Below are 144,179 nucleotides of genomic sequence, written 5' to 3'. Positions count from 1 at the left end.
TTCTGTTTTTATTACGTGTGAGGTAAATATTAAAATCCATTGCACTCAATTAAAGATAGGGAATAAAATCATATTAAAAAAATGTGTGTAAGGTACAGTAATTATAAGGGTTGGAAGTACTGGTAATAGTTATTGAGATGGCTTTAACCTAATTGTTCCGCTCGTTATTTCAATTTCGACTATCTCTCAACATTTCTGTCCAATATTAATAGTTGAACTTGCTTTTAGGCTCAATATATTACAAATGATAGCATATAAAATTTTATTTAATTTAATTAGTATAATTTTATTGGATGGAAGATGAATAATGTGATGCATAATCAAAATGACATTTACGATGTGATCAAAATTAGAAACACGACATCAAAATCAAAGAGGGATGAATCACGAGGACAAGTAATTCAGATGAGATCCAGAGACTTGGCAGCAGCAAGATGATAAGTCTCAATATGAATCACCAACATGAGGACAAGTGCTATTTATTGGGCTGGCTTAGCTTCGACCCTTTTTTGTTTAAATTGCAATTCTGCCACTCAACATTTCTGTGCAATATTAATACTTTGATTATGACCCGCTACTCAATCAAAATTATGTCACTCTATTTTATAAAACTAATGATTTTTTATTTACAATTAGTTTTAGCATGTATATGGATGTTTTCATTTTTTTAAAGAATTATAATTTTAAATTCATAATTAACTTTGACATTTATAATGGATATTTAAATAACACGACATGTCCATAAGTAAAAAAATATTATAAATTATAATTTTATAACTTGTCAAATATAGGTATGGATCTTAGTTAAATTAAGCATGTGAATAGGATTAAAAGTATTTATATTTGTACAAATAATTATTAAACTCTTTGTAGGAAAATAGTCTCAAATTATATATAATATATGTGAAGGGTCAAAAAATTGAAGTTGATTTTTAGTAAGATAATTTTTTTAATTTTTATAATTTTTTGAAAAAAATTTAGCCTTTTTTATATTATGTTCAGACTTGTTTGATTTATTGAAAACCAGTTTGACTTTCATATCAACTCTGTTTTTCATCTGAATGGTGGCTCAATTTCGATCTAACCTCACTCAACTATAAAAACTGTGTTTTTGATTCAGATCTGACTCCAATAAATGGTCTTGGCTGTCTGACCATCCTGTCATGTTCTTATTATTATTTTCTTTTTGGTAATAAAGAGGACAAACGCCCAGAAGTTTAGATTAAACTACAAAGAAGGGGAACCATATCCCAATACATCAGAGGACACCAAACTACTAATAAAAGTAGGAGCAACTTCAAAGAGAGAAGAATAAGCTAGCCAATCCTTCCTTCGCAGGCTTGTCGGCCACATGATTGATGTTCGGTCATGTTCTCGAAACGAGAAAAAAATTTAGGACTTGCTCTCTTTTCGGGTCAAAAAAAAAAAAAAACAACTCAGTCTCCATACACGCGGCTCCCTCTTTTGCCGCTTAGTTTTTGACCAGACACTCAACAATTAAAAGCATCCAATGTCCTCTTCACAATATACTTCACGGTCAATGTAACAACAAATATATCAACTTGTATTACTCAGAAGATGGAAGAGATGAAAGAAAAATATATCAGAAGGAAGGGCAGAGTCTTTTTTGAGGGAAAGGCCGAGGAAAAAGAAATAAGCAAGACTTATCATGAGCCTAATTTTCGGCTTGCTCCTATAAGTTGCCTCATGCTTCACTAAAATAACTAAATAAGGCACGTTCATAACGTTGGTAGACATACATAACACGATAACCAAAGGACAAAACCATGGTCTCTCACTTACAGGGATTTGGTTTCGCTTCCCTGGTGCTCAATGAGCACATGGAAAAATTTGCTCGATCAACATTTACTAGTTTTATTTTTATATTTATTAAAATAAAAATTTTAATAAATTTATTTAATTAATAATTTGAACAATGTAGATTTAATATGAATGGTTCAATTTAACATTAAATTTTTTTATAATTTTTATAAATTGATTCTGAATAGTTTAAGTTTAAATTTTTGTAATGCAAAATTCTCTATTTTTTAAAACACAACTCTTAAAAAATACAAGGCATAATAAATGAGTAGCTGGAAAGGACTTGGATTGACAACTCTAGCTAGTGAAGCGAGGGGAGCGCACAAGAAAGAGTTTAATGGACACATTTTCAATTGAATATTTTAATCTAATTTTTTATTTTCATTTATGACACAAAATATTAATACATATTTTTTTATCAAGTATAAGGATATTTTAATATAATTTTTTATTTTTAGATATAATTATTATAATTAATTAATTTTTAAATAATGTGAGTTGATTTTTTTTTTAATATTAAGAGAACTTCAAATCCTAGTCATTGAATAATGAAATTTAAGCCTCGGGAGGAGAATCTTTCACTCAATATAATGTGTTTATCCTGGAGCATCGATCCTAGCTGGTTCCCTGCTTCAAGTCAAGGCTTTAGGGCAATTAACAACTCAGCTGGATTGCAATTTTATTTCATAAACTCTTTTGGAATCTCATCAACCAGTCTACTTTTGAATTTCTAATCATCCCTCCACCTAACTAACATCCATCCTCACTTCCTAACCTTCAAATGGTCTCCATTTTCCAACACCACCTTGTAATTATATAAGATCGGAAGGAGTTATGTCATATTTTTACATATTTATTATATTTTTTTTTAATTAGTGTATGGTAGTAACCTTAAAAGACAAATATAATGAAAAGAAGGAAATATTACTTTGAAATTCTAAAAAGGCTTGTGGTATGAAAAAACTTCCTTAAAAAAGTTATACTCTTACTAGTTATATTTATAAGTTACTTCTAACATATTTCATTGAAATAAAAAAATCTTAATTTATTTTATAAGAAATTAGTAAGTTTTCAAGTTTTACTTCTATATTAGATATATGTATTTTAATAATATATTTTTATCAATATTTAATGATGGTAAAAATAATAATTTTTTTAAAAAGTCAATCACATGCCTAAAGAAATAGAAAATGGCAGAAACGAAATCTGATTAAGTTGCTGCATTGAAGCCTTAGAAACGTCCATTTATGCCTTAGAAACGTTCCCCATTTAAAAGCATTTAAAAACCATTTGCAACCTGCGAAACTCCCGTTTTATACCAAAATGGCACAGAGACCAAATGGAAAAATGTACTCTTATTTATTTTTCAAACTTAGCTCCCTCATTACACTGGAATCGTGGCCTATTTATACTAAAGTCATGGCCAAATGAAACAAAAGAATTAAAAACAGGGCATAGGTTACAAATGCTTTTTGAATGGTTTTAAATGGGGAACGTTTCTAAGGCATGAATGGACATTTCTAAGGCTTCAATGCAGCAGCTTCATCAGCTTCTGTTTTTGTTGTTTTCTATTTCATCCTCCCAGAGGTTAATGGAACTCACCCTCAAGTCAAATTCAGTATCATGATCAATGTAAGGAGATAGATCAGCAACATTGAAGGTAGCAGATACACCATAAGAACCAGGTAATTCCACCTTATAAGTATTATTGTTAATCTTTTGCATTATCTTGAATGGACAATCAATTCTTAGGGACAACTTGATGTTTGGCTGTTTAAGAAATCATTCCTTTTGTAAATGTATCCAAACCAGTCTCCTACCTTAAAAGTTTGCTGTTTTCGATGGTTGTCACGTTAAGCCTTATATCTCAAATTCTACTTTTAGATTTGCTTGCGGACTTGCTCATGCAACTTCTTAATTTTTCCTTAGCCTTTTGGTTAGCATCAAAGCAATATTGCTGCTTATCAAGTAAAGGAGTTAAGTCTGGTGGACTAAGGGATGAGTGCCATAAACAACTTTAAACGAACACTTTCCAATTGCTTGGTTGACAGAGTTATTGTAAGAAAATTCAACTTGAGCAAGAATGAGATCCCACTACTTCAAATTCTTCCCCATAAAACTGCAAAGAAGATTACTAAAAATCTTATTTATAACTTCAGTTTGATCGTCTGTCTGGGGATGACTAGCGCTGCTAAATTAGAGCTTAGTCCCCATCTTCTTCTATAGAGTCTACCTAAAGTGGCTGAGAAACTTCACATCATGGTCAGAAGTGGTAGTTTTAGGAATGCTATGAAGACGTACAATCTCCTTAAAGTACAAGTATGCTACTTGAACAGCATCGTTGGTCTTCTGGCATGGAATGAAATAGGCCATTTTTAAGAAATGATCCACAACTACCATGACAGAATCTTTTTACCTCTGAGTTTGTGGTAAACCCAGAACAAAATCCATAATTATATCTTCCTAAGGTACTTCTAGAATTGGAAGAGGCATGTATAGTTCAGTATTCTGACCTTAAATTTAGCTAAGTGATAAATTCTGTATCTTTGTATATGCCTATTAACATCCCGTTCAAGTCGAGGCTAGTAAAAGTTTTTCTTCACTAGGTCATCTATTTTATCCCGTCCAAAATGTCCAGCTAATTCACCATCATGTGCTTCCCAAATTATGGCTTTTCTTAAAGAACCCTGTGGAATGCGTAAGGTTTTACCACGGAATAAAAACTCATCGTGTCTATAGAACTAGTGGAAAGGTTGATTTACAATTGCTTCCCACACTCTACAAAAATTAGGATCATCCTGGTATAACTCTTTGATAAGGTCAAACCTAACAACTTTAGTTTGCAGTGTTATAAGTAGCACATGGCGACAGCTAAGGGCATCAGTTACGGAGTTTAAAGTTCCAGCCTTATGTTTGATAAGGAATGGATAAGATTGTAAGAGTTTACTCTAACGGGCATCTTTACGGTTGATCTTCTATTGGGAATTCAAATACTTAAGAGCCTTATATCAAAAAAAAGTATGAGCTCTTTATTCAAGAGATAATGACTCCAATGTTGAAGAGCTCGAATAATGGCATAAAATTCTTTATCATAGGTAAAATACCTAAGCTTGGCATCGTTGAGTTTTTCACTAAAAAAGGCAATGGGATGGCCCTCTTGGCTTAAAACAACACTAATGCTGGTGTTAGAAGTATCAAAGCTAACTTCAAACACTTGGTCAAAATTAGGAAGAACTAGGACTGGAGCTTCGGTCAACTTCTTCTTAAGCTTCTCAAAGCTTTTCTAAGCTTGCTCTGTCCACTGAAACTTCTCTCCTTTGGTGCAATCTGTAAGTAGTGCAGCAATAGAACTAAAATTGTAGATGAACCTCTTATAGAAAAAAGCTAATTTGTGGAAGCTTCGAACCTCCTGGATAGATTTTGAAATTAGCCAGCTGTCAATGGCTGCAACTTTGCTTGGATCAACACGAACACCTTCTACGGTAATGATGTAACCTAAGAACACAACTTCACTAGTGAGGAAGGTGCACTTCTTGAGATATGCATAAAACTTCTATTCACGCAAAGCTTGCAAAACTTGCCACAAGTGATCTAAATGTTCTTCTTGCTTTTTGCTATAAATAAGAATATCGTCAAAGTACACAATATCCAGCTGCAAATCTTTGACAGAGATCTTTATCTATATAAGAATATACTAGGAAATTTGAACAACTCATGATGAAGTATGACATTCAGGAGATGGACGAGCAAATAATAGCCTGATACCTTGCCAGCTTAAACACAGATATCAGTCGTCCAGTCTAGCTTCAGCAATATTAAACCTTGGATGATGTCATCCGTCTAGCCATGCATATTGAGAATCAGACACCCAAGAGATCTACTTTCTAGCCTTTATCCTCTAGGGGTTATCCAGAAGGCCGTAAGGCAAAATTTCAGCAGACTAAGTCCTCAAGCAAGCCGTAATCTACCACTATGCACAAACCACCATCCAATACTGCCAAGGAATCTGGCTCTAAAGTAATCAAATGCTTTAAATGCCAAGGATTCGGCCACATTGCTGTGTACTATCTTACTCGAAGGATTGTCACCCTTAGGGAAGGACCAGAGTATAAACCACTTGAAGAAGATGAGGAGGACGCTGAATTCTACGATAGTGATCCTGTATATGACAAGGAGGTCATACCTGCTGATCAGGGAGAAGTATTGGTGTTTAGATGAAGTCTGTATACAACTGTAGTCAAAGAAGAACCTTCGCTATGACATAACATTTTTCACACTCGTTGTATAGCCCAAGGAAAAGTTGTAATGTCACCATTGATAGTGAAAGCTATGAAAATGTAGTATCTGACCATATAGTGGAGAAATTAAAGTTGCCAACACAAGATCATTCGCAACCTTGCAAGCTTCACTGGCTCAATAAAAGGAATGAGGTAAAAGTTTCTAAACAATGCCTTGTGACCTTTTTTGTTGGAAATCAATATTATGATAAAGTTTTATGTGATGTTGTTCCCATGGATGCATGCCACCTTCTCGCAGGGAGGCTATGGCAATATCACTGACATGCCATGCACAACGGGTGAGTAAACACCTATTTTTTTATGAAAGATGGTGTCAAGTTCACACCAGTGCCTCTATCGCCTAGCAAGATTAGCCAGTTTTTGAAGAAATATAGCACCTCTAAGCCATTGGTATCTTTGATGATTAAGGAGGAATTCAAGGTGTCAAAGTCCGAACCCCAAATAATGAGCTCTATTCTAGTGCTTGAGGTGAATGATGAGTCTGCCAATCCACCAGGAGTCATTCTATTATTGTCAGAATTTTCAAGTGTAATATTTGATGAGATACCACTAAGGTTGCCTCCCATGCAAGACATGCAGCACACCATTGACTTTGTTCCAGGAGTAGTCATTCCTAATAAGCCTGCTTATAGGATGAGTCTTCAAGAACATGCTGAAGTCCAACGACAAGTTAAAGAGTTGTTGAAGAAAGGGTTGGTTTGAGAAAGTATCAGCCCTGATACTGTACCTGTTCTTCTAGTGCCTAAGAAGGATGGGAGTTAGAGAATATGCATTTACTGCTGAGCCGTCAACAAGATCACTATTAAGTATCTGTTTCTGATACCTCAACTTGATGATATGCTAGACCAGTTGCATGGTGCCACTACTTTCTCTAAAATTGATCTTTGTAGTGAGTACCACCAAATCAGAATACAGCTAGGAGATGAGTGGAAGATTGCTTTCAAGACCAAAGATGGCTTATATGAGTGGAATGTGATGCTTTTTGGGTTAACAAATTCTCCTAGCACATTTATGCACCTGATAAATCAGGTATTGAGACCTTTCATTGGTAAATTTATTGTTATGTACTTTGATGATATTCTTATTTACAGTAAAAATCAAGAAGAACATTTAGATCACTTACAACAAGTTTTGCAAGCTTTGCGTGAATAGAAACTTTATGCAAATCTCAAGAAGTGCACCTTCCTCACTAATGAAGTTGTGTTCTTGGGTTATATCATTACCGCAGAAGGTGTCCACATTGATCCAAGCAAAGTTGCAGCCATTAACAGCTGGCCAATTCCAAAATCTATTCAGGAGGTTTGAAGCTTCCACAAATTAGCTTCTTTCTATAAGAGATTTATCCATAATTTTAACTCTATTGCTGCACCATTTACAGATTGTACTAAAGGAGAGAAGTCTCGGTGGATAGAGAAAGCTCAGAAAAGCTTTGAGGAGCTTAAGAAGAAGTTGACTGAAGCTCTAATCCTAGTTCTTCCTAATTTTGACCAAGTGTTTGAAGTTAGCTGTGATGTTTCTTACACCAACATTGGTACTGTTTTAAGCTAGGAGGGCCATCCCATTGCCTTTTTTAGTGAGAAGGTTAATGATGCCAAGCTTGGGTATTCTACCTATGATAAAAAATTTTATGTCATTGTTCGAGCTCTCTAACATTAGAGTCCTTATCTCCTTAATAAGGAGTTCATACTTTTTTCTGATCATAAGGCTCTCAAGTATTTAAATTCCTAGTAGAAGATCAGCCACAGACATGCCCATTAGAGTAAACTCTTACAGTCTTATCTATTCCTTATCAAATATAAGGCTGGAACTTTAAACTCCATAGCTGATGCCCTTAGCCGTCGCCATGTACTACTTACAACACTGCAAACTAAAGTTGTTAAGTTTGACCTCATCAAAAAGTTGTACTAGGATGATCCTGATTTCCATAGAGTTTGGGAAGCAACTGTCAATTAATCTTTTCTCTGGTTTTACAGACACGACGAGTTTCTATTTTGAGGCAAAATCTTATGCATTCCATGGGCTTCTTTGAGAGAAGTCATAATTTAGGAAGCACATAATGGTGAATTAGCTAGATATTTTGGACGGGATAAAATAGCTGACCTAGTAAAGAAAAACTTTTACTGGTCTCGACTTGAACGGGATGTTAACAGGCATATACAAAGATGCAGAATTTGTCACTTAGCTAAATCCAAAGGTCAGAATACTGAACTATACATGCCTCTTCCAATCCCAGAAGTACCTTAGGAAGATATAACTATAGATTTTGTTCTGGGTTTACCACAAACTCAGAGGTAAAAAATTTTTATCATGGTAGTTGTGGATCATTTCTTGAAAATGGCTCATTTCATTTCGTGTTAATATACCAACGATGTTGTTCAAGTAGCATACTTGTACTTTAAGGAGATTGTACGTCTTCATGGCATTCCTAAAACTATCACTTCTGGCCGTGATGTGAAGTTTCTCGGCCACTTTAGGTAGACTTTATGGAAGAAGATGTGGACTAAGCTCCAATTTAGCAGTGCTAGTCATCCCCAGACAGACGATCAAACTGAAGCTATAAATAAGATTTTTAGTAATCTTCTTCATCGTTTCATGGGAAAGAATTTGAAGTAGTAGGATCTCATTTTTACTCAAGTTGAATTTTCTTACAATAACTCTGTCAACCAAGCAATTGGGAAGTGTTCGTTTAAAGTTGTTTATGGCACTCATTCCCTTAGTCCACCAGACTTGACCCCTTTACTTGATAAGCAACAATATTACTTTGATGCTGACCAAAGGATTAAGGAAATTAAGAAGTTGCATGAGCAAGTTCGCAAGCAAATCTAAAAGTAGAATTTGAGATACAAGGCTCAACGTGACAAGCATTGAAAATAGCAGACTTTTAAGGTAGGAGATTGGTTTGGATACATCTACAAAAGGAACGATTTCTTAAACAGCCAAACATCAAGTTGTCCCCAAGAGTTGATGGTTCGTTCAAGATAATACAAAAGATTAACAATAATGCTTACAAGGTGAAATTACCTGGTTCTTATAGTGTATTTGCCACCTTCAATGTTGCTGGTCTATCTCCTTATATTGATCATGATGCTGAATTTGACTTGAGGGCGAGTTCCATCGACCTTAGGGAGGATGAACTAGAAAATGGTAGAAATGAAAGCTGATGAAGTTGCTGCATTGAAGCCTTAGAAAGGTCCATCCATGCCTTAGAAATGTTCCCCATTTAAAAGCATTAAAAATCATTTTTAACCTGTGAAACCCCCGTTTTTAATTCTTCTGTTTCATTTCTATTTCGTTTGGCCATGACTTCAGTATAAATAGGCCACGGTTCTAGTGCAATGAGGGAGCTAAGTTTGAAAAATAAAAAAAGAGTGCATTTTTCCATTCAGTCTCTGTGCCACCTAATAAATAAAATAATAAATTATTCTTTCTTTATCTTATAACATTACTACTTATAAAATAAAGGGAGAATTTCATATTTAGATGTGACTTAATTAAAAACCAAGACCAAATAAATTTGAAAATACACTTTAGGGTGTTGGGATTGAAAGGACAGTAATTCTATAAGGAAAATGATTAAAATTTCCTTAATGGAAATGAAGAAAGAGAATGTGAATTAATGTTTAACATAACTTATTAAATGGTCACATTACTTGCTAAATGCATAATAATTAATTTTACAAATTAAGTTAATTGTTTAACATGCCATGTTAAATTTCTTATGAATTGTTGTATAACATGACTTGTTAAATATGTAATATGACTTATTAAATCTCTTATATTACATGCAAAATGGGCAATGAATTTTACAAGTTAAGTTAATAATTTAATAATTCATAATAGATTTAATACAAGCCATATAATTAACAAGTAACATAATGAACTTATCAAGTACCGTGAGAGAATTAACCAGTACTTATTAAGATAACAAATTTAAAAATTTCAAGATTTACTTGGGGCTTGATAAATTCACAAACAATATTATAGATTTGACAAATAAAGTAAAGAATTTAACAAATCATGTTTCATGTTTAACAAGTCACATTACACAACATTGATTCATATTTTATTTCTTCATTTTTATTGAGGGTGTTTTAGTCATTTGACTAACAAAATTATTTTCATTTAAATCCCAGCAGCCTGTAGTGTATTTTTAAATTTATTTGATCCTTATTTTGAATTTCATCGAATTTAATCACATCCATGGTCCTAATGTGAAATTCTCCCTAACGTAACATTTTTTTTCAAAGTATAAATGATTAGGTACAATAATAATACCCAAAAATTTTACCGTGTACGTGTACGAGGGAAGCATTTAATGTTCGTACTTCATGCTTGATAGTTCCCCTTTTGGATTTGGGGTAAGCAAAATTAAATTGAAATAAAAAATCGAGTTAAATTGAATCAAATTTTATTTATTTAATTTTGTTTATTTAGTTTTTTGATTTAATTTGATTTTTTTAAAAAAAATTTACAGTTGATTGATTCAATTTAATCTAAAAATTCTTAAATCAAATAAATCGAACTGACTAAATTATATATATTTTTCTTTCATATTTTTAAAAATATAAATAAATTTTTATCTAGATGAGTAAGAAATATCTTTCTGCCACCTGCAGTAGTAGTATTTTTTTGTTTAACATCATATTTTAATTTCTATAATTTAGTTTTTAATGCAATAATACTGAGTTTTATTAATTTTTTCATGACTTAGAGTATAAGATTGTTATTTTTTTTTTGTTGGACCTTCAATATCAAGGGAAAAAAATTAGATAAAAAAATATATGAATAATTAGTCACCATAAATTTAAATTAAAGTTCATGAATTAAATAGACCGAATTGAACTATTATAATTCAAGTCAGCTTTAATTTAATTTGATCATGTATTTCAATTCGATTTAATTCCACTCAAATTTTCTATATAATTCGTTGAATTGATTTTAAATAAATTGAAACTAAACCGATCAAACTAACTGAATGTTCACCCTATCTTGAAGGTGCAATGCATGTAAGAAGGCCGGCTTGAAGAGAAAGACTTGCTTTTACGGTCAATACACATCAAGGTTTACAAAACCGTGTGGGCCAATCAAACTGGTTAGATTGGGAATCGACACGTGGTCCAATCAGGTATTGACTACTAAACAGGAGATTGCAAATCGATTAAAAACCGATGAATCAACCAACAAACCGATAAAACAAACAAGCCCAACTAACAAGAAAGCCCAATATATTGTTGCTCGCACGGGGAGCGGAATGCAAATGAGATCTTCACCGTTGTCATGAGTTGTGTTCAGTTTTGGAGGGAAATATTTCACTTCGCTGATAACCTTTAAAGCTTCTGGAAAGAGCGAACATCACCTTACAGTGGTCGTGTGGTTTTTCTGAAGTTAATGAGCCCATTTGGATTTCATTTGTATATAATTAATTATAAAAATAATTAACTAATATGGTTGATTTTGATTATAATTGATTATATCAGAACACAATTTGCTTAGATATTATTTTTTAAATTAATTTTAACAGAATTGAAAATATTTAAATGATATAGTGAGAATTAATTTTAGCTGTGTATATTTCTTTAGGCATTCACAACTTTCTTTCATTATTTTTCTTCACTTTTTTAAATTAAGGGACATTTTTGTTGTTTCATTAAAAACTTTGATGGCAATTAAATCTTTTGGGACTTAAAAGGTATTATCACATTTTATGGGATTAAATTATCATTTCCTTTTTTTAGAGGAATTTATTTATTATTCTCTCAAAAAATAATCCATTATGTTCATATGTGGAGGTTTTAATATTTAATATATCTGCACAACATGAGATGCACTATTTAGTACCTTTTCTTGTGGTTCTATCTCTTTCCAGTTCTCCCCAAAAATGATGAATAAAAGCAGCAAGGAGAAGCTTATTAAAAAAAAGGCAAATGACAATTAAGGACTCTTTAAAAATATTAATCTCAATTAAGAATCATAACATTTTGAAATTTTAGTTAAGAATTATGGTTCTTAATTGGGATAAAAAAATATAGTTTGTGAGATGAAACTTACTTACGCCACTTGAAGATTTACTAATTCAACTTGAAAAAATTGCTAACGTATATTGTAAAGGCATAAAACTCTACTTAAAAATCGATTGTTTAATAAAAAGTGTCACTTAAGAATTTATTAATCCAACTTGAAAAAATTTCTAGCCTATATTGTAAAAACATAAAACTCCACTTGAAAATCAATTGTTTAACAAAAAGCACCACTTGAAAATTCACTAACTAAATTTAAAAAAATTTCTAACGTATATTGTGAAAAAATAAAACCTCACTTGAAAATCATTTGTTTAACTAAAAGTGACTTGTTTAAATTGAGGTTTTTTGTTAAACAATCAATTTTCAAGTGAGGTTTTATGTTTTCACAATATACGTTAGAATTTTTTTAAGTCGGATTAGTGAATTCTCAAATAATATTTTTTGTTAAATAATCAATTTTCAAGTGAGGTTTCATGTTTTTACAATATACGTTAGTAATTTTTTCAAATTAAGTTAATGAATCTCTAAGAAGTGTTAGTGAATCTCATCTTACAAATTATATTTTTTTATCTCAATTAAAGATCATAATCTTTAACTGAAATTTTAAAATATTATGGTCTTTAATTGAGATTAATATTTTTAGAGGGTCCTTAATTGTTATTTTTCCTAAAAACATTGATTCTAACCCAAATAATCAATTAAGTAAAAAGGAGCTGTTTCGATAATTATCTTTAAAATTGATTATTTTGCCTAAAAAAATCGATTATTTTCCTTCAATCCAAACACACCCAATATCTACCCCTATTTTCTTTAAGTTTTCACAATGATCATTCAGAACCTCGCCTCTAACCATCCCCCCTGCAAACATAATCGACAAAATTAAGGCTCTCGTCATAAGAGATTAGACAGCCACGTTCGAATAGGCATATAGAGAATTTAATAGATGTGCGCATTAGTTAGCCCAACATGTTTCTAATGAGAATTTTGATACCATGATTTTTTACCAAACGCCCTGGGCGCAAAGATTGTATGATTTTTTTTTATGGCTTAATCAATCTTTCTTGTACGGTTTTTCATAGTCTTGTATTAAAAAAAAAAAAACTTACGAAAAGGTGATCCACTAACTTCTGATCGACATGATGTTGAAATGTGAAAAATAGGGTCTGATGAGTTGTATTCTAGTTTTTCAAGTGACGAAGAACTAAAGCCTGTAGGCTATAGGCAAGACATTGAGAATTGTCAATAATGTAATACTGGATCATTTTATAAAACATTTTTTTGGATGATTTGATGTTCTAAAATATAGGACATCTTGAAAAAACAAACCTCATTAATAACAATTATTTCAATATTATTTTTTTATTTCACTATTTAAATAAATTTTCTTCTCTAACTCTCTTATTAACAGAGAGTGTTTTTGAAAGTTTATATAAAGATTAAGATTGAACTTCTTTAATATGTGTAATTATATCAAAAAATACTTTTATAAATTGAGATGGAGGGAGTATCAGATTAAAATTAATGGAAAATGACAATTATAGACATTTTAAATGTATTAATGACAATTGAAGACTTCAAATTATTGAAATGTTAGGGGAGGACCATATTCTTTATTTTTAGTTAAAAGATAAATAATTGTTAAAATAATTGAGGGAATGTGACCTAGGAATTTAAATAAAATTAGTTGTGAATAAGTAAAAAGTCAACTTTGAATGAATATATAACTTTATAAAGGGCAAGAGTTAGGTAGTCTTATATGCTTAATGTACTTTTATCCAATCAACTCAAAATAAGTGGATTTTAATGTGTTAATAATATTGGTAATAAGAATTTATTATGAAATAAATAATCTATAAACGATACACATGTCTTAATTTAACTAAAAACAAGCACTTAAAATATATAATACTCCCTCTATTTCAAATTATAGGGCACTTTTAAAAAAATTTCTTTATTTCAAAATATAAGACACTTTAGATAAATTAAAATTTTATTAAATGTGCCAATTTTAATATTATTCTTTCTCTCTCTATAATTAATTTTCATCTCTTCTCTTTTCAATATATTAAGTGATGGATATTTTTAAAATTTTATATTTTTATTTTGAAAAAATAAGATTGTTAGGTGTATTTAATGAAATTTATTGGTATGTAAAATTTTGTCTAAAAATATCTTATAATTTGAAATGGATGGAGTACTAAATATATAAGTTTTCCCCTTTTTATAAATTTATGTATCATTAGTTATAAATTCAAGGATAGTCAGTCATGAATTTTATGAAGGTTAATAGTAAATTTTATAAAACTTTAGTTGTGAATGAACAGATAGCATTGTAAATTTATGCATCATTTGTGATTTAGGAAGAAAAAAGTTATGAATTTAAGAAATGTTATTTGTAAATATATGAAAAGTCAGTTATGAATAGATATGCAAAATTTTAATTGTAAATCAATGATTTAGGAATCCTCTCATGTTTTTTACTATCTATTTATAACTAACTTTCTATAAGTTGACAAGTGACTTTTCCGAGATTCACACATAGGTTGTGACTCCCCTTAAATTTACAAGTGATAATGTGTATATTTATAAAACTATCTATTTATTCACAATTAATTTTCTATAATAAGTGATATTATTTGCATTCACTGTCAACTTTCATTAAATTCATAAGTGCCTTCTATTGATTATTTAAATAATTAAAAATATATATTTTAATTCCAAATAAATTAAAGACCATGGTATTTTTTTTTTTGACATTTCAATATTTTGAGATCTTCAATTATTATTAATGTCTTTATAAAGACCATAATTATCATTTTCCTTAAAATGAACTCGAGCCCCACCTAACTTAATTAATGTCGGGCTCATACTGCTTTGTATCTATTAGAACTTCTGGAAGTTATTTCACTTCTTCCTCAGTGCCTCCAATGTTTTCAGAGTCCGATCCGGCGTCTTTTCACTTTCATCTCCGCACAATTGAGGACATAAACCTCGACCTCATCAATCACTTGATGCAAAGTTGCAACCAACTACTTTTTCATTTTTTCAGTTATATAATCATATTATTTCAATATATAAAATTGAAAACATATGAATTTATTAACAACCGGGTCGATCATAATCTAATCAATGAACCACATGATATGCCCTTGCCTTGTCCCTCATTTCCACCATCTCCTTTATAGGAATGTTTGCTTTTCGTTGTCAATCTATTAGCATTTGGAGATTCATTCCGTACTTCATGCTTCACATAATTACATTGGTATGTCCTTCATGTTTGGTTCTATTTTTTCATTGTGGATCACTCTCATGCTCCATGATGATCACTCTCTATTTTTTCATTGGAGTTCTTGGCTTTCAAATCGCTATCCTTATCATTCTCTTACTACCCGTATTCATTATGTCTTTGTTTACCAAGGTTCTTGTCCCTAGTTGTCGGACCGTTGCTGCCATCCGATAAGGAAGGACGAAGAAAAGGAACATGCAATAGATTTGAACCCCCAAAATTACTTGCATGTCGTATTGTATATTCAAACAACACCATTCATCATCACTATTCACAGCATGGTGCATTGATCAATCCGTATATATGTTATGAAGTATACGTATATAAATATTTTGCGTTAATGTATTATGAACATGCATGACATAATCGATAGATGTTGAAGTTCTTATTAATAATTAATAGTATTAAAATAAAATGAAAGTATGGTTATTGAATTAAAATACAAAAATCAAGAATGAAATGCACTTAATTACCAGTCGATCTTGATGGACCATGGACTATGACTGAGAATTTACCATCTGTGTGTTGTGTGTTTTTTTTTTTTTTTGGGGGGGGGGGGGGGGGAGACTCGACGAGAACACGCACGCACGCACGCACTACGGATCATAGGGTTTGCTTGCTTGCGGATGTTTCCAACGAATCAATTCCCACTCAAAAGAGATTGGGAAAATTATGAATTTGTCTGGAATTTATAAATATATAACCAAATTTCTTGGAGTCTAATTATAATTTGGCATGGGTGTGAAAAGACTACGCGGCCCAACTTCATATCTGTCCAGTTGTGAATTACAAAATTTCAATGGTAAATTCATGAACACTAATTGTAAACATAAAGTCACAAAAATGTCATTCTCTTATCAAGCCAAAATTTTGGATGGCTGAAATTTTTTATTATAACCTTTTATTTCAATATTATTAACATAGAGAAATTTAAGTTGTTCATTTATAGAATAATGATTCATATGAGAAATACACTAATGCCAAAAAGTCCAAGTCCTGCTGTGAAATGCTTCAAACTTTATAATTCACCCCTTCGGTAAGCAATTGCCTTATTGCTCTTAAATTTCTTAGTTGGAAAGAAACTTACTTGAAAACCACCTATTGCCAAAGTTTTAATAATAATAAAAGGGTTAAAAACCTAATTTATTCCTAATCTTTTAGGAGTGGACACCACATAGCGAAAGGTAGGGTAATGCCCCTAAATAGTTTTTTAAGGAGTAATATTGCTCGTCCATTAAATATTTGTTAATTTAACTGTTAGTTGACCCAAAAAATTTTAAAAGACCTAGAAAATTATTTATCTATATTGTTGCTTGTAATGATAATCTGATAATTACCTAATAGTGGTCAAAATGATTGGTTAAAATGATATTTTGTCTTTTATATGGGTAGAAAATAATATTAGTTTATTGAAATTTATGTGTAATTTAAATAAATTACTCAATATTAATTTTCTTATAAAAATATTTTTTTTAATTTTTGGGGTAATTCTCTGTAATTTTATAATTTATTTTCTGTATTTTTTGGGTCAATTGGTCAAATTAACAGATATTTAATTAAGTGGTATTACTATTGCCCTTTAAAAAAATGTTTAGAGGATAATTTGCTACCCTTCACTACAAGGTCCCAACGCTCTTAAAAAAAAAAAAAGGGGTAAATAAGTTTTTCAACCAACTAAAAAAGAATAGTTGAAATCAAATTTCCTTCCGTGTAACTATAATTAAGATACTTTTAGAGAAAAAAAATATAACAAAATTGAAAATAGCCAACCACCTTTCCTTTCATTTTTTTCTGCATTCAATAAAAGTAGAAACAGAAATTGAGGAAGCCAAACATATTTTTCTTAGTAATTAATAGAGCAAGAAAAATTAAAGTACTTCCTTCTAGAAACAATAAATATATGATATTGCATATAGGGAACATATGCTTGCTTGTTAACGTTCCAACGAATCAACTTTTGGATTTTAGATTTAAAATTTTGTATTTCAAATTTCATATTTAAAATTTATGTATTTATAATTTTTTATTTGAGTGGTTCAAAAAAATTCAAATAAAAAGCAAAGATAAACAAAGATTCAAAATGAAAATGAAAGATTTAAAATGATGAGTTTTTTTTAATTGACAAAAAATAAGAAAAGATATAAAAGTCATTGAGGCATTAATAGTGAAAATGCAAAGACAATAAGATGTTTAAAGTATTAGGATTTCAAATGACTAAGGTATAGAAGAAATTAAAAATTGCAAAAGGAATTATTATAACTTAAAATAGATTTGGATTTGAATCAAATTCAAATTCATAAATTTTTGTGTATTTAAATGAGAAATTCTATTGGAGCAAATCTTGTTTTTGTCCGATTTGAGGTAGGGTTAGACACTAAATGTAAACATTTCTCTTGACAGGGAACTAGCTCCTTTCGTTAAACCCAACCCCATTGGCAGTGCATTGCTTTTTAAAAAAGGATGAGATAAAGAAAAAGAAAAGAGCCTAAACTCTAAAGTAAAATGCTAATTGCTTGCTTCATTTGCATTCTAGAGAATCGCTCACTTCACTTTTCACGTTAAACTTGGTATTAACGCCTTTTTCTTCTGTCACTTTATCTTCTTTTGAGTTATAAAGGGCAAGCTTAGTGGTTGGGAAAATCGGTTAAAAGAATTAAATAGTAAAAATACCAGGAGAGGAGGAACAAATTAAAACTTTGAAAAAGCAAAAGGTCCTTCGACTGCATTAAGTTTAGATGAAAAAGTACCAAATATCCTTCTAATTTAACTTTTTAAAGATCACTAAAAACATGAGGATAAGGGTTACTAAAGGCCTTTGAAGATTAATGAAAAATTGTTTAAAAAAAATTAAAAATTCTTGAAGATTACACAAGGCTTTTGAAGACTTTCGAAAAATGTAAAAGATTATTGAAGAATATTGAATATCATCAAAGATTAATAACTCATTAGGACGTTTTGATAATTTCTCGTCCAAACTTAATTTCATTGAAGGACCTTTTCCTTTTTCAAATTTTTTATACTTATCCCCAAATATTATTCGGGGGAATGGCAAATAAATCCATTCCAAATAGGCAAATGACAAAATAATACCATAAAATGGGGATAATTACAATGATGTGCCTAAGTAATATTCAATACCTAATTAAACTGTTGTTGTTAATATTAAAAGTAAAGTTGTTAATGTAGAAAGAGTGGTTGTTTGTTAGCTATACAATAATAAGTACATTTCCTAAAATAACAACTTCAACTTAGGGATTAACAATTTCAATTTAAATATTAACAATATAGTTGGTCATAACCTCAATTAAGTCATATTTAATTATACAGTAACAAATATGATTTCTATATTAATAACTTTACTTTTGATGTTAACAATATCAGTTTAGGTATCAACAACTACGTTTTCTATTATTTACCTTAGGGTCGAAATGTAATCTTGCAAAAAATTATGTCAGATAAGTCTTGAGGGACTTTGTAGTAATTCACTATTAGAAAAATGAAATTTAACAAGGGACAAGTTCCTCGTTAAATGCCATTTTTCTTAGTTAAATTGCATTTTTTCTAGCTAAAATTGTAGTTAAAAAAGACTCACTAAATTTAACGAGAAATTATATTTTCCTTGTTAATTAGCGAGAGATTCAGTCCCTCGTTAAAATTAGTTAGGGACTGAATTTCTTGCTAATCCCTCTCTAATACTATTTAAAATTTGATAACTTTAATGAGGAATTAGTCCCTCGTTAATCCCTCGCTAAATATGCTTATATTTAAAAATAATTATGCCACATCATCCGCTATATGTGATGTCAACTTGTGACATGTCACCAACAACCTCATGCCTTATCAACCACCATGTCACCTATCATCTTGCACCCCATCACCCGTCACATATGCGACAACTCATGACACGTCATTATCCACTTTGCACCATGTTACTTGCTTCTTATCATATCATATATTCATCATGTTTATGCTAAAACCAAGACTTGAACCCTTGACCTCATACCTTTCAAGCATTATGCTCTCCTTCTTTATTAATTGAATTGAAAGGCACCTGTAGTCATTATATGAGAAATTAAATACGTATATATATTATTTAACTATATAAATATATCAAATAATATATTATAAAAATACACACATATACATATTAAATTTTATTTTCAATTATTAATATGTTCAAAATATTTATATTTTATTTAAATTATTCTTATATTATATTTTTAATAAAATATTATTTTACTAATGAAAATGAACTTAAAATAAATAAAATATTAAATAATTTTATTATGAATATTTTAGTTTATTTTAAATTTAATTATTATTTTTAAATAAAAATAATTAAATATATAATTAAAAGTCATTGTCAAAAGTTAAATTTTTTTTGCAATAATTAACTAGCAATAAAATTCCTCGCTAATTATCTTATTTTAGAGAGAAATTGGCAATCCCTCACTATTTTTCTCACTTATTTTCTTATTTTAAAGAGAAATTGATAGTCCCTCGCTATTTTTCTCACTAATTATCTTATTTTAGAAAAGAATTGGTAGTCCCTCACTATTTTCCTCATTAATTCTCTTATTTTAGAGAGAGATTGACAGTCTCTTACTATTTTTCTCACTAATTGTCTTATTTTAGAAAGGGATTGGTAATCCCTCATTATTTTCCTCGTTAATTCTCTTATTTTAGAGAAAGATTGACAGTCCCTCACTAATTTCCTCACTAATTTTAAGTCAAGCTACGAAATCAATATTTCTCACTAATTTCCTCACTCATTTGATATTTTAGAGAGAAATAGACGATCTCCGCTAAATTCTCTTGCTAATTTGAATTTTTCTAGTAGTGATTATCGTAGTTCATGGTACTTGTCATTTGCCTATTTTGAAAGAATTTATTTTTCATTTTCCCATATTTTATTGTTACCATTTGGTCGTTTATTATTTGACTAATTTTTCTTTAATAGTTTAAAAGCTAGAGGTATTAAAACTCAAATTGGCGTCACTAGGCCACATGGGTTAACACTCCTTATCTATGCTTTTAGCAGACCCCGGCACTATTTTTTTTCAATTATTTATTTTTTTATATTAAATCTTATCACTTGTTTGGGGACAACTTTTTGCTTTTCTAGGTGATCCGGTGAAAGGTGAAAATATAATTTCCATACATCTTGAAGATATGCAAGGTCCACATATAAATTACTTATTGTAGATTCTCATTGGATTGATATAGTTGAATTACTGAAATAATCTTTTTATATAACTCATCACATTGCTCATCACACATAGAGATTGACTTGTTTTTTCAAATAAGAATTTTTTTTCAACTTATTTGAAGCAAGAACGGCCTTCATAATTCATATGAATAGGGACTAAATCAATCCTCAAATAATATCTCTACTAGCATTTAATTGGCAAGTTGGTCTACATTGCTAAAACTATTCAAAGTCATCCATATGTTCGGTCTTATGATCATCAAAACAAAAACTTTACAATTCTTACGAACATAATATCTTAAGGAACTCCATCAAATTAACAACAAAATATATTTTTAAAATAATTACAATATCTTAGTATTATGCATCGTTTACATATCAGAAGTTAAGAGCAATTTCTGTCGAAGAATAAGTTAACGAAATATTTTCAGAACACTGACACGAGTTGATAAGGCAGATAGGAAGAAGGAAATGTATATCAAATTCGAATTAATATGATAGAAAAACATATATACTAGGAAATAAATTACAAAGAAATTAAATTTCATGGCCGCACCTCCACTTTCTCATTAAAGACTCCTCAGTAAGTGGAAAAAGCAGGATGAAGAAGAGGGAATTGGGACAATACAAAGAGGAAGATTGGAACGCTTGCAAGTATAATAATGGGAAAATTATTAGATATTCAATGGAGATGAATGATAGAAAGAAAGGCTATGTCAATATCATTATCCTTACAACGGAGATGAAAAGTGGAGAAAAGACCCAAATTATTCAACTAAGTGGGTAAGGATTTGAGAAATTTTTCTTCTGGTCAGTAGCAAGAGGTGAGTATTGCTAATAAGAACATGAGAGAATTGAAGTCAAAGAAACGAGTGGTAATATATTTGATAAATAATGGATATCCCAAATTTTGATCATTTCCTCCTGGAACTGTTAAAGCCGCAGAATAACAAGATTGTGGTGGCCTTCATCCATTTCTCTCCTTCCTTCATTAAATTTTTGTGGCTTTCTCTAAATAATTCCATAGTTGTTATGCCATTCTTATTTCAAGTGACCTTAATAGTAGAATTACTGTATTTCAGTGTCTTCAAAATACTAACCTTGAAGCATCGCAATTCTCTTTGCATTTGCAATGTTGGTCCGTAGATGCATGTGATTGAGAAAGCAATTAGCAGGAGGCCAGTAGTGTGGCTGTGCCACATGTAGCAATGCATTTCCATTTCAATCTTGGCTTGAAGCAACAACATCGTCCTTGAAGCTAAGCCCATGAATAAGGTTGAACATCCTAGCTGGTCGATTCTTATATATAACAGCACGCGCGTGTGTGCGCACACAGCAGAAAATGTTTTCGAAATGATCTATCCCTACTGAGCAATATTTCTATTCTGGTTCTGAATTTGATACTTAGCTTGAAACGCAAACTCAACACTCGCTTCTTTAGCTGCACGAAATAGATCGAATATAGAAAAGCGTACAGAACTTGGTCACTTTTCCTTGCATTCTTACCAACCACGCAAAGAATATTTCATGATTTCATGCTTGTGTGCTTGCATGTATATTTGAATTTAATGAATGGCCTAAGTCTATTCACTCAGTAAATGTCTTAATTATAGTAATTGTATTTCATCAATGAAATTAATAATTATCAAAATTTATTTTTCTCCAAAAATTCAAAATTATCCTTATGATCAAAACACTCTTCACATATGTTATTCCTTTCAAAAATTTGAGATTTGATAATTTCTTAATATTATACGACAAAATCTTTTACAGCCATTTGATTAAATTGAAGAGTTGTTATTGTGCCACGTAAAATACTTATTGAGTAAATGGTTACCAGATCCAAATCTGAGCTGGCTTGCAGCAACTTCAGATTTCGTGATTCCTTATTTCATGTTTCAGTCCACACATGCATGCGTCTTTTTGTTAGTTGAGTTTACGATAATCACAATTTACAAGCTTAAAAAATTATGAAATTTTCGGATATAATGTATAACGTTATTGAATAAATACATATAAAATTGCGAGAACCATTGAGCACTCAAAAGTTGAGGAAGTAATAAATAAATTAATTAATATGAAATAAATAGATGAAAACCTTTTTCGTGGAGTGCAAAAGTTGAAAGACCGAATCTTTTAAAGTTTAATTAAATAAAAGCTTTTGGATTGCAGATGGCAAACCTTTACTTTTTAGGCTGCAAATCATATCTCAACCTATTGGACCTTTTGCCCTTTTCTGTAAAAAGGTTTAAAGATATATGACGAAGCTCATTTCCTTCATATAATTAACTAGCTGGCCCTGTACGACGTTTTTAAGCTCTGTCTCTTGTATTTCTTAAGCATATTATATTATGATAATTGGTTCTTGATAGCTAAGCCATTACTTGAAAATGAAGGCACATTGACATTGCATTAATATTTAAATCTTCAAACTTAGGCACCACGGCATTGATCAATCTGCATTGTTATTGGCGGTGGTGTTGCTTAAATAATAATTATATTCATGTTTTTTTTGTTCATATATATATTCATGTTATTATTATTTACTTTTTTTTCATTTTTATATCTATATATATATATATATATATATATGCAGTGAGAAATTAATATAAATCTTTTAGTTGGAAATCTTAAGCAATGATTTGTAATAATTAACATTTGATTATAAATTTTGAAAGATGAGTTATAAATAGCGATGGAGTAAAAAATGCTTTCCATTGTAAAATTTTTATTTCATATAAATATTAATAATTGTTATAAATTATTTTTTTAAATTTCATGAAATTAAAAGAAAATAAATAAAATAAAAATAAAAATCATGGATAAAACTTATTATAGAAATTTCAAGAAAAATAATAACATAAAATTTTATATAACTCAATTTGAGGCACAAAAATAGCGAGAATCAGGTTATTGAGAATAATTTTCCCCCCAGAATCAAGATAAGAAATGTTGTTAAAACTTTAAACAACAGAAGATGATATACAAATTAGCCCGAAATCAATTATCATACATAATGAGAAACTGAATTGTAAATTTCAATGAATTACTCTACCATTTATGAAATGGTTCAACGTCTAATTATGAAATCCTTGAAAAAAGAGGTTGATGAATCAAAATATAGGTGTTACTCCAAAACTAGGTGCCAAGAACCAACCAGCTAACCTAGTGTATAAATCAGAAATACAAAAACAAAACAGTAATTGGATCAGAATAGGCAATTGCATTATAAGAACACAATTGAGTAGATCCGGCATGTTCAATTTGAAACCTATTAGCTAGTCCGAAAGCACCATGCAAAGCAAGTTATAAATAATGAATAATTGAATTATTTATAAACATACAATGGAAGATGAATTGTAAATTAACCTAAACCAATTTATTCTTATCGCTATATCATCAACGATCACTTCCATGTACATACATTTCATGGCCACATTTCCACTTTTGACTTCCTATTAAAGATATTGCCATAAGTAAAAAAAGCAGTGTGAAGAAGAAGAGGGAAATGTGAAAGAACAAAGAGAAAAACAGGAACACTTGCAAGTATAATAATAGGAAGGAGACCCCATGAGTAATTTGTGTGCTTGAGCATGAGACGAATGGTAGAAAGAAAGGCTATCATCATGCTTAAGATGGAGATGAAAAGTGAAGAAAGACCAAGCATCAACTTTGTGGGCATGGATTTAAGGAATTTTTCTTCCGAGTCGTGAGAGGTACAGATTGCTAGAAACATGAGAACTGAAGTGGAAGAAAAGAGGAGTGATAATATATATTATTTTTATTTATTTTCTTTGAAAAATCATAAAAAATTCAAAACTACTGCACTAGAGGTTGGGGCCCTACAAAAAGCAGTAGAGGTCCAATGCCAGTAGTATTGAACCATAATGGTGAATTAATATATTGTTTTTTCTGTTGTCCTCCTAACCTTAAATCATTGCAGTTCTCTTTTTCTTTGCTCGATGCAATTACATCCTTAAAGCGAAGACCATGGATAAGGTTGAAAACCCCACCTTGTCGATGCTTGACAGCATAGCAGAACATGTTTTGGTATGAGCTGTCTCCAATAAGCAGAAGATCAGGATTTGCTTTTGATAATTAAAGCACAAACTTAACATTTCCTTCTCTAGCTGCAAGGACCAGAGCATCTGCGAAAACACTACCTTGGTCTCTTTTGCTTGCATTCTTACAAACCAGGACAAGAATTTCATCAGCCTGTGCATGCAGCAACTTCAGCTCCTGTATTTTCTTAATTCCTATGTTGATATGCCACGCAAGTGAAGCTTTTGTTATTTGAGTTTATGGTAATTATAAGCTTTATATAAAGCATGTAATTTTGGGAAGCGAAAATATGTGTGTGTGTGTGTGTGTGTGTGTGTGTGTGTGTAAACACACACCTACCTATAAGATTATAGGTGAAAGAGACCAATTTTTGTAGAAAACGATGCCCTGTAGCAACATGCAGGGAAATTAATTTTAGCCTCGTTCACTCAAATTGTGAAAGAAATAAGTAAGTTAAAGATGAAATAAATAGAGAAACAATATTTTCTAGGAGAGTGAAAGTTGAAAGACCTAATCTTAATTATTTGTTTTAATAAGACATATATATTTTATTCACATACCTGGCCATTTTAGATTTCCCACTCGAGCTCTTTCACTTGTGTCTTGTTGTCGGATGGGTAAACGATCACGATTTAACCTGGAAGTTGAATTTATATCTTTACAATATAAATAAGAAGAATCAGAGAGAAAACTTGTATCATCTATGCATCTTAATTAAAAATATATAATCTTTTTAAACATTATTTCACATATAAACTATATAGAGAGACACAATAATGAAATATATGCAAGCAAATCTCTGAGAAATCTATATTAATTCCCTATATATAATAGATGCATTATTATATATATATATATGTATGTATGTATGTATGTATAAATATATTATTCACATACCTGGCTGTGCAAGATTTCCTACTCGAGCTCTTTCACTTGTATCTTGTTGTCGGATGGGTAAACAAACGATCACGATTCGAACTTGGGGTTGAATTTATATCTATATCTCAATTACAACATAAATGAGAAACCTATTTATTAATTCTCTGTATAATAATGAAAATGCATCTATATTATTTCACATATACTCAATTAATTGAATTTAAAATTAATGATACAACTGCACACATCTATATTATATATATAGCCAAAGGAGTAAAAATCCAATTTTTTTTATTTTTCTTTGTTGTTGTATTTACATATCACATTATCTTGTTTGTCGATGACTTGAGAATCAATTTAACAAGTATTGATTTAAATATCTAGTCAATTGACCACAGCTTGAAAACGACTATTCTACTCTAAAATGAAATCCAAATGTTCCTCGAAATTCTTGCTCTCTTTGAAGTTTGAACCATTTCTAAGGATAGGCATCAAGATCTTGATTCATTGATCTCTCAGTTTGAGAAATAAAGATAAACGGATCAAATATAATTATTTCTTCTCACTCTAATTATAAATATAGATAGATTAGATATGAACATATTTTTTTATAAAAAAGATATATTAAATATATTTCTATATGATAGTATAAATAATTATACTTTCTGGCTGGTTGAAAACTACTTTGTCGCATTCTAACTTTTTTTTCCTGTAGTAATGATAAAACTTCATTCACACACAAAATTAGGTTTTGTCTACTTGCATCACATATATAATGCTAATCTAAGCAAAATAGAGCATGAAATATAAACAAACAATATTCTACATATTATATTATAATGAAATGAAAGAAGATATAAGATATAAAAATATTTGATTAGGAGTATACTTACAGTAAAAGATCAAATGTTTCCAAAACACAAGTTCACTTGGGCTGGTAAGTGCAGAGTTCATGGTTGCTATACCAGAAATTGGCTTCCAACCCTCTTTATCAGACACAAAAAGCAATTATTGGCATCGTTTAAGCAAATCCAAAGCAATATCTGTTCATCACAATCGTACCATGCATTAATATATGATAACAATTCAAAAGGTATAATAGTAATCCTTCTAGCCACATTAGGGATCACAAATGTAACATAAATAACGAACAAGTATTTTCTAGAAAGGAATGAGAAATGTACCTAGAAAAAAAATCGGATTATTGATGCATTCCTTATCCTTTCTATAAAACATTTTCCTACCTACCAAATATTGTATAAGGTTTTGAGTAACGTTACGTACCGAAACACTGGGTTTGCAAACAACAATGAAGTAGCATAGGACCTTGCAGAGTGCTATTTTCTGGACGTAGGCAGTTGAAAGGAGTGACAGAATAAAGATAACGTCCCATTTGTCGATAACCATTAAAAAAAGCCAATGTGATTGGAAGTTCATCGGTTGAGTTTGGAATGCCAAGTATGTCACCATTCTTCTTCACTAGGCATTCTGCAACTTGAGCGATTCCAATGACTGTAGCAATTAGAAGTGGCGTATTGCCATAGTCATCAACAGTTTAAAGGAATTTTGGAGATACTAATTTGACCAGCTCCTCCACTATGGTCACGTGCCCAAACAATGGAGCCACGTGAAGTGCTGTTTTGCCTGAAGAAGTGATTTTTGCTGTCAAGGCATTAGGGTTTTTAATCCAAGAATGCTTTTGCATTATTCCAGTCATTACCGCATATAGCCTTACGTAATATATCCTCATCTATGACCACTTCATCTTCTTCTCTCTTTGCCCTAGCTCGTCTTTCTTCCTCCGCTTCTCTGTCTCCCTTGGCTCGTCTTTCGTCCTCTCCCCTAGCTCGTCTTTCTTCTTTCATCCATTTTCCCTAAAAGAAATCGTTCTCGGACGCTTGCAATGAATGCCTCAGCTTTTCTGTCCATTCCCGGATCTGCTACATAGTCATAGCGATCTTCGTCTTTCTCTGGAAAAATCCACAACATGTAATTAAGCATGTTGATTTTTGTCCTTCTATTTTAAAATTATAACAGTGTTTCTTTAACAATCAGAATTGGTTGGAAACATTACAAACCGTATACCTGATGAAAAAGAAAAAATTAGCCAGGTCGACACATTCAAACTTAAAAAAAAAAAAAACAAAGATATATACTCCTTGTATTTAATTACTATTATAAGATACTTCTTTAAAGTGCTATGTTTCAATTTGAAAGGCATTTTGCGAAATTTTCAGGTAATTTTAATATCTTTTTACTTAAAATGCCATATGGTTGTGTCAAAATATTAAGATTATTAGACATTAACAAGGTCAACTATAATTATAGAAGGGTAAATTTGAAAAGAACCTGGAACATCAACTAACTTGGCGGGTTTTGAGATAGTAAAAAACGACATATAATAATAAAGAGAAGAACTGCCTCCAGTCTTAATTATGGGCAAAAGTCAAACAACTTCAGGGCTTTCAAGAAATGAAAGTTAATATCCTTCATCTTGTAAAAAATGTTTGACTTTTTAATTTTTCCCTTCATTAAAATTAATTACCACAATAAAGTATAAGAACTGGGACCACTATCGATAGAAAATTAATTATACAACTTTTCCCTACATTTAGGATTTGAAGTAAATTTGCTAACTAGATTATACATGAAACTCCACTATAACAAATTTGGCATTGATTCACTTGTCTTGAAAAAAAATCATTAAATTTCTTGGGGAAACAGCATAAAGAGTTCTCACGGAAAAACATATCAGGTCTTATCCAAAAAGAGAATTCCTTATAAAATTAAATTAAGTATCTAACAAAATGAATAACAAAAAGGATTTTTAATTTGAGATTTCTTGACATGATCCTTCTTTAATTTGAAGAAACAAATTAAAACTAAACCTATGTTATGATGAATTGATATATTCTGGTACTTCGTAGCTAGTTAGAGGTGATATTGTTCTTTTGTTTAATTGAAAATAAATAAAAGGACAATATCACAATAAAATGAAGATCAAGTTTTGTAGAATGACCTGACCTGATTCATGTAACCTCACCGACGGAAAGATAGTCATTTTGGTGATAATGCACTTAATCTCTATTATTATTTTGCAACCATGAAAGAAAAAGAGAAGGAAAAAAAAGTCACATAACAAATATCATCAATTTTTTAAAATAATAAATGTTATTGTTATTTAATTATTTTATTTATAATTATGAACTTTTCAGGAGTATTTCTTGAATACAATGTACAGTATACCATGAGAATAATACAAACTTAAATAAGATTCAGAGTATCATTGCACTAATATAAGATACTTTGCAGTGCCCGTTAAAAAAAAAAAAAAGGTTTCCTATTATATATTAAGCATAATTTCAAAATATGTTAATGACTTGCTAGTACCATGCTAATAATTAAGAACAATAACCTTACATTATTATGAATCATAAATGCACTCACAAATATTAAGTTGTTATACCTAATTATTTCATCATGTACTCAAAAATATACATTATTGTTAATCATAAATAAAGCATTATTATCACTCTTGAAAAATGAATATATATATATATATATATATATCATTAAAAAAAGAAAAAAGAAAAGAAAAGTAACAAGGATGATACGCATATTTACCTCTAGTTCTTTGCCTCGGCACAGAAGCTATATGGACATGGAATCGACTACACGTCACCAGCAATATATATTGCTTAATGGAACAAATGTTTGCTTGCGTTAGTTTCCAACGAGTCATCAATCACTTTCTCTTTGAATAAAAAAAACTTAATTGATTAATTGTAAAACTTTATCTGAATAAAAAACATAAATAAATTCAAAGTATTACACACTACAATACAATAATTTTTTGGAAACATTCCATATAGATCTCATGGAGCAAACTTATTTATAAATAAGTTTTATGAAATTCAAAAACTATAACTAGTCCCTTAGGACCTGAGTGTAATTTGAAATTGAGATAAAAAGACATTAATGCCCCTATTAAATATATATATATATACACATTACATTAGTCAAATAATTTATAACTACTTCATTGATAATTTACAACTATAACTTCAAATTTTTATAACTGTAATTTTATATATCTAATAATTAAAATTGATTAGTTTAACTATTAAATATATAAAGTTACAGTTATAAAAGTTTAAAGTTATAGTTTTAAATTACTAATGAAATAATTGTAAATGGTTAATGTTAAATTTTATTAGTAACACATGATTGTTTAATTATTAGATATGTGAAATTATAGTTTTAAAAAGTTAAAATTATAGTTATAAATTGCTGATAAAGTAGTTGTAAATTAATTATTTAATTCATATAATGTATGTTTAATAAGGATATTATTGTCTTTGCAATTTAATTTTTAATTACACTTAGGTCCCAAGGGATTTGGATGTGATTTTTGCATTTTGCAGGACTTAATTGTAAATAAGTCTGTTCTATGGGACCTATATATAATTTTCTCAAATATTTTCAAACAACTCAGATTTCACAAAATGCTATGCACAATGTATATTAGGCCAAATTCTAATCTGAAACATAATACCCAATTATTAATTGTTCTTTAAATTACTCAAACATGAAATATTAATAATAATATCATTATTATTTTTTGTTGATAATAAACCATCTGGTATTGGATACTACTAATTAATTATAACAAATATATATTCAAACATGCGAGATTAGGAATATGGAGCATGGGCTTCGACCTCGACAAAAGCTATGACTGGAAATGACCCCATCTCACCAGCAATATATATAATATTGCAGAATATGGAACATAGGCTTGCTTGCGTTAGTTTCCAAGGAATCACCAATCCCTTTCTTTTCTAGCAATTCATACCTTTATGAAATAATGCGTATATGGATTTTCTTATCAAGTGTTGTTTCAAAATTTTGTTGAATATATGTTCCTCTAATTTTCTTTCTTTTTTTTTTATTTTCCTTTTTACGATAATTGGTTTCTCATTAACAATATGTGTTGCTTGACCTCGGGGGCAGCAGATGACATTGTAGGAGGAAGAAGAGAAAAGATATCAATGGATACTTGGTTCAACTAGTCAAAAGGTCGAATTAGCTCATTTTGAGGTTTCAAATTTGAGTTCTGAAATATCCCTGAAATACCTATGATGTTGCTGTTGATAATAATGATCCCACACAAAGAGGGGTTCAAATTAGTATGGATGAGTTGTGGCAATACACCAGCTTTCCCAAAATACTTGACGATGGGATAAAAGACAGGAGTAAAAAGATCTCAGTTTAGTTTTTTTTTTTTTATTACATGGATTACATTGATTTAACATCTTTCAAACTAATTTGGGAGAATCACAGGAAAATCTGAAAAGAGAGAATTTAATGACCATTAGGTCCTAACAAAATTTTCTGCAGAATTAGTTGTGAATATTGATTTAGACAGTAGTAAATAGGAATTTTAATTACAAATTGACAGTTATATTTAAAATTTAAATTTCTTATTTGTACTTGACATTCCTGAATTTACAATTATTTGACTCGATATTTGAAACTTTTGTTTGGAGAAAATTTTATCAAAAACTGTCATTAATTTTTTTTATTTCAGGACTTAACTGTCATTCTCTCAACTAATTTTGGATGTGTCAGGAAATTACAAAATTTGATGACTACATAAAAACACAACCACCCTGCACTTACATTACCTCCTGATACATCAACAAAACAGGCATTTAGTTAGGAACATTTTGGATATTTGTATAGGAATCACATTGTCTTTGCTTAAAACAAAGTAACTCACGGATTTTATAGTATATATCAACATGTATGGTCAAAATAATAGTATATATGAATATTAGTTTTGACCTTTAATTTGATAGAAGACAAGCTATAGTTACCAATTTTTCCTAAAAAAAAGGAAATGACAGAAAGAAAGAAAGAAAGAAAGAAACAAAAAAAGCAAAAGTTTCAAATATATTCCACGCTAAAGCTGTTATAGCCGTCACTTTAGATTTTATAACTGTCTTTAGAGCAGGTTGTCTCATTTTGTTATTATGAACCCCTTGGGCTGGCATATAAAATAAAATGAATTATTTGGTAATGTCAATCAATCTATATATATAATATATGAAGTTAATTACGATAGCATCATGCATGATAAGTCGTAAACATGTACATATCATATTAATTATTTGATTTTAAACAGAACATTAATCTAGTATCTGGTTAAATACTAAATGGCTCTTTAAAAAAATACAACATAAGTTTCATTGCTAAGTATTACAAGTGATAGTTATAGATATATTGACTTACACGTTTCTGATCCTGTACTAAAAAAAAAGGAAAATTACAAAGAAATCTCAAATAAGTGAATTGATCACTAACAGCTCTCATGAATTTGAGTTATACTAACAAGTCGCAAAATACTTGGAAATAAATTGATGAAAGGGGAGAAGTCAAAAAAAGTCAAATGGCAATTGAATAATTTCACACTTTTTTTCCAATTATTTTGATTTGAAGTGCCCTAAAGTTTGGGAAATCACTTTTGAGCACGTCTACAAAGAAGTGCGCTAACCTCCTAACCCACAGAACTTCAAGAGATCATTTTGATATTACGGCGTTTGATAGACCACCTGTTAATTGTAGATGTCTTATGGCTTCCGACATGACTTGATTTTGATTTTGGTTTCCTTGCACAGTTTTACCGTGGCCATGTATTCTAAAAAAAAAAGTACTCTAAAGTTGAAACCTATATATTAGTAATTTCTCGCTGCTTCATAATATTTTTATAATTCATAATTTTAAATAAAAATTCAAATTATTTATCTCTCAAGAATCAATTAATATGAAAATTGACATGTTTCATATCTTATCCCATCGACTCAAATTTTGTCTCAATTCTATTGTGTCTTGTCTCAAATTTTTCTTAGGTTGGATCGATTCTATGAACACTCCTAATTGAATATATGCTTATGATCAAACACAATTGGGAGCACATTCAAATTATCTTTTCATATCATAAAGATATAAGTTATTTTTCATTGAAAAAACATAAAACTCATTTTTCCAATCCAATTATCATACATGATAAGAAATTGAATTGTATATTTTGTAGGATTAATTATCAATTAAATAATGAACAATGGAATTATAAATAAAAAGAAGGATAATGTAAGTTGTAAATTACCCGAAAACCAATTCATTCCTTATCATATCAAAGCAATACTCAAAGAATACAAAACATAAGTGGGTCATTGGTCTTTTCAATATACATGTTTCGTGGCCACACCTCCACTTTCCTATTAAAGATATTGCCATAAGTAGAAAAAGCAGTGTGAAGAAGAAGAGGGAATTGTGACAACACAAGGAGAAAAACAGGAACACTTGAAAGGATTACAATGGGAACCACACCCCACGAGTAGTTTGTATGCTTTAGCATGAGACGAATGGTAGAAAGAAAGGCTATCATCATGCTTAAAATGGAGATGAAAAGTGAAGAGAGACCAAAAAACAATTTTGCGGGCATGGATTTGAGGAATTTTTCTTCTGAGTACCGAGATGTAAGGATTGCTAGAAACATGAGAACAGAAGTGGAAGCAGATAGGAGTGATAATATAGTTGAGAATAGAAAAGCCTTAAAAAATTGTTGTTTGATGAATAATGGGTAGCCAAAAGTTTGATCATTTCCTCCTAGCACAGTGAAAGCTACAGCAAACATAATCGTCACAATTAGGGTGCCGACAACTGAACAAGAAGATGCTGTAGCTTTTATCCATTCCTCTCCCTGCTTTATTAAATCTCTATGACTTTCTCTAAATCATTCTTCAGCTGACATGCCATCCTTGTTTCTAGCTCCCCTAATAGTAGGAGGTGTCAAACTCTCCACCTCCTGCATTTGTTAACCCAATTGTTAATCATTTAACGTGATATATAAAAATTGTAAATAATATATAAAAATTGTAAGGAACCCCACAGATGGATAAGGCATGTCTTTTTTGTTTTAGAAAAAATCACTCTCAAATCTCACACAAGCAATTTTTTTGGTTGAAAAAAGTTTAAGTAAGTGGCATTCTGAGGGCCTAGCAAGGCCAAAGCATACCTTTGAGTTCAAAGATTAGAGAAGTAGTTACAGATTGCTCAGTAACAAGGTTCTTACATTACCACTGGGATTTAAACCCATGACCTTGTGGGTTATTTGGCCAAATCCCCCATGTAGAAAAATCTCATAAAATTACAAAATTACTCAAAAGTCTCATGCTGTTTTAACTAAAATTGTCTATTTGCTATATTCAAGTTGTCAATTACTGCTGGATAATTATATAGCTAGTGATCGTAGTTGCTCAGTTGATAACTAAGCAACAATAAGTAACAACTATATCTATCAGTAATATAATTAATAACTTGGGTAAAAGATGTAGTACTTTAGAGTAATTTTCTGACTTTACAGGACTTTTATGCTTAGATTACTAAGTGGGGAACCTTGAGAGTGATTTTACCTTTGTTCTTACCTTAAACCACTGCAATTCTCTTTGCATTTGTAATGTCGGTCCATAGATGCGATTAAAAAAGGGAGCTGGAGCTTGAGTAGCTGCCACATGCAGCATTGTATTTCCATCAACATCTTTACTTGTAGCAACAAGATCCTTGAAACGAACACCATGAATAAGGTTGAAGACTCTAGCTTGTCGATTACGAACAGCATAGCAGAAAACGTTTTGATATGAGCTGTCCCCAATTAGCAGAAAATCTGGGTTCACTTTTGATATCTGAAGCACAAACTCAACATTCCCTTCTGTAGCTGCAAGAAATAGAGCATCTGCATAAACACTCACTTGGTCGATCCTGCTTGCATTCCTACAAACTAGGCCAAGAATTTCATCTGCTTGTGCACGCAGCAACTTCAGCTCCTGTATTTTCTTAATTACTGGTTTTGATATGCAATACAAGTGTTTTTTTTCCCTGTTAGTTAAGTTTATGATAATTCAAAACTTAAACACGCATGCAATTTTAGGAAGAAATTATAAATACACTCACACATTTAGCTATATATATATACCAACCTATAAGTTTATCGGTGGAGGAGATGAGCCTTTGTAGTAAACAATGCCCTGTCGCAACTTTGCAAGTGTCAGCTCCGTGCATCAAAAACTGGAAGAGCTAATCCTAAGTTTAAGAATATTTCTTGTACTTTTCGCTGAAGAAATGTTTAATAAAACTTTTGTTTTGTCTTTTTCTATATAAAAAAGGTTTAATTAAAGATGGTTGGCATTATCGATGTGAAACTAGAAGAAGAAAAGGGCAGGGAGAGAGAAAAGAAAGGGGTGAGAAAGAGAATCGAGAGAAGATGTCGGGAAAAATATGAATTCTTATTCAAATCAAGTCTATCCACCCTAAGGTTATTCATAGAGCTCTATAAACTTTAAAATAATAATAATTTAAATCTAAATTGTAATCTATGTAAAATTAAAGACAATAAAATGATTTCTTATTTTATTTGAGATATTAATGCTGAAATGATAAAGATATAATGAAAATAAAACCCTCAATTATTTTCTTCACACATATATGCTCACCTAGCGTTGTAAGCTTTTCTTGAGCTCTATCACTTGTGTCTTGTTGTTGGATGGGTAAACGATCACGATCCAATCTTGGGCTTGAACTTTTGTCTATATCTTACATTTTAAATAAGAGGAATCAGAGAAAAGGGGGATATATCCTCGATCGATCTTATAATTAACAATATATAATCTTTTTCCCATTTTAGTTTACACGTACTATAGAAAGGCACACAAATAATGAAATTGCTAATAAATCTATATATTAATCTATGATTGAATTTCATTCAGACACAAAATTAAATTAGGTTTCGGTCTACTTGAGCCATATAATGCTGCACTGTAGATTCTAAACAAAGGAGAGCATAAAATATAAACATTATTATGAAAAAGAGAGACAGTTAGACATATTTAACTAGGGATATACTTACAGTCAAAGATCAATCGTTTCCAAAAGATAAGTTCATTTCACCTGGGAATTGCAGAGTTCATGGTTGCTATACCATAAATTGGTTTCCAACCCTCTTTATCCGATGCAAAAAGCAAATCTTGGCATCGATTAAGCAAGTCCAAAGCAATATCTGTATATCATAGTAATACCATATGAGAAAGTACAACAAATCAGCAGCTAGTCGTATATTAGGGATTACCAAACATATATTTAAACGGTGAGAGAGAATATAAAATATTATAAATTAATCGATGATGACTAATTATAAGGTTCTCAAGTAACATTGATTACATACCGTAACATTGTGTTTGGAAACAGCAATGAAGTAGCATAGCACCCTGCAGAGGAGCATTCTCTGGGTGGAGGTAACTCAATGGAGTTTTAGAATAAAGATAACGTCCCATATGTTGATGACCATTCAGAAAAGCCAGAGTGAGAGGAAGTTCATCAGTTGAGTTTGCAATGCCGAGTATGTTGGTGTTCTTATTCACCAGGCATTCTGCAACTTGAGTGATTCCCGTGATTGTAGCAATTAAAAGAGGCGTGTTGCCAAAGTCATCAGTAGTTTCTAGGAATTCTGAAGGCACTAATCCCTCTAGCTCCTCATCTATAAACCTATGACCAAACAATGCAGCCACGTGAAGTGCTGTTTTGCCTGAAGAAGTGATTTTAGCAGTCAAGACACTAGGGTTTTCATCTAGGGATGCTTATGCCATGGTCCAGTTGTTTGCACATATTGCTTTGTACAATGTCTTCCCCTTTTCTATCTGTTCCACTCGCTCAGCCTTCACCCGTCTTTCTTCCTCTGCCGGCTCCCCCTCAGCCTTAGCCAGTCTTTCTTCCCCTGTTGCCTCCTCCTTGGCCTTAGCCAGTCTTTCTTCCTCTGCGGCCTCCCCCTCAGCCTTAGCTCGTCTTTCTTCCTCCGCCGCCTCCCCCTCAGCCTTAGCCGTCTTTCTTCCTCTGCTACCTCCTCCTCAGCCTTAGCCTGTCTTTCTTCCTCCGCTGCCTCCTCCTCGGCCTTAGCCGTCTTTCTTTCTCTGTTGCCTCCTCCTTGGCCTTAGCCTGTCTTTCTTCCTCCGCTACCTCCCTGTCAACCCTAGCCGGTCTTTTTTCCTTTGCCTCCTTTTCAACCTTAGCCTTTCTTTCTTCATCCACTGCCTTTTTCTCCGCCTTAGCTCGTCTTTCTTCCTCCGCCTCTTTCTTTGCCTTGCCACGTTCCCTTGGATAGTCAACTACAACTATCCCACCATACTTCTATGCCGCCTCTCTTGCACTTATCACTGTCTGTTCTTCTGTTGGTATTTGAGGCCATCTTGGTCTGATTGCCGGTCTATAAAATTTGTCGATTAATTCAAATCCTTCTAGCCCTATCTTATGCTGGTCTGCTGCTCGGGTTCTTTTCTCTGTGATGATCAATTAATGTATCCACAACATGTAATTAAGCTTGCATGAATTTATGATTAGGTTAAATAGTTAAATCGTGAAAAGAATCTAAAGGACATAATGTTTTCTTCAATTTTGAAATTATTATGGTACTTAAACTAGGTGTTAAATTAATTGTTATAAGAAGAAAAAGCTTAAGCACTTAGCTCCTAGTAACATAAGGACATGTGATTTTTTTATTCATGTTATTGATACTTTTAAGTTTTAACCTTACTTATCCCAATATTTACAACATTTATAGCTATATTTTTTATATCCCTAAATCATTTGAGGTATCTAACAAAGTGAGGGGGCGATTTTTCTGTCTCGTCGAGATTTCTTGACTTTAAAAAAATTAAACCAAACATATATCATGATTAAAAAATTAGTACATTCTAATTTCTAACTCTTCCAATTCACTTTCTAACATTTGCAAAATTTATACTTGTATATATTTTGAGATCCCTAAATTTGAGATGTCTAACAAAGTGTTGCGGGAAAACTGTGGAAATCACTCTTAAATCCCACACCAGCAATTTAAATATAGAAAAAGTCTCACAAAATCACAAAAAAAGGATTGAAAAAGTAAAAGTAAAAGTAAAAATAAAATAGTCAAAATGTGGAGGGAGGGAAAAGATTTAATTTATGAGGCTGAAAATCATGATTCATGAGATTTTTGAAGGGTGTGATGATTCTTATATTCATGATATGTGTTATTAAGTTTTATTATACTTATGAGAGAGGAGAGTGATTTAATTCATTTTTGTTTTAATTTTTTAAATCCATTTAATTCACATCCTTTCTAACAACTAAATGAGGCCTTAGTTGTTAAATGAACAACTCCACTAACAACTATCTAACAGTAATTGATAACGTCAATATAACAAATTGACAAATTCAATAAAGAGTAATTTGTGATTTCATTAGATTTTTCTATAATTTGATTGTCTACATGGGACCTGAGAGTGTTTTTCTCAAAAACTTTTCTAGCTCGTTGAGATTTCTTGACTTCAAAATATTAAACCAAACAATAAAATGAAGGTTAATTAACTTTTTTCTATAAAACAAAATGAAGATTTTTTTGTATAAATGGCCTGACCTGATTCCGGTAACTTCAACGACGAATAGCTAGGCATTCTGACTATAATGCACTCAAATCTCCAGTTTTATATATCTTGTCACCATGAAAGAAAAAGAGTAAATTACTAAATCAAATATATCGACATGATACTTTTTTGAATTATATTCTTGTCATTATCATTTAGTAATTTATTTTTTATGGTGATGTATGAGCTTATTATGAGTACTTGAAGTATGATATAGTCGGGATAATACAAAAACATAAATAAGATTCAAAGTATTGCAACATGTATGTTGGGTTCAAAAAATATATATTGACTGCAAAGTATTTTGAGGTAAAAAGAAAAAGTATTGCAACAATATACAATACTTCGCAGTTAATATTACAAAAAGGTTGTGTATATTATATGTAAAGAATAACTTTAAAATATGTTAATAACTAGCTAGTACGCGGCTATTAATAAGAACAAGCGCCTTACTCAATCTGTTGCAAATAAAAAGAGAAGTTATTGTATCAAAAAAAAAAAAGAGAAGTTATTGTATCAAAAAAAAAAAGAGAAGTTATTATGATCAATAATAACTAATTTCATCAACGTACTCAAAAATAAACATTATTTTTAATCACAAGCCATTATTATTACTCAGTAAAAAAGCAAGTATATATATTGCATTAAAAAAGAAAAAAAATAATAACAAGAACGAACTGCACTTACCACTTGTTCTTTGCTACGGCCACCACAGAAGCGATGTGAACGTAGCATTGCTCCATCTCACCAGCAATATATATTGCACAATCGAACAAATGTTTGCTTGCGTTAGTTTCCAACGAATCATCAACCGCTTTCTTTTTGAATAAAATAATTCTTGATTAATTGTAATATATTACCAGAAGAAAACACATAAATAATGTAAGAGTCAAAGGATTACATCACAATACATATTTTTGAACAACCTAGATTCACAAAATAGTACTCCCCTGTTAAAAAATGTAAAGCATTTTTAATCAAACCTCACTCCCAATAAAGTAGTTATTTATCTTCAAACTAATTCTATATTTTCACATTTATCCTTATTTAATAAGATATTTCACTCTAAATTAAATATAAAATGATTTATTCAATAGGAGTACTTTTTTAAAAAAAGCAATGATTACATTTTGAAAGACTAAAAATGCTTTAAATTTTTTAATATCAAACTTCTTAAAAAATGCCTTATTTTTTAATAGAAGGAGTAATACAATGGGCAATCTTTATCTTTATATCTTGTAAAGTTGGTCAAAGTGCTTCCAAAAGATTTTATTTTGCTTTATAATTCAAAATTAATAAATTTATTTAATTTTTTAAATTAAAGCTGCAGGCAACACGACATTAAAAAAATATTTTTAAAAATCTTATTTTTACTAAAATATACATTGAGGTAATAAATTTTAGATTCATCTATATATAATTTTAAATTTTTAATATACCCAGTGCTTGGGATAAAATTTAATTTTGGCCCCAAGCCCAACTATTTGGGCTAAAAATTTCACACGAGTCTTTTAAAAAAAGGTAGTTGCTTGTTATGAAAACAAAGTGATGCATCACTTCAGAAATGGCAAAGAGTGAAGGAATTTATAAGAAAAATTTTGACTAGTGGCCTTAAAAAATGTAGCATGAAACCATAAGAAAACTATTACTTTGTGCCTGTAAAAGGAGAAGCTACCAAACCCACAAGGTCTCTCTTCAACTCTAGAAACTACACACAATCTCTACAGACATTTTCAATAATTCAACCTTAAAATCCACTTGCCCAGTGCAAAAATCTTGTTCATGCGTTATTCTTTGCTTCACCTAGCGTGACTCCTTTTATCCTCGAGAAAATTTGACATGGTGTCTGTAGCACACTAGCATTTGATAGATAGCAGTGAGTTCTCCAACAACCAATAGAGCTTCAGCTCGTAGCAGAATAACAGTAATAGTGTGCCAATGCTTTTTTCTTTTAATTTTTCATCTTTTATTTCCAATATTTCTATTTTATCATTATCAATATCATGTATGATGCAAGTCTCACATGTTTCTTGATCTTTATTTCTCCATTCCCTTTACTTTTAAGAACTTATATTCGAAAAAATTGTGATAAATGAGCAAATTATCCCCAAACTTTAAGTCAAATAATACCATAAACATGAACTCGTTTATTGTGTAAATTGTTTCTTTAATTTTTAAAAACAGTGCAATCAAGCCCTTATTGTTAACGAAAGTTAACTTTGACTATTAGCTTCTTAGAAAATGATTGAAAAGGACCTTAAAATTACAAAAATGACCAATATCTAAGTGCATGTAATACTTTTTCAGTACAACAATAACATATCACACAAACAGTAGAAAAGTTAAAAAATCTTACCTAGCCTCTTCTACAAGATGTAAGCAAGTTTCCCCTTGTCACTAGCCACATAAACACTTGTACTTCTTCAGTCCCTTCCAACTCCAAATCTGTTCCAGATCTTTCCCCTAAGATCCTTATCATAGCCCTCCCTCCTTTTTTTTTTTTTTTTGCTTTCACTCTGGTATTCTAGGTCTTTAACTCAAACTAATCTAATCAGCAACTTGTGGGCACACTTCTTTAAGAGGCATACCTCCCATTGAAAATTTAATTATTGCTGCATACCCAAAACTAAAACTTAAAACCTCTAATTAAGCTGTACCAACCCTTTAGTTAGTTAATCCAAGTACCCAGCAGTCCTCAATCCTCACCACCATAACCCTTTAATACATCAAACATATCAACTGAAAACTTCCTGTTTGCGGATTTGCACCATATATATGATAGAATCTTCCCTTTCACTCTTAACAGGAGGAATACATGCTTGGTAATCCTTATAGCTCTAATATTTCTTATTCCATTCAGCTTTATTTCCATCTCAAAGATTTCTTCGTTAGAAAACATAACCATACTCATGTTATTACAAGTACAATGGCAAGTTCCTGTAAAGTACTCAATAACATACAGCGACAACAACAATATCGTTATTACTTTTGTGTTGATAGGTATTAGATACTACCAACTAATACAAATCCAAGCAAGATATCAAGCCATAAATGGGAAAAAGCTAAGACTAACTATATACACACATTCATCTGGTTTTGCTTTTCATCATATTCATACGAGGTTTTATTTAATGGGTGTTATAAAGTCCCATACTATTCAACCCAATTAACTTCATTAGTGATGAAATAGCATTATTATATCAACCAAAAAGTACTGCAAATGCTATTGCATTAAAAATATAAATCATGTTTGAAAGAACGAAATGCACATACCACCGTCCCTCGCTTCGACCACCATACGAAAGCTATGCCTAGAAATGACCCCATCTCACCAGCAATATAATATAATATTGCTGTAATGGAACATATATATAATTAAGCTTGCTTGCGTTAGTTTCCAAGGAATCATCTATCCCTTTTTTTCCGAGTATTTTATATCTTCATGCATTTGTTAAATATATTTGTTGCTTTTCAAAATTTTGTGGTTTTACTTTTTATAGTAGAATCAGGCCTGTTTGTTTCAAAAACTGTTTTTGGTTTTTAAAAACTTGTTTGGATAAGTGCTTTTGATTTAATTGTTTTCAAAACTATTTTCTATTTTTTGAAACAAAAAAATAAAAATAACCTCAAGTTGTTTTCATTTTATTTTTCTTGTTTTCAAAATACATTACATTAAATTATTGAAAATTACAATTACCTTAACCAATTTTTATCAAAAATCACCACTATTAACTACCTAACCATCACTATCAGTTTATTTTTTAATTTTAAAACTATTTTTAAATTAATATAATCAAACATATTTTTATTTTGTTTTGTTTTGAAAAATAATTTTAAAAATTATATTACAAAATAGTTTTTAAAACCAAAAAATGAGAACAGAAACCAAAGAGTCCTCAGTTTCTCCTTTTCAATTATATGTTGCTTGATGACCTTGGAGGAAGCGAATGACAATGGAGGATGGAGGAGAAGAGATAATTGAGATCCACTTTAGTTTCTTGTCTTCCCCTACAAGGATTTACATTGATGTAACATTATCTCTCAAGCTAATTTTGGATGCAATATAATTAAGGAAAATTACAAGCTTCAAAATTTAATGTAATTGTGATGCCTTGCAAATCTTGATACATCAACAAAACAGGCATTTAGTTATAGAAACATTTTGGATATATTGTATAGGAATCACAGTCTTTGTATAAAACAGTGCAACTTATAGATTATGTAGTATATATGACTATTAATACTGATCATTCAATAGAAGACTAGTTACCAAAGTTTCCTAAAAAAGAAAAAGAAAAAAAAAAGGAAAAAGGAAAAGACAAAAGGAAAGAAAGAAAAAGAAGAAGTTCCAAATATATTCCACGATAAAGTTAAAAGCTCGCGCTTTATATTTTATTACCGTCTTTGGAACAAGTTGTCCCTTTTTGTTATTATGAACCCCTTAGGCATATAAAATAAAATGAATTATTTGGTTATGTCAATCAATCAATATATATAATATATGAATTACAATATTCATAACTCATGATAAGCCATAATTAGTACATCTCATTTTATTTGACTTCGTGCAAAACATGAATATAATGTCAGATTAAATACTAAATGGTTCTTTAAAAAATACAAAAATAAATTAAAGTGTGTTGAATACGTAATTAATACAATGATAGTTATACATATATTGATTTACAGTTTTTCGCATCCTGTAGTTGAAAAAATGAAAAAGGAAAATTATATAGAAGCCTCATATAAATAAATTAATCACTAACTAATCCCATGAATTTAGTTATTACATATTAATAAGTTTCAAATTAAAAGTTAGGAAGTAATGTTGAAAAATGTGTGAAATTACTCGAACAAACCTTTGACCAAATATATAGTAATAACAGGGTAAGAAGGAAGTCGCCTTTTTCAATTCAACAATTTTTTAGTCTTTTCTTAAGACTATATGTCTACTATTTGTTCATATACTTAGAAATTAGATGAAAGACTCTCTTCACCCTGAGTTAATGATATAACATTTACATATATAAGTTGTCCTTAAATTAGGTTATCTTTTCAAATTAGGGTTGGGTTTAGATTATTTGGGCCTGGTGAGATGGTTAACGGTCCAAGTAGATGGCACTTATTATGTAGCAGCCATTGTTTTGGAAATAGCCGGATCTGATGTTGTTTTGGGCTTCGCATGGTTGGCCACGTTAGGCCCACACATTGCTGATTACAGCAAGTCCACTAGCCATTTTATTACTTTAAAAGGATCCACTGCAGCACATTGTTCAACAGCACGGTACCATTAGTTTCGTCGTCTTCAAGATACGTGTGCTCTGGGTGAAGCTTACTTTCTGCGGATGGTCACTGTGAGTAACACCCATGAACCCGAAGAGGTTTCGACAGATACGGCTGAACTTTTCACCAAATATCAGCAAGCATTTGAGACTCCACATGAGTTACCTCCACCTCGTGATTTTGACCATCGTATCATACTAAAGCCTGGAACTGAACCGGTGAAAGTGCCGCCATAGCGGCACCCATATAGCCAGAAAGCAGAGATTGAACGATGGTGGGGGAGATGTTTCAGGATGGGCTTATTCAACCTAACACCTGTCCCGTTTCTGCCCCAGTTATTTTGGTTAAGAAGAAAGATGGGTCTTGGCGCTTATGTGTGGATTACCAAGCACTTAATGATGTCACTGTGATAGACTTATTCCTGATGCCCACTGTCGATGAAACATTCAATGAGTTAGGTGGTTCAGTTTACTTCTCCAAGATGGACTTAAAAGCAGGTTATCATCAAGTGAAGTCAGGATGCACCCTGCACCCTGATAATAGAGAGAAGACAGCATTCCCCAGCCACCAAGGCCTCTACATATTAATTTGCAATTTATGTTTTAAATTTTAATAAAAAAAACAAATTATTTATTCTCAGATCATATTAAAATTTAAAAAATAAGTTACAGATTCATCATAATAAAGCCGCAAAATTGAGAATTGAACTTACAAATTCATAAAGTTTAACACTTAAAACTTAAGTTAAATTAATGGGTCCTTTTAAAACCTCTTTGTCATTCTTTCAATATTTTATTTTAAGACATTTAATGAGTTAAATGTCATTTTTTGATTCTAGTAAATTAGTTAAAAATATCTTATAATAAAGGGAAGAGGGAGAGGGAATAGCTATCTTAAAAGCTCATTGAGAGAGTTTTGCTAACCTTGTAGTCTCTGCCCAACTCAACCTGTATTAGTCATGGACCAACGTGACTTCCAAATATAAAGTGCCTTGATGCATGTTTATGTGCTTGTTTTTCTTTTACCAAGATCAAGCTTGTTCAATGGGTAAATTGCAGGCTATAAGTGGAGCCAAGATGATGTGAGCAATCAAGATAATTGGTGTTGACACCAATAATGGTCATTCTCATAAACCCTCTTCCCAATTAGTGAAGGACCTCACTAATGGCGGAGTAGGTGTGGATTATTCATTTGAGTGCACAGGTGTTGCCCCTTTGCTAACTCAAGCATTTTCACTCAACTATAAATAAATCTTGTGTTATTGCATAACTTGTTTTTTTTTAAACACTGCATATGGATTATTTCAAAAAAAAAATTAAAGAACTTTTGAAACCTCTAAAGTTTTATTTCATGAAAAACTCATCATGTATTTTCCTTATGATAATATATGTTATAGCAAGGATTGTTAATGTAGATATGACTTTATATATTAACAATCTTGATAATTGTATTTTTTTTTTTAATTCAAATTTACAGAGGACATTCTTTTAAATCATAAAAGCATTTTTATCATTTTTTTTGGAAATAAATTCAATATATATTAACCAAAATAAAACATGTATTCTGTTTTGCGATCAAAGGATTTTTAAAAGAATTTATATTCCAATTCTATTTACAATATACACACAGGGGCAGGGCACTGGAAAGGCAATGGCAATTGGTGCATGAACAGAACAATTTGTTGAGGTCAACTTGGTTGGGCCTTCTTCTTGGTAGAACTTGAAGGGTTTCATTTTTGGAGGCTTAAAGCCCAAATCAAACCTCCCTATTTTGGCTACCAAATGCAAACACAAGGAGAATAATTTCTATACACAAATTTAAATTGCATTAGATGTGTAAGGGAAAATTGCAAATAAGTCTCAATTAAGGGTCCACAAATTAAAAAAATAAAAAAGGATACTCTCAAGTTTTGTTGGACTTGATTATAATAAAATTCAACTGTAGGACAATACAAATATCCTTAAATCCACTCTCTTTTACTAGAACTTTGGCCAGTGTTAACTAGTTGCTGGCAGTTGTTGATTAGTCAACCTTTAGTCAAAGAAAATGATTGTTTTTAAAAATTTTAACATCCATATTTACAAGTCAAACATTTGACATTTACTTATCAAATATTTGAAACTTATAAGTGAAACATACATTTATAAATGAATCTAAGAATCTTTTTAATATTTATAAGTGAAATTTTATGAATTTACCAATGAAACCTTATCGATCTACAAGTACTTCTCAAATTTACAAGTTGAAGTTCCAGCCGAAGAGGGTGAATCATCTTGCAATAAAAACTAATTACAACAAAGTGCCACGGGACTTGAAATATTTTTTTCTTATTTTTAAATAAGACCCTTGACTGAGACTTATTCATAATTTTTTTCCATATACAATTAGTAATATAAATCAGAATGCACACGTTTAATTTTGCACACATCCTGATCAATTATAAACTTAATTAACAATCTTAAGAAATTAAAGTTTAAGGGCTTATTTAGTTTCTGTTCTTATTTTGGCTTTCGCGCCAGGGCGCCTTTATTCGTAGTTGGCCATTGCTTGTTCGTGACTAACGCGCAACGGCTTTCTTGCCCCGTTTTCTTGCTCGTTGCTTATTGTGTACTAACACCTTTACTTGATAGGGTAAGATCGACTGGTATTGTTTTTAAAATATGTTTTATAATACAATTTTTATAATTGTTTTTCAAAATAAAATAAAATAAAAATCTGTTTGGTGTATTAATTTAAAAACAGTTTTTGAATTAAAAAATAGATTGATAGTGATAGTTATAAATAATTAATGGTGATAATTTATGAGAAAAATTAATTAAGTTAACTATAATTTTTAATGATTAAATGTAATATATTTTGAAAACAAGAAAGATAAAATAAAAACAGGTTGAAATTGTTTCTATTTTCTTGTTTTAAAAAGAAAAAAATAAAAGAAATTTTGAGAATAATAAAATGACAAACACTTACTCCAATAAGTTTTTAAATTTTTTTATTTTTGAAAATAAAAAAACAGTTTTTAAAGATTCAAAACAAACAGACACTAAGGGCCTGTTTGTTTTCTAATTTTAAAAATTATTTTTTGTTTTTAAAAATAAGAAAATAAAGAAATTTATTAGGATAAGTGTTTTTCATTTAATTATTTTTTAAAAAAAATTATTTTTTTTTTAAAAATAAAAAATAGAAACAACTTTAAGTTGTTTTCATTTTTTTTATTTTTTAAATACACTATATTTAATTATTAAAAATTATAGTTATTTTAATCAGTTTTTATTACTAATCACCACCATTAACTCCTTATAACTATTACTATCAATCTGTTTTTAAATTTTTAAATTATTTTATAATTAATATAACCAAATAAATTTTTATTTTGTTTTGTTTTAAAAGTAATTTTAAAAGTTATATCACAAAGCAGTTTTTAAAAATAAAAAATGAGAACAAAAACCAAACAGATCCTAATTACTTCAGTCACGCTCTAGTTTATTTTTGTTAAGAGATATTATATCGTCGGGAAAACAAAAATTATAAGAGGAACACCATATACTTGCATTTGAAAGCATTTATTATTTACATTATCTAGATTTGATTTGAGAGGTTGATATCATTGCTTGGTTGATTTGATGGGTAGGAGATTAATATTATTTTGTATCCAACTTTCCTTAAAATAAAGCATGTTAAAAATTAATTATAAATATTAAAAATATAATAGGTACAACTTAAATTTGGAGGGTCTAAATAAAGTTTGCTAATAATACACATCTTAGGTACAAATACGAAATCTTGATTCGAGGTCCACGTGCATATTCAATCTAGATCATTGCCAGAAACTCTTCAAAAATGCGCAACAAAAAAAAAAATCTTATTGTAAATAAATGACCTGATTAGAAATAATTATAGAGTATAATAATTAATTGTTTTCCTCCTGTTTACAGGATTTCCCTCTTGATGGACTTGAAAACCATGAGTCCCTTTAACAGAGGTAGGCAAAGCATTTGAGCTATTGAAACGACCAGATTGTATCAAAGTTATCATCAAGATATGATGTTCATTTTCATTTGACTCTCAGAAATTAAAGAAACACATCTCATTATTATTTTTATTTCTTGCTTTGTTCTTTAAAATTTCTGTGATTATACATCGAGTATCGTTTTTGCCTCTCAATTGCTCGCTCAAAAGCATATGATTTTCTTAACTTATGTGATGCAATTTTTTCCTTCAACATTCAAAAATGATACATTAAATATTTTGCCGTTAAAAAGTTAACTTTAATTAGTTGATTCCAAAATTGTAAAAAAAAAAATCTCACTTTATAAAATAAGACCCAAAAAATTACACACAAATATCTTATAAAAAATTAATATAAATTAAATCCCTTAAATTATATATAAATACCTGGACATGTACACTTGTTATTTGTTATCCAAGTACAAGACCAAAGGACAATTTTGATCAACTAGTTTAACTAGCTATTAGGTAATTAATGGATCACAATTATTGGTATAACAACACTAGTAAATTATTAAAAAATATTATATTTGTTTTAATAATATCATATTAAAATATTGACAATTTAATATATTTAAATTATTATTATTACTACTATTATTTACAAATCTTCACACACAATTTATAAATTAACTTTTGATATTCACACACATTATCTAAAAATTTATAACTTAACTAGTGTATATGATATTTACAAAATAAACATGCTTTTTATACTAGTTGAAAATTTTTTAAGGACAACTTATTAATTTTGGAAGAAAACTTATAAATTATCACACAATATTAATGACTTAATCAATATTAATTTTTTTATAGGACATTTATTTGTAATTTTATATATTTTTTCTGTAATTTCTGAAACCTTTTTCTATAATTTTCTAGATTAACTAATTGTCGTGTGTGTTGGCGTGAGCCTTTTCTATCAATAACAAGTGATAACATGCAGATGTAAAACGATTTACAGTAATAGATTTTCATTACCTTCAGAACTGCAAAAGGAGAGAATGCAGCAAAACTAGTATTAGTTATCCCTACAATGTTGAGAGTGATCTCAATTATTGACCAACATAATATGTGACTAACAAGAATTAAAACCTAACGAAAATTTTAGATCAACCAAACATACATTCCTATGCATTGTAAATAATTTTGACTAGTGATCTCAAATTATTCACCAAAATATTGCATGACTAACAAGAAACATAATTGTTAAAACCTAATAAAAATTTAGATCAACCACACATATTTTCTTATGCTCGTATACAAAATCTAAAAATTGAGTTTCACTATTTACCTCTAATAAATGATGCAACTTGTTATACTTTTTATTAAATGTTGAAATCAGCATTGACTGTGAGTAGGACAATATGGGACTTAACAATATTTTTGTGGTAGAGGGGATGTGCTCACATGTTTCACATTTAGCGATACCATGTTTCACCTAACAATTAAATAATGATAGTTGTTTATCATCAGCATCATTTCTTACTGGTCATCAATATATGGCTCTCAAGTCTTCTGCGTGTGTATTGTACAAAGCTTTCCACCATTCTTCCAACATTTCTCACGTTGTACCTAACCCCTTTGGTTCTCTATTTTCTTAAGTTCAATACTTGAGTTTTTAGTGTCCTAATCATTTATATCTCATCAAATTTCATTTCTTCCAGGTTACTGATTTCCAAATTTATCTCCTATTACATTTCTATACGTGCATTTGGGGAAATTATGGTGAGAGACCCCAAGAACTCACTTGTCTCGAAGTCGAGTTCAATTTCAATTCGAGATTCTCGCATCTCTAACAAATTGAGGGAGTCAGCTACAAACTTGCTTTCAAACGCGAAAGTAGAGCCATCTAAAATTTTGTCAGCCATTCAGATCAACCACTATTAGTTACACACAAGACAAGCGGCATATCCTCAAATATCATACAATGCACATGGCCTACAATCCAGTTATGAATATATTGATATTGATATTCTCCATGAAAAATGCTTGTATTAAATCTACCAACAATGTCCCACAAAGTTTGAATATCCAACCACTTTAAATTCACAAGTGAAAATTATTTATTTATGAGACATATCCTAGCCAATTCCACAACCCAAAACCTTTCTTCTTTTGAATCCGAAAGGTAAAGCAAGTTGAGCATAATGTCAAACAGCTCACAAGTCATAACATGCAAAGGTAACATATTATGACACTGGCCTGCAGTTTTCAATTTCTTCCTCATGTTTATTTTACGTGAATTTGATTTATAATGTTTTGTAAAATTTATCAATACTATACTTAAATGTTAAGGTCATAAAATTCATACATGAATTTGTCAGAGTGAGTCGATTAATTTCTGCGGTTGATGCATTGATTATATTTTGGGTTTGACTTGTGAAATTGTACATAGGTGCAATATGCTGGGGATTAGGGGAAGACGTGAAGGTGGAAAAGATACAAGTAGATCCACCTAAAGCTTCTGAAGCTCGAGTTAAGGTTCTTTGTGCTAGTGTTTGCCACACAGACATCTTGAGAGCTCGAGGTTTTCCTTGTGTGAGACTCTTTAATTCTCATCCACTTGAATTGAACCTCACAACACTCGCACACTGTATAAACAAAAAGGAATTATGTTTTGACAAGTGTCTAACATTCATATGCATAAATTTCGTTTGAATTGTATGGAGACTACAGAAATCTTCCCTTTATTTTTAGGATATACACACAGTTCCCCTGAAAATAGAAATGATATGTATGATTTCAATAAAAAGGAAACATTCAAGTCTATGTAATTCATTCTTTACTTACAGAGGAATTTGTGTAAACTTGAAAATTCATTCCTGAGGTAACGAAAACTTGAACACCCAAATCCATTTTGTCTTTTATTTATTCTATGGGCACGTTGATTTATTTTCATTGGTTTAATGCCACTAAGAGCATATTATACTCAATAAATTAAAAAGAATCCAAGACAAGTTGCACTTTTCATAGGTGATAAATATTGCAGCTCCGTTATGTACTAATCCAAGTTGATGTGCAGCCTTCTTTTCCTCTAGCACTTGGGCACGAAGGAGTAGGGTAAGCTTCACAATCCATCACATTTATTCAAACACATATAATCAATTTATCAATCAATCACTTATCACTTATTCTATTGTATTAATCAACGAGCACCTTGCATCATTGTCATGAATGTAAATGCAGTGTTGTGGAGAGCATAGGGGAGAAAGTGACGAACCTGAAAGTAGGAGATTTAGTGATTCCAACATACATTGGAGAGTGTCAAGAATGTGAGACCTGTATCTCAGAGGAATCAAACATGTGCATGAGATATCCTTTCACAGTGAGTGGGCTAATGCCTGATGACACATCAAGGATTTCCATTAGAGGGCAGAAGGTGTACCATACGAGTAGCTGCTCAACATGGTGTGAGTACATGGTTAGTGATGCAAACTACCTTGTGAAAGTTGATCCAAGTATTGATTTGGCTCATGCTACCTTCATCTCTTGTGGATTTTCTACTGGTTTTGGGGCTGCTTGGAAGACAGCCCAAATTCAAAGTGGATCAACCATGGCCGTTTTTGGCCTGGGAGCTGTTGGATTAGGGGTAAGTGCTTTTACCAAAACGACAATAACAAGTCTTATCTCACTAAGTGAGGTAAGCTATACTTCTACCAAAACAAAAAAATAAAAAATAAACAAAAAGGCACTTCTTTTCTAGTTTTCATAAGTATAGTTTATCATGACAAAGCTTGTTGTTTAATGGGTAATTAAATTACTTGTGATGCAGGCTATATGTGGTGCCAAGATGATGGGAGCGACTAAGATAATTGGGATTGACATAAATGAGAAGAAGAAAGAAAAAGGAGAAGCTTTTGGGATAACAGACTTCATAAATCCTAATGATCATTCTGATAAGCCTTCTTCTCAATTGGTGAAGGACCTCACTTGTGGACTTGGTGTGGATTATGCCATTGAGTGCATTGGTTTTGCCCCAATGGTTACTCAAGCCCTAGAATCCACCAAAGTGGTAAACATACAGTACCTAATAGTCAATCATCATAATCATCTATATCAATCAACATATATATATATATATATATATAATTTACAAAAAAAAAATCATATTGACAAATTGTACATGGTGCAGCTCGCTGGTGCAATGTATGAGTTTAATATCTAATTTGTTTATGTTTTGATATGGTTATCTAGTTAGGTTAGATTTGAGCACCGTCAAGTGTAATCATAGGTATAATTTTTGTAAAAGACATTTTCAACATTCATGGATTCAAACTATTAGATATAACAAATTTAGTGCCATTAATTTTTAATAAAAACTTCAGATATGTCTTGCAAACTCACGATTACTCCTATTTGTCTAATTTCAAATTGCATTAATAATTCTTTCTCTACCAGGGGAGAGGACAAGCAATAGCAATTGGTGCAGGAATAGAAGAATGTGTGCAAGTCAACTGGTTGGGTCTTCTTCTTGGAAGAACTTTAAAGGGTTCCATTTTTGGAGGCTTAAAACCAAAATCTCACCTTCCTATTTTAGCTACCAAATGCCAAAATAAGGTGAAATTCTCTACACACAAATCTAAGCTTCCTTGTTTCAAAAAAAAAAAAGATTCTGAATTTCCTATATTGTTAGTAATGTTAATCATGATGCATATCTATTATTTTGTGCAACACCTCAATTATATATCTAATCATGAATTGAGTTAAATTTCTATCTTTTTTTCCGGAGAATCTAAGTTTAATAATCATTTTTCAGTTAAACTTGCGTTTTAAAACGATTAGTATATCCTTCCGAGAAATGTTCAGATGACATGTATTACTTGCACAGAATGGCTTCATTTAAGATAAGTCATTCATGTAAGGTCCATACATTCGGATTTGATTTTACATATTAATAGTGTACTCCTGATATGCTTTTTATTTTTATGTGAATTGCCTGGATTTAATTTTAGGCAGTTCAAATATTATTATATTTTTTGTATTTTTAAATTAAATATTCCTTTTCCTTCTTTTTTCAATTTAAACATATTACTCCCTTCATTTATATTTATGACTAATCTTTAACTAATTTACGCAAACTAAGAAAATGGTTTAAGTTAATTGATATTTATAACATTAAAAGTCCTTTGAAAAAGACTTCTGTAAAATTTAATAAAGAAACCCTCAAATATGTACCATCCCAATCGAATCTAAACGATCTTAGTAGTATATATAGACACTAAGTGAAAATCAATGACCTGTACAGAACATTTGCTTTTGTAGAAAGAGAAATATTTGTTTAACAATGGACTACTTTTATCTCATTCACAGGATTTCCCTATCGATGAACTTGGGACCCATGAAGTCCCATTAACAGAGATAAGCAAAGCCTTTGAGCTCTTGAAACAGCCAGATTGTGTCAAAGTTCTCATCAAAATGTGTGACGTTTAACTCCATATGGTTCTCAGAACTCACAAGACAATAAAGGGGTCTCATTTCCTACATCTAAAACAATGTGTCCTAAGATTGTTTCCGTCTTGATAAATGTTTCTATTGTCACGCACAGAGTATGCGTTCCCCTTTGTCTTCGACTTTTCATGTTTATGATTTGCTTCAATCTCTTTGATACAAATATTAATGACAGTGAAATAACCTATTTCATAAATGAAAATATCTATATATAAATAACATTAAAATTATAGCAACTTACACTGTTCATCGGTTATGAACAATCTAGCTTATTTTTAGATTCTGTGAAGCATATGGGACCCATATACTTTAAAAAGCGAATAAAAATCAAGCAAATTAGTAGGAAGTTGTATTATTCAATGAACAATGCACCTGTTTATATGAACTATGTGCCCTTAATAGTTTTCATAAGAAGTATAAGGGGAACATATGTAGTTCAAGTATATGGATCTCTTTTAGAAGAAACATGAAGAAAAGGCATCTGATAGAGAATATATAACAAGTCGTAAGTCAAGTAAATTCAATGCATATTCGTTTAGAAATTTAAATCATGCATAGAGGTTTAGAAGAAAAACAGATATCCCCCTGTTTCTACAGATTAAGATCAATTAAGAGCAAAATATTTCATAATGCGTTGCCAAATACTATGCATGAGATAAATTGCAAGACACACCGACATGTTTGAGATCAATAGTTTTCAATGCAAGGAAAATTGAGCATCTCGTCACAGGCCAAAAATTTTTTACCTCCAGCATGCAGAGTATGCAACAAAATGGAATCGCGAATGGTGATATTAATAATTGCATAAAACTAAACCTATCAAAACATATCACCATATAATGAATTGAGATGAGATTTAAGTCAAGGCAGAAAATACCAGTAACGAAAAAGGTGAGTTAGCTTTTATTGTGATAGCTTGCTCAAACAAGTTGTAGACGACAATTAGACAAGAAGCTTGAATATTCATGAAGAGATCATCGGTCGTACGATCATTTTAGGATTCTCTGGTAGGTCATACACAAAATACGCCTGCAAAATTTAAATTGAAATCTTTCAAGGTGTTGACCTGCAACATGTTAAGCAATCATGAGAGTTTATCCAGAATGTTAATTTCTCCTTTTGGGAAAGGCACCTCAAACTCAGAGAGATAAGCTTCCCAAGTAGGAGTCCTTTTTTTTTTTTCTTTTTAATCAAATCCTAAGTAGGAGTCTAAATAAATGTGTTATACTAAATCTTTACATTCACACTGTGCAATAGTAGCTTATAATTCTAACTAATTTTAGTCCATGACTCATAAATACCTTTTTCGTCGGTTGATATCAACAGTGGATGCTGGCTTTGACTTCGCATAAACATTTTCTGATTTGTTGTTTTTTATTTCGCTAATTGGTATTTAAATAAGCCGATTTTCACAAATATGCTTGTTATTTACATCAAATGAAGCGAAATTTGTGGACAATATTCGGAGATTCTTGCAGCAGCAGCGAATCTCAAAATTATATCACTACATATATCACGTGCTCTTGCAAAAAATTCAATTCCCTAAGACTGCTAACAGCATAATCAACAGAATTGCTCCTTCAATTGGTACTTCAAGACCTAAATAACAATTATGACCTATTCCCTGTGCATAGACCTTAATTTCTTAATCCCTTTCATACGCAACTTGATTGGGTCTAAAATTTGAAAGTTGCTCTGCGTCCTGCAATGTCCCTTTTCGATGAACAAGATGGTCTTAATAAGGACATCCATACCAAGAAATCGGCTTCATCAACGTTAATGATAGCTACTATTCCAGGTACAAAACAAATAAACTCAGGGCTAGAGCTGGGAATTTCACCGTATAATCTACAATTGTAAACAGAGAATCTTACGATGGCAAGGAAATGAAGAAACCCCTACCAACACCACCACCACCACGACGTGAAATAGATAATAACATCAATCGATGGATGAGGAAGAGGGATGCGAAAAATTGCAAATTACCTTCAGCTTGATGTCTTTGGACAAATGATTCAGGTTGCACTAGGCAGACGCCATGTTCCCCCTCCATCACTAGCTTCTCCAGAAGACAATTTTTGAGATGGAAGCTGACTCGAGTCTCGACCTACATCAAAACGAGCCGTTTGAAAGGTGGGTAAGGCAAAGCCGATGTGATTTTTTGTGTTCTGCCCTTGCAGTACAATAGCAACATGCATCACTGCTCAATTAGATTCTGGTACGTGAGATTCAACTTCCAAAAAAAAAAAAAACAGAGGGCTCCTTTGTTGCAATTTTTTTTCATTTATAAGGTTCAAATATTTAATTTTAATTTTGATAATGAAGAAAATTAAATTGAGAGGATTACATTAAGTATCCTATGACACAATTAACTTAGATTTTATAAGATTTAATTGCACTGCAAGGAATTAAAAGGTTATATTAATGGTTGTCTCTATCTTTATCATTTCTTTTCTTTAAAGGGCGATTGTGGGCTATGTTTGTGGTGGCAAATTTGAAATGTTCAAAAAGGGAATATGTAATGCCAAGCGGTGTGGTTTGGTGCATGGTCGTTGATGAGATCTCCTTTCCATTCTTCTTTGTTTGCTTGGTTCGTACCCAATTTTGCTTTTATGGGTTCTCTCATGGTGGCCTTTCAATAATCAATTATGGTTTATCTTTTATCGATAAAAAGTGTGGGACCTTTGAGGTGGTTTCTTTAAACCCTATCCCTTACAATGGTGTTGACATCAGTGACGGCATTTTTCTTTCTACAAATTACGGTAAGTAGATAGTGTAGATATTTTGCTAGCAAACTTGGCAAAGACTTGTCTCCTTGATCTTGTCGTTAAGGTTTGGTTTGTGTTTTTTTTTTTTTGGTCTGTATTTTGTTGTAGGTTTTTTTGTTGTTCAACCTTTCTTTCATGTCTGTTTTCTTTATCTTCATTTTAATGAAAGTATCATCTTTTCCGGTTAAAAGAATAGTGTTAAAGGAGATATGTACATAATTTTTCTAATTAAATTACTCTCAGTTGAGTAATCACTAATGATGATGTTTTTTTACAATGAGAGAAATACAACAAATATTACTACTTATTGTGGCAAAAAATAGTACATACAAGTCCTCTGCATTGCTACATGAAGCGTTAAGACCTCTTGAAATCCATACAAAGCTATAGCTTAACGATTTGTCAAGATGGCTTATAAAATCCACTAGCTCCATACAACCCCACTTTGGGTAAGTATTATATTACCTCTCAACAATTGAACCAGGGGAAGACAATCAGATTCAAGTTTGACTTTCTTAAAACCTTCAACTATGCACCACTTGAACCCTAGACATGTAGTCTCTATTTTGCTCACCATCAATTTTAGAGTTAACATCCAAAAACCCATCTACATGAAAGTTAAGTAAAGGACATTAGAAGGTCACTCTTCTTTTGGTCTAAAAAAATGGATTAGATACAATCCAAATTAATAAATAAAAAACAAAAAAGGATCAAAATAGATATTTTTCTAATTTGATTCTATGTTAATTCAAAGAAAAAGAGTTTTCCCTTTTTGAATTGAATGAAATTACACAACAAAGTTCTTGTTCTTATAATAAAAGAAATTTATTAGATTAGTTTACCCAACTTAAGAGTTATTCAATAAATCTGTTGATTTGAAATTACAAGAAATATATCAAAGATATGGTGCTAGGCTAGCCAAAAATCAAAATTTATTAGAAACTTAGTCTAAAATTCATAAAAAATTAGCCTTTTATGATTACATTAGCAATAATCTGGCAAAAAGAGGGATTGTTTACAATGGGCTTAATGGACAACAGGGATGGAATAGCCGTTGGGTGATTAGGACACCCTATCTTTAGAGATAAAGAGAGGTGTGAATTTTTTATATAAAGTATGCCTACTTTCTTGCTTGAAATTGTAACATTCTTGATTTTAAACCGAATTAATTAAACTTGAATTAGATTAACTAAGTAAATTAGTGAGGTGTGTGGCAAGAAAGGCTTAACATGCATGTTTAGTTTCAATTTCAACCCTATACGTGGGTCAAAAGGAGAATCAGGTCACCCAGGAATGTAAAGAGGAAGAAATTCTAAAAATGGAAGGTTTTGTATCACACGCCATGGCTTGTGCCGCTGCGGTGCTTATGTGCACTGCTGCGGTGCTTGTGCACAACACGCTAAGGAGATGCTCTCTGTGCCATGCGCTGCGGCGCATTGTGTTTTCATCACAGTGCATGGTCACTTTCCTACTGTCATAAGTTCATAAAATGAAGCAGAAAAAAGAGGCAGAATAAAGAAATACGAGAGAGCAGCGGGGGAGCAGTGCTAAGGCTTGAAGAACTCAACTTTTAGGAGTATTTTAGAGCTTATAAATATTAAGGGTAAGCTTTTTTACTTAAATTCTTCTTTCCATTTTCTTAATGGCAGAAGTTATGGTTTAGTTAATAATGGTGATTTTTAGTCCATATAGGCTATGGGTTTGAACCCATTGACTTAAATAGAGTTAATAGAACTAGATTGAACTAATGAAACTTAATATTTATGGAATTATGATGATTGGTGGTTGAGGACCATTAAATGTCCAAAAATTCCTCATTAATGTGTTAGTTACAACAATGTGTTTCCATTAATGACTATTAGAGAGCTCAATGATGTTAATGAAAATTAAAGGAAGCTAAGAAACCCTATAAGTACTTTTATATGAGTCAAGAATGAATTTTGAGCATTAAGAAGTGTTAAATTATTAGTAAAAATTAGCTCAAATGTGAATATTGATGAATTGCATTGTAAATACTTATGGAGTGACTACTTTTGACACCATTCTAGTTTCTTAGAAGCTTTGGGAGTTGATAATTGAGGGGTGAAACCTTTGACCTCTCAAAAGTTTAAGGTAATTGAGAAAATTTCATCTTGTATTTTTGTGTGTTAATTAATTTATCAATCAATATTTGATAATTGACTTGTGTGAGATTTGATTAAAATGCAAATGTGACTTATTTTGTTTGAACAGCCCACTATTAAAGTGGTGATTTAGTATAGTTTAATGATTTTGAAATTTTAGAGTTCAATGATTGTCAATGAGTGAGGTACGATAATTATGAAAACATAGAGTGTAATGACTTGTTTAATTAAGAGTTTCATGATGTGAATTATAGGTTAAATGATTAAATTGGAGTTCAATGATTTGTTTTATTTGGAGTCCAATGTTGTGAATGGTGATAGGGGTACAATGCTTGTGAATTGAAGAAGTTCAATGATTTATATATTGTGGAGTTCAATAAAAAGTAAAGTTGAGGAGTTTAATGATTGAATTGTATTTGTTGATGTGATATTTATGTATGATGATGCGTTTGTGCATGCTTGACATTAAGTAATTGCATACCTCAAAATTTCGTATAATATATGCATTGCATGATCATGAAAGGCGAGAGTTCGCTTAGGAAGAAGAGTAGAGAATAAAGTTCATGTGGTAAAGCTCCTATTCGAGTTGATGGCTTGCCTAGATTGATTATATTTATACTATCTCACTTGTTCAACGAGAAATTGTCCTAATAATTCAACGAGAAACTCAAACCAAGCTAACTATTCATTAGTTTAGCAAGGAAGCTAGTTTAGGAAGTATGACCCCTCAGAGTGTGAGAAAATAGGGAAAACCATATTTCACAAGTGAGATCCCCTCATAAGTGTTTAGGCTAGGAAAGTCCCAGATTATAGACTATCTCATTATGTTATAGCCCACAGTTTTATGTCAGAGAAATAAGGAGGATATAAGGGAGGTGTGATCACGCATATAATGAGTAAGGGCACATGGTCATCTGTATTGTAACCCTAATAATCAATATTATGAATTGAGTCTTAATCCATTTTGAGTATATGTCATTGGATTGTGTGACAAACTCTCTTTTATATGAAAACTGTTAAAAAGTATTATTTCATGAGTATTGTGCTATTATGCCTGGAAATGTGAATTTTTGCTCTTGAATGTTTTAGATGGTTTAGAAATTGATTATACTTACCACTTGCATTTAAAATTAATTGACATGTATTAGTATAGGTTAGTTAAACATTAACTACTAAATGGTTACACTTACCCTATTACCTTCAATATTACAGGAAATAGCTTAAGAGGATTGGATAGAGGAAAGCAACTAGAGGCTTAGGACTACGATTATATTTAATAGGCCTCTTTATTTTTGAGTCATTATGTGTATGTGACAATTAAAATTGCTAACCATGAATAGTTCATTTTGATTCTTACTTGCATTACGTGTTTTTTGAATTGTAAGTATATTTTGGGCCTTACAGAGTCAATTTATGAAATGTGATATTTATAATAAGGCCACAAAACTAATGCAAGTAAAAGTTAAGCATATTATGTGTTGATTTTGAATTATTTGATGAAAAAAAATGCTTAAACTTTCCCTTTGAGATTAAGAGATTGAGTAGCAAAATTGTGAATTATAAGTGTTTGACATGGTGTGGTGTATTGCACGAGTTAGTTTTAGTGTATTATTTATGGTCTAAGTGGTGTCAGTGGCTTTTGGCTTTTGATGAATGATTTGGACATTTAGTTTTGTAGAAAAAGTTTAAAAAAGTACAAGTTTTGAAAAAAGTGTCTAAATTTTGATTGCGTAATGATTTGATTATAAGACTAAAGCTATTAGTTAGAGCTTGGAAAGAGCTTTCCTTAGACACCTAGTTCGCATCAATTAGATGTAAGACGGAAGAATGAGGCACATCAAAAGTTGTCCTAAAAGCTATGAAATGGATAGCAGAGTTTGTTGTCATGATACGTGTAATGTGTCGTGGCGTATGGCACAGAGGCGAACATACCACGTTGCATGCCCTAATTTTTGCAAAATTACTTTCTTTTTTTATTCTTTTATGGATGCACCAATATTTGAAATGATCCCATGCTTTCGTATAATTTGTGAACTTTGATTTGTTTCTTGCAAAAATCATTGGGAATGGTTTTAATTTTGAAAATTTGAGACATTAATTTTTTCACCTATTTGCAACTTAGTATTATGTTAATTATCTTAATCTCATCTATTTATTAATTAAGATTTGGAGTTAATCAAGATTAGAGAAGGAGGATGTTAAAAAAATCATAATAAATGATTTTCAATCAATCCTCAAGATCGAAAGAGTCAATTCAAATGCAATATACAATATTTCTTTCTAAAATTTGTCATGCACACAAAAATCAATAAACACCACAAGTGTATAAGTCATAATTGTGGCTAATGATAAATCAAAGTTGATCCCATAAATAATTAAGTAAGATGGCAAGTAGGCATTAAATTCTCAATTTCATTCACGTTAAGTAAGCAACTTATAGCGGTAAATGATTCAATTAAAAAATAAAAATGTAAAGTAAGTAATTAAGATTTTAAAATACTCTAAAGTTAAGAAAACAATAAGGAAAACACCATAAAGTTCTAACCCCTCATTTGCTCCATTGTACTTAACTTACTAATTATATTGATCTTAATTTCAATTTTAAGGGCTGAACACTACAATTAATCTTAAATATCTTCCAATTACTCGAAATTCAACCTAATTCTAACCTAACAATTTCTTGTCAAATTAGATTAAAAGCATTAAATTCAAATTTCTTCTGACCACTTAGATCCTTTAGGTATATTTCTGTTCTAAAGACAAATTAACTATAGTTAATCTTAAGCATTCAATTTCAATAGTTCAAATAGAAATTTCTTTCCCAAGTTCATTATATTCCTCCAGATTATCTCCTAATGGTGGCCAATCATCACGCAACAAAGAGATAAACTAGAATTAAAACATCAAACATTAATTAATCACAAAATAATCAATAAATCAAGATACAACCAAAGTAAATGTGTTCATAGGACTCTAGATTATCAAGGTTCAACCGCACATAGCTAAATATAGTTCCAAAACAGCAAAATAATGGGTCAAAATTATATACATAGGAGAAAGAAAGAGGAAGGTAAAGGAAAACTCAATAAAAATATAGATGGTGATGAGTTATCTTATTTCTAAGCTCCAAAATTTTTTCAAGTTCCCAAAAATGGCCCATGGTCCTTTAGAGAATGTCAAAAACAAAGCTTGCCTCAAAAACTCTAATTTCCCTCTTTTATCAAACAAAAAAAATTAAAACTATACATTTTGGTGCAAAATCAGCTATAGCAGGCTCTGTTTTTTATTCAAAATTTGCCTTATAATATTGACCTACTATAGCGGCTGCTGTAGCAGCTGATCATTAAAGTCTAATTTCTTCATTAAAATTATCATATTTTTTCTCCTCCTCTTCTTCCAAGCTTTTGTAGAGTTTTTTAAAATTAAAATGATTCAAATTAACAATCAAAATTGCTCTGAAAGAAATCAAAATATAATATTTATAAGACAAGTTAACTAACACCAAAATAAATACTAAACAAAAGATAATTAACCAAAAATACTAGATGACTCCCCAATTAACTAATAAAACTCTTCAAAATATATGAAAATATATAGTCATTAATTTTATATTTAGGAAAGAAATATTACATTTCAAAAACAAAAACATTAAAGAATTTTAATTAAAAAAGCCAATTTAAAAAAAATGAGGTTAATTTTCTATTAAACAGTTCAAAACATTAACAAATAGAAATTTTTACTTATATAAAAAATTAAATAGAGTTGACTATGATAGTATAATGTATTCCCGCTCCTTCTTCTTAAACCTGAGAAGAAAAGGTCAAAAAATAACAATTCATTTTTAATAAATTTCTAGTTAATTAAATCAAACCTAATTTTTTGTTAAAAAATGTTGCGAAGACAGGATCATATTAAGCCTTGTGAGCTGCCAAGCTACTCCCCCTATAATAAAGAGAAGACTTGAGAACTATGGAAAAAAATGGAACTTTTGTTTGACGTAGTTCTAACTAATGCAAATGATAAAACAACTATACATAGAAAAAATGTATTGGAGTAAAAGAAAACAGTAAAAAAAGTTCCTCAATGTCATGCAAATTAATTGACAAGGCACAACGTCTGGAAAGAGCTGATGAAATAGTAGGTTATGAGATTCGTTTAAAAAAAGTCAAACGTGGATTCAATTTTAGTGATTTTAGTTAAATATAGTTAATATATATCTATATATAGACAATTATATAATATTTATATAGTAAAGTTAATATGATAGTGTAGTTAATATGAATCTAAAATTAAAAAATGAATAGAATTTCAAATTTGAATATATTTATTTAAAATATATTGATATTGAATATTATTTGAATTTTATTGATATTAATATATAAATAAAATACATAAAAATAATATAAAATAAAAAAGAATATATAATATAAATAAATAATATAGAGTAGATAGAATAGAAATAACTTGAATTCTCTTCTAAATTAATTTGAGATTAATAGAATGATTATTTATAGCCATTACACTAGGTCTAACGATTCTAAATTAATAAATAGAAATGGATACCAGAGTCCAACACTCCATTGCTTTACTTAGCAGCACGATGCTTGTATTGTTCTCCCACAATCCTATTAGGCTGCTCCTATGTCATTTGCCGCTATTGCATAAATCAATTTTGCTTTTTTTTCCTCTAGCTACTAAGATGTTTCAATTCACCATGTTGTCTCCTACTTGTCCATGAATTAGCAGCAATTCAAAAGGTTTACTTATTCAAGAATCTTTGAATCTATGCTTAATTTCAAAGTCTATAAAAGCATTATCTGCATCAATGATTCTCCTATCTGCACTTTGCATGTTCAATCCAGCTCTAACCCATTTGTTGGCAACTCTGAAAGAGTCCATGTTCAAGAGCCCATGGTGCTTCCCTTCAAACCAAAACCATATTTTACACCATGTTCAATGCTAAGAGATATATGGGAAGGTAATTGAGGGAAATTGAAATTATAATTAGTTTAATTTTTGAAAATTATTATTTTGTTTACATTAATAAAAAAATTCAATGGATTGTATGCTTATTTTTTACAATTAATGTAAATTAAAATTTAATTTTATCATAAGTTTCACGCATGCGCTATTTAAAAAAAATCACATTATTTCAATTATAAATTTTATATTTTTCAAAAATTTTATTAGAATATTTTGATAATGAATAGATGTCTTTTTGAAGAATATGTATTTATAAATTATCACTTTATAAAAATTATTATTATCTTCATTTAAGTTTTGAAAGTGCAACCCATTATCAAAAATCTTGAAGAAAATTTGTCATCAATTCAATTTGCATCTGGATATTGAAATGGGGGCAAATTAAACTTAAAAGAAAAGATCTACATCTTAAAATATTGTATACACTTTTTCTTTTCATCTCTACTTCTTTTACTTTTCAAAGTGCAAACACAAAAATACTGATAATAAGATAGTGCCAAATATTTTTTAAACCAAAAAACAGAGAGAAACACACCGTAATATAAGGATTAGGGGGCATAAGCCACACCACTGCAGTTACCCTTGCAGGTCCGCATAGATTTTTTAAGGAAATGGTTTAATTACTGGTGCTGTAATCACTGTAGAACTATAGTATAAACCCGACCGTAATTACAAAGGATAGAGATTGGCAATAAAAAATGGAATAGCACTGGCCAAAGCAGTCATCTAAGTATGTTTTTAGATTAAAAAATTTATAACTGAGGTTAGAATTCAACTTAATTAGCAAATTGAGGTTAAAAAAAGTCAGTTAATATAACATAATTTATGTTTGGATATTTTTTTTTTAACTTAGTTAGATAAATTAAAATTTATTTAGATGATTTAATTCAAAAGCCAGTTGAGCTTTTTAATGACAAAAATAAATATAATTTTTTGTATATATTTTTTGAATAATTAATAAGTAAAAATAATAAACTTAAAATTATAATTAATAAGTAAAAAATCTTAAATTTTTAACTATGAAAAGATAAAATAAATTCATAATTATGTTTGATAAGTAAAAAATCTTAAATTTTCAGCTAAGATTTAGTTTTAGTTTGAATAATATTTATTTATTTAATAGTAAAAATTTAGGATCCTATTTAAAAAGAAGTTTAAGTATCAGAGAATTTTACAAACAATGGATGCAAAAACTAATGATTTTATTAATGAATTTTAACCTAAATTAACTGATTAATTAAAATTCTTTAATATTTAAATTTTTTTAAATGAAATCTTAAATTTTTACTATTAAATAAATAAATATTATTTGCTATGAATTTAGAAGTTTAAAGTATGTTTTACACATCTTATAAGTTCAAGATCTAGAACGTTTTTTGTGTAATGCCTCAAGGTCTAAAATACTTATTATAAATTATAAAATATTCAATTTTAAAAGATAAAATAAATTGACAAATTAAAAAATCTTAAACTTTTAGAAGTTAGAATAAAATGATAATTTACAAAATTATAAATTAGACTATTAGTTTTCTCAATTCAAATTTATACATAAACTTTAAAAAAATTATAATATTGCCAATGAATTAATCTCATCTAATTTAAATGAAAAATGAATTATAATATTTCAATATAAAGCATAAAACTCACGTCTAGTTTCACAAACTTATGAAAAGGAAGAAAAAAAAGTACCCTAACATTAAAAAATGAGCTTCTTGTATGACATTGTAAAAAAATTAGGTTAGTACAATTATGTAACTTAAAAAAAACTCTAATTCTATATGTTGGAATCTGTGTAATATATTTAGAGAGAATTATAGTTAGGTCTCAGACAAGAAAATTAATTACTGTAAAGTCCATTGACAACTAAACTAAATTGCATTGACAACTGGACCTTACAGTAATTAATTTTTTTGTGTTGAATTTTAATATCATTCTCCCTATTATTTATATGACTTTCTCTTTCTTCTCTTCTATTATAATCCCATCGCTGTGTTTCAAAAGCCATCTTTTATGGCTTCATGTTAAACGAGCGTTTGTCTTCCAGTGCTATTTATAATTTTTTTTGATCCAAACAATATTTATTGAGCTTTTAATATCCTAACTTAAGTTTGGACCACCTTAATCTAAACTAGAAGGTTATCCAAACATATCCTAAATTATGAATCATATAACATCTCATATCCACAGAAACTAAAACGAGACAAGATACGGGCAAGCCATTAGGATGGCTTGTCGCATATATATTTCCCTTTCTTTGTTTTTTTTTTTTTGCCTTACTATTTTTGGTATTTAAATTTTACATACGATTTTTTGGGCAGTTCTTATACAGTAGCTGCATTATATCTATTTGTGGTGGTTTTTTTTGGTATGCAGGAGCATACCAGAACGTGTCTTCAAATGGTACCTCCCAATTAATTTGTGCATTAATTTTAACTTATCAGGAAATGAGTTCTTTAAACAGGAAAAAAATAATGGAATATAAAATAGTAATTAATTAAGATAATTATAATTTATTTAATATATTAGAATTATCTATTAGAAATATTTGAATAAGAATTTTGTTGGCACCAGTAGATAAAAATATAGTTTGAGTTATGCCAAAAATACTGTTCTTAAGAACTATCCCATCACACCAGGTTGATTGTGCGGCAACTCCCTAGAATTAAACAGACTCTTCCTACTAAAAGTAAGGATACAAAATAACAAAGACTAGCATAATACTTAGTTAGCACAACACATAGAGGAGAGCTAAGCTTTAAATACACTATATTTCCCGGGCTATATATAGAAACAGTCTTGATTAAGCCTTAAAGCATGATTTAATTGAGATTTTCATAAACATAATGACATATTGTTGTAATGAAGATAATTGATTCCAGCATTTTGAACATTTGCCACTTGAAGACAATTGCAAAACTGATTTCAAGCTTTAATTGGAAATAATGTCTAGTTAAAGCATATCAACAAATTCAAGGATAATGAATTTAGACTTGAAATGTGCAAAGCAAGTTTTGAGAAAAAGCATTTACAAAAATTAATTTAATAACCTTTGCAAATAAAGTTAATAAAAACCTAGTGCCTTTTTAACTTACAAGCCCACTGCTCTTCTAAACCCATTCACTAGTCCATTTTTATTTCTTAGCATAGATACACCAGGAGCTCTCTTCACATGAGTATATGAGACTTCTTCTTTTGACATACACACAATAACTACAACAAATTTATCCATTAAAATCAAAATTTATTATTTATTTTATTATTATTTGAAATATTAGTATTTTTACAATTAGGTTTAGTTTTAAGATTTGAGATTTAAATTTAAATTATTATTATTTTATTATTTTAGAGCTTTATAAGAAGAGCTAAATTTTTATTTATATTTTACTTTTTAAGTATTATTAAATGATAATTTTTTAGAGTTTTTGCCTCTCCTTTCTTCTTTGTTCTTCTCTCCTCCTCCTTTTCTTTCTATTCCTCTCCCCTCTTTCTTGCTTTACATCACATAGTGAGTTCCTGAAGTCATTTGTCACAACTTTTCAGAATGCAAGTATTTAAAAGTAAAGTGGGTGAGATGGAACAAAGTATGAGAACTGCAGGATAGGGGCATACGTGAGGCTACATTACCGTTTCAAAAAAAAAAAATTATAGAAACATTAATATAGAAAAATAGAAGGAGAACATCGGAGCGGCTATTCTTTCAGTTGTTGTTGCTATAATGGGTGTAGGGAACTTGCTGCTCTCTCATATATGTGTGATAATTCTAAGGAAATTACATCTAAAGTTGCAAAAGGAAGTATTTATGCCAAAATTTGTGTATGTTGATTGATGTGTTGAATTGATTGGAGTTAGAGAAATTTTTATAAACAGAAGGGGATAGTTTTTTTCATAGCCCCACCTACTTTAGAGTATTAGCTGCATTTTTTTCCCCTTGAACTCTCTCCTTTTATTTTGAAGTGATATCTCGCTCACCAATTCTTTCTATTAATCACATTTCTTCTAAAAGTTTAAGTTAATTAGCTTTGACCAAAAGCTATATTTTGGGCCTAAACAATGGGTTATAATGAAAGTATTCAAAATTTTGTACAAGATTATATTTTAACCCAAACAATATCATTTGTAGTGAAAGTATTTAAAATTATATTTTAACCCAAACAATATCACAAATTTATTTTCCTGAAACATGTCTTCATGACCTCCTTTTCCCTTGAAGAATATTAAACATGATATTTGATAGAGAGCATCCATTACAAGATGGAGATGGACGTATACAATTACTGGTTCATCTTGCTTCTTTTTTAGCATATCCTATTGTGTCTTTACTGTTATATCAAGAGTTCTTAGTCTCGCCCTCTACTGGAAGTTAGGAATATGAATTGGTAGGCTACTTGTCTAAGCCTATTTTTTTTTTTTTCATGCATGGCTTTGAAAAATTGAAATATTATAATATAATTAAGTTTTTAAGACAAGCTTATTTAAACCTTATAAAAAGAGGCTTGAACTATCTATAAAGACAGTATTTTCTTTTGCTCAATAGTCTAAAATGCATAGGACGACTTACTTATTTTCTAACCTTCAAATTTTTGGATCTAAATCCAATAAATGACTTAATTTTACCCACACAATGAGTATATCATGTGGTATAAACAACAACAGTTTGATTAATCAAATGGTTGTGAGAAATTTTTATAGATAATACTCAAAAAGTATTAAATTTTAAATTTTTAAAACTAACAAAATATGTTGAGTACTTTGATCTGAAGAATTTTTTTAAATTTTTAAAAGAAAGTGTATCTTAAAAAATTTTCAAATACTAACAAAATTTAATAATTACTCCCTCTAGTCTCATTTGTAAGACATATTTTAAAATATTTATTTGGTCTTCTTTATAAATTACAGTGTGAGTTTTTGGATAATATTTAAAAAAAATTTTAAAATTACACTTTATAAGAGAAAAAATATAATGACATCACTTTTTTAAATTTGTTATATATAAACATATTTAAAATTTTATACATTTTTTTTTTTATAAATTTTTTACATTAATATTAATAAAAAAATAATTTATTAAAAAAAATTAAAATAATATACATTAGAGACACTCATCAAGTGAGTAAATCTATGTTACTTGCTCGATTCAAAAACTCCCTCAACCTCAGATCTCCGTTTTTCATAACTCACCAGCAGCTGGCGCAATTAAGAACAAGAGTAACAGTGGGTCCCACCTTCGCATTTCAGTTTGGGGTTCTCAGAAAGAACCCGTACCCCGCTATTCATGGTTCCCTGACACTCCACGCCAGTGATTTGGTGGTTCGTCGCAATGATAGAGGTCAAAGGATGGGTGGTCGAAGGTATTTTGATTATTTCACATGTTGATGACATCATTACACTCACATCTCTAATCTCATATAAACTGAATAAATTTACCAGAAAAAAATTTATATAAAGTCAGTGCATCACACCATATTTTTTTATTCTGTCTAAAGAGAACGACAGTTAAATTTTAAAATATTAAATTAATAATAATAAAAAATTTAATAATTTTTATAAAAAATAAGTTAAAATATCAATTTAAATTATTATAAATTTAAAACTTTCAATTATAAATAAATATTTAAATATTAAATGTTACTCTTATATTGTAATATAATTTTTATTTTTAATTATTTAAATTAATATTTATAATTTATTTTATAAAAAATTTTATGAAGGATGTAATTATCATTAATTTATTTAGAATCTAACTATCATTCTTTTTTTTATTGAATAAAAAAAAGGTAAACATAACTTTTAATTTTTATATTTTATTCATATTTTATTTTTAATTCTTATTTTTTTTATTTTTTTTATTTTTTATTTTTTCATAACTAAAGTATAAGAGTTTTAGAAACATTTAAAATAATAAAAATAAAATATTTAAAATATTAAAAAAATCTAAAAATTAAAAATAAAATGTAAGTAAAGTATATAAATTAAAAATTATATTTATCAAAAAAAACAAATTGTAGATACAAATTGATTTCCGCGACATGATATCTATTGTTTATTCATTCGTACAACTCTGAACATTGACTATATATATAAATTCTGGCGATAGCGTGCTGCTTTTTGTGACATAATCTTTTTTTGTTTACTCATAAAAATATATCCAGAACTTTGATCTCAGATTTTATTTTGTCTCCTGACCATTCTATACTAACTAATACAATTATATTTGCCAATTCGAACCAGGACGGCTAAGAAACCATGAATGGGATCCATATACAATAGCCGAAAAATATGAATCTTGTATTAATAAATTAAAGAAAATTATATTTAACACAAAATATTCCAGACAGGAGTATATAATATATTACTTCAAATCCACTCATTGATTCATTTATTGAATTTTCAAATACAGAATATATAAAGTTCAATTCATAGACGTTTTTCGAAGGTTAAAAAAAATAGAATTTTTAAATATATAAAAAAGAAATATAAAAACTAGCATCCATGTGCATGGGACCAGCTTCGTGGCGCCAATCTGCATAGTCCAAATTAAAACTTGACTGTCTATATTTAGTATAATTTTATTTTTAATTTTTAATAAATATACAGAATTTAAAATAAAAATAATATTCTAACTATCACTCTGTCAAAAAATATTTTATATAAAATTTATAAATTTTAAATTTAAATTATCAAAATTATTAAAATTAATTTTAAATAGTTCATATCTTATTTCCATGATAAATATTATGGTGTTCATTATTTTTATTAACGTGACAAATACGGAAACTTATCTCACCCTCACATGCACATTGTCTTATCATGTCAGGGGTTCCATCAACACTAGCCCCCATTCCGGACACTGTTATGCACGAGGAGCCACCTAACGTTCTCCAGAGATTGAGTACTTGTATTAAATTTACCAATAATTTTCCATATTTTTTTATTATATTCAATTATTATAGAATGCAATATATATTATTATTATTATTATTATTATTATTATATATAAGACCTGTTCCCATCATTGCAAATTTCACAAGCCAAAGCCTCTCGCAGTTGCCTGGAGCAGCACAGAGAGAAGTTGAATACAATGTCAGGGAGCTTCCAAGTTATAACTTGCAAAGGTATGATCATATCAAACTTTAATTAAAATTCCTTCAGTTGAAACTTCGTTGTTCTTGTTTCATGTTATCTAAATTGTTGAGGACATCGAATTGCTTATGATTTTTCTTTCTGTATCACCATCTAGTTAGAGGAAGCTCTTATGAATTGCTAATTATATATATTTTCATAGTGATGTACTTCAATACTCCAAGTCTATGGCTGGTTATCAAGATTGATTTTTTTATTTTTTGGTAACTTTTTATAACATTTTGTATTTGTTAAATTGTCACTTTCTCCACCAGTTTTATAACTAATGTAAAAAGTCACTTTTAATGCAAAATGTCAATTTTAACTGCTAAAAGTTTTTTTTTTTTTTGAGTAATGAATCTTGTCACAGTGAGTGAATCAATTAAATCTCTTGAGATGATGCATTACATTTTGCTTATTGAATGGTGAAATTTCAGGAGCAATATGCTGGGGAATAGGAGAGAGTGTGAAACTAGAAGAGATACAAGTAGACCCTCCTAAAGCTTCTGAAGCTCGTGTTAAGATGCTCTGTGCAAGTATCTGCCACACAGACATCTTGAGAGCTCGAGGTTATCCTTATGTAAGATCCTATTTAATTAATTTCTGTACACACTTTATTAATTCAACCAGACTTAGAAACCAATCAATTTTCACTAACTGAAATTGATGTTGCAGCCCTCTTTTCCTCTAGCACTTGGACATGAAGGAGTAGGGTAAGCTTTAGTTACAATCCACCCCATTATTCTAAGTATAGAATCATCACCAATAACTTACATATATATCTAATCTAACCCTTGAAATTTTTTCACTTTCATGCATGAAATGCAGTGTTGTGGAGAGTATAGGAGAGAAAGTGACAAATCTTGAAGTAGGAGATGTAGTGATTCCAATATACATTGGGAGTGTGGAGAATGTGAGAATTGTGCTTCAGGGGAATCAAACATGTGCATGAGATATCCTCTGAGGGTGAGTGGATTAATGCCTGATGACACATCAAGGATTTCAATTAGAGGCCAAAAGGCATACCATTTGTTTACCTGCTCAACATGGTGTGAGTACATGGTTAGTGATGCAAACTACCTGATGAAAGTCGATCCAAGTTTTGATTTGGCTCATGCTAGCTTCATCTCTTGTGGATTTTTCTACTAGTTTTGGCGCTTCTTGGAAGACAGCCAAGTTCAAAGCGGATCGACTGTGGCTGTTTTTGGCCTCGGAGCTGTTGGATTAGGGGTATGTGTCTTCTGGCAAAACAAGAAATCATAAGTTCGAAGTGTATTTGAACATGATGAAGTATGTTGTTTAATGGGTACTTAAATAACTTGTAATGCAGCTATAAGTGGTGCCAAGATGATGGGAGCAACTAAGATAATTGGGATTGACATAAATGAGAAGAAGAAAGAAAAAGGAGAAGCTTTTGGGATGACCGACTTCATAAATCCTAATGACCATTCTGATAAGCCTTCTTCTCTATTAGTGAAGGACGTCACTAGTGGACTTGGTGTGGATTATGCCATTGAGTGCACTGGTTTTGCCCCTCTGCTCACTCAAGCCGTAGAATCAACAAAAGTGGTAAACTTACATTACCTAATATATAGTCAATGTCAATCATCAATCATCTATATCAATCAAATATATATATATATATATATAATTTATTTAAAAAAATCATATTATTGATAAATTGCACATTGTGCACAGCTCACTTGTGTAATATATGAGTTTAATATCTAAATTGTTTATGTTTTGATATGATTATCTAGTTAGGTTAGATTTGAGCATTCTGAGGTCTAATCATAGGAATAATTTTTGCAAAGACATTTTTAACATTCATGGATTCACATTATTAGATATTTAGATATAACAAATTTAGTTCTACTTATTTTTTATAAAAACTTCAGATATGTCTTACAAACTCAATACTCCTTTTGTGTAATTTTAAATTGCATTAATAATTCCCTCCCTCTCTCTCTCCCCCTCTCTATCAGGGGAGAGGAAAGGCAATAGCAATTGGTGCAGGAATAGAAGAATGTGTGCAAGTCAACTGGTTGGGTCTTCTTCTTGGAAGAACTTTGAAGGGTTCAATTTTTGGAGGCTTGAAATCCAAATCTGACCTTTCTATTGTGGCTGCCAAATGCCAAAACAAGGTAAAAAAAAAAATCTCTACAAAAATTGGCAGATCATATATACTTTTTATTGTAGTTTCACTTTCAATTTTCAACATCACCAACTAAACTATAAATTATTTTTGTCTTACTTTTACAGGATTTCCCTCTCGATGAGCTTATGACTTATGAAGTCCTGTTGATAGAGATAAACAAAGCTTTTGATCTCTTGAAACAGCCAGATTGTATCAAAGTTATTATCAAGATGTGATTGATGTTTGATTTTCACGCGCGTGTGTATTTATTTCCCTGAAAACAATAAGAGGGATCTTACTCCTATTTTTAGAATTTTTGTCTATTCATTTTTTAAATTTTTAAATTTTATCAATATATTTGATACGAATCATATGATTGACATTTTAAAATTTATGTGGTCCTAAAGAGAAATAAAACCTTTTGTTGAGAATTCTAACTTTGACTTATTTAACTTATTTTTATGACCTAAAAAAGTACACAATTCACGAGTCATAGACTAATATAAAACAGATTAAAAAAAAAGAATTACATATGAAGAGTGTAATAACTGTCTCCAATAATGGAGATAGGGAGATTGGTAGGATCACGGCCTCTTAATTTTTTTTAATTTTTAAGTAAAATATAAGGGTTATAAATTTTTTGCCTCTCTAAGTTAGCATATTATAAAAGTTTTACGATACTAGATGAAATTCTCATTTCAATTCTATAGTAATCTTTTATGCACATATAGTCCAATTATTACTCTTAAAGTATTAATATCATTTAATTTTATTTTTATTTCATATTTGATAAAGAAATTATGAGAATTATTACTAATAACTTTATAAAGCATTGCAACAAAATTTCAAAAATATATTAAATGAAAAATATATCAATTGAAAGAATTAAATAGTAAATTCAATAAGTAAGTAATAGAATTTTTTATATGGAATGAAACTTTAGATCTCAATGATGTGTTTAAATTATGCAATACTTATGAAAAAGATGAAATATTCATCAATTTAATGATAGTTTATATTGAGAAGAAAATTATAAAAAAATTTCTCATAAATATGATAATTAATTATTTTTATACCATAAAAAATTAATGAAAAAAATTAAAAAATGATATATATTTATTTTTGTTATATATATGTAAAATTGAATATAAATATATAAGTTGAAATATTTATTTTATGTTAGTAATATATATAGATTTAATTTTTTTTATTATCATACTACTCTAGTCCTATTTAGAAGACAGAAAGATAAAAGTTATTTTGATCTTATTTATAGGGCATCTCAATGATTATTATATCTATCTTTACTCTTTTGTTCCTATTTAATGTTAGAGAGATCATTAAATGTTAGAGTATTTTATTTTTAGAGTATATATTTAATAGGGATAAAATTAAAAACTTATTAAATTTTAAGACAGAATTAATAAAATTTAAAATTTTTCTTGATTTTAATAAAATTATTAAAATAACTTATAAATAAAATTAAAAGAAATATATATTTTATCATTTCGACCATCCAAATAAATTTTTTTGGCTTCGTCCTCGCTTGTTTTAGTATTTCTTTTTTCTTTCTGAGTTACATGTGAAGAGTATAAACTTATGGACTTTTTTGTGCTCCAGGCCCATATTAGACATCGAAACGGAACTACTGAAATCACTCGAGGCCACGCTAGTTTTGGCAAGTTTTTTTTTTTTTTTTAAACAAGAAGGGTTGCATTATTCCTTTTGAATCTTGTAACACTTTCTCATTAAAAAAAGAAGAAAAGAAAAAAAGAAATTTTCCCCCCCCCGACAAAATGAGTATCCAACAAAACAAAAGATAGAAAAGACGGAGATAGATCTAGATAATAAAACAAAAAAAAAAGCAAAAAAAGAATATCCGTAAGAGGACAAAACACTGGATAAAGACTTTTCACTTTTTTTTTCATTTTTCGAACAGAAAAATCAACATAAACTATCCATTTGAAAAGCCCAAACCATCTAAACAAAATCATCCACGTTTCAGTTTATCAAGCGCTCGCCAACATAAAACATAAAATTTGAAACAAGTAACATTATTCATAAGTAACAAAATAATAAAATATAATTTACTTATCATAATCCCCCTCAAAACCAAGTCTTAAATTAGAAAACTAACAAATATTTACGTTTTATATCAGAAAACTTTTTGTTCAAAAAAGAAAGAAAGAAAGAAAGAAACATTTAAATTCTACACAGGTTCTGTCAAACTCGACCGTCTCAGACTGAAATTTAGACCTTTGATGTCCATTGGAGAAAAATAGAAATGGAAGTAAACATTCAATTTAACACTTGAGGTCCCTTGATGACAAACCAAGTAGTGTAACTCACCAAACCTATGATATCGCCATTAGGAGTGTTCACATGACAAGATGAGGTCGGGACACCTTTGTCCTGTATCTTGTGCACCCCGATCCATTCTGGAAAAAGATTGAGATTAAATTTTAATCCTGTGTTATGTTCTATCTTGAAAATTATTTTGTCCCATTAGAAATCAAGACGATATCAAAACTAGATCAGGATGTCCTGTCGTCCTGATAAATTAGACAATGTGAAAAAAAAGCTTAAATAATAACATTTATTAAAATTTTAATTACATAATTTATTAAGTTTAAAATTAAAATAACATGAGTATATAAATCATAACAATTTAAAGTCAATTATTAAATTACATCAATCACAACTATAGATATATAACACATTATGATAGTAATTACAAGTTATCTCTATGATATAAGAACAACAACAACAGACAGGCTAGGTGAAATATCAAGTCATTATTCTTCTTCTTTAATTAAGATATGAGAAAAGCAATGAATACGATATAAACAAAAGTTATTAAATAGATAGATATAAGAATAAATTAGTTTAAAATGATCAATATATTATAAAAAAAGATATTACCCTATACTGCTTACTCTATAAGTTCGTATCATTAAAATTACCAATATAAAATATTTTAAATTTAAATAAGAATTGCATGCATTGAAATTGTAATTGATATAATTAATATGAGTATAAATTATATTAATATATATTTAAAAAAATAAAAATAATATATATATATATATATACATATATATAATATTCTAGATAGGATGGGAGGTCCTGAAGGCTCTAGATAGGATGGGAGGTCCTGAAGGCAATCATATTTCTTGTCCCATCCTGAATTCTTTTTTTATCCCATCCCACTAAGGCCTGATTGTTTTGGGGTTGGGACAAAACTCATTCCAACATAATCAGGATGGAGCCGGGCTAATCGAAATGGGTATAAATTGAATACTCCTAATTGCTATCATCAATCTAAAAGGATTATCTCACCCTCATCCATCATCTAACCAAAATTAGATCGTCTATCTCATAAAGCACATAATCAGGATTTTAATTTGGTGGGGGGGGGGGTGGGGAAGGAAGGCAAAGCACTTGAAATGGGAGAAAAATACAAAAAAGAAAAAATGGAAGAAAAAAAAAATCAAAGAGTGGGGAAAATCTAGACATATACCCAACCCCTGAGCATACGTATAAGAATTAATATAATAGCCAATAGCCAACTTCAAAAATTACTACCCTCTCCTAATGGAGCAAGGTCAGTTCTAAGAACATATTGCCAGACAATGACCAACTTGTCTCAACACATAAACACTAGATTTTGTTGGGGAGGGGGGAGAAAGCTAAAAAAAAATAATCTTTTTAATTTTATTTATAAGTCACTTTCAACATATTTTATATAAAATTAAAAAAAATTAAACCTCATTAATTTTGTTTTAAAATTTAACAAGTTTTCACATTTACTCCTAATAAATATTCTTAAATCTCATTACTGATATTTTTATTCAAAACGTTTAATAAAGGCACAAATATAAAAAGCAACATTGAAAATTAGCAATTGCCTTATAAATAGGACCAAATTTTTTCTTCTCTCTCTCCATTATAAATAGAACCAGAGAAGTATGGCAATAAGTTTTGAAAGCTATTTATATTAACTGGATAATTTGTTAGAATTTAAAATTTGTCTATTACTTTTCATGTAAAATAAAACAAATAACTTATTATTTATAACTAATACTCTTCCATTAAAAAATATAAAATATTTTTAACCCAATTATATCTCAATAAGTTAGTTAATTATCTTCAAACAAATACCATCTTTTTACATCTACCATTATTTAATAAGGTGTCTTACTTAAATGTGAAGGGTTGAGTAGTTTATTTATTAAGGATATTTTTGAGAGAAAAACACTCATTAATTATACATTGAAAAACTAAAAATGTCTTAGACTTTTAACACCCAATCTCCAAAAAAAAAAAACCTTATTTTTAAAGAGAGGGAGTAAGTAACTACTTAATTTTTTTAGATTAATTGTTATTTTTATATTTCGAAAATAAAAGTTAATCAAATGGTAGTTAATTATTTAAAATATAAAAATATTTAATCAGATAAACTTTCATGTAACTTATAATTTTAACTTTTGGTTTTAATTGAAAAATATCAATAAAAAGTGAGATATTTTATCTTCATTCATTATGGAGGATGGGATATCATAATGTTTTTTGATTAGATAAAGAATCTACATGGTTAACTTAACTCTCTCTCTTTCACTCTTTCTTTTGCACAAAGTCTAAGACAAGCCACACAACTCATGGATTTAGTTTCGGTGCTCATCATCAAAGCATAGCATTTTGTAGTGTTATCTTTTTCTTTTTTTAAATCAAAAATTATTATTATAATAATAAATAAATATTATAAAATTATTATTTTAATATTTAATAAATAAATAAATTTAACTTGTTAAAATTTGACCTAAACAATTCATATATAATTTTAATTTGAACAATTTAGAATTGCAATAAAAAAATTAGAATTATAACTAAATATATTTCATAAAATATTTTTTATTTTATTGAGTTTGCATAGTTATCCATCTATGAGAGGTATTATCATTCAAGACATGATCAGATATTAAATATAAGTATTTTTTAACAAAAATTTAAATATTATTTTGTTACATTGTAAAAAACTAGCTCATTTTGTTAGACCCAACTTCTATTTTAAAATCTTCAAGTCATTTTTTTGTAATTTTTTCAGTACAATTCCAAAATATTTAAACCAAATTTTTTATCTAAACAGTTCAAGTCAAATTTTAACAAGGTAAATTTATTTATTTAATAAATATTACAATAATAATTTTATAATATTAATTTATTATTATAATAATAATTTTGTGATTTAAAAAAAGAAAAGAAAAACAAATAACACTACAAAACACAGTGTTTGGTGCTGAGCACTGAAACTAGATCCCAGAACTCATTACTTATGAATAGCATTTACTTCCTGTATAATTTATACTTACTCTATTTCAAATTATAAGATACTTTTAAAAAAATTTATCATCCCAAAATATAAAAGACTTTGATAAAAATAATGTTTCATAGAAAAAATTTATCATCCCAAAATATAAAAGGCTTTGATAAAAATAAGGTTTCATTAATAATAATTTTTTAATATTATCCTTCCTATATATTCTATCTCTTCAATATTTTTTTATCAATGAAGTATTAAATAAATAATATTTTTAAAAGTTTATATTTTTATCTTGAAAATGTAAGGTTATAAAGTGTATTTAATGAGTTTTATTAATATATAAAATTTTATTTAAAAATATTTTACTCCCTCCGTTCAAAAATGTAAGACATTTTTTGAGGAGTTGGTTGTTCAAAAATATAAAGTATTTTTAATCTTTTGAGGTGTAATGATTGTCTTTTTTTTTAAGTGACTCGATTGATAATGACTTTATGTTTATTATAGGGTATTTAATAAGGATAAATATGAAAAGATAAGATTAGTTTAAAAATAAATAATTATTTTATTAGGAGGTGAGATTCAATTAAAAATATTTTATATTTTTAAATAAAGATAATATAATCTAAGACGGAGAGAATATTATTTATAGATAGACAAAGAAGACAATAAAGTTCAATGATAATATACTGCATTTCAAGCCCCCCTCTGTTTTTTTCAGATAAAGAATCCATGTGGTTAACCAGCCCATCCTTTCGTGTTTCTCTCTCTCTAACTGATTTCACATCTCTTTTTAAATTTTAACAAGTAGAACGTGGGTCCCATCCTTTTCATAAAGCCAAAGACTATCCACACTGCTCTTATTAGAAACGTTTACTTGCTACATAATTTATATTATTTGTACACGCATATATATATATATATATATATAGACAGACAGACAATAAAGTTTAATGATAATAGTGGGCTGTACAAAATTCTAGTTATCTTGTCTAATTCAATCTAACTTAAAAATCAAAAGGATCATATTAACTTTTTAAATTAGACCGAACAAGAGACCAAGCTTTTAGACCACTTAGTCCGATCCAACCTTATGAAATTATTTTAATATAATTTTAATTATTTTTAATATATTTTGAGTAGTTTGAAGTCTGAATGCAACGTTTCCTTCATTTATATTTTACCTTTCTATTCAATATAATTTTAATTTAGTTTGTTGTCAAATTATTATTGTAATGTAGATTTGACATGTCGCTGTCAAATTATTGTTCTATTTAATATAATTTTAATTTTAATTTAGTTTGTTGAATGTTGTTGTTGTTGAAGTTATGAATTTGAATCATTTAGGTTGTAATTGAAATAGTTTTTTATTGTTGTTATTGTTGGACATTACTATGAATTTTTTATGATTATAAGTATTTTTATTATCTTAATTGAGTTTTTTAGGATAAAATGAATTATTACTCCTTATAGAAGAAAAAAGGAAAAAAAACTAAGTGAGTACTTTACTACCAGGATCAATCTCTTAATCTTATGGACCAAGTCCAATCCTATTAATCTTTATGTTACAACTGAACTAAATTAGACTATAAGTTACCTAACCGGTCTTTTCCATAAAAGAGACTGAACTTCAGGTTAAGCCAAAGTCTAGCATTACCCAACCTTTTATGCAGCCCTCATAAGTCATAATACATTGCATTTCATCCCGTAATCTATCAAGGCATGTTAACTATCAAGCATTAATAAATTAACTCTTTGAGGAACAAAACCCTTCACCTGGGGAGCAAAGACACAAGCTAGGGTTCACAAATTGCACCTCCTAAAAGAAAAGCGGCAACGAAATCCCCACCTCTACTTTTTGACCCAAAAGGGCAATAAAACTAAAGCTAAATGGTTCCCTTCAAGGAAGAATGGGTTAGGTTGGATATAAATGGCTCTGTCAACATCCATAGTGCAACTTCTTATGGCGAACTCATCCAAGACAAATTAGGCAAATGAATTAAAGGCTTCTCTAAATATCTTGAATCTTATCCAAGTACGGCGGCTAAACTTATCGGTGTTTTGGAATGACTAAACATCTGTTGGGTTGACTCTGATTCTACTGAGGCTATATCGCTAATTCACAATGAGTTTTGTAAAGTCCTGACTCAATCTGAACTTTACCATTCCCATCACACAATCAACCAACACAAAAATAATAATATCAGAGTAATAGTCCTTTATTTGTTTTCAAATTACGGGACCCAACTTCTCAAAACATATATTCAAACAAGAGGGCTAGTGGAAGTGCAAACACAGTTAAACGATTTAAAAAGACATAACATTTTTAACCCTAAAAATGGGCCATGAGCCGCGGCATGTGGTACAAAGCGACATGCTCCATTTCTGTCTATGGCATGCACCGTAGCGCATATGACAATAGTCATATGACAACTCAGAAGGTGAGCTTTTGCCCTGCTCCATTTCCACATCCGACATCCGATTAGAGTGATTCAAACGCCCACACAAAACTGATGACATGTACTAGCCAATGGAATAAGTTTGGACTCGATCTAACAATCCAGTCTAAAATTGGACACCCAGGTGTAAAAAGTCACTTTTCTTTCAAAAACTTGCACCCTAAGCGCTCAATTCTCATTTTTTATTCTATTAGACTACTTTAGGCCTTGAACCAAGTCGAAAAGGACCATATACACTTGATTGACACTTTATATAAAAAATATCATATCAGTTGCCCATTTTGACTTCTCAATGCCACATTATACAATTATGGACTTATATGAGGAATTCACATGCAATTTATATGCACAAACATATAATTAGACTTGTTCTACTTTCAACCCTCTGACTCTTATATTTGGGGTTTCGTCTCATCATATAGTTAGGAATCATAACATACTTGACTCTTTCAAATGGGGTTCTGCCTTACCATTTATGTCAAGTTCTTATGCAAAATCACAATTCATAATCAATACACATTCATCACATCAATTCAAATTCAACACATACACAAGTGGAACAAGTTACACGACATTATATACTTGCTTGTTTAGCATCTAAGGCTACCCATGTACCCTCTCACTAGGGCACCCTCAATAAGATGCAACATCATATACATATACAAGCAAGATTCATAACATAATTCATATACACATTTACTTATGCATCATAGTTAGCAATTTAAACTCTATACTCAACTTTAAACATTCATTCATACATACGGTAGTCATACCACTACCAAATGAAGCTACTCTTTCCTTTCTTCCTTTCCTGGCCTTCTCGTACTCCCTTCACCTATGTTCAAAAGTAACAAAGTGAGACATGATGGCACTGATGGGTAAAACTATAGTCTAAGTTATGCCAGAGGATACTGTCCTTAAGAGCTATTCTGCCACACCAGTTGATCAAGCGACAACTCTCCAAGATTAAACAAACTCATCCTGTAAAATAAACAAGGACATAGAACAACAAAGACTAGCAAAATAATACTCAGGCAGCACAACATAGTATAGAGGTGTATGAAAGAATTGGCTTAAAAATTGAAGAGCCTAGAATTTGACTCACAACACTCCTTGGTATAGACAAGATTAGACAACCTTTAGACAGTCTGAAAGCATGATTTGATTACTAGTTTCATGAACATTATGGCTCATTACACTAATTCATTCTGGCGGTTTCTAAACATTACATTTAAAGACAATTAAAGTAATTAATTTTCTATTTAATAGCCTTAAATAGTGTTTAATATTATTAATAAAAATATTTATTCCTTTTGAAATACCAATATATATTTTTAAAATATCCAACAATCCCCTACATATTTGAAAAGGAAAAAGAAAATTTGGAAAGCTATTTCATACAAATAATTGTGTAACTTTGCAAAATAGTTTCCAAACTCTGAAAAGAAATAAATAAATAAATAAAACCAGTGCCTCTTTAACTCACGCATAGGGGGAATCAGCTGTTTTCAACTGTGACTGCCCTCTGTCAGCCTATCATATACACATGAGTTGACTTTTCCTCCATGCCCATTTCTAGCCCACTTTCATTCCTTTCTACACTAGGAGTTTTACTCATGTAGGTACTATGGGACTTTTCCTTTTGACAGACTCACACAATCCCCCATATATGTCAAAAAGATCTCTATCATCTGAGCTATTAATATAGAAGATAATCACTTTGAATATGTTGTCTTTCAACTTGAACCAGACCTAGACTAATAAAACTTAGTACACAAAAAAATCAGTGTAACTTCGCTATTGAACCAACAGATTTTGAGTATGTACTAGAGGTCTTATTAACCAGATTATACCCTCATAGTCTCTGCTGTTAACAATGATTTTGCACATTATCGACCATACGCATGCCTAGTTTCAACAAATGCTCTAGAGATTTTGCCATGAACTTATAGGAGTAGCCCCACTCCACATTTGTATAGGTGTTTTCATCAAGTGTATCTGTAATGAATACACCATCCATAAGGATTATGAAAAACATTAAGAACTTTCGTTCAACCTCCAATCAATATATTCTAGCACTTTCTCAAATCATAAGAAGAGATAAAAAATTTAGTGCTAGCAGAACTAATAAGTGACTTGTTCTCACCTATTAAACCTTCTTCATGCGATCTCCAATCACAAAGGTTGGGTTGCCATTACTGTTAATTTCAAATAGGCTTAAGTCCCATTCCCCTCAATATTTTAATAATTAAAATCATCCTCAAGGGCTAGTTAACGGATCCGTCAGATTTATATCTGATTTCACATAATCAATTGAGATAACTTCCTCTTTTAGCAAGCTTAATTATATCTCAAATGATATCTATATATGCCATTATTCTCTTTACAATGACTATTGTCATTTAGCGATCACAAATCATCAACATAGCTTGTGTCGGTTTTACTCATAGTAGAATATTCACTGAAAAGTTTCTCAACTACTCAGCCTCATTATTAGCCAACTTCAGAGTAATAAACTCTGGCTCACATAATATTTTATTTGGCTACTAATGGATTTTTCTTCATCTAAATATAAAATTCAGTTAACATTATTGTATTATTTTAATACAATAGAAATCCATTATTCATGATACCAATATTTATGGTATCCCTCAAGTGAATTGACTCATCTTCTTATGAGACTATTTGATATGCTCTATCTCCATGCAACATAACTATATTATGAGATGAACATTAATCAATGCAGTAAACTCTCTAAAGTTTGTACGTGCACAAATAATTGAGCAATAAAACCATTCCATTTTCATTTTTAACCATGTTAGCATTATGAGAATACTCATTAACATTAAGGGTTAGATTTTTTATAGTAATAAACTCTATGGTCCTATTCTTATATTTGTTTTCATTATTCATTACCACTAAGGATGGATAATCACTAGTAACTTTTCTCACATCAACATCTGTGTATTTTATACACCACAAAATCCACTATTCACAATCTCATAATTTAAAAAATATTTTCCTTATCTCATATGGACCATAACACATAAATAAATCATTATTCACAATCATGATGATGAATATTCATGCCAAGATAATTAAATAAACCAATGTCTTATTTTAAATTACATTTATCTACAATAGATAAATGATTAAATTTTGTGAATATTCTCTCTAAATCACAACAAAATAATATCTTGGTATGTATAAAACAGGGCTAATAATTCAGTACAACACAATTTTTAAGGTAAAGCAAAATAATTTTTTGTGCCTTGAATAATTATAATTGAATTAGAATCTCATCATATAATCTCCTTCCAGTCTAATTAAATTAGAATTTCTCATAATTTTTAAATCCACCATAAAGATATTAACTCCCATACACACTCCCACATTATGGACAAATCAGCAATGGAGCCTTCTCATATCTCCAAAAATATCACAAAATAAAACACCATGTGTGTGTGTGTGTGTGTATATATATCACATATTCAAGCTAATAATTCCATAACTTCGCCATGACATATATCAGCTCTTCAATGACAATTAGAGAAGCCAATTTCAGCATTAAAGATATAGACTCCAAGCTCATTCAGTAATAACAACTTCATTCCAAAAAATAAAAAAAAAAGCCAGAAAAGCACGAACCATATGTCACTTGGCTTTATACAATAAGAAATCAACAATTGATTAAGCTTTGTAATCCAACAAACTAAATATGACCAACCTAAGAAAGAAAATCCAGATCATAAATGGGGTTCCATATTTTTCCTAAGAAAATAAATTCAATTGTGATTAATCGCAATCATAACATTCATAGTCATAAAATATATCACAAACCAATATTTGCTCCCAAAATAATTCAACCCCTTAATGGCATTAATTACTTATAAAAACCAATACTGCTAGAAGAAACTAATGAAAACTTATGCAAGATATGATATTGTTGACAACGCCTCATAGGCTTCTCCTTAAAAATACATCCAGCATCCTTTATTGCTAAAAAACCATGAATGCATTTACCGAACACATGGATGTGTGTGTGTGTGTGTGTAGATCGGCATGGTCACCACTTATGAGTAGGGCCCCAACATTTAGTCCAACAATAAATAGACCTTAGAAACTAGGCAATGCAAATATTCATAGGCGATGCAAATATTCATCCAATCACCAAAATAACACTCTTGCTCTCATTCTACAAAAAAGAAAACTCAGAGGATAAAGAAGGCACTCTCATTTGAGTAATTTATCTCTTGAAATATCATTACAGGCCATTATGAAAAGCCATGAATTTTCCAAGCATAGGAAATTACGATCTTATTATTGTTCAAACATTTTCGGATCAATTTCATTTTCTCTTTAATTTTTAGATTTAACATACCGAGATAAATTAAAAATTTATCATGTCATCAGGTGTGGCAAGAACTCTAATTAAACCTGAAATTTTTTTAAGTTAGTACCATGAATAGAAAAAAAAATTTAATTAGAAGGAAAAACATAAGACTTATCTCATATCCGTGGCAAAAATAGCTCTTAAGATTGATGGCACTAGCAGATAAAACTATAGTTTGAGTCATGCCCGAGGATACTATCCTTAAGAGCTATTCCGCCACACCAGTTATCAGAAGACATACGTCCCAATAACTCAGAAGTAACTCTAATTATCAGTTAGCAAGTAAAATCATAAACAGTAAAAATAATATCATATACATATACAGGAATTCAATCTCATCAATCTCATTATGCTCATTCAATACATTCATGGTTTCACCTAGCGAAGTAATCTCTATACTCATATTAGGACATCCAGTCACAAGGAACAGGGCATACCATACCACTACTCGGACTAGGTAATCCTTTTCCTGTATGGGTGGTCTCCTAGATCCATCACCATCATGGTGGAGTTAAACTCTACGCTCTGGATCACCAGAACTTCCTAGCTTTATGCAGAGTATGACCACGACCCCCTACCCTAGTCTAAGATAACCTCATGGATCATTCAATATCCTAAGTCCGTCGTGGCAGAGTCAAGCTCTATGCTCTATATCATCAAGATTCTTCTCTTAGGTCTGTCCTGGTAAAGTCAACCTCTACACTCTAGATCATCAGGACTTCCTGGACCTCCTCATGATAGGGCCGCGTCCCCCTACCATAATCTAGGGTATTCTCGTAGATGTGATGCATGTCAATGCACATGCCTTCTTAAATTCATTTCAATCAATACTCACATACCCGCATGTATATTCTTTCACAATGCTGCTACTCTATCAGTTCACAACATAATGCACGTAGTTATATAAAAATACTTGTAAATAATTTCACAAACAAACAAGTGAAAAGGTTACTCCAATTACCTTTAACCCTTGTTATTAAGGGTTACCAACCACACTAAGCTTCCAACAGGATGGATTCTCACAAGTAATGTCACAGGTGCTTAATCTACACAACACAGTGCCCCTTAGTCAATCCTTAACACTTTACATAGGTATTAATTCAACTAAACCGAATTCCTTAACATATGAAATGATTCAATTAACACCTTTTAAATTCATACGTCCAGCATTTATAGTCATTAGCCCTATAGGCTACTCAAACAGCCATAACAATCTCTTAATACATTATTTAACAGTAATTTTTTCATTTAACCTAACTTTTAGGCTATCTTAAGCCTAAATCCTTAAAGCTCAACCATTCAACCCCATACTAGTCACAAAACCTTAGTTCTATATTTGATATCTCATTTTAACATTTTCTTTTAGATTATAACACCTTAGAACTTCATGATTCGATTTCTCAATTGATGAAATTCAACAAAAATGGGATAGAAATGAAGCTTAAGATTGCACGATACTTACCCAGCAAGTTATTAATTGAAACAAACTTCAAACCTCTAGATATGGCTTACCCTAACAGATGGGAACCTCTTCTCCTCTCCAGCTGTATTTCCTAGCAATTCCTCTTCTAATTTCAAGAGATGATCATGTCAACTTTAAATGATCCTTGAACAATACACTGCGACGCACACAGCCTTTGCTGCGGTGCGTGGCACAATGAGTCCAATCTCACTTGTGCTCACACGTTATATCTCAGATTACCTATCTACCCTTCATTCCTATCAATATAACATCCAAACAATATAAAGCATCAACTCAACACACAAACCATAATCAATCTACTAATTACTAATTTACCATTGGTTAGCAATTGGGATTGAAATTCAGGATGTTTCAAGTTCTTTACCAATCACCCACTTTCTGCTACCATCAATGATATCAAAGATCGCATTTTGCAAAACTGAAATGTTACCTTTGATCATGCTTTTAGATAAGCGAAAAAATACATAGATTGGTTAACCTATCAAGCCTCTACTGATAATTTTGATGTACTTATTTTGGATTCAGTGTCCCTTGGCTGTAGGAATATTTTGTATGATGACATGACTATTCATGTCGGATAGCACAATTTACCTGTGGCCTCTCACTCAAAAAAAAAAATCCCCACCTCCACTTTCGCTATCACTGCAATTAATTAGAAGACAAAAATGTAAAAAGAACTGTAAATACACATAATCTTCCACACACAACTAATAGGCACTAGTATAACATTGAGAATTATATATACACATTTAATATAAGAAATTGAGAAAAAAGCATAGTAGCCACCATTGCAATACCATTGATTTGCTCAGGTCATGTTAGCACGCATTAATGTTCAATCTATTTTGGAAATTTAATTAGAACTGATATCTCTATTTCTGTTTAATCAAATGAAATGCATTCGTAATTTAATATATATTTTATTAATTACCATAGTGAATGGTCGCAATTAGTCTTTATTAATTTGTTGGGACATTAAATCATATAATGATTACTATAGAGCTATAAGCTAGAAGCCAAGGTCAATTTTCTTCTTGCCCAAACAAAAATAAAAATTTATTTACCTGAAACATGCCTTAATGGCCTCCTTTTCCCTTGAAGAATATTAAAAATGATGTTTTAGTCAATGATACATAGCATTTATTGCATGATAGAGATGGAGATGGACATATATAGATACTGGTTCATCTAGCTTCTTTTGTAAGCAAATCATGTTTATGAGTGAAAATAGGCTTGGCCAAGTTAAGCTTTTGCCAAATAAGCATGAGCCTAGCCTAAAGCTTACTTATATAAGGCTTTTCTTACAGCTCAAGTCTAATCCTACTTAAAGTCTGACTTAACTTAGAAGCATGTCTAAAAGCTGATTTAAAATAAGGCTTTTCTTACAGCTCAAGTCTAATCCTACTTGAAGTCTGACTTAACTTAGAAGCATGTCTAAAAGCCTATTTAAAATTATGCCATTTAAATAGGCTTACATGATAAGCTTTAAAGCATTAAAGGTTATATATGTACAGCCTAATTTACCAACTAAAATACATAATAAGCAAGAAGACTTATCAACTATAAACACAATAACAAAATTGAAATCAATACATGCATAAGCCTAATCTAATTGAAAACATAACCAAGAAACTAGAAATCATGAAAAAGAACATATTGATTATAAAGAAAAATGTGAAACTAGTATATCATAAATTCATCATACAATATATAATAAACAAGAACATACTCAAAGAAGGACCATCTAATATTTTCAAGTTTTGACCTAGAAAAAGAACAAGGGGTAAAGAAAGAGAGTGGGGTTGACTGTATCTGAATTTTTAAATCACCTATTGTATACTACATACTCTCTCCATCCCAAATTATAGGGCACTTTCGAAAGAATTTCTCCATCTTAAAATATAAGACACTTTGAATAGATTAAGGTTTCATTAAATGCACTAATTATAATATTACCCTTTCTCTCTTTATAATTAATTTATGTCTCTTCTCTTTTCAATATATTAAATGATTGGTATTTTTGAAAGTTTATATTTTTATTTTAAAAAGATAAGGTTGTTAAGTGTATTTAATGAAATTTATTGGTATATGAGATTTTGTCTAAAAATATCTTATAATTTGAGACGGAGAAAGTATTGGTATAAAAAATTTTGTCTAAAAATGTCTTATAATTTGAGACGAAAAAAGTATTATACATGCGTAATATATTATATATATATATATATATAGTGTGTGTGCGCGCGCGCGCGCGTGTGCGTGTGCGTGTGTGTGTGTAAGCTAGCTTATGAGGCTCGTAAGTTAGCCTTGTAAAAATAGACTTAGCTTATTTACATAAATAAATCTAATCAAAGGCCTAAACTTGGCCTGGCATGAAGTAGGCCAGCCTATAAGTCCTGTGACCTTCTTTCACCCTTAAGTATGTTGTCTCTTTACTATTCTATCACAAGTTCTTAATCTCGTCTTCTACCCAAAGATAGGAATATGAATTGGTGCGCTATTTGTTCAAGCCTTTTTTTTAGGCGTAGGTTTAAAAAATTGAAATATTTTAACGTAATTGGGCTTTTAAGACAAACTTGTTTAAGTCTCATGAAAAAGAGCTCGAACTATCCATAAAAGTAGTATTTTTATTTGCTTGATAGACTAAAATGCACAGCACAACCTACTCATTTTTTGACCCTTAAATTTTTGGATTTAAATTCGATGAATAACCTAATTTTACTCAATCAATAAGCATTTCACGTAATACGATAACAATCATTTGATTTAATCGAACAATTATAAGATATTTTTTTATATAATACTCAAAATGTATCAAATTTCAAATTTTTAGAATGGACAAAATATGCCAAGGAATACTTTGATCTTGAGAATCGTTTTAAATTTCTAAAAACAAATACATCTTAATACTTTTTAAATACTGATAAAATTTAATAATTATAATAAAGGCTCTTAGTGAAATTATGCTCCTCACTGGATCCACAAAATCCATCTCCCTCAAGTCTGTTTTCAATAACTCGCCAACAGCTAGCGCAATTAATAATTTAACAAACAGTGGGTTCCTTTGGCCAAACAAACAAACAAACAGTGGGTCCCACTCCCACATCGCTAGGATAAGATAAGAGAATAGAGGCTTTAATCGTTCTCACAGCAGTGAACCCGTGACCCGCAACTAATGGTGTCCACTAGCAATCCCTTCCAGTGGTTGCTAATGGTGGTTCGTTCCATAGAGTATTTTGATTATTTCACATGTTCTCTAATTTCACAATAAACTATATAAATTTAAAAGAAGAAATATTTGCATGAATTCAGTACAATAAAAACAAGTCCTGGTCTTGATATAAATTGAATTATTTGTGACATAATATTTATTGTTTATTCATCCTACAACTCTGAACTTTGACCTTAAATATATATATATATATATATATTGGTGATTATATATATATAGATATAGATTTTTTTTCTTCTGGCGATAGCGTGATGCTTTTTGTGACATAATATTTTTTGTTTACTCATTCATATAAATCCAGAACTTTGATCTCAGATTTTATTTCGTCTACTGACCATTCTATATTCAGTAATATATAATTATATTACCAATCCGAACAAGGGCGGCTATGAAACCATGAATGGGATATATATATATAATAGCCGAAAAATATGAATCTTATATTAATAAATTAAAGAAAATTATATTTAACACATAAAATATTCCAGATATATATTACTTGAAATCCACTCATGGATTCATTTTTTCAACTACTGAATATAAAAATTTCAATTCATAGAATTTTTTCCAAGGTCAAAAAAAGTGGAATTTTAAAATATATTAAAAAAGACATATAGAAACTTGCATCCGTCTGGTTATATGGGATCAGTTTCAGTTCACCAATCTATACTGTTCAAATTAAAATTTAATGGTTTAGATTTAATATAATTTTATCTTTATATTTTTAATAAATTATTACTTAAATGAATATATAGAATTTAAAATAAAAATAATCTTCTAAATGTCACTCTGTGAAAAAAATATTTTATATAAAATTTATAAATTTTAAATTTAAATTATTAAAATTAATTTTAAATAGTTTTTTGACCTCAATTAATTTTAAATAGTTCATATGATAAAATATCATGGTGTTCATTATTTTTATCAATGTGATAAATATGCAAACCCATCTCACCTTCATGCACATCTTATCATGTCGGGGGGGTCCATCAACGCAAGCCTCCCTCCCAGGACACTGTTATGCACGAGGATCCACCCAAAGTTTATCAAAGATTATTATTATTATTATTATTTTGGCCAATGCATTTAGGGAGAATTACATTCCCATCCCACATAAAAAAATTAATTACTTTAAAATCTATTAAATATTAACCTTAGTTCAATTGTTAATAAAATTTAATAGATTAATTTTTTGAGTACTTGTATACATATGCCAATAATTTCCCATACTTTTTATTCTATTCAATTACTTATAGAATGCAACAAAATTAATTATTATTATTATTATATATAAATAAGAGCTGTTCCCGTCATTGCAAATTTCACAAGCCAAAGCCTCTCGCAGTTGTTTGGAGCAGCACAGAGAGAAGTTGAATGCTATGTCGAGCAGCTCCCAAGCTATAACTTGCAAAGGTATGATCATATCAGACTTTAATAATAATTCGTTCAGTTTCAACTTCGTTGTTCTTGTTTCATGTTAAGGACATCGAATTGCTTCTGATTTTTTTCTGTCTCACCATCTAATTAGGGGAAGCTCTTATGAATTGCTAATATATATATATATATATATATATTCTCATAGTGATGTATCTGACTACTGTGACTGGTTATCAAGATCGATTTTTTTTAACATTTTATAACATTCTGCATTTGTTATTATCACTTTCTCCACCAGGTCTATAACTAGGGCAAAAAGTCAATTTTAACTGCTGAAAGAGGTTTTTTAGTAATGACTCTTGTCACAGTGAGTAAATCAATTAAATCTCTTGAGATGATGCAACTAAATTTTGATTATTGAATGGTGAAATTTCAGGAGCAATATGCTGGGGAATAGGAGAGAGTGTGAAACTAGAAGAGATACAAGTAGACCCTCCAAAAGCTTCTGAAGCTCGTGTTAAGATGCTCTGTGCAAGTATCTGCCACACAGACTTCTTAAGAGCTCGAGGTTATGCTAATGTGAGACCCTCTTCAATTAATTTCTGTACACACTTTCATTCTTTCAACCTTACTTAGAAACCAATCAATTTTCACTGACTAAAATTGATGTTGCAGCCCTCTTTTCCTCTAGCACTTGGGCATGAAGGAGTAGGGTAAGCTTTAGTTACAATCCACCCCATTATTCTAAGTACAGAATCATCACTGATAACTTTCATATATATCTAATCTAACCTTTGAAATTTTTTTCTCTTTCATGCATGAAAATGCAGTGTTGTGGAGAGTGTAGGAGAGAGAGTGACAGATCTAAAAGTAGGAGATGTAGTGATTCCAGTATACATTGGAGAGTGTGGAGAATGTGAGAATTGTGCTTCAGGGGAATCAAACATGTGCATGAGATATCCTCTGAGGGTGAGTGGATTAATGCCTGATGACACATCAAGGATTTCAATTAGAGGCCAAAAGGCATACCATTTGTTTACCTGCTCAACATGGTGTGAGTACATGGTTAGTGATGCAAACTACCTGATCAAAGTCGATCCAAGTATTGATTTGGCTCATGCTAGCTTCATCTCTTGTGGATTTTCTACTGGTTTTGGCGCTTCTTGGAAGACAGCCCAAGTTCGAAGCGGATCGACTGTGGCTGTTTTTGGCCTCGGAGCTGTTGGATTAGGGGTATGTGTCTTCTGGCAAAACAAGAAATCATAAGTGCATTTGAACATGATGAAGTATGTTCTTCAATGGGTAATTAAATTACTTGTGATGCAGGCTATAAGTGGTGCCAAGATGATGGGAGCAACTAAGATAATTGGGATTGACATAAATGAGAAGAAGAAAGAAAGAGGAGAAGCTTTTGGGATGACGGACTTCATAAATCCTAATGAACATTCCAATAGGCCTTCTTCTCAATTGGTGAAGGACCTCACAAGTGGACTTGGTGTGGATTATGCCATTGAGTGCACTGGTTTTGCCCCCTTGGTCACTCAGGCCCTGGAATCCACCAAAGTGGTGAGCTTACAATACCTAATAGTCAATCATCATAATCATCTATATCAATCAATATATATATATATATATATATATAACTTATAAAAAAGACTAAACTATACATTTAGTCTTTTAATTTTACACAGCATTTCATTTTAGTCCCTTAATTTTATAAAGTATCTTTTTAATCCTTCAACCCTAACACTGTTAGTTTTATCCCGACAAATTTTTACATTGAATTTTCAAATTAATAAAGCATTCTCAAATATTAAGATATTAATTTTATTTCAAAATAACTATAATTAACACAAAAATAATGATTTAAAACTAGCGATATTAAGATTTAAGGACTAAAAAGATACTTTCAACCTAAAAAGAAAACATATTATTGATAAATTTTACATGGTCCAGCTCACTTGCGTAATGTATGAGCTTAATATCTAATTTGTTTGTTTTGATATGGTTATCTAGATAGCTTAGATTTGAGCATAGTGGAATAATTTTTGCAAAGACATTTTTTAACATTCATGGATGCAAACTGTTAGATATTTAGATATAAAAAATTTATTCCCACTAATTTTAAATAAAAACTTCAGATATGTCTAGCAAACACAATACTCCTATTTGTCTAATTTCAAATTGCATTAATAATCTCTCTCTCTCTCCTCTCTATATATATATATATATATATATATATCAGGGGAGAGGAAAGGCAGTAGCAATCGGTGCAGGAATAGAAGAATGTGTGCAAGTCAACTGGTTGGGTCTTCTTCTTGGAAGAACTTTGAAGGGTTCAGTTTTTGGAGGCTTGAAACCCAAATCTGACCTTTCTATTGTGGCTGCCAAATGCCAAAACAAGGTAAAAAAAAATCTTTACAAAAAATTAGTAGATCACATATACTTTTTCTTGCAGTTTTACTTTCAATTTTCAACATCACCAACTCAATTATAAATTATTTTCATCTTACTTTTATAGGATTTCCCTCTCGATGAGCTTTTAACTTATGAAGTCCCGTTGACAGAGATAAATAAAGCTTTTGATCTCTTTAAACAGCCAGATTGTGTCAAAGTTATTATCAAGATGTGATTGATGTTTGATTTTCACGCGTATTTCCCTGAAAATAATAAGAAGGATCCACCTATTTTTAGAATTTTTGTCTATTCATTTTTAAAATTTTCAGATTTTCAATAAAGAATCAATATATTTGATATGATTGACATTTTAAAATTACTGTGGTCCTAAAGCGAAATAAAACCTTTTGTTTCTTTATTCTTGAGAATTCTAGCTTTGATCTCTTTAACTTTTATGGCCTAAAAAATTATGCAATTTACAAGTCATAGACTAATATAAAGAAGATAAAAAAAAATTACATATGAAGAGTATAATAACATGTTTCCAAGGTGGAGACAAGCTTTGAAATACTAAATAAAATTTTCATTTCAATTCTATAACAGTCTTTTATGCATATATAGTTCAATTGTTGCGATAACTTGAACATATAATTGTCACAGGATTTATTTATTTTCAACAAGAGAACATTAAGATTAGAATTTGAAATAATCAATTCATGATTAACAATACATTTGAAATTTAATAAAATTAAAAAATTGACAACACATGTTTAATAAAATAAGTATTCACCCGACATAAACAACAAACTATTCGAGTTTTAGCAACAATCAATTTATAATTGATAACAATACATTAAGACTTTAACAAGAATGAAAAATTGACAATATCAATTTAATAAAATAAGTGTTCACCCCACATAAACAACAAGCAATTGAAATTTTGACAATAATCAATTTATAATTGACAACAATATGTTTGGATGTTAACAATCAATTCTTACTTAATTGTTTCTCTTTCATTAAGAGGGGTGATTGAGTCATTTCTCATAAAAATTATTTTCAACTAAGAACCAAGGGGGAGCAGTAAAAAATCAAAATTTTAAGATCATTTCTTATTATAAAATACCTCTAATGGTCCTCAATTGATATTTTCTCTCAATAATATTTAAGGGATAATAACACATTCTCTGGTGGGATGTCTTTATTGGAGTACTTGTTAGGTTGGATAATAAAATGAGATTGAATTAATATTGATTGATGATGGTGGTGGACATATTTGATTTCTTTCTTAAATTAGCGAATCAATAACTTACATGCATGAAAATATTTATGTTCTCAAAAATATTTATCCTATCCACTTGTATCAAAGCTTCAATCACACTAGAAATATAAAATTTATCAACAGCACTTAATGGAAAAAACTAATCTCTCACAATATGACAAATCAATATTTAAATCTCAAGTATAAAAGATACCTACATTTAATAACCAACTCTGCCTTGAGCAAGATTGTGTGGGAAACCATTAAAAAATAAAAAGAAATATAAATTTACAGAGACCCATGCTACTTAATGTCGTAAATAAAAAGGCTTCTTTTGCGATTTAACTCCTTTTTGAGTATTCATTTTTTCATACATTTCAGCATGCTATTTTGTCTTTATTTTTACACTATGTTCTCACACATTTTAAGGTTTAAATGTTAGAAAAATAAATGCATATTTTTAAAAAATTATAAGTTTATCATAAAATTATTATTGTTATTTTTTTTTTTGGTGCAAAGGAGGGCCTAAGCCCAAAAATACACAAACTTAACCAGGTGGGAATCAGATCCGAAACTTTCTTTCTAAACCAGGATCCTCAAAAATTGAGGAATATGTAGCTTTAGAACCTTGTAGTCCTTGTTTCACAAGCCTATCAGCCACCAAATTTCTCTAACTGACATCTTACATTCCATTTAAATTTTAGCATATTCCTGATTTGCGACATCACCATACTTCCATAGTGGTAATTATTCCCTTAAGATCATATCCATAGGGTATGCAAATCAGGCCCATAAACCCACATTAAACATCAAAAAGCAAGCTCTTGAAATCACGACATTTTTTGTCCAAATCGAAGGCTAACCCATCTAATCTTTAGGCTGGAGATGGCATGCTTTGAAATTGCCATCACTTAGGATTGTTTGGGTTTGGTTGCTAAAAATCATTTAAAAAATAAAATAATCAAAAAGTAAAAAGGAAATAGGTTAACAATGTCCATGAGAATGAAGAATAATTTTAAATCGTCAAATTGAAAGTCATGCAGATTTAATGATGTAAGCATCATCCACATATCAGTACATCAATCACTGACCAATATAAAATATAAAATTTGAAACAAACAACACTATCCATAAATAATAAATATAAGTTAGTGATCATCACCCCCCCCCCAAAAAAAAAAACAAAAATGAAAAGCCTGAAATTATAAAATATTTACGTTTTATACAGGAAAACTTTTGTTAAAGTCAGAATTGACCATCTCAGAATGAAATTCAGACCCCTGACGTCCATAGAAGAAAATAGAAATGGACCATCCTACAAGAAATGGAAGCAAGCATTCAATTCAGCACTTGGGTCCTTTGATAACCAACCAAGTAGTGTAGCCCACCAAACCTATGAAATCGTCATCATCAATCTAAAAGGATCATCTTACCCTCACCCATCATCTAACGAGAAATTAGATCGTCTATCTTATAAAGCACTTTTTATTTAAAAAAAAAAAAAGGAAAACAAAGCACGTGGAAAGGGGGAAAAAATACAACATACCAGAATATAACCAGTGTATTGCATGTATATTCAAATACAAGCCGCACTCACTATTTATGACTAATAAAAAATGCGGCTTCAACTTGTTAGGGTTTTTGAATTTTGTATATAAATATATATAGACTCTCAATACATGAGATATAAATTCCATTCAATAGATTCAGAGGATTGAACTTTTATGCAAGTCCAGCACTATGTCTTTTGTCATCAAACATGCAACAAAATAATTATGGCAAAATAATCATATGTATCCAGCACTAAGTGTTTTGACATCAGACATTCAAAAAGAAAAACTATGTGGCAAAATAAGGTTGCAAAACCAATTTTAACAGGGATATGGTCATCAATTATTTATAATCACTACTCAAGCGTTGGTGATACCAGTTAAAAGAAAGGAACCAAATAAGAATAGCCCTCACAGGGTAGCTTCCACTTCAGGATCATTTTCTACTGGTGTCGCAGGCACATTATTGCCACCACCTCTCAAGCGTGAAGACACATTATCAATGGCAGAATTTAGTTGGCTTATCTTTTCATTCAAAGTCTGCCTCGTCCTCTGTTTTCCAGAAATAGTAAAACACAATTATAGCTAATGCACTGCACGTTCCAGCACCATGAGAGATTTATTATAAAGCCAAGGGAAGCCTACTTACCTCCAAACCTTCATCATAGTATATCGGTCTTTTGGCCTTCCGAAACCCGTATTCATCTTCATTCAGCAGAGATCTTCTAATCTGTGGCGTCCAAAATGGAGAATTCAACATGAAAGCAGCAAAACCATCTTGCAAGCAAATAATATTTTAATAAAAATATTTGCGTTTACTAAAAATGATGATAATGCATATGCAGAACGCACGAGCAGCAATAAAATTGACTTCTTCCATAAAAATAATTAAAAAAAAAGATAATACAGAGATGGACTTTACTGCCAACTGAAAAAGAAAATTAACTGCTTCCATCATAGGGATGATATAAAATAGCACATTCAACAGTCTTAAAGTTCCACAGAGAGAAATACATAAAAGTCAGGAGATAATTATGACACCAGACTTTAAGTTGGAAAAATTAAGCTAAAAAACATTCCATTTTTTAAAATGGAAGAAAAAACACAAAAAAGAAAAAAAAATCAAAAAGTGGGGAAAATCTAGACATCAACCCAACCCCTGAGCATATGCACAAGAATTAATATAACAGCCAACTTCATTAATTACAACCCTCTCCTAATGGAGCAAGGTCAGTCCTTTGAACATATTGCCAGATAATGGCCAACTTGTTGTCTCAACCCAGAAACACCACGTTTTGCGGGGAAAAAATGAAAGCTATAAAAAAAAAACTACAGCAACTCATAAATAGATTTTGGAAGCTTTTTATACTAACTGAATAATTAGTTAGAATTTAAAAACTGCCTACTACTTTTCATCTAAAATAAAATAAATAATTTATAATCTTAACTAATACTCCCCCGCTCAAAAACAAAGGCATTTTTAACCGAATTACATTAATAATAAGTTAGTTAATTATCTTTAAACAAACACCATCTTTTCGTGCTTGCCTTTATTTAATAGGGTATCCCACTTAAATGTGAAAGGTTGAGTAGTTTATTTATTAAGGTTATTTCTTAAAAAAACTCATTAATTACACACTAAAAAAATTAAAAATACTTTATATTTTTTAACACCCAATCTCAGAAAAAATAACATTTTTTTGAGACAGATTTTAAAACTAATTGTTATTTTTATATTTTGAAAATAAAAGTTAATAAAATGGTAGTTAATTATTTAAAATATAAAAATATTTAATTAGATAAACTTTCATGCAACCTATAATTTTAACTTTTGGTTTTAATTGAAAAATATAAATAAAAAGTGAGATATTTTATCGTCATTCATTACAAAGAATATCAAATTTTTTTGTTTGATAAAGAATCTACATGGTCAACCCTACCCTTCCTTTCACATCTCTTCTTAAATTTTAACAAATAGGATGTGGGTCCCATCCTTTGCATAAAGTCTAAGACAAGCCACACTACTCATAACTTATGGATAGCGTTCACTTCTTATATACTCCTCTAATCCTATTAATAAGTCACTCTTAACATGTTTCACTAGAACCAAGAAAAACTTTAAAACTCATTAACTCTATCTTAAATTTAAGAAGCTCTCAAATTTGCCCCTATTAAATATATGGTCAAGTATTATTTTTGCCCCTTAACTTTACTTGAAATGTCATTGGGGGCTCTAAACTCAACTATAAGTCAACTCTATCCCTCAACTTTAAATATTCTCTCCCTCATCACCTTACCGTTTTCTCATAGTTAGTCGAGTGTTAGTAGGCTCCACATTACCTTTTTTAATATTTTTTATCATAAAATATTTGAGTTGAGGGTATCCATTGACCCTTCGAATAAAAGTTGAGAGGCAAAAATGACCCTTAATCCAATAAAAAATATTAAAAAATATCTAGACCCACTGATGACTAATGGATGTTAAGTGTTTTCAACATTAGGGCAATGAAGGAGGGAATTTTTAATGTTGAGGGAAATAATTAACCCATAGTTGAGTTTAAGGTCTCTAATGACTCTTTTCGTAAAGTTAAGGGACAAAAATGAACCTTAACCCTTAAATATACATATATCAAAAATATATTTTTCTTTCCAACATTCAATGAAGGGAAAATTTGCGGAAAAAATTTAATGAAGTAACTTATAAATAAGAAAAAAAAAATTCTCTTTTTGCCCTATAAATAGAACTAGAAGAGTAATTTATATTTCATATATATATATATATATATATGGATAGATATATAGACAACAAAGGTCAATGATAATACATTGTATTTCAGCTTATAAACTATCAAGATATATTAACTATCGAGCATTAATAAATTAACACTATGAGGAACAAAAGCATTCACCTGGGGAGCAAAGATGTAAGCTAGTGTTCCAAAAATCGCACCTCCCAAAAGAAAACCAGCAACGAAATCCCCACCTCCACTTCCACCATCACTGCAATTAGAAGACAAAAATGTAAAAAGAACTGTAAATACACACAATCTCCACACACAAAACCAATAGGATCAAGTCCTGTGTGCAGGCTTACATCAAAGCAATAGGCACTAGTATAACATCTGAATTATGTTCACACATTTAATATAAGAAATTGAGAAACAAAGTGTAGCAGGCACCATTGTAATACCATTGATTTACTCAGGTCATGTAAGCACACATTAATGTTCAATCTATTTTGGAAATTAATTAGAAGTGATATCTCTATTTCTGTTTAATGGAATGAAATGCAATCATAATTTGACGTTTTATTAATTACCGTCGTGAATGGTTGCACACATTAATGTTCAATCTATTTTGGAAATTAATTAGAAGTGATATCTCTATTTCTGTTTAATGGAATGAAATGCAATCATAATTTGACGTTTTATTAATTACCATCGTGAATGGTTGCAATTAAAATTGGCATCATAGCGAAAGGTTTTAGTCTTAACATGAAGTCACAATCCTCATTTCCATATAGACATAGCACTACGGTCCAATTGTATGGTAAAACTACATATTAGAATACACTGTCATGCTTCATCGTTACAACTAAACACTTTTTCCATGCATTGCATGGAGTCTAAAGAATAAACCAAGGTTATTATGATTTTTGAATAGTGCGGCTTGTGTAGATTTTATTATATATGCATCGATATTGATATACCAATTGTTTAATTATTTTATGAGTCTACTTTATCTAATTTGTTGGGACATTAAATCATATAGTGATTGCTATGGAGCTATAAGTTAGAAGCCAAGGTCATTTTTCTTCTTGCCCACCTCTGAAGAAATTTATCCCAACTTTAAGGGTGTTTGTGCTGGTTTTCATCAGATAACTTTTAATTCCTCTTCCAAAATCCAAATATGTTGTTTTAACTAGAATTGTCCAGGAAATTTACACTGTGCAATACTTTTGTAAGTATTGTGACAGCACCTTAACAGCCCATGAGTTTGTCCCTACCAACTCTGAGAAAGTCCTGAACATCAAAATGTACAAAGTAGTCCAATCATGCTTATTGGTGGAGCAATATGGCTGTAGTGTTGCCAAGTTTTGTTTGGCAAATATATGTAACTTAGTCAGAATTTCTAAAAACAAGGCTCAAATATATGTCCCTCCATCCAAATATATACTCAATAAAAGGATGGGAATGAAAAAATTTAGTGGACAAAAATGGCCTGACTTTCATAAGAACAATAAAAAAGTAGAGATGTCTTAAATTTCATATTTAGGATTCAGAAATAAGACCAAGAAAGACCAGGGGATCTGAGAACTAAGTCATATTACTGTTGAATTATTGAGCTTCCTTGTTATCTGATAAGCATGCCATAGAAAAGAAACCAATATAGTAGAATCTTTCTCATCATAAGATAACTAATTCAAAATACTTGTAGAATATTTAGGTTGAAATGAATTGATTGACTCAACGACGATAGCATCAAAGCAGACAAACATTAAAAAATGACTGACCAGAATTATGAAATGCATGCAAGACGAGAACACTCAAATTCGAGATGAAGACAGACCACAGATTCCCTCATAAGGCGAAAACTAGCCCTATTAATTTGGTTTCATGCCCATACTTATAAAACACCCTCCTCAATTGCACCTTCAATTGTCTTGCAATCCAGCTCAATTCCAAACTCAAATCTTTCTCAAAGCTCAACACTAACAGCTAATCTTGCTAAGTTTTTGACATGGGACAGCCTTAAATCTTGTAAGCATAGACACAGAAAAATGACATAGATACTGCAGCACTAAGATCTGAATCATCTGTATGTAACTTGAAGTGTTCATCAACTCATCTATGAATCTCTCACTAGTGTTGAACATGGATATAACTCCTTTGAAGTATCTATGCTTCAAAACGTCACATCAAACTTTGAAATTAATCCTAACTAGCATACGTAAGAGATGGAAGACTTAAGGCACTGCATCATTTAAGGCCTAGCTTCTCACATATCAGTCTTGGAAGCTCAAGAATTAACTAAGGACACATCACAAAGTCAGCATTCATAAGCCAGAAAGAACCTAGAAACATTAAAAGTCACAAACACTTTTTCTAGCATTTACTAACAGAGCCGTTTATCTTCTTAACAACAATAATTCTCGTAACATCTCCGATGCAATGAGACAGAATAAGATATTGCATGTTCTTTCTTTTTCTGGATAACAGATTCCCTTTTTAATGATGCCAGTGCCCAGAAGCTAAGGTAATTCACCTTTTCCAATGACAAGAAATATTAAAACAAATATTTTTCCAGGGAAGTTACGCAGTTTGGTAAGGGGAAAATATTACATCAACCCCCACAAGTTTTGCTGACAGTAAAGGCATGGATCAAATACCTGCTGAGTACAAGCAAGCATAGCAAATAAAACGATAATACCCATATATCTGGGAAAAGATTAGAAAACAAAGGCAAAACTAAAGTGATACAAAAACAGCATACCGATATTCTGCACGAATAGTTGAGCTGCGGTTACTTTTCACGAGGTTGGATTTCCTTTGAACAGAAAGCTTAGGCGAAACCCTAAGAGAATTAGGATTTGTTAACCAAAGCTCGCGCGGCTTAAGATGGCATCCACCTATTTGCAAACCAACGCAACAACCTTATAAGACCCAAAAAAAAAAAATCTATATAACAAAATCACATCTATTATGTTTCCTCCGGCAGTCCAAAAACTAATCTTCAACGTTACAATCGGAATCCCTTCACTTCATTGATTGTAACCCTCTACAATCACAAGAATCGAGGAAAAGACACCCAAAACAAAAAAACAAAATCCACAATTCATAAAACCATTTCAGAGATGCAAAGGCTAAAGAAAACAACAACAATTCTCTCTGCGCCACTTCCATCCAAATCTGTTTATTCTAAGAAACAGTGTGAAGCAATAGGAAATAAACTAGAGAAATCGCCTCAGATTCAAAGAACAAACGACAAACTACCTGAAATGGAAATTGGCGCAAAAGATATAGCCATGGATGAAAAGAACGAAAAGTGATCGAGAGAAGTGATTGAGACGACAGAGGAGATACAGAATGAGAAGGCCGGTAAGTTGAAAAGGCAAAATCGGTGCTCGCTCAGCCACTTCGCGCTCCCAGTGCTGCTCCGTTAAGGTCAATTGCCATAAATACCCCTACCATTACATTAAATTACATATATTTCCTTAATATCATCGCCAAGTATCCTGCGTTTACCCCTTCACAATCTCAACAACTATGTGCCTATAAATTCGGATGTCCTGCCTCGTGTAAAAATATAAGAGATTTTTTAAAAATTTAAAGTTAAAAAATATAAAATATTTTTAATATTTTAAAATATAATTAATGTTTTTTTATTAAAAGTATCTCTAATAAATAAATTACTTTATATTTATTTTAAAATTTAAAATAAAACACTTTATTAAATAAAAATAAATATAAAAAAATTATGTTAGTTTGAAGATAATTAATTATTTTATTGAGGGGTGTGATTAGATTAAAAATAACTTATATTTTTGGACAGAGGCAGCATATGTATACTCTCTCTGTTTAAAAAATATAAGATTTTTTTAAAAATTAAATATTTAAAAATATAAGGCATTTTTAATCTTTCAAAGTGTAATCATTATCTTTTTTTTAAAGTACACCTATTAAATATATTGCTTTATATTTTTAAGGTGAAACACCCTATTAAATGAGAATAAATGTGAAAAGATATGATTAATTTAAATATAAGTAATTATTTTATTAGAAGATAAAATTTGATTAAAAATGCTTTATTTTTTAGTGAAAGGAGTAATTATTAATTATTAATTATTAAATAAATTTAAAAAAATGTGTACTGTTAAAATGTCACGTTATTTTTTGCCCAAAAATGTCATAACAATTATTTTTATAAGGTCATATTAATTATTTTTTCAATTAATGCTATTAGCCTATTTAGGACACAAGCTGGCGGTCAATCTGTGTTAAACTCTAGCTAACAAATGCTTAAGAAATTTTATAAATAATAAGTAAAAAGTAATTTAAAAGATATATTATATGGAGCATTTAATTGGAAAAAAGGATAACAAAATCTTCTAAATTATATAAATAAGAATATAATTCCTCAAAATATCATAATTTTAATAAATTTTAGAGACTTCTGTAACAATAAATTTTAAAGTGAAAAGACTATTTTACTCTTATTAAAAATAACAAACTCCGAGTACAACTTTTATTTAAGAAATAGTAAATTTTATTTTGTAAATCGCAAGAGTTGAACATAAATCTTAACTTATCAATTATAATTTCTGTTATTAAAAATCAAACCTTAATCAAAATTTTTGTTTAAATAATAACAAATTTTATTTTGTGAATTACAAGAGTTAAATAAAAAATTACAATTTATTAAGTATAATTTATATTATTGAAAAATAAATTCTCAAATAATAAATTTCATTTACAATTTTTATTTAAAAAATTATAATTTTTTTTTAAAAATAACAAGAATTGAACAAAAAATCATAATTTATCAATCAGGATAAAATAATTTTTTAATTTAAAATTATTAACAAAAAAACCTTAAAAAATTTAATAAAATTATAATATTTCAAGATATTAAATTCTTATATATATAATTTAGAGGAATTATATTTTTTTTTTTATTTAATTGGAATAGAATTTTCAGGTAGGGATTTTCAAGAGGAAAAAAGAAAACGAATTTTCAGAGAGGGTATTATGGGAAAAAGAGTTCAAAATACGAACCTCGGAAATTCAGCCACGTGGGGACAAGCTGATGCATGGAACCATCAAAGCCAGTGGCAGTCCTTGGTTGATCCGCCATCGCACCCCCTTTTCTTGCGCTCTCCACTACTAGGATTTTCATTGACCCATTTCTTTAATTCTGGGTTTTTATTTTTATTTTATGTAAAATTAATTTATTATAATAAGTAAATTAAGTAAAATCCTAAAATCCATCATTGTTATAGTTTTCCTATCCATTTATCATAGTTTTTAAAAGTAGGACTAGTCATCAAACCAATCCAGATACCAATTTATCATTTAACAATCATATTAAAGTCAAGTCGATGAATAATAAATTAATATATTTTAAATAATATACATTTAAAAACTATCAATTAAATTCATATACAAGCATAAAAATCTCATTTAAAATTAAAAAAATCACAGCTATTGATATCAAATCCATAATATTAGAGCCAAATCACAAATATAATGTAATCTATAGCTCACATTTTATAAAATGCATGAAAGACACATCTAGTTTGTTAAAATTTGGTTTTATCATTGACACTGTATATAGGAGGATGTAGCATTTTATAAAATGCTTAAATTTTATAAAATTTATTTTTCCCCTTTAAACCCTAATCATGGGTAAGGCGTTACATTTTTGAATATACATACTAGTTTTTAAAAATGGCATTGGGTGCTGATTTAATTCACATCAATTTCAATATTATACCTCATGAGTCGAGGTAGTGTATAAGAGAAAGTCATGAAAAGATAGATTATAACTTAACATATACTAGATTTGAGCATGCAATTATGAAAATATATTTAATTTCTATTTATATTTTCGTGCAATGCTCAAACACAATGTATTGTGCAAACAATGACATGAAAATTAATAATTTAAAAATTGAACATAATGGTCAGACCGGTTAACATGAAAAAATCATTTCAGGAGTTGAACCAGGTTGGATCGTTTTAGACTAATGATCAAATCATAAACCGGATTTGGTTTTTTAAAACCAAACTGTTCAAAAAATATTTTTTTATCAATTTTTCTTACAAAATGATCAACTTCTTTAATCATTTGATATTATATTATGCCATGTGATTTGTTAAATCATAATAAACTTAAAATATTTAATTTTATTTTTAAATTAAATAGTAATTTCATATTTATTTCTTATATGTAGATTATTATATACATGTATAATTTTTTTAATTTAATTATTAGATCGCCGATTTGACTATTGATCCAATTCAGTTAAATTACTAACATTTCTGATTCAATATTCAATTCAATTATAAAAACGTTGATGAAAATGTTACTTTTAGGACAATTGGTGCTAGAGTTAATAAGGAATTTTTTTTTTAAAAATTAGTTATTGACAATGATGAATGTGTTCGAATGTAGATGGATTTATTATTGGTGCTTTTAAGCAAAGAGGAGGCTCAATTGCATGCTTGAACTAAGGGTAAATAAACCGATAGTTGAAATAATTGAAAACTAATTCTTTCTTTATACTTGTGTGGTGTGTTTATACAAGTTGTGACTAATATTTTGTAGGAAAATAATGTTTAAAATGATTTGGCAACTTTATATGAAGTGAGGTTTTATTAAAATCTGTGCATTGATATATAATGTTTTACTTTATTTGACTTTGTAGGACCTAACATGTGTTTAAATGATATCTTGAGCATTGAGAATTTGATGATTTAATTTTTTTTTATTAATCACTAGTATTCTTTTATTGGAGGTATAGTATAGCACTAAATGTGAGTACTTTCAATAAAAATTTGAACATTCACCATGTTATGAAGGACTAATCCATTCCACTAAACTCAACCCCATTGATGAATATGATAATTTAATTTTGTAATATAATACAGTGCCAATTGGGGATTTATTTAAGATTTCCACAAGCATGAAACTATATGTAAATATGAGCATTAGTCGGTTTGGCATCATGTCAAATGTACAAAACTAATCAACCAAGTAATAGTTAAATTTTGAATTGAATCGAATTGAATTAGTCGATGAGCCAAACTATGATCGCACCAAATTGTAATGATTCAATTTGGTTAATTAATTTGGTTTTGGGCATTACATTGGGCTTCCTAAACCTATGTTACGATTTTTTTTATCCATCATATTTTTTGATAAAAAAAAACTAATGAAGGCATCTATATCCATAAAAATGAGATTCGGTCAACATAGACCTTAGATCGGACTCCTTTGCCATTATGAACTTTGGCCTGTCTTCTCGAATTGATAAAGTCAAATATTATATATATATATATATATATAAACAAATTACATGGGAAAACAATATGAAAATACATGACAAGCATAATTTAGAAAAGACTATATGAATCATTCACCTTTTTAGGATTTCATACATGTAAATTGTTTATATATGCATTTTTTGAAGTGTAAGAAAATAAAATAAAATAAAATAAAGTAATAAACTATATATAATTTATAAGTTATCATGTGTGTGTACGATAATTCAGTTGGTTTAATCTATTCGATTTTAAAATGATAAAGTAGCAAATTTAGTCACAAATTATTTTTTCAGGAGCATCTAGTAGCCTAAACTATTAGATGGTGCAAAATAAATCACAAACTTTTAAAAATGGAACATCCAGTGGCCTGCTGTTAACTTCAACTAACAGACATTATGTAGTCCTCACAATGACGTGTGGCATGATACATCAGCATGATAAATGTATAAATTTAGCTATAAATTATTTTATGAGAAGTGCTAAGTAGCCTCTACTATAAAAAAAACAGACCATTCAACACCTTCCTCTCAATTTTGAAAATTCATAATTTATTTTGCATTATCTGATAGTTTAGGCTACCAAATGTTCTTGAAAAAATAGTTTGTGGCTAAATTTACACCTTTACCCTTTTTAAAATATGCAAATTGAATTGAAATGATCAACTAAATTTTTCTAAAATGAAAAACTAAATTGAACCAAATAACCAAATAGATTGAATCAAAGAGATTAAACTTGATTTGATTAGGTTCAATTTTTAATTTTGGTTTCATTCCGCTCACCCTTGACTATGTATATTGAGTTGTTGGCATTTTTGTGTGCATATAATGACTTTCATCATTAACCAATACTAAACTCTACCAACTAAAACAAATAATGCAAACAAGGATCAACCCTACCTAAAAATCTCCTCAAAACAAAAGCCCTTATTGTAATCCCAATATTATTTAGTAATATATTATAAAACAACAATGAGAATAGTTCATTATTAAACAGTTGTTGTATGTACTTAAAAATTAGAGTTAAAAATATTGGGGAAACAAGAATAGTGCATTATTAAATCTACTTTGTTCGTCTCAATTTTTTTTATCAAAACAAAGTATCTCAGGAGTTTAAGAGGGATATATCATTACTTTTATAAGGAAAGGTAATTCAGACTCTAGTGTGAGTCTGGGATTGCATTGAGGCCACTAAGAGTCCAAAATAATTTTGGTGAAATTAGTGGAGAAAATTTTAAGTGGTAGTTGGGGATTTAACATAAGCTCAAGTAGTTAGAGATAAATTAGGATAAACATTTATCCAAACTTCTCTTCCTTACTCTCTACTATGATTGATGATATCGTTCTATGATTGTATAATTGGATGTAAGTTCAAGTGATTTTTTATGGTCGTAATTAAGAACTAAATATTTTTTTCATTTTTTCAAAATCTCTATAAAATAAATCACTTTTTGTAAAATTTCTAAACTATATAAAAGCTGCTTATTTTTAATCCTAAACAAATGGGTCCTAAATCAATTATGATATAAAAAAATTAATTATTCATAATTTTTTTTCACAAGTAGCCTTCACGTGCTTCTTCATTGTGATTTATCCAATTCTTCATATGGCTTATTTGTTTTAGCTTATTTCATGAAAAAAAATTAATTTTTTAAATTTATTTTGTGAGTTTCTATGATGTTTGTTTAAATTTTTAAAAATAATCAAAATCCTAAAAAAATAAGGCAATATACATCAAGATATCATAAAATTCTAAAATAATATAATAATAAATTATTTTTATAAAATAAAAATTAAGGAAGATATCATAAAATTTAAAAATAACTAATGAAGAATCATTTTTTTTATTATTATAACCAGACATTAAAATAATGTCTGCTTTTAATAAAATTTTTACAAAATAAATATTTTCTTATAAAATTTCTAAACTATCAAAAAATAATTTATTTTTTTTAATTTTAAACAAACAAGCCCTATACAAGGCTTTGATAGTTGCTTTATGATTTTCATAAAAAGTTAATTAAAAGATGAAATCTTAATCTCTTAAAAAGTTATATATTTTCTATGTATATATTTATTAAATACCTTTTATTAGTGTCTTAATTATGACAATTGAAATTCTAATGGATCATCTTTTCAAAAAAATAATAAATAAAATAAGAGTAAAATTGGAAAAAAATTATAAGAATGAGAAGTATCAAATGTTCTATGTTCGAGATTAAGTAAGACTTATAAAAAATGCCTCATGTGAGTTTGAGGGAGTATAAACACAACCTCATTCATTGGTTACACATGCTTAGAGCCGTTTGGCAACTGTTAAAAGTGCATTTAAATTATATTTAGAGTGTGCTTTTGTCAAATTTAACAAATAATTGAATCCTGTAAACATGCTTTTACCAAATATAAACTAAAAATCAAACACATGCTTAATTTATTAAAAATATATAAGATATTTTAGGTTTTTTTAAGGTGCAATTAATAAATTTTTAATTAAAATACCTTATTAAATAAACATATATATGGAAAAAGTATATAATTTTAAAGATAATTAAATAATTTATTAAAAATATAATTTGATTAAAAGTATTTTATAATATCAAATTACTAAAGTATTCATCATTTTATGAAAGTTGACTTTTTGAGTTTTATTGAATATCTTAGGCTGTAGGAAGTGAATTAATTTAGATAAACAGATATTTAATACTTTAATTTGCCCTATTTATTTTTTGTTGACCAGAATTCGCCCTATTTAATGACTTTTTCAGTTTTTACAAAAATAAAAAATGTAATTAAAATTATGAAAGAAATTAAATTAAAATGATAGATATTCTATGCGGCTAAACTTCCCAATTTTGACGTCTCTTCGGGTGGAAGACTGCGATCAAAGCCGCAATAGCCGAGCAAAGCCCAAACAAAGTGTTCGCAGTTCCAAACACCGCTCCCATTGTTTCACCTTCTTTCTCTTTCCTCAACTCCACACCCTTAACTCTTCGTCTTTCCTTGTCTGATTATTCATTCCAAAACCCTAATCCTCTTTCCTCATCTGGGCTATGGAATTTCGCTTCATTTGAGCTTCTATTAATGAGGTTTTTCTAGTCATCTGAGCACAATTTTCGTTTTCTTCGTGAAAATTTTAGAAATTCTTTATGGGAAGGTTAAAAAGATAAAAAAAAAAAAAGCTGTTAAATTTATCGAATTCTTGTTTTGAAGTTATCTTCTTCGAGCTTGAATTGTTGTTGCGGCTTCTGGAGCTTTAAATTATGGCTGCGGTTGCTGAGATTTCCGTCGACGCAGCAGCTGCGAACAAGTTGGACTCAAAGTCAAAGTCCGAATCCGAATTCAATGTGCAAAAGCTGGTGGATATGTTCACTAAGTTGAATCCTTTGGCGAAGGAGTTCATCCCTTCAAGTTATTCTCACCATGATCATCTCCATCAGGGCTATCATCAGCTCCCACCGACCAATTTTCTGGGTACGGCAGCTGATAGTGATCACCAAAATAATCGAAGGGTATTGTCATTTTTCTTCGATCTCTCATTGCGTTAGACTTTTGTATTTTGTATTTTTTGTTTAATTATTATTTACGCTATTTTGATTGAAGGGTTTTAAGCGATTATTAATGGGAATACTTGATATGTACCATGTAGCAAAATATAGTGAAAGTTCTTTACTTTTTTGTTTGTAGATTCCGTAACTTGGTGTTTGTAAAATGCACTTTGATTATGAAATTGAAAAGTAGCTTGAATTGAAAAGAATCTCTGCAGTCTATTGTCATGCGTTTCTTTGAGTGGAATTTGGGTATTTCCTTCTCCGTGTCATATATTATAGTTTCTTATGTGATTCATTTGCAGTTATTTGTTTTCATGAGCTAACTTAAATTTTCCTTCAATGTGTCTCCTTTAAATTATGCTATATGTTTTGAGGTTGGATACAGCTAATTGCACCTTCTATCATGATATGTTATTATGTCATTTTTCTGTTTATTGCAAAATTGATTGTGAGATGTTTGTATAGCACTTACCAAGCAATGTAAGTATATTTTTGTTATTTATAGAAATACTACATTTTCTTCTGTAAAGATTATGGCGATGGATACGATTGAGATGATTTTTCATGTGGAAGTTAATCCTGATCTGTGAAACACACTGAAATTTTATGCTTTGATCATCTTGCAGAGAAGAACTAATTATAGCCAGGGGAGGAGAAGGTCCAATGGAAGAGTGCATAAGGGTCAGAGAGAAGATAGCATTAGAAGGACAGTATATGTTTCTGATATAGATCAGCATGTAAGCAATAGTGGAAGAATTAACTTATTTTATGAATCATATAGCATTCCCTGCATTTATTCTGATGATAGAAAAATTGTATTATTTGAACAGTCTCTTTTCTTGATATAGGTTACTGAGGAGCGGCTTGCTGCCTTATTTTGTACGTGTGGACAAGTAAGTTACGAGTGTCACCTAGTGACTTTGTTAGTCATTATCTTTCTGACTCATCTTTCAGAATCGATCTAGATAATTAAATACTTGAAGTTATCATCGTGTTTATTACTGTTGTCTTGTGGCAATGGGAACTTATACTGTTTTGCTATAGTTTTTTCCCTATCATTTCTATGGTTTTCTTGCTTTCAACAACAACGACAAAAATTGCACCCTTATCTCATTGAATGGGCTTACTTATATGGATTGCATGATGCCATAGTGTTTTATTTGAAACCAACTTTTTTGATAGACCATTAATCAGGAGATCTCGGTTGATGACTTTCTAAAGTGTCCTTCTTAGTCATTTTGTACTTGTCTTCATTGGGCTAAAACTATATGATCAGTTCTTGTTGGCACATCCGATGGCATCTTTGCACATGACCAAACCATCTTAAATAATTTTCTACCATTTTCTTCTTAGTAGATGCCATGTCAACTTGTTTTCTTATATGTTCACTATGGACCTTGTCTTTTCTTATATGACCACATATCTATCTCAATATCTCCATATCTGCTACCCTCATTTTATGCTCATGTTGCTGTTTCAATGCCCAATATTCACTGCCATGTAACATCATTGGTCATATAGCTGTTTGTTAAAACTTCTCTTTAAGCTTAATAAGAGCCTTGCATCACAAAGAACTCTTGATGCCTTCCTCCGTTTCATTCACCCTGCTTGTATCTTATGGGTTTATTGCCTTATTCTACACCCTTTTAGAATGCTATTCAAATGTCCCTGAGGGAAATTTTCTTTTCTTTGTGTTCCATGTGCTAAGCTTCACTGACGTCTTCCTATTCTGATGCTTTATTTTGTGGAGTTTTGGCATTTTATCAATTTTAATGCAGTTGGCTGCATTAACGAAACATTTTTAATTACTTGAAATGATATTTTCTCTTTATTACATGCACAATTAGTGCTAGTGCCTTAGATATTTATTCAGCTAAGCTGAACATAACATGCTTTTCTTGTTTCACTAATTGCTTGTTCTTAAATACACGAGTTGGCCAAGTTGAATGCTGGTATTCCTTATTGAAATTTCCTAAACCTGAGTTGATGTTAAGTTTTTTGAACCTTCTTTATAGTGCTAGTGTGTTATGTAATTATAAATGAGAAAAGATTTCGTTAGATTCATTAGTTAGGATTTAAATGTTAGTTGGATTTTAGATAGACTTAGATAGGATTTAATTATATTACTAGGATTTGGATAGGATATGATATCTAGAGAATGCCTACAAATAAGAAGGCCGTAGAACACCTGATTTTTGAATTTCAATTTCAATAAAAATTGCACTATTCAGATTGCTTCTCTGTTCTCATTATCTCTCCCACCCTCCCCCCCCTCCTTTCTTCAACTAAATACCATCACATTGTGAACTGGTTTTTGCATTAGCTTTTTAATGCACAAGTTTATCAAGTAAAACAAGCATGTGGAAATGAAAATGTAACTGTATCATTTAATCATTTGTATATGCTATTAATGTCCACCCACTTGAATTTTGTGCATGTGCGTTTTATTGATATTTGCTAGAAACCTCTCATCTTTTTCTTGTTTAGAAACAAAATGTGCATCTGCTTATTCTAATGCTTCTGTTGCCCTTATTCCTCTCATTATCTCCTTGAATCAGCCAAGAATTACCTTTTGGGTTTGCGCTGTAAAGTCTGCGTAACTTGGTTGTGTAGAATACAATTTGTTCATTTGTGAAATGGGTTCATATTTCCCCTATAATGAGTGTCACCCGATCTTTTTTTAATTAACATTTCATTTAATTGTGAGCGGGCCTTTGTTTTACGCACAGAATATGTCCACTAATAGTTGTATTGGTAGTCACTTATTAGTACTTTTGAAAACTCATGCAATGCATTTTTGTTGTTAATTATTATCTTCCATATTTTTTAATAGATGAGATTTAAATCTCAAAGATAGTTTACCTTTTTAATGATTTCATTAATTTGGAAATCTCACGTCAAGCTTTTCTTCTTGGTTGAAGGTTATTGACTGCCGAATTTGTGGTGATCCTCATTCAGTTCTTCGTTTTGCATTTGTGGAGTTCGCAGATGAGCGTAAGCATTTTGCTTGCAAAACCAGTTGTCTCCTCCTGTTCCTCAAATAGACATATGGACAGGCATGCACAAAGGGACCATTATGTTTTAAATCTATCTCATGCATTTATCTTGGACTGTGTCAACAGAAGGTGCAAGAGCAGCTTTAAACCTTGGTGGCACTGTGCTTGGGTACTATCCAGTTAGGGTCCTTCCTTCCAAAACTGCTATCCTTCCTGTGAATCCTACTTTCCTCCCTAGGGTATGGACAAATCTCTGGTCCTTTTTATAGATTCTATATTTGGACTGAAAGGAATACCGATCATTTTCAAAGTAGTATTAATTCAGGCATCAGGTAGCCTTTTTTTTTTCCTTAAAAAAATAAAAGATAGAAGTCCATTGACTTATCTTTGGTGTTTAGAGAATGGCTGTTTCTGTGGTTTTATGCCCACAGATGGTCAGCATCGCAGAGAAATGTTTCTAAAAGTGAAATGCTAACCCATTTCCTTTTCTTTTATTGCTTGACTTACGTCCTTTCCACACAATTTTTGTCTCCCTTCATTTGTTGTCTCTGTTCTCTTTCTAAAAAGGCAAACTTGTTGTGCTCCTTTGTTCATGTCTTATGAATTTGTTGGTTAAGTTTAAGTTACGAATCTAGAGCTAACTATTCTATTAAAAAGCATCTATTTCCTTTATTTTTAATAAATGCAGTCTGAGGATGAGCGGGAAATGTGTAGCAGGACTGTCTATTGTACAAATATTGATAAAAAGGTATATCATTACTCTTATACTTTGTTGACTTGACGAACTGGTTCCATTCATTGATTTTCCTGTAAACTGTGTTTGCCATGATGTGTGTGTGTGTGTGTGGGTTTTCGAAATGAACATGCAAGATTAAAATGGACTTACTGGATGAGATTTAAAGATGACAATGGTCCATTGTCCCTATAAGATCTGCCTCTAGAAAGACCTTTCAAAACAGTGGGGGTTCAGAAAGTATTTGACAATCGCAATCAAGATTGGGAACCACTTGGGCTGCCGGTGATAATATAATGCACCTGTGTTTTGCATATATTGCATGATAATTGAAGTTGATTTTTCTGTGGCTTTTTTAAATCAACTCTGACCTCAATTATCTTGTAGATTTCTCAAGCTGAAGTGAAGAACTTTTTTGAAACAGCTTGTGGTGAGGTCAGTCCGGCCCAACATCTTATGCAATTAGCTTAAAAACAGTTATCTGAGATGTAAGCTTACACTTTTTTAATTATCATCATAGGTTACCCGCTTGAGGCTATTAGGAGATCATGCTCATTCAACCCGAATTGCTTTTGTGGAATTTGCAATGGTAATTTTATTATGACCATTCAATGCTTCTATATTGGCTGCTTTATATTTTATTAAACTATGAAGTAAACTACACTCTCCTATTTTGGTAGGTGATCCAATTACATGACCCTGCTCTCTGTTCTGAAAATCTACACTCCTCCCTTGAAATTAGAAAAAAAAAAAAAAGCACTGACATATCTTTTTATAGAAGATGAGCTAGTATTACAACTATTTTGACCAAAATACCTTTATATCTCTTATTTATTTAATGTGAGAATTATTTTGTTTGTATTTAACCAATAAAAAAATAGTTGTGTTAGAATTCAAAAGATAAAATTTAATGTTTTAAACACAAGATAACAACATTAAAGTTTAAAAATTAATTTTTTAATGTTATATTTTCAGTAAAAGAGAATAATATTATTTGAGGTGTTTTGTCAGATTTTAGCTTCAGAGGGGTTTGTATAAGGAGGAACTGAATCTGCAATTTATGCATCTCTTCGGGTAGAGAGGTGTGATTTACTAGAAATCATATAAACAGTTGTGAGCAGGACAAGTTATTTGGCTATTTATGGACCAAATGTGCTTCTGTTTATGATACTTTCCATATTACTGATACCTTCGAAGCTTTTTTGAAATTCTTCTTCTTAATTGGCTGGCAGTCATTCTTAAAGTACCCATGACGATATTTAATTAGCAAGGATGCTGGCTTAGACAGCATTTTGATACTTTGACTTGTTTATTTAATGCCTTAGCTTTTTTTTTTTTTTTTTTGGTTTCAAATTAGTCCTCAACTTTCAATTTATGCTACATTCATTCTTTTTGCTGCATCTCTTAGGCTTCTTGTTGGATGCCATAAACCTTGCCTATGTGACATACAAGGTGGATGAATGCTTTTGTTAGGCTTCCCATTTGCTTCCAAAATGATCCCTTATTTTTCCCCTTTTAAATGGCCCTTTAACTTTCGTTAGTGTTAGAAAACGATCCATCAACAGCTCTCTTTAGTTTCATTCCAAAGGGAAAAAAAAAAGAGAACTCTTTAACGTTTCAAAATTGGGGGTGGAGAATTAACCACTTAAGTACTCCACAGAGCAGCTCATGCAGCCCTGTTCTCTATTAATTGGCTGCCGTTGGAGGTCCAACATCTCAATAGCTACACTTGGGGATGTCTAACCGGGCTTTCTTGCATGTTAGAACCTTCCATAGTTAGCCTTTTCTAGAACCATGAACCACTAGCACTGATACAAATTAAATGGGACCCAAAAGCTAGCTATTATGGAGTAGCTTATAACATGTTGGTCTTAATTGTGGTTATTTTTGTTAAAATTTAGAATTAATCTTCTTGAATAATGTTAGTACGGTAATGCAAGGTGACAATGATTGGGTATCATTTCATTTGTTTTCTTTTATGTTTTTTTTTAATTCTAGTTAGTTTTGCCGGTTACAGTCTACTGTAAGTTTTACGAGCATTTAATGGATAGTTATAAAAGACTCAAGAAATTTAGTGACCAGATTTGATTACCAAAGAAAGTAAAGGGACCGTTTTGAAACATTGAATGAAGAAGTTAAAGGATTATTTTTAAGGCAGATTGGCCCCTCAGTAGCAGAATTTATCCACCTCAGATGCCACATAGGCAACATTAAAGGTTTCTGTAAGTATCCTGACATATTTAAATGTCAAGGACAATTATGGAACCAATTGAAAGTTAAGAACCAATGGGAAACAAACAAACAAGTAAAAATACCAAAATGTTATTTTTCTGCCGACCAAAAGACAAAATTGTTCTATGATCATGGTAATGAAACTTGTATGATTTAGGATTTGAATCCTACAATTTTGCAACGAGTCACAAAACTAACTGTGAATTGGTAGTTGAATCAAAGGTTGTCCTGAATTATATGATCGACAATTTGAATCTTATGATTCTGATGGAATCCAATAGAAACTAATAATATTAATATATCTATGAAGCTATGGTTTCTTCTCTAAGCGCCCCCCCCCCGGGGGGGGGTGCTATAGGAATTAGCAAGCCAGTGCTTACAACAAGATAACATGCTGAAGCAACGCAAGAAGAAAGAATAAAGGACACTAGAAAACAAGCACACCTTTTGGCTTGAGAGGCTAGAGTCTCTCCCAAAGCCTGCTAAATTCTTGCTTGCCTCCTACTTTTCACACCTTTTATGTTTGTGCTTTCCTTAATTTTTTGGGTTAGATTTGTGATTTTAAGTATTTTATGTCTGTTGCAAGGATATATATATGTCTTATTTTATAAATAACAACAGCAAGCCTTATCCCACTGGGTAGGGTTAGCTATATTAATGGCACGCTATTATTATGCTCTATTAACAACCAAAACTTTCAGTATATTGATATGTCCTATTTTATATTTCATGATATTTCACTTATTACTGGATCTTAGAAGGTGATACATTTAAAGATTCATGACTTGAAAAATATGTTTTTATTTATGTTTGTAAACACCAAGAAAGACTTGCACAAGAGGGTCCATCATGACTGACTTCTTTTTCTTTTTGAGCAGGCGGAAAGTGCCATTGTTGCACTAAATTGTAGTGGGATGCCCTTGGGAAGCCAGCCTATCAGGTTTGGCCCCTGCACTGGAGGATAATGGTTTTATGTAGATCTTAGCCAAATACAGTTTGATCATATTTGCAATTTGGTTCCTCCTTATTCTGCAGGGTAAGTCCTTCAAAGACACCGGTGAGGCCAAGAATCCCCCATCCAACACCCCATTAACTGATCAACATCCAAGAACTAGAGGCTATTTGGTCAACTTTCCTGTTGAGACTTGTGTGGAAGAGGTGGTGAAGTTTCCTTTATTTCAGCTGTTCCATTTTCACAATCATGGTGGTTACTTTAGTATTGCACAAGCATATAATGTTCTGCTCTAACTAAAGCTTCCTAGGCACCAGTCTTGATCTTAAATATTTTACCATGTTTTTTATTGAGGCGGGCTTGTTTGAGTTCTTGTATTACTATGATTAAATGCTCACCAGATCGACATACTTCCTTAACGAGCTTTTATCTAAAACACCATTAAGGTCAAGAAATGGTGTAAGGCAAGCATTTAATTAGTATCTAATTCTCGGGCCTTCAATCAAGTGCATGGATATGATTTTGTCTATCTATCCCAAAGATGGTATAGGTCCTCATTGACAGGAAGGTAGTATCATTAGGACTTTGTTGAATGTCTTCTCGTCGTGCAGTGGAAGATTAACCATCTTCATGAAACAAAATGAAGTTGATTATATACACATTAGTTGGCTTGGTTAGTGAGATGGATGATGTTTTTTAATCAGCTTGGGTTTTATTTTTGAAAGAAGTACTTTCAGAGTAACATCTTAAATTTACAAAATCAGATCAATGTAGGAGAGTTTACTTTTACATTTGCTTGGAGAGGAGAATTAGTTTCAGGCTAATCCTAATGACACCTTCAGTCAGCTTACCCAAAAATGAAAAGGTACATATTACATGGTGTACCTGCTGTCTGCTGAGATCAGCAGTAAACTGGAATATGATGCTTATATGTTCTTGGAAACTGGACCAGTAAATTCACTTGATTCCAGAACTATATTTTCTTCCAAACTAGTGTGAGAAAAGATGTGGAGGTTAATATTCCAGATATTAATCTGGAAGAGAGTGGCAGGGAAAAGATTCCAGATATCAGTAGTTTTATAATATCAGCATCTAATCTTGTCTTGGTTCCTTTTGGCCGTGCCTTTCTTCTTGGATCCCCACTCATGCTGGAATATGTTCCTGTCTGTAGATGCTACTTATATATGGTAGGATTCATTTGGGAAAGTGGACTGAAGTGGATTTGGCCCACTTTACTGTCAAGTAAAGTAAGGGAGAGAAATTTAAGGGTGTCTACAAAAATTGCAGGCGGCATGATGGTAAAATGTTTGGTAGAAGGTTAATTGTCCATGATTCTTGCATGTCTTCTAATTTTTATCCTCCACAAATTAGACCTGCAAGAGAAGCCTGATATTATGCTTCTTTCAATGCTTGGTAAGTGTGAACTCTAGAATGTTAGTTTTCATGTTGAAACAGAAACATTGAAAAGCCAAAGGAAACAATCTATTGAATGCCTTGCCCTTGTTGGTGCCAGATTGTAGGTACCTCTTGTAATTAACAGAAATGAAGACAAAGGCGATATGTAAACCAGCCTCTAGGCCTTGTTTCTTACAATCTCTACAGACTTAGTCCCAATATGTGGTGAGCCTTGGTCATGCTGAGAGGGTTAATTGAAAAGTTAAAGACGAGTGAGAAAAGTAGGAGAGAAAAAACTTGGATAACTTGATTAAAGATCTGCTAGCCATTTTGATAATTATTTTAGAGAGAATATTCTCTTCTACACATTAATGCCTGTTATTAAACTATGCATGGATTCAACATTACCAGCCAAGTCTCTGCATGTGTTTGTGTATCTGATGTCAAAGTTATAAAAAGTAGACCGGATTACTCAGTTCGGTCAATTAATGTAATCTCTTCAGTAGACCGGATTATTTGGTTCGATCTAATTAATTAATCGTGGTTCCGTCTAAATTTCATCGAGGGATTCATCAAAAATTCGAGGCAAAGGAATTGTTAATAAAATTAATAAAATTTGAATTTGACGTGGAATTGCATATTCTCATGCGCCCGTTCATGTTTAAAACCAAAACTTGGAATTATATGAAAATGGGAAATTCTCATGAAAGAGAGATTACCGTTTCATGTAGATCACTTAATGATAAAATTGCCCGAAAAAATTGACTAGTAATCTTGTTGCCCGTGAGCGAGTCTGGATTTGTGGCAGGTTTGGACCTACCATGAACTTATTTGTGAGCAAATCAAGACTTGTTCGCGGCATGTTCAGACCTACCGTTGGCTCGAGATTGTCTAAATTTGCTAGAGACTTGCTCGAACATTGTCTAGATTTGCTCAAGGTTATCAAAATTTATCCGGTTCTTGTCCGAGGTTTGCTCGAGATTTTCATCAGTCATTACTTGTGTGAACATATTATCTCTCAAATCGTATGATAATTTTTTATGGCATATATGATGCTTTGTAACTCATTTAATTAACCTCAGTTTGATATTTTAACATTTGCTAAACTGCACGTGCTTCCCATCTAACCTTTTTAAACAACTTTTAGAGCTCGCTTGGTTGTTTGAATGAGTGGGAATAAAATTGAAAAAAAGAAAAATAAAGTGATCAAAATACGTAGTGGGGGAGATAGGTTCGAACTTAGAAGCACTGTGAGTGAGGAAACTAGATTTAGTTCAAATGGTAATTTTCAGGACTGTGAGTCATAAATTATGAATTTATGAAGTTTGCTAATAGCATGTTAGTTCTTAGATTTGTAATATTGGATTTCCCCATGGAAAAAAATAATCCTAAGATAATTGCATAACTAACATGATTATGTTTAAATAAGAACCTCATTTTCATTCCTTAAACCTTGACTCTAGCAACCAAATAGGCCTTTAGGTTTCATTTGGATAGAGAGAGAAATAGGAAGAAGAAAAAAAATATTACGGAGGAAACTCTAAAAAGGGTAAAATTTTGTATTATTTTTGGGATTTTCCCCTTTTAATATTAGCTTCATAATGAAGGATGCTTTTTTATTAGAAAAAGGCTAATAAGTTGGTCTTTTAAGAATTTTGAAAAAAGCAGCATGTTGGCTTGCTTTTTTATTAGTTGATGAAATTTGACTTTGATAGTTAATAAAGTTTCTTCTCTTCTTGTAAAAAATAAACAAGAAGGAAAAAAAAGAAAGAAAGAAAAAAAAAAAATAAAAATATTTTAACAACTTTAAAAATGAATTTGACATAGACTTGTGCATTGCATAAAATCTAAATAATGAGTCAGATTATTCATAATATAACTTATGTATAAATATCGTGGCTTCTTATAAATTATTTACTATATATTGATATATTGACCAACTTTACCATATACCATATATAATTAATTATTGCTAAACTTGTGAATCGTATATCGTACATTATAAATATACAAATACAAACATAAACTATGCTTCTAGCTAACAAGTTGGAGCTGATCCATTGGATCCCATGTAGCTCATTAAAATTATGAAGATACAAATTGAATTGTTTACTCAAAAGAATACAAATAATAAATCAACAACAAATTTTAACAATATATATTAAAACAAGGAATAGAAACCACAAGAGTAATTTACTTAAGAAATTATAAATTGGATACATATGCATGTGTGTGGCAGATATATCCTCTCATTGCTAGAAATTAAAAATTTTTGCTTAAAACATGTTCATATAAACATATTCATTTGTTACAAGGCCATGAACATTCACATTTGCTATCCTCCACGCAATTTCCATTTGAGGGTCCATACCATTGCTCACACAAGTCACTGCACCTTTCAGGTGTACAACCACCCAAGTCCTTTGTGTCCTTACAAAATATGACTTGTTGCCCTCTTACTACCTCACTACCTGCGTCGTCGTCGTCGTTCATCCATAAATTTTTGTAGGTTACATAAAGCATGATTAAAAAAATAAAATAAGTCACTCTATTCATTACATGCTAATAATTATAGTATGCTACAAGGTAAAGTTTACATAAAATGGTATATTTTGTAGATTTGTGTTGATATTGTTGCATGTCTTTCTCTTTCAATTGTAATATTTAAACATATTTCATTTTAAAAAAATAAATTACACAGAACTCTTCTTAATCAATGTATGGGAAATAATTAAGTATTACTATTTTATAAGGATATCACAAACAACATATTAGGTTAGGTCAAACAAGGGATAATATATTGTACTTATGTACTTCATTTTAACAAAGAGATGAGATTAAATTGATTCAAGCAAGATTAGTAGTTTACTCAAATTAAAAGTTCAAGCAGTTTACATGGTTCTTTCTTGAACTTTTTATTTTTAAAACTAATACAAACTTCCATTTAAAACAAAATAAATCACAGAGATATCTCATATGGTTATTGGTAAAGCTATACAGATTATTCTTGTATTTTTAGTGAAAGTTTGTTTGTGTCTATCATGAAGATGGATAAAATGTTATGTGTATTTTCAAAAGAAAAAGAGAAAAAGAAAGGAAGGAAGGAAGAAAAATTGTGTTATTTATTCTTTGTATCAAGAAGTGTAAGTGTCTGAGTTCAATACTACATCTGGGTTCTCTGTACTTTCAACAATAAAAAACGCATAAATGAAAATTGCAGAACAAATGTGAAAAAAAAACTGCCATTAATTACTAAAAAACACAAGCAAATAAATTAGGAATATATATAATATTGCGAATTTAATTATTTTTCTTACCAGAAGTGAATAAGAGAAGCACAAGGATGACAAAGATCTTGCTGCTCTTCATGGAAACCATGTTTTTGCAGAAAAATGAACAAATATTGAAGGAATGAAAATGGGTTATGAATGAATGAATTGAAGAAGGATGTGAGTTTGAATGTTTCAAGGTAGGTTTTATATGTACCTAGTCTTTGAATGAGTGGTTATTGTTAACCTCTTTGGACTTTCTTCTAAATTTGGGTTATTCAACTTATCTAATTAATTCTAAGCCAATTAATTTATAGTATATATAGTCACAATTCGTCAGTTTAAGTTATCTAAATAAATCTTCTTTAAAATAGTAACTATGAAAACACTACGCAAATTAATTAGAAATTTGTTTTTCCACATAGGGGAGATAAAATAGGTGGTTATAATTATCAGAATGGAGTTATTAGTTATTAGTTCTAGTAATTTTTTTTTCATTTAATAAGGATACGTTAGATGTTTCATATCTATATAATTATTTTTCCATTCCATTTTTATTTTATTTTATTAATTGAATGGCTTGGCTGACAGAGGTAAAAAGAGTGTGTGTAAGGCATGTTTAAATAAATCTCATTCATATATCTCTTTCTTTCTCAAATTAAGGGAAGTTTGCTCCGGAAATTTAAAAAACAAAAAGAGTGAAGAAGAAAGTAGGTACTTATTCTATATTAATATATTAAAATATGAAGTTGATAAATTTACGTTTTGAATGACGAAAGTAAGATTTTTAGAATTTTCATTTTCTATCTTGAGTTTTGCATATTAGTTACATATGGAGGGACACTTAATTCAACTAGTTAAAAAAATTGAATCAGCTTATCTTGATATTATAGTTTGGAGGGAGAAATTTTGTATATTACTTTTGCCATTTTGCACCCGTAAACTAAATGAAAAATATTTAGATTCAAGAAATTATTAGACTATAATATTTTAGTGATTAAGATAAGATAGAAAGAGCATATTTACATATGTAAAAAAATCATATCGATGTGTTCGACATAATTTTTCAACAGAAAAAAATGATTAATTTGTTTATGTTATTATAATTTTTATATGGTGATTATCTAGCTAATTGTTTCAAATTCACGTATTACTGGGCCCAAATATTTAAATCTTAGTGTAATTATTGTTTTATAAAAAAATTTAAAATTTGAATTAAATTATTTTGCACCTTGACTCAATTTCCTCGCTCTACCACTGTTTGATTAAATACACGCCATCTTGATAGTTAAATGGTAAGGTGAATATGAGACTTAAAGGCAATTAATCCAGTTAGATGGATTAATATTGATGCAGTATGTTAATTAGGTCATCAGAAAGAGCATATCTAAACTAAATCACCCATATGAAGTGTAATGATAGTGGCCGCACGACTCATCATAATCCATCCTGGAAGCTTCCATTATAAATAATAGTAGAGCCAAGACGTAAAGAGGTACGAGTCAAGGTTGCAGAATAATTTAATTTAAAAATTAATAATTTTTTTTAAAATAACATTATATTATGACTAAAATTGTAATAACAAAAGTAGATTGGTCATCATTTTTCTTTTAAGAAAATTATATTTAATATATTCATATAATTTTTTATGTAAATATGCTTTTTATATCTTATTTTTATCAATAATTAAAATACTACATATTTAATAAATTTTTTGTGTCCAAATATATTTTCTTTAGTTCAGAGGGTGTAAAATACCAAAAAACAGGAGGTGTAAAATTGCAAAATTTATATAACTTATTAATAATTTTTCCAGAAATGAGGGGGTAAATTTCCCCACCTTCACTATAAAGTGGCTCTGCCATTGATGGTAAACTTTCCCAATCACTCAGTCCATTTACCAGTAACTTTCTCATTGTTTGATGTGCCTATTCTCTGACTTGCCAAGTCAAAGCAAGATTACACTTTTAATTATGATATTTCCTCACCTGAGTGATGCTAATCTTGCTACTTAATAGGTTAATTAATATACAAAGGCCCCTCAATGATAGTGGTCTAACCATATTTAAGGAAACTAGCTAATTGATGATGAAGTAAAAACACCATTTAATATTATTGTAGTTCGATACCTGCTAATTAATGAGGATTTACCGAAGGAATAAATTTATTATAACTCCTTTATAAAAGGTAGTTAAACTACCGACATACTATATCCTCTCATTGCTAAAAATTAATTTTTCCTTTTTTGCTTAAAACACATTTAAATAAACATGATCATTTGTTACAAGGCCAATAACATTCGCATTTGCTAGCCTCTACGCATTTTCCATTTGCTGGTCCATACAATTGCTCACACAAGTCATCGCATTTTTTTTGCGTACAACCAGCCAAGTGCTTTTTATGCTTACAAACTACGACTTTTTCACCTCTTACTACCTCACTACCTGCATATAGTCATCGTCGTCAAGTCATTTAAGCACGAATTTTTCTGTACATTACGTAAAGTATCATAAAAAAATAAATCACTCTGTTCATAACAACATGCTATAATAGTTGTAATATGCTACAACGTACGTAATGTTTAAAGTATATGTCTGCTTGTGACATTACTTAAAATTGTATATTATTTTGTAGATTTGTGTTAAAATTGTTGCATGTATTTCTCTTTCAATTGTAACATTTAAACATATTTCATTTTAAAAAATAAATTACACGAAACTCTTCCTAATCAATTTATGGGAATTAATAAAGTATTACTACTATTTTATAAGGATATCACAAACATTAACTTATTAGGTTAGGCTGAACAAGGGATAATGTACTTCATTTTAACAAAGAGATAAGATTGCATTGATTAAAACAAGATTAATAGTTTAATCAAATAAAAATTTTAAGCAATTTACACGGTATGTTCTTGAACTTTTTATTTTTGAAACTAATACAAACCTCCATTTAAAACAAAATAAATTACGCAGAAATCTCTCATATGGTTTGATAAATCTGTACATATTATTCTTATATTTTGGTTGAAAGTTTTTTCTATCAAGATGCATAAAATGTATGTGTAATTTCGAAACAAAAAGAGAAAAGAAACAGATGAAGGAATAAAAATTTATGTTATTTATTATTTGTTTCAAGAAGCGTATGTGTGTGAGTTCAATACTACATCTGGGTTCTATGTAATTTCAACAACAAAAAATGCATCAATGCATGAAACCATACACTATAATGAATATTGCAGAAAAAATGTGAAAGGAATCCTAATTACTTTTTCACTCCATTTTTATTTTATTTTATTTTATTAATTGAATAGCTTGTCTAACAGAGGTAAAGACTAAAGAGAGTGTGTGTCGGGCATATTTAAATAAATCTAATTCATATCTCTTTCTTTCTCAAATTAAGGAAAGTTTGCTCCGGAAATTAAAAAACAAAAAACAAAAAGGGTGAGGAAGAAAGTTGGTATAAAGTTTTTTTTTTTGGTAGCAATAGGACTTTGTTCTATATTAATATTAACAAAATATGAAGTTGATAAATTTACGATTTGGATGACCAAACTAAGTGTTTTAGAATTTCCATTTTCTATCTCGAACTATGCATATTATAGAGTTGTAGTTAAAATTGCAACTGCATTTAAATTATGGTGATAGTAAAAAAATGGGAAAATATCGGCATTTAAAATATGGAATGAAATGAAAGGGGGGATTGAATGAACAAAGTGATATTGCGCGCGCGTGTGCTTGCGTGTGCGAACATGCATGGCTTTTATGCATTCTTAAATACGAACAACAAAAAAGTACTAAAGTAACGATGACAGATTATATATATATATATATATATATTTAAATCATAGAATGAATTTTCATTCATTTACAAGCAATGCATGAGAAACATATATTTAATTGTTGAAAAAGAAAGAAACTTAGGAGCTATTCTTACCAGTAACAAATAAGAGAAGCATGAGAATGACAAAGATCTTGCTGCTTCTCTTTGTAGAATCCATGTTTTAAGGACATATATGATTTAGAGAAATATGAAATGTCGTGTGATATCAACTTGGGAGGCAGTTTCTTTATATACGCGGAGAAGAGCTGGTCATTTAATTTCTTGGATTTTTTTCCCCAAAATTACTTGATTATAAATACATATTTATGTATAGAATAATGTGCATGCACAATCATTTAATTTACTGGATTTTTTTTCCTAAAGTAGTTGATTATATAGGCATATAATAAATTCCTTAACATTTATTTTTTTTAATTTTCTTCCAAAACTAGTTGGCTATATAAGGTCAACATTAGCACATGCATGTTTTGGTAAAAAATAAATAAATAAATAAATAATAATAATAATAAGGAAGAAATACAAGTCATTTGATAACTTGCCAACTAGGCATTCGTTACCAGTTAATTAACTAGAGAAGTTAAAATTATAGATATCACTTTCCCTTATTCTATTTTTTTTTTCCGACTTCAATTTCACTAGCTCATTTAAATGAACGCAATTGGTGAAAAAATAACTCATTATTTTTAAAAAGGACTTTGATTTTAATTTTAAGGCATTATTATATATGCTGAGTAGTCACATGGATTATAAGTAACGCAGTTAAAGTAAATTAACAGCCCTAATATCTTCAAATAAAAGCATATAGTTTCAATAAAACACATGAAAGAGCTTTATAGTTTACTTTGCGTTTAACCCTCGATCCCTTATTTTTTTTCCTTTTTAATTTAATGTGTGTGCGTATGTGTGTGTGTAATTAATTAAGTGGAAAGTTTTTGCACCATAACGTTTTGTCACTACATATAATTTGTTGATGATTCAACCAATTGCTAGTTTTTAAAACTAATGTCACAAAATTAATTAATGGATTTGAAATGTTCGAGGCTCTGTTAGGATATTTATGTGGCTAGCCAAAAAAAAAAAAGTTAGGATATTTATGTCTGTTTGTAATTTAAAATTGGGATAATATAACTTTTGATTCATATATTTTTAGCTCTTTCTAGTGTTAGTCACTATATTTTTATTTCATTGTTTCAAATCTTCTAAGTTTTATTGTCTGTAATGTTAATCCCTGTAGTTTTAAATATGACGATAAGACTTAACAATGACTAACATGTTACATGTGTATAAATTTGGTTAGTTTCTTGAACTAAGTTGTTCAAATTATGATAAGTTGTATAAAAGATTAGTAAAAGGAAATAACAAGCAAGAGATTAAATCTTAGAATCCTTAAATGTGCAATGGATGAAGCTTCATGAGAAAAAAAACACAACTAAGGCAGATAGGCAAAGCAATTGATAGCTATACAATTCATCATAATTTTATCCACTCACCAACAAAATTAAGCAGGACTATATATATATAAGCAGATTAACTCCTTCAGTGATGACACTAACTAACATTGCTGACATATGAAACTTAAAAGACTTGGAACAATGAAATAAAACATATACATAGGAAGCAACAGTTGCATTTTCCCAATAACATATACATAGGTATGAAAACGTGGATAAATCCTTCCAAGACTACAAAACTTAATTTCTTGTCAGAGAGGATTAAAACTTGATTCCACTTTTTCCCAAAAATTTTAGGATTAGATTGCTTGTTTGAACAGTTTTTCCCCTTTTCAGAACAATTTTAACAAATAACAGATAATTTTTTTTTTGTTCTCGTTTCGTTTTACTAGTCGCTGTGTCTGGGTCATACTTTAACTAATCATTGTACTCTATGGATTGTTATTTTTTAGCGAGATTTCCGTTTAATTTTATTTATTTTTGTTCTTTCCAATTGAATAATTTATTTTCATTGACAGAAAAAATGAATCATTTATTTAATTTTATAAGGTTTCTATAGTCTTATAGTTAAATTTGAATCTAATGAGTGGTCTAAATCTACTCACTCAATGAATATCTCACATGTCACAATAACAACCACTCTATTTAGTTGAAACAGCTATAAAATATTTTGTCATATAATATTAAGAAAATATTAAATATCAATTTTTTGGAAGGGACAACATACATAAGGAGTGTTTTGATCCTGATAATTGTTTTAAATTTTTAGAGAAAAATGTATCTTAACAATTTTTAAGTATTGAAAAAATTTAATTATAATTAATATACTCATTGAGTGAGTGGATTTAAGTTACTCAACGAATTCAAACCCCTTATTGTTTTACTAAAGTGATTTTTAAATTTAAATTTATCTTTATACAAAGTATTTTTGAAATGTTTCAGTGAAAACATATATTATAATTTTTATTTAAAATAATAATTATTATTTATATTTTTAAAAATAACATTGCCTCCATTTAGCTTGACTAATAATGAACTAATTTAAATTGTTGTTGTTAATAACAACAACAACAACAAAAATAATACCAACTCAAATTGATGTAAGTGTTAGACGATTTCATCATCCTCGAGCAAGTAATTTGAAATTCGAATATCAACTCTAAGGTATGTAGTAATTTAATTGAGGTTGATCTACACTCTTAAGTATCACTGCTAAAAAAATTGAAATTAGTGATAAATATTTAGTGACAGATCTCTAATCTATCACTAATTAATAATGAATTAGTGACAGATATAAAATGCCATTACATTTTGATCAAATTTTATAAAGTTAGTGACCAATTTAAATCAGTTACTAAATCTTTATATTAGTAACAAATATTTTTAATTAAAAAATTAGTAAAATGAGCTCAAATATTTTATAAAGATAATAATTTATAATAAACATAGAGAGGTCCACATAAAAAAATTCAAAATTATCAAATTAAATAATTACACAAATAATTTTTCTCTTACTATAAGTAAAATATATAATATAAAATTATATAAAAATAAAAAATATTTTTATTTTATTATGTAAATTTAAATATAAAATAAAATAATTACCATATGAAAATATTTCAATTGCACCATAGATAATATAAAATATTTATTTTCATAATATATATTATTTGGTATTCCTTCCTTTCAAAAATATAAAGCACCTTTTTAAGAGTTAGATGTTTAAAAATATAAATATTTTTAGTCTTTCGAGGTGTAATAATTACCTTTTTTTTAAAAGTGCCTCTATTGATAAATGACTTTATATTTATTATAAAGTGTTTAATAGAGGTAAATATGAAAAGATATGATTAGTTTGAAAATATGTAACTACTTTATTGGGGGTAAAATTTTATTAAAAATGCCTTACATTAACAAAGGGCTATTAAATAATATATTTATTAACTAATAATAAGTATTGAATTATATATTTATGTGTTAGCATGTGTGTATGTGATAATATACATTATCAACATATTTAATAATAACATATCAAATAAATAAAAAATACATTTATGTTAAATATATGTGTCCAATCGAGTAATATATATTAAATTTTGTATATTAAGAACAAAAAGTTACACAGTTCAACAGGAAAAATGCATGTCTAAGTAAAAGAGAGAGATCTTGGGTTCAAGATGAGGCAACATCACATTTAAACAGAATTAAAATAGATTGTTGACTTAACAGTGACATGATATGAAGCTTTAAGTGACGACCATGGGGTGGGTGATGGGTGGTGAGCGATGTGTATTTGCGAGGTGGCATGAAAGGTAACATGTCAATGATTGAGACCCACAAAAAAATTTAATTATAAAATAAATTAATAACAAAAGTTTATTAATTAGTGACTTATATTTTTTGTCACTAAATTAGTGACAGATTCATTTTGATCACTAAATTGGTGATGCCATATCTGTGATGAAAATCAATGATAAATGGTCGATCACTAAATTTAAAATTAGTGACAGCTTTTGCTTGTTAGTGACAGATTTCTCTGTCACTAATTTCATTTTTTCTAGTAATTTATGAGCTCTCAAGTTTGAAGAAACAATGAAAGATTTGAGAACTATTCTTGAATCTCACTTGCCATTATAGATGAAGGAATATTATACAAATAATAAACTAAATAAAGGAGTTAGGTTAGAGTCTTACAAAAATCAGGTGCAACATAATCTATCCAACTACCCACACAAGTTTAGATTATTAGATTCTAAACTAAAATACATAGCAGATGTATCAAAGAGAGAAAGAGAGGGAGAGGAAGAATGAATATTGAGGGAATTGTTTATTCTAGGGATGAGTTCTTCCTCTAATCATCCTCCTCTATTTATAGTGAAGGGGAGGCCATCATAAAAAAAAAAGAGCTAATCAACATTAATTCACCTCATTATACAGGGTATAAATAAATTATAATAATTACAATTATTGCAAAGGAATCATTTCTCATTTTGAAATTGAATTAGAAAATCAATCACTGTTAATTTCAAACTCAGGTCAACTCATTATTACCTGAACAATGTCAAATCCATTGATTGCTTTGACATAATGATCTGATACCCATCAAGAGCAAATCTGTAATTCCAACAAGAGAATATATCCAATATGGGAAACAATAATTTATTTGTTTATTTATTTTTAGATATTTGATTTTATATATATATATATATATATATATCCAAACAACTTGTACATATATAAAAGATAGACGTAACTAACAAGGAGAACATGCGCATGTATTATTGTCGGCACAAGGTCCACGAACAGAACTACTTCCCTTGCCATTCACACAAAAGAGCCCACAGTCTTGGTCGTTGCAGTTAAGCTTTGAGTATTTCGCTGAAGAACAAGACAATGTTTGTTGTCCCCTTATTACCTCCGGACCTGTGTCGTCACAAAAATAAAAACATATTACTTCTTTTATTTTAAATTATAAAATACTTTTAAATAAAATCTTATGTTCTAATAAATTTTATTAAATACACTTAATAACCTTATTTTTTTACCCATCAGTTAATATATTGAAAAGAGAAGGGACAAATATTAATTATACAAAGAGAAAAGGTAATATTGAAATTAGCGCATTTAATAAAACCTTAATTTACCTAAAATGTCTTATATTTTAAGATAAAAAAACTCCTTTAAAAGTGTTCTATAATTTGAGACGGAGAGAGTACCACCTTTGTCTCAAATTATAAGACATTGTTGAAGGAAATTTGCTGTAAAAAATACAAGACACTTTAATAAAAATAAAGTTTCATTAATAATATTTTTCAAACATTATCATTCCCATTATATTTTCTCTGATATTATTTTACAAATAGAGTATTAAATGAAGGGTATTTTTACAAGTTTATATTTTTATTTTAAAAAAAATAAAATTATAAAGTGTACTCTCTCTATATATAAGAGAAAAAAATTTATTATATAATTTAAAAAAATTAGTTAATTATAATAATTATGTCTAAAGATAAAAAAATTGAACTAAAATTCTCTATATTAATCAACATAATTAAAAGTGATTTAAAAAATATATAATAAATGCTTATTAAAATAGGTGATTTAACTTATATCAAAAATAAGTAAAAAGTGATATTTTTTTTATAAATAAAATGGGAGGGAGTATTTACTTAATTTTATTGACATGTGTAACTTTATATAAAAATATCTTATAAATTAGAATAGAATGACGAGTATTATTAACTAGTGTCATGGCACAATATTATATGAGAATAATATTAATAGATAATAGTTCCTTCCCTTTTTTAATATAATCAAACCCTTCATATGGTTCCTTGTAATTTTTTATTAGAAAAACAATAATTTTCAAGAAGCATTTATGACATTTTTTTTAATTGCCCTCCATATTGAATGATAGTATCATTAAATTAGAAAAAAATACTCCCTTTATCTCAAATTATAAGAAACTTTTAGATAAAAATTTAAATATCAATAAACCTCATTAAATACACCTAATAACTTTATCTTTCTAAAATAAAAATATAAACTTTCTAAAATACCCATCATTTAATATAATGAAAAGAGAAGTGATGAAAATTAATTATAAAGAGAGAAAGGATAATATTAAAATTGAAGCATTTAATGAAACATTAATCTACTCAAAATGTCTTATATTTTAAAAAAAATTCTTTAAAAGTGCTCTATAATTTGGGATAGAGAGAGTATTCAATTTCAAACATAATTATTAGATTAATTAACTTTCTTAAATGGTGTTAATTTGTTAAAATTTGCTTATATTTGAAGATGGAAGGAGTATATGGAATAAATATCATTCAACATACATACACTGAGGGGGAGGGAGGGAGCGATTACTGATTGCAATGTTTATAAATTAGTAGAAATGTTGGTAATTTCATAATTCTTGTAAATACTTAAATATATAGATAAATATGTCTAATTTTAATACTCAAACCATTTACAGTCATAAAATAATGCTTTGTTCTAAAATTATTACCGCAAAGTATATATATTAAAATAAATAGAAAATTAAATAAATAAAATTTTAAAGAATAAATATATTTAATTAAATAATCAAAATATCTCTTCCACATTCTTTTCCTTCACATGCAATCAAGGGTTAATTGAATATAAAACTGTAAAAAATAATAATGCTTCATTAATATTTTAAAATGATTTAGAATGATAATTATTCTGAAACAGTGGGAATAATAAATATATTTTGAGAATAACAAAAATCAAGTTAGAAGATATATATATATATATATATATTCTTACCGGAAATAAATAATAGAAGCATGAGAACGACCAAAATCTTGCTTTTTTTTTTTTTTTAATAGAATCCATGATCAAAGGATATATGCAATTTGGAGTAAAAATGTAACGAGATCATCAAATTTGAAGCTTGTTTACACACACACTCTCTCTCTCCTAGAAAGTCCCTGTATTATGGTATATATTAACAAATGTTCATACATGATATCTCAAAATTCAAAGAACCTAATAATTTTGACTTTCATGAACCATTCTATCTTTTCCCTTCCTCATTCATGAATCTAAGTTATTATTAAATTTATGGACATATTTATATGTACTAGATAAATCAAAATTCATGAACTTTAGAAAATGTATTGCATTATAATATTTTGAGAGATACATTTTAAACCCTGTGTTTTTCCATTAATGCCCTCTAAAAAGGAGTATTTTTAATTAATTGAGTTGAGATTTGGCAAATAATAATAATAGTAATAATAATAATAGAGTTGAGAGTGTGTATGAGAGAGAATGTAGTATTTAATGAAGGGTACGTATTTACAGAAAGATAGGAGTTTTTAAAGACATCAACTAGCTTTCTTATGCCCTGTTTGGTATGCTAGAAATGGACACATGAAAATGAAAATAGAATTGCAATTCACTTTTTTTTTTTTTTGGTTTGGTATGTATGAAATGGATTTCCATATTGAAATAAAATCCATCAAAATAGGTTGAATTGAATTCCATAACAAGACTCATGGAAATGAGATGGGTTCCATGGAAGTAAATTTTTTTGGACAAAAATAACCTTAGTTATGAAAATGTTTGATAGATTTACCCTTTCATCAATCATTGAAGTAAATCAAATTTTTTTAGTAAATATGCATATATTAAATAAAAAAATATATCATAATTAAAAAAATGGCAGGGGTATTTTAGTAAATTAATTATATAGATGCATATATTAAATAAAAAAGTATATCATAATTTAAAAATAGATAGGGGTATTTTAGTAAATTTATTATAAGTGCATATATTAAATAAAAATATATCATAATTAAAAAAATTGACAGGGGTATTTTAGTAAATTGATTATATAGATGTACATATTAAATAAAAAATTATATCATAATTAAAAAAATTAGATAGGGTTATTTTAGTAAATTGATTATATAAATGCATATATTAATTAAAAATATATCATAATTTAAAAAATAGACAGGGGTATTTTAATAAATTGATTATATAAATGTATATATTAAATAAAAAGTATATCATAATTAAAAAAAATTAACAGGGGTATTTTAGTATATTGATTATATAAATGTACATATTAAATAAAAAATATATTATAATTTCAAGTACATACCAACATATTTTTAAAACTTACTTCCACCTTCATTTTTATTTTTATTTTTATTTTATTTCTATCAAAAATATTTTCAGAATATCGAACGAGGCATTACTTTGTGTAAAGTAGATAATTTTACATAACCCCTAATTTATGTAACTAGATTTATACGGCCGGCTCATAGCCTCATAATTTTCATAAAGTTATTAAACTAACATGTTGACATAAACATTATATGACTAATTCATATTTGGCAAGTCATTACATATATATATATATATATATAGAGAGAGAGAGAGAGAGAGAGAGAGTTTACCGACTGCATTGTTTATAAATCAGAAGCTATGTTGTTATAAATTCGCTTCAGGTAAAAAATGTTGTTATAATTTAATTTTAATAGCAAACTATTTTCACTCTTTACATAATATTTTATTTTGAAATAATTATCGTAAAGTATAGCAATCAAAATAAATATCAAATAACTAAAATTATAAAAAATAATTGTATTTAATTAAATACTATTATATGATAATTCTCAAAATATCACTTATACATTCTTTTCCTCAATTATCAAGAGTTAATGACATATAAAAATGTCAAAAAAATAAATAATACTCCATTAAATATTGAAAATGACAATTATTTTAAAATTAAATCAAATAAATTAGGACGATAATCATTTCGAAATAACGAGAATAGTAAATATATATTCTGAGAGTAAACAAAAATCAAGAAGTTATTATTTTTACCAGAAATAAATAAGAGAAGCATGCATGAAAACAACCAATATCTTGCTACTCTGTAAAGAAGGCATGATTTTTTCTTGGTCATATGAAAAGAATCCATGCTTGAAGGATATGATTTGTAGAAAAATATAAAATGTAATGAGATCAAAATTTGAGGTAATTTTTAATTTCTAGATCTACTTGGCGAAGGTGCTTAGATTGTTGTAAATATTATGATTTTTATTTTAGTTTAGGAATGGTCATAACCTCTTGAGATTGAGAGAATCTAATCAAGACTTTCATGAATCATTCTATTTTATTTTCTTCCTCTGTTCATATATCTAAATTATAAAATGTACAAACTTTCGAAATATACTAAATACATCAACATTCATTGACTTTAAGAAAGGTACAAAATGTTACTAGAGATATCTAATGCCCTAAACATTCGTTTTTGAACCTGGTTTTCCCTTTTTTTTAAAAAAAAAAACGGATTGCTTATTGTACAGCCTTCTTTTGTAAAATGAATTTATTTTTTAGGATTGAGGAAAAAACGCTTTTACTTTTTTTGTGTAGAAAAGTGAATTCATTCCAAAAAAAAAAGGCCGTACAACAAGGAATCTGTAGTGCGAAAAGGAAACCAAATTCCAAAAAATGAATGGTTTGGCCATTAGATGACAAAGAACTTTCTCTTTGCCAACGTCCAAAGTCTTGTATGGTCTCCTTGTAGAAGTTTTACTTGATCTTTAATAGAAAACACCTTATAAAATCTGATGAAGCATTAATGAGTTATATATTTTCACAGATACCCACGTATTCAATTGATTCATTTGGCTGGAATGTTTGACTTTAAGATTTATGCAATAAAACTAAAAGAAATATAAGTGAGATTGAGATGAGGGAGAAAAACAAGATAAAAGAACATTAGAATAATGTAGATGAAGAAAACAAGAGAGAATTGTAGAGTAAAGGAGGCCAAAACAGTGCTTTTCTCACATTATATATACGTGAGAAAACACCTAAAAATCTATGAAAATATAGTTTCCCATACAATTTTTCAAGCTAAAAAGTTCGCCATTAAAATAGTTGAAGGAAAAAACATGTCATATGAATGAAACAGTGAGAGCCATTTCTCATACCATTATTTGTAGGAAGTTTTCAATATCATTGTAGTTGAGAGAAGTTTCCATAGATTGATTTTGAGAGAAGTTCTTTCAATGTAAATCTGAGATAACTTCTCACACTTAATTGTCATGAAAATTTCTCTCATGTTGATATGTTATATGAGAATTTCTTACTACTATATTCTATGAGAAATTCTCATGTACAACTAATTTGAGAGAATTTCTTTCAAAATATTTGAGAGAAATTCATTATTAGTCTCTCATAATAGTATACTGTGAGAGACACTACAAAAATAATGCCATGTTACTCATGACATATGCATCAATTAATACCATGTCACCTATCACTTTGCACCATGACAACAGCCAAGTATGCATTAGCTAATGCCACATCACATGATAGCTCACACCATGTTAGTTGCCACATATGCGTCAACTCATGCCACATTATTTGCCACTTAATATCATGTCACTTGCTATGTCGCCACCTCATGCCATCTCTCACATTGTCACATATTTGTCACAAAATATACTAAGGCCAAGACTTAAACCCTCGACATGACACCTTCTAAGTCTATATCCTCATTTTTTATCAGTTGAATTGAAATGTATCTGCAATTATGATATGCAAAATTATACACATTTGCATATATATATATATATATATATAAACTACATACGCATATATTAAACAATATACTATTTAAAAGATATACTTATATTTTATTTTATTTTAATTTATTTTCAATTATTAATGTAATAAAATAATTTATATGACTATTTTATTATATTTGTCATAAAATAATTAAGTATATAATTTATTTATAAATATGTATTAAAGACAAATTTTATGTTAAATATTTTTTTCTTTTATTTTCTCCATATTTTTCTCAAAAATAATAAATAAATGACTGACTTTTTATCTTCTCCCAAAATGATTAAATGTTTCCCTTCATTTCTTAAAAATAAATTATCTACAATTTTTAAATTATCTTAAAAAAATATTTAATAAAAATTTAATATTAACTGTAAAAAAATTTTTAATAGTCATTTGAACAATTTTGAATTTTTAATGAATACTAATAACTTACAATAAAAAATAATTACAAGGATATCATATGTAATTAATCTAGATAACATCTAATCATTGTCTACCTTAAAACAATAAGCCCAAAGAATCTGGACCTAGCCCAAATACTCAAATTATTTTTATTACTACTACTACTACTACTACTACTACTATTATTATTATTATTATTATTATTATTATTAAAATGACATTAAATTAGATAAAATTCAAATATTTATTTTTAAGAGATATAAATTGAAATAGACTAAAAAGAAAAAAATAAAATAAAATAATATTTAATGATTTGGGTATACAGTTTAGCCTAACAACATGAGATGTTAGGATCGAGCTTAACTGTATGACTTATTTTATAAAGTTAATGAGTACCATATACCATTATTTACTTAAGAATATTAGAAGTTTCTAGATAAAAATTTCTAGTATTTTTGCATCTTATTGTAAAAAAAAGATACACTTAAATAAATTTCTTACACCCATTATCAATGAAAATTTCTCACACCTAATATAGTGAGAAATTCTTCACAATAATAATTTCTCACAAATAGAAATTTGAGGGATGTTCTCTTGATATATAAAATGTGAGAAAATTTTATATTTTCTTTATTTTATTATATCATTTATTTATTTATTTCATTTGTAATAAAAAGAAAATATTTTTATGCTTAAAAACGTATATAAAAATATTTATGGATTGATCTTGAACACAACATCAATATTATCTTAATATTTTTAAATTAGTAAATAATCAACTTCATATAAAATAAAAAATATACACTTAAATAATTTTATAATAAAACTAATGTTTAGTTAATTAATACTATTTAACAAAACTATTGAAAAAAAAATATACATTTAAATAACTTTTTCACAATGATGATCAATAAGAATTTTTCACCGTTAATAAACAATAAGAAATGTTTAAGATAATAATTTCTCACAGGTAGAAATTTGAAATAGATTTTCTTGACATATTATCTATGAGGAATACTTAAAAGAAATAACTTAAAAACTTTTCTCATGGATAATGCATTGAAAAAAATTCTCATGATTAAGCTGATTGTGAGAATCGTTTGCTCAAAAGACTTTCTCACATAAACTATTTGGAGAGAATTGCTTGTAGAAGTACGATCAACCACTTGAAGATTTTTCACGCATCGCTATTTGAGAGAAATTCTCACAAATAAAAATCATGGGAACTTCTTCATTTAGAAACATTTCTTATGAACACAAATTTTGTGAGAATTTGTTCTACATATTTTCCATGAGAAGTTATTTTTACTATATTTTGGCAACCTTCCTTTTGTGTTTTTCACAAACACTAGCTGTGAGAAAGTTGCCATTGAATTGGAGCCATAAGGTGCTATAACTCTTGCAAATTTTCTCATGCAATTCTTGTAAATATTTCTTTCATGTCATAGCCGTAAGAAAAAGATATGAGAAATTATACATAAATTGATTTTTCATGAGCAAGTCCACAAGAAATTCTCATATTTCAATTGCATTAAGGATTTTTCTTAAAAGAAGACTGTTTTCTTGTAGTAAGGAGTGATTCTTATACATTTAGGTTGTCACAAATGTGTATACATCATCTATTACCAATATTAAAGGCGAACCTCAAAGAGTTACAAGTATATTTAGAAATGGAATAGTATATATTGTTCGAGTACTTTTCATTTAATTTTATTTATTTTTGTTCTTTCTAGTGGAATCATTTATTTAAGTTTATTGAAGTTGTCTATATTATACTTGTCACGTTTGATTTCGGTGCTCGTCACGTGCTCACAAGGGATGATGAGATATTTCAGGACCCTCGCTTCTCTCTCTCTCCATGTCACATTCCGCCCCTGGCACTGTGTCTAGGAAATGACAACTACGCACCCTCTATGGCATATCCAATACTTATATTGGAAATAATAATTTATTTGAATATTTATTTTTAGATATTTGGATGTGTGCGCGCGCGCGCGCGCAGATAAGTTGTATGTATAAGATGAAGGTAATTAACAAGAAGAAGCGCATGTATTATTGTCGACACAATATCCTCCAACATTACTGCCACGCGTCCACGCCCCGACACAGTCACACAGAAGAGCACACAGTCTTTGTCGTTACAGTTACGCTTTGAGTATTTCACTGATGCACATGACATCGTATGTTGGCCCCTTATTACCTCTGGACCAGTGTGCTGTGTGTACCATCACGAACATACACTTTTTTGTTATTTCTATTCAAAATTCACATAAAAAATTTTCAGAAATAAAAATATTCTGTACTCTACTTCTGAACATAAAGACATATTATTAAATTTATGTATGAGACAACATAAGTTTAGGTAGCTTTGGATTAATAGGTTTGGATTTGGATTTTAAATTAAAATCTTGCATTTTGAATCTCATATCTAAAATTTATGTATTTAAAATTCTTTATTTAGGTAATTTAAAAAATTTTAAATAAAGGAGAGATGAATAAAAATTTGAAAAAAAATTAAAAAATGGAAATGACAATTTATTTCTATTTTTTTAATGAGACAATTGCTAGTAAATCTCTCATTGGGGTTAAAAATGTGCTAAAGAATCAAGCACATTTTTAAATGACTAAAATGTAGATAGGTTTGGAGTTATTTAATTATCTGCTTTCATCCTAAGTTTATTTACTTGCACTTTAGTCTTTTGGTCCTCTAGCATACAATTTCAATCCCAAGGAAAGACTCACTAGCAATGTTTCTTTTTTAATCGACAAGAAATGAGAAGAGATACGAGAATTATAAAAGTATTAATAGTGAAAATATGAAGAGAATAAAGTATTTAAAATTATTAAAATTTTAAATGACTAAAATGTAGAGAGAATTTGAACTTGCAAAATAATTATAATTTAAATAAATTTAAATTTAAATGAAATTTAAATTCATAAATTTTTATATATCTAAAGGATTTGATTTAAATTTAAATTCATATTAATTCAAATATACCATTAAATAATTTCACACTGGTTTTTGAACCAGTGTTTAATATGGTATAGGTTACAACAATGATTTAAAAATCGACACTTTCAAGACGGGTTATAATAACACTGCTGTGGGATTCCAATTGATTTGATTTAAAAATTCTACAGCAGTAGCTGGAGAGTTACCAATTGCTTTGTTTGTAAATGAGAGGCATTTTTGTTATAATTTCACAATTCTTTTGAATACTTGAGCATGAAAACGACAAATAGTTAACATGACAAGTCATTGAAATTGTGCGCGCGCGCGCGCAAGTGTCTGTGTGTCATTTACTGAACGCATTGTTTATAAATCAAATGCTATGTGTTGATATAAATACGTTTCAGGTAAAAAAATAATAATAATATTATTATTATAATTTCACAATTCTAGTGTATACTGAAATATATAAAAAATGTATCATTTAAATAATAAAATAGTCTTCATTATTTAAGTAATATTTTAATTTGAAATAATTATTGTAAAGTATAGAAATCAAAATAAATATCAAATAATTAATTAACATTGTAAAAATACTTTTATTTAATTAAATTATATTTTATAATAATTCTCAAAACATATTTTATACATTAATTTTTTTATAATAATCTTATAAATTATTTTCCTATGCATGAAATCAAGAGTTAATGACATATAAAAATGTTAAAAAACTAATTAATTCTCCATTAAATATTTAGAATGAAAAGTATTTTAAAATTAAATCAAATAATTTAGGATGATATTATTTTAAAACAATAAGAATAGTGGTTGTGTGTGTGTTATCAGAGTAAACAAAAAGCAAGAAGTTATTCTTACCAGAAATAAATAAGAGAAGCACGCATGAAAAAAAAAAAACCAATATCTTGCTACTCTGGAAAGAATCCATAATTTTCTTTTAGTCATATGAAAAGAATCCATGTTTGAAGGATATAATTTGGAGAAAAATATGAATGTAATGTGGTCAAATTTGAGGTGGTTTCTAATTTCTAGATCTACTTGGAGAAGGTGTTTATATTGTTGTCAATATTATGATTTTTATTGCAGTAGTTTAGGAATGTTAATAACCTCTTGAGATTGAGAGAATCTAATCATGACTTTTAAGAATCATTCTATTTTATTTTCCTCCTCTGTTAATAAATCTAAATTATTAAATCTATAAACTTTCAAAATATACTAAATACATCAACATTCATTGACTTTAAGAAATGTACAAAATGCTACAAGGAGAGACATCTAATGGCTTTCTTTCTTTCTTTCTTTCGTTTTCAAAAATGGCCTCATATTCAATTGGGTCATTTGGGTGACAATGTTTGACTTTAAAATTTAAATGTAAAGTTAATAATTTTATTTAAGGGTAATTTGGGATTTCTATAGATTTTTTTTAAGAGACTTTTAGATAGCATTTGTTTTTATTAGATAAAATATGAATGAGATTGTGCACAGGATCTATACGAGAATTTCTTTTCTTGATGCTCCCATTGTTTATGATGCCACCTTCACGAGCTAATATGATTGAAATTTCATGCACAAAAAAAGAAAAAATTACATTGAAGTCTTATGGAACAGATTTATTTACCAATAAGTCTTATAAAATTCAAAAATTAGAGTTAAGTCTTTGAGACTTGAGTGTAATTTAAAATTAGGCTGTAAAAATAATAACACTTCTATTTAACATATATTACATCAATTAAATAATTAATTTATAACTACTTCATTAGCAATATACAACCATAATTTTAATTTTTTATAACTATCACTTCATATATCCAATAGTTAAACAATCATGTGTTATTAACAAAATTTAATATTAATTATTCACAACTAATTTATCAGTAATTTATAAATATAATTTCAACTTTTTACAACTATCACTTAACTATTGGATATGTGAAGTGATAGTTGTAAGAAGTTGAAGTTATAATTGTAAAATACTAATGAAGTAGTAATAAATTATTTGACTGATGTAATGTATATTTGTTTATAGAAGCATTATTATCTTTTTGTCTCAATTTTAAATTACACTTAGGCCTCAAGGGACTTAGTTTTAGTTTATAAATTTCATAGGAGTTGTTTGTAAATAAATTTTCTCCATAGGATCTATATGTAATTTTTTCTAAAAAAATTGCAACTTACTCCCGGCTTCTTTTAAAAACTCTACTTGGTCTAAAATATATAATATTATGTAGTATTTATAATTATTTTTTAAACATACGAATACTTTATTTATTAATCTTATTAAAAAATGAAGCATTAAAATTTCAATTGTTATTATTAAGATGCTTATATAGAATATTTAATGAAGGTATATTTGAAAAGATGTAAATTTATTTTAATAGTTAAGGTTTTAAAGACCTTTTTAAAAAAATTGTGAAGTAATTACCCATGTTCTATAAATAGATAACATGAATTTACCGCTGCAGCTTCCTAAATTTACTAGCCAACTAGGGGAGGAGACTGAAAGTAAAAATCCATGCATTTTTTTTAATTACAAGTGTAAATAAATTAAACATGCCAAATACAAAGGTAAGGTTGAAAAAAAAAGTTACAATTTTTTTTCTTCATAAAGGTTTATATGTGCAACATCATGAATTTATAAATGCAAAATTCTTTAAAAAAATGTACCTAACATCTTTAGCCTTTGTGCGACAATCAAGTTTGTTTTAATCTTCATCTTCACTTTTAACACTAAAATTGACTAATAAATTTGGTACTACCATATTTTTTGTGAACATTAACTTTCTTTACAAAAATACTTGCTTAGATCTTTTCATGTTCGGGCTCATCCCTAAAATTGATTGTTACATTTAGAATTGCACATGTAAATTCTCTTCCTGTAATTGATAATTTATTTTAGAAAACATTTAGTAAGTTTTTATATTAAACTATGATTAAATGCAACTTAGCTCCTGTAAGTTTAACTTGTGCCATTTAAAATAGTGGTCACTGCATTTAAAAAAAAGGAATAAATGTATTTTAAAAAAATTTGAGAGCTAGAGTTTTATATGAATAAAACTATAGGAATTAAGTTGAATTGAGTTAAAATTTAGGGTTTAAATTTTAATCAAGTCAAAAATATCAGAAAGAACTAAATTATATTAAATTAAAGTTTAAAAATTGAATTATAACAAAGTCAAAATTATAAGTATGAAATAATTAATTAATTTTTTGGGAGAATTATAACCAAGTTTCACAAAAAAAATTAATTACTATAAAGTTTACTGACAATTGAGCTAAACTGTATTAATAATTGATTATGTTATTAATGTAATTTAATTTTATTGTTAATTAATCTTATAATAATTAATTTTTATGTAAAACTTTAATATAATTCTCCCAATTTTTTTTGCATAAGGATTACTAATACGAGGTGGAATCGCGTAGTTTGATTGTTTCTTTTAAAGGACTTTGTAATGATGGTATCAAAAAAAGAGAACGGTTTTTTAAAGGCAAAAGAACTAGAAGAAGAAGCAAAGAAGCCCGCAACAACCCACCAGCCCGTACATGCTGGACGAAACCATCGCATTTTTGGCGGGCTAGCCCACAAAAATGAGGCCCAATTGCATTTTCGTAAGATTCAAGAGAAAGATATAGATAGATGGGTCACAGGGGACCGCTTTTTTTTTTTGGTAGAATAAAAAGGTGGACATTATTGTAACAGGGCTCACGTTACGAAAAACATAGGGCCACCTACTTATGCCTATTGTATTTTCTCTTATTTTTTTAAATATTTTAAAGAAAGAAAGACTTGCATGTACACGCACAAATATGTCAATGCTAATTTTGAATTCAGGACCTTCTTCAATCAAAGGAGATGACACTGTCATTAGAATAACTAGCCGTTAACTATATCTCTTTGCAATTTTTGTTTATCATTGTAGTTTTTGGATGTTTTTATGTAAATTTTTTGATCTTTTTTTTTTTTGTAATTTTTAGTTAATTAGTAGTTAAAATTAACTTTTGCTTATGGTAAGAATGACATTGTGCCATTTTCAAAAGTTAAAGAAAAATATTACATCAAAAATGAGTTTAGAATCTCACTTATTTTTGAATTTATAATTTAATGGTGAAATTGTCCTTTAACTCTTTTTAATTATATCCTTAACTCATTTATTATTCCTCTTAAAAAAATTGTATATTGAAATTTAAATTGTCATTATTAAGACATTTATACTAGACATTTAATAAGGGTATTATTAAAAATATGTGCAATGTTTTTTTAAAAAATAAATTTTAACTAATTTTCTTAGAGCTATAAAATGGTTACTAATACTCAAAAATCATAATTATAAACCGAGATGAGTAACTAACATTGAATGCAGTCATAATAATATTTTATATCCATCTAGTTTTATTTATTAGTCACATTCTAGAATATTTTCTTGGTCCTTTGTATGAGGTATTTTTCTTTATTTTTCCTGAACTTTGATACAAAATTCCAAAAAACCCTCTAGCAAATTCTAAAAAGAAATGAAATATTTTAATTTTCAAGAAAAATATTCCCATATATCAAATCACTCTTTTTAAATTTAGGGGCAAACTTGAAAAATGAATTATTTTAAAACAATTTTATTATTCTAACTATCTCACTTTGGTTTAGATAAGTTAATTAGAAGTGTATTATAAAAAAGAACTCCCTTTAGTTTTATTTATAAATCATTTCTAACATTTTTTGTCAAAGTAAAAAAATTAAATTTCATTAATTTTATCTTAAAATTTATTAATTTTTCACCTCTACCCTTTAATAAGTTCAACAAAAATTAGGTTTGTTTTTTTAAAATATTTAATAAGAGTAAAAATATAACAGAGGAGTAAAAATCTAATACTCCCTCTAATTTTGTTTATAGGGTAAAAAAAAAATTTGACCCATTTATAAAAATAATAGCAGAGAAGTAACGATTAATCCTCCAATTATATTACCACAACTAAATGACACATGGCCCATGTAAATTGAGATGGGACCTTAGCTTTTGACCCCTCTTTTTACATGATTTCTTGTTCAAAATTATAAAACATTTTTAACTAACTTTTGCCTCCCAATAAAATGATAACATTAATTAAAAATTATATTATGTATCTTATTAAATGGGGTAACTTAATCACAAATGAATAAGAAAATAAAAAGAAAAATGACAAATTAGTTACTCCATGCATTTTTATTTTTAGGATTAAATGGCATTTTCACTCCTCAAGTTTCACCCAAAATATGTATTTTAGTATTGTAAATTTTTTTATATTGTGAGTTCCATTTTAATAATTTAAGACTAAATTATATATTATTCTTTGAACTTTGAACCCTATACACATAACCTTCTTAACCTTTAAAACTTTATAATGAACCTCCTTAACTTTTATATGCATGCATATAAATTAATATGATTAATTTTATAATTAATTATTTAAACAAAATTAAAATTTAGAAGAGTTATCTATATATCAATTAAAGTTTGGGGGTTTAAATGTACACAAAAATAAAGTTTAAGAGGTATATAATTAATGATTAGGAGTTATTTGCATAAATTTAAAAATTCAAGAAGGCTTATTATTAAGTTTTAAATATTAAAGGGGTTATATGTGCATAGTTTAATAAAGTTTAGGAGAATTATGTGTAATTTAGTCATAATTTAAAATGGTGTAATGTTATCTTTACTTTTAACAAAGATTAATTTGGATATAGTTGACCAGAAAATTACCAAAAAAAATTGTAAAAATAATTAAGCTATCTAATTGCAAGATTTTGCTCCTGTAAATACAT

General features: G+C 29.4%; 5 protein-coding genes, 1 long non-coding RNA gene and 1 pseudogene across 13 annotated transcripts; 4 read left to right on the top strand and 3 right to left on the bottom strand.

Moving 5' to 3' along the window:
- Positions 1-33,373: 33,373 nt before the first annotated feature.
- On the bottom strand, positions 33,374-38,833 carry LOC129313881 (uncharacterized). The gene is made up of 6 exons (XM_054957279.1): positions 38,778-38,833; positions 36,530-36,781; positions 35,858-36,246; positions 35,584-35,692; positions 34,065-34,515; positions 33,374-33,445 (listed from the first exon to the last, which is right to left on the bottom strand). The coding sequence occupies exons 1-6, from the start codon at positions 38,831-38,833 to the stop codon at positions 33,374-33,376; spliced, it is 1,329 nt and encodes a 442-aa protein (XP_054813254.1).
- An 8,214-nt stretch (positions 38,834-47,047) lies between these two features.
- On the bottom strand, positions 47,048-55,055 carry LOC129313533 (uncharacterized). 5 transcript variants are annotated; one of them, XR_008593995.1, is made up of 8 exons: positions 54,816-55,045; positions 53,707-53,858; positions 50,821-50,956; positions 50,602-50,722; positions 49,837-49,972; positions 49,129-49,230; positions 48,360-48,409; positions 47,048-47,202 (listed from the first exon to the last, which is right to left on the bottom strand). It is a non-coding gene; the product is annotated as an uncharacterized LOC129313533 (long non-coding RNA). The 5 variants fall into 5 exon arrangements; XR_008593997.1 differs by having other exon boundaries at positions 47,048-48,409; positions 50,821-51,408; positions 54,816-55,055; XR_008593996.1 differs by having other exon boundaries at positions 47,048-48,409; positions 53,707-53,895; positions 54,816-55,047.
- LOC129313532 (8-hydroxygeraniol oxidoreductase-like) lies at positions 48,950-52,988 on the top strand. Its single transcript, XM_054956739.1, has 7 exons — positions 48,950-49,562; positions 49,777-49,919; positions 50,404-50,441; positions 50,568-50,970; positions 51,154-51,393; positions 51,780-51,938; positions 52,692-52,988. The coding sequence occupies exons 1-7, from the start codon at positions 49,529-49,531 to the stop codon at positions 52,809-52,811; spliced, it is 1,137 nt and encodes a 378-aa protein (XP_054812714.1). The 5' UTR covers positions 48,950-49,528; the 3' UTR covers positions 52,812-52,988.
- A 14,676-nt stretch (positions 55,056-69,731) lies between the features above and the next one.
- LOC129314594 (8-hydroxygeraniol oxidoreductase-like) lies at positions 69,732-72,330 on the top strand (annotated as a pseudogene).
- Positions 72,331-90,145: 17,815 nt separating this feature from the next.
- LOC129313764 (8-hydroxygeraniol oxidoreductase-like) lies at positions 90,146-92,990 on the top strand. Of its 4 annotated transcripts, none has more exons than XM_054957131.1 (8): positions 90,187-90,253; positions 90,516-90,558; positions 90,654-90,796; positions 90,893-90,930; positions 91,048-91,450; positions 91,544-91,783; positions 92,463-92,621; positions 92,739-92,990. In XM_054957131.1, the coding sequence occupies exons 3-8, from the start codon at positions 90,740-90,742 to the stop codon at positions 92,847-92,849; spliced, it is 1,008 nt and encodes a 335-aa protein (XP_054813106.1). In that variant the 5' UTR covers positions 90,187-90,253; positions 90,516-90,558; positions 90,654-90,739; the 3' UTR covers positions 92,850-92,990. The 4 variants fall into 4 exon arrangements, with proteins under 4 accessions (XP_054813104.1, XP_054813106.1, XP_054813107.1 ...); XM_054957132.1 differs by having other exon boundaries at positions 90,200-90,253; positions 90,516-90,566; XM_054957130.1 differs by having other exon boundaries at positions 90,212-90,253; positions 90,516-90,584.
- A 2,565-nt stretch (positions 92,991-95,555) lies between these two features.
- On the bottom strand, positions 95,556-101,604 carry LOC129314420 (uncharacterized). Its single transcript, XM_054957863.1, has 5 exons — positions 101,419-101,604; positions 100,919-101,054; positions 98,335-98,425; positions 96,075-96,155; positions 95,556-95,977 (listed from the first exon to the last, which is right to left on the bottom strand). The coding sequence occupies exons 1-5, from the start codon at positions 101,450-101,452 to the stop codon at positions 95,837-95,839; spliced, it is 483 nt and encodes a 160-aa protein (XP_054813838.1). The 5' UTR covers positions 101,453-101,604; the 3' UTR covers positions 95,556-95,836.
- A 6,741-nt stretch (positions 101,605-108,345) lies between these two features.
- Positions 108,346-116,434, top strand: LOC129313779 (polyadenylate-binding protein-interacting protein 9-like). Its single transcript, XM_054957154.1, has 11 exons — positions 108,346-108,553; positions 108,678-108,976; positions 109,642-109,752; positions 109,864-109,908; positions 111,937-112,009; positions 112,138-112,250; positions 112,700-112,759; positions 113,132-113,179; positions 113,265-113,333; positions 115,855-115,916; positions 116,012-116,434. Exons 2-11 carry the CDS (start codon positions 108,728-108,730, stop codon positions 116,067-116,069), a joined length of 888 nt encoding a protein of 295 aa, XP_054813129.1. The 5' UTR covers positions 108,346-108,553; positions 108,678-108,727; the 3' UTR covers positions 116,070-116,434.
- The last annotated feature ends 27,745 nt before the right edge of the window (positions 116,435-144,179 follow it).

The sequence above is a fragment of the Prosopis cineraria genome, unplaced genomic scaffold (genome assembly GCF_029017545.1).
Source record: "Prosopis cineraria cultivar Desert tree isolate PC_DT_omini unplaced genomic scaffold, ASM2901754v1 PC6, whole genome shotgun sequence".
NCBI lineage: Eukaryota > Viridiplantae > Streptophyta > Magnoliopsida > Fabales > Fabaceae > Prosopis > Prosopis cineraria.
Note: the sequence above shows the minus strand (reverse complement) of the source record. Positions and strands in the feature narration are given on the sequence as shown.

Excerpts from the sequence above, each read along its gene's own strand:
- LOC129314420 (XM_054957863.1), bottom strand. The coding sequence starts at position 101,452 with ATGGCTATATCTTTTGCGCCAATTTCCATTTCAG. Across the intron at positions 101,055-101,418 it reads TGCGCCAATTTCCATTTCAG|GTGGATGCCATCTTAAGCCG; the intron begins GTAGTTTGTCGT and ends GTTTGCAAATAG. Across the intron at positions 98,426-100,918 it reads ACTATTCGTGCAGAATATCG|TGATGGTGGAAGTGGAGGTG; the intron begins GTATGCTGTTTT and ends TTCTAATTGCAG.
- LOC129313779 (XM_054957154.1), top strand. The coding sequence starts at position 108,728 with ATGGCTGCGGTTGCTGAGATTTCCGTCGACGCAGCAGCTGCGAACAAG. Across the intron at positions 113,180-113,264 it reads TTGAAACAGCTTGTGGTGAG|GTTACCCGCTTGAGGCTATT; the intron begins GTCAGTCCGGCC and ends TTATCATCATAG. Across the intron at positions 115,917-116,011 it reads TTGGGAAGCCAGCCTATCAG|GGTAAGTCCTTCAAAGACAC; the intron begins GTTTGGCCCCTG and ends CTTATTCTGCAG.
- LOC129313764 (XM_054957129.1), top strand. The coding sequence starts at position 90,220 with ATGTCGAGCAGCTCCCAAGCTATAACTTGCAAAG. Across the intron at positions 90,254-90,653 it reads CCAAGCTATAACTTGCAAAG|GAGCAATATGCTGGGGAATA; the intron begins GTATGATCATAT and ends GTGAAATTTCAG. Across the intron at positions 91,451-91,543 it reads TCGGAGCTGTTGGATTAGGG|GCTATAAGTGGTGCCAAGAT; the intron begins GTATGTGTCTTC and ends CTTGTGATGCAG.
- LOC129313881 (XM_054957279.1), bottom strand. The coding sequence starts at position 38,833 with ATGGAGCAATGCTACGTTCACATCGCTTCTGTGGTGGCCGTAGCAAAG. Across the intron at positions 36,782-38,777 it reads GCCGTAGCAAAGAACAAGTG|GGAACGTGGCAAGGCAAAGA; the intron begins GTAAGTGCAGTT and ends TGACTATCCAAG. Across the intron at positions 35,693-35,857 it reads TTTCCAAACACAATGTTACG|ATATTGCTTTGGACTTGCTT; the intron begins GTATGTAATCAA and ends TATGATATACAG.
- LOC129313532 (XM_054956739.1), top strand. The coding sequence starts at position 49,529 with ATGTCAAACAGCTCACAAGTCATAACATGCAAAG. Across the intron at positions 49,563-49,776 it reads ACAAGTCATAACATGCAAAG|GTGCAATATGCTGGGGATTA; the intron begins GTAACATATTAT and ends AATTGTACATAG. Across the intron at positions 50,971-51,153 it reads TGGGAGCTGTTGGATTAGGG|GCTATATGTGGTGCCAAGAT; the intron begins GTAAGTGCTTTT and ends CTTGTGATGCAG.